Source organism: Rhinolophus sinicus, linkage group LG06 (genome assembly GCF_036562045.2).
Source record: "Rhinolophus sinicus isolate RSC01 linkage group LG06, ASM3656204v1, whole genome shotgun sequence".
NCBI classification, from domain to species: Eukaryota; Metazoa; Chordata; class Mammalia; order Chiroptera; family Rhinolophidae; genus Rhinolophus; species Rhinolophus sinicus.
In genome coordinates, this window is record NC_133756.1 from 8,882,823 (window position 1) to 9,000,899 (window position 118,077).

Below are 118,077 nucleotides of genomic sequence, written 5' to 3' on the forward strand. Positions count from 1 at the left end.
GTGCTTCCTTTCCTGGGGGATTGTCTGAGAGAAGGCTCACAAGCCACACTGCTTTGAAGCCCAGTGACCAAGTACGATCTGGATTTGGTGAGAGGAACCTTCTCTCCACTTCTTCATAGAATTCTAAGTGGTCCACTTCAGTGAGGACTGAGGAAAACATAATGCCACCTGGCACTCAGCCTGTCTGTGGGTGTGAGGGCACTGGGGTAGCACTGGGCACAGAGCAAGCGCTCTTTCATGGGCCCCGTAGACTTTCTGTGGCTTGCAGGCCAGGGCCAGACATAAATAACAGGTTATGAACACCTGTGAGACACGCTGGGGACTCTCTGAGTGGGTAGAAGTCTGGGGTCCTAGAGAGGGGGTTCTATGAGGCAGAAAAAGTGGGGCATTAAAGTCAATGTGATTTCATTTGTAGCCACAGGTTGATGAGCCAGGAAAAGGTACATCTCATGCACTTTTAGACGGACGGGGGCGGGGAAGTTGTCAAGCTTAAAGAGACCAAGTCACTTGCGGAGATGGCGGAGCTGGTGCCAAGCCTGGGTCTCTGGCTCCACAGCCATGCTCTTTTCAATATACTAGTCTACCTGGGCCATCTCCACAACTAAGATTGAAAGGACAACAACTTGACTTGCAAAAAAGGCCTGGAAGTACACACTGTTCCCTAGTAAAAAGTCCTGTTCCCCTTCCCCAATAAAATCTTTAAAAAATAAAAATAAAAAATTGGTCCTGTGACAGAACCTGTAATAGATCAAACTTGGGAGGTCTCAGCATTCCTGTTTTTCTCCACATGGAAGAAACAGGTCTGCAATGAAAGGCTGGAGCTGTAGAGAGAGACACAGAGGTGAGAGAGAGAGAGAGAGAGAGAGAGAGAGAGAGAGAGAGAGAGAGAGAGAACTGGTGACGCTCATGTCTGCCACCAATGCTGCTCTGTGGACTAGTAAGGTCTTTTTGCCTGAAAAGCATAAGTTGGATTTGGCCACTTGCCTAAGGCCCGGTCCAGTCCCCACATGCCCTGTCCATCCCAAAATAGGCAGGACAAAGAGCAGCAGCTCCAGGGAAAAAAATGCTGAGGGAGGTGGGGCACCAGTCAGGCTGTCCCTTGGGCTTCTCCCAACAATGGAATGGGCAGCACATTGTTTGTTTCTGGGTTGAGACACCTCCCAGATACCTCCACCCTTCAGCTGGCAGTCAAGTGAGGCAGAGGCCAGATTGGGTGGCATAGGCAGTTGCCAGTGTCTTTGAAAACCTTCTGATGCCTGGGAACTACCTTTCTGACCACAACTCACATGGACAGGGAGGGCAAGTGGAGATGTCAGACAGGGAACAAAACAGCTTGTTCTGTGCTGAGGAGGGAGGGAGGGAGGGAGTGACCCCAGGCTTGGGGAGGGAAAAGGCTGGGAGACCTCTAACCAATGGAAGCAAGATGGATGCTTGATCCCTACTCAGATGCCCACTGTGGCCTTGAGTCAGCCATTTCTCTTTTCTTTCCCTCAGGGTTCCCAACTGTGAAACAAGCAATGGGAGCAGGAAACGCTGTGAGCTACAGAACCCTGATCTCTACCAAGTTTGGGGACAATCTGGCCTCATGTGTGGGATCCCAGACCTACTCCTAACCTTAGCACCTTCCAAGCTCCTCAGAACTTGTAACTGCTATGATTGTCTGTGTACCTTCCCAAGGTGGGCAAGTCCATGGGGCCAACACCAGTGGCCTCAGGGGCCAGGTACGCTGGGACTTCACTATTGGTGCAAACTGATGGGGAAGGACAGGAAGCTGGGACTTTGGTAGGGAGGATGAGCTCCTCCAAGGGCAAGATCCAGCCCAACACTAATGTCTTGAGGCCAGTTTCATGTTCTGAGCAGACCGATTTCAGAACTGGCCTTTCAGGACATGGATGTGTTCAGAACAGGACCACAGTCCACAGCTTAGGAGCACAGACACCCAGCCCACCCCTTTGGGGGGAGTGGGGCGGGGAAGAAGACACTAACAAGGTTAGTCAAGGTGTCAGGAAGCAAAGCAGGGTTTATAAGCTATATAAATGGGGAAAGTGAAGCTGGCTTAGATGGCTAAGGTCCAGGGTTGCCAGAACTTGACACACCAGGCTATTGGCAACACAGCAAATTCCGGAGCCCAGTGGCCCTGCCAAGACTCAGGGACCAGGTCGGGCTGAGTGGTGGTACTGGCACCTGCAGTTGAGCGTGGGGATTAAGGCGAGACTGAGAGTCACGTGCAAGAACTACATAGTCTGTGCTTGGGAGGACTGACGCCAGGGTAGGGCCGTGTGTACAGCTCTGGTTTCCACACCAGCAGGGAAAAGAGGGGAAGAGAGTCTCGAGCTGCAGCCTTGGGAATAAAGAGTTTTACGGCGGCTGTGGCTCCCACAGGCCTGAGCAGCCACAATTCACACCTGCATGCAGGCGTGGGACACAGGGCAAGCTGTGTTCGTCTGTAAGTCCTGGAGATGACCCAGCCCTGGAGCCCAGGGTCTACGTAAGCAGCATTCTCAGCCCTGCCTCAGAGGTCCCTGGCATTTGAGTACTAGCCCAGTGTCCCCTGATGGAGGAAAAGTGCCACACAAAGAGTCCAAACCCCACAGACACTCCAAGTAGTAGAGAGCCACTATTTGACTCAGCTCTCGGTTACCCAAATCCTCTCTCCCCATTCATTTATTTCCTTCTGCTTATCACATGCCATGGTGGAGCACGTCCTCCAGCTCAGTGCTGTCCCACAGAACTCTACGATAACGGACATGCTCTGTCTCCACTGTCCAATACAGTAGCGACCAGCCACGCGTGGCTATTGGACACTTAACACGTGGCCAGTGAGGAGCTGAGTTTAATTTTACCCGTTGTGACTTTCCATTGTTACGTGGGGCTGGTGGCTCCCATAGTGGGCAGCATAGTGTCAGCTCTTCTATGTGGCAGGTGAGGCAGCAAAACCCTCTGAGCCCAAACAATCTAACCACGTCCGTGGGCCAGAAATGATCACATGGCGGGGGGGGTCTCTCTGATTGGCGGCAGGCTGAAGTAACAGAGATGAGAGAAAGGGAAAGAAAAGAAAGGCAAAGCTATCCAGGTGGCACATAAAGGCGTTACCTTATTTCATCCTGACAAGAAACCCTGCAAAGTAATACGATCATCCCCCACCTTCCAAATAAAGAGACTGGGACTCAACAAAAGTCTAATAATGTGCCCAGGGTCACACAGTTAGTTAGGGCCAGCGTCAAGGTTTGAACCCAAGGGCCTGACTCCAAAGCCCACGGTTTTCCACCTCATCACGTGGCTGAGGAAGAAAGTGCCTCTTCCTGGCCCCGACGGGTTAGGGTTCAGCAGGGCAAAGCCACGGGCTGTCAGACAGTTCTCTAACTCACCTCTTCCTGAGCTAGGTCTGCCCTGTTACAACCTCAAGTGAATTTCTAGAACTCAGACACACCCAGATTCACAGAGAAGGCCAAAGGCACATGGCCAAAGAAAAATTATCTGCTTCCACGCCGTCCATTAGTGCAGATAATTAACCGCTGATTTGATATTCTTGGCATAAAGGAAAGCAGAGCTCTGCTTTGTTTGGGCTGATATTAAAACACTTGTTTACCCCCCTGTCCACACTGATTTGCTCACTCACTGGAGGACCGGACAGTGGGGTCAGAAGTGAGCTGGAAGGGAAGGAGATGAGGGTGGAGAAGGGACTAACATTCCTTAGAGCTCTAATATGTGCCAGGTGCCCAGCTGAGAAGTTCAACAGATTACCCCAAGTGATGACCATCCCAGGAGGTAGCTATGACTATTGTTTACAGGAGCAAGACTGAAGATCAGGGAGGTGAGGCGACCTGCCCAAGGTCACACAGCTGATAGTGTCAGACTCCAAGCCCATTTTATATCACGCTGGCTCTTGGCAGAGATCTAGAAAACCCACCACTGCGAAAAGAAGTCCTGAACTCCTTTCCAGCTCTATCTAGCATCATGCCTAAAGCCAGGCTCCTGCTGCAGCCTTCCCTTCGCCCAGAAGTTCAGGCTCCCATGAGCAAGGAGAGGACCCCCGCCCCCAACCCCATTGTGCAACCAATGACAATGAGAGTCAGGCGTCCCCTTCTTACCCACCACTTTCCTCCCCACCCCATGGGGTGCTGCCAGTTCAGCACAATAGTGCATTCTGTGTCCAAGAGCCTCTGCTGGCGCCCCCAGCCTTTTACAGCCCCTCCAGACAATGGCAGAGCCCAAAAGGCCTGATAGCCGGTGACAAATGTATGTGAATGACCAGCTCACAGGAAGTGGCCTTCAATAGTCCGATAGCTTCCTGTATCCTGACATTGTGAAGGCCCACTTCCTGTGCTGTCTCTGAAAATACAGCAAGGCAGAGCTGGGGGCAGGGGCAGAGGCAGGGCTTCCCTGTCTACCCCCTGGGCCAGGCTCTCCGACAGTATTCAACTGGCTCCCCCAAGGACGCCTCCAGTCTCACCTGATTTCTGATTCCAGGATGAATTCCCTGCTGGCCTCTGACCAGTCCCTCCACCTCCTGGCCAAACCCCACCCAAGCCTAGTCAGAACAGAACGACCTATTTTTAGAGTTTCCACGATTCCACAGCCTTCAGTACCCCATTACCCCACCCAATTCCAGGATCTCAGGCCTTCTGCTAAGAAAGGCATTCCCACGTCTACTTGCATCTCTGGTACACATGACACATACTTCCTGGTGTCCGCTAGTCACTCTACTCTAAATGATAACCTTCGATGGGCTTACCAAGGCTTATTGAGTCACCCCTTCAACCTTATCTTCCCAGAGTGGACAGTCACAGTTCCTTCAGCTTCCTCCCTGTCACGAAAAGCAAAGGGCAGCAAGACAGCAGGGAGGTAGGGAGGCCTCGTTTCTCTCAGGGCTCCAGTTGGATTCAGGAAACGGCTTTCCCAGGTTATGCCTCTCCACACACTTTGCCTACCAGCAGGAGCTGGTTGAAGAGATCAAGACCGCCTACCAACTAGCAGGAAGGCAGGAGCAGAGAGGGGAGCTAATGGACGGAGTGTCTCTGTGGAGTCAGGCTCTAGGCTAAGAGCTTTCCCCTCGATTACCTGGTGATGTACAATTACCTGGTGACGTATGTAGTAAATCTTCCTATTGAAGACAAGGACATAGAGAAGTGAAGTCATTGGCCCAGGTCACCCAGTTAATAAGAGGCAGAGCCCTCCTACCCCCAGCCTTGCTTGGCACTGGTAGACAGGCCTAGGTATAGGGGAAAGAGGAGGGTACCATTTGCCCACTCCTCTCACACCTCCTTAGAACCCCCACTTTCTATCCCAGACATTCAAAGTCCTCCCCCAACATTCTGGTGCCGGAGAAGTGTCGATGTAAGAAACGTCCAAACATGTAGAGAACTTTTATGAGTTTATTTGAGCCAAACTGACAACATATGCTGGGGAGCAAGATTTCAAATACTCCGGAGAAAAACAGTTTTGCAGCTTTTTTTATGCATTTGAAATTAAGGAGGGGACACCAGGAAGACTGGAGAAAGCAAGGCAGGGATTGGATTACAGGACAGTTAACAAGGTATGTGCTCTCTTAAGGGTTAATACCTCCTTTGAGGGGTGTTACTTCTGGTATTTTAAAGGCTTGTTAACCTAGATGCACAGGAACAATTGACAGGGCTGGTTTAAAACCTCTCGTTAAAGAAGTTACAGGCCTGGAGTGTGACTACCCACCAGGACCTGCCCACTTAGGAATTTATGATCAGATCAGGTTACTTTCCTTACTCTGTGAGGTTACTTTCCATAGACCCTTTTTCATCCATAGAAGCAACCCTGGGGAGGAGCAGGGGGCTGCACCCACCCTGTCAGCTGCCTGCCACTTTCACTGAATCAGCCTCAGGCCATTGTGGTGGTGGGGAGCTGGCATGGGAAGTCAAGCGGTGACAACGCAATCATCCTCCCCAGCCACTGGAGACCTGAGAGCTGCATCCCAGGCCCCAAGTGTCCACGGATGGGGGTGGGGGGGAAACAAAGAGGTCTCTGGAGATGGGAGGAAGGAGGAGGGGAGGAAGCCCTCCTGACTTTCCCACCCTCTTTCCGCCACCCTCCTCCCTCCACTGTCACAGGGGAAGAAAAGCAAAGGGCACAGTGAAATCTGGAGGGACCGACTCACTGAGGGCAGAAAAGAGCTGCAAAGCCAGCAGACGAGGGCTTGACTCCCGCACGCTCACCTTCTCTGCCTGTGACTTAGAAGGTGTCTTGGCCTCCGAACCTCAGCTTCCTCATGTATAAAAATGGAGACAATGCTCCCTGCCTTGCAGGGATATTGGGAGGATTCAATGAGATATTGTGAAGCATCCAGCCCAACACTTAGGCTGAAGGAGCTCAGTGAGCAAGCAGGTTTCCCTTTTCTGGGATCGGTCTGCCTCAGGTTCCCGAGACTAACAGTCTTTTTTCCATGGGAGAAAGCAAGTGGCGGCCCTCCAGCCCTTTTCCAAGAAGGGAACCTCCACAATCCTGGGAACTGGCTGGGCAGGAGGTGGGGCATGTCCTCACCTAAAGCGTCCAGGGTCCCAGCCTCCACTGCGGGCTCCTGGACCCTGGAGGAACCAGCAGCCATGAGATGCCCTGGGCAGCTGAACTCAGAGGAAGGCACGTGAGAGCTGGGAAAGGGCAATGCGCCTTCAGAGCCCCTGAAATGCTCGCTAGCTCACCGAATGGGAGCCCATGAAAGGGACGAGAGGCGCTCCAGGACAAGGCCAGGTGCTCGTTCTTTATCTGTGCCAAATGCGGAATCCCAACAAACTTGAGTCACTTCCCCACCCTGCACTCAGCTTTTATCAAAAAACATGTGAGCTCATGGGGGAAAGGCTTACAATTATAGAATATCAGCCTGAACCAATCCTAGGAGGTAGGTGAATGTGCTGGAAAAAATAGTAAAAGTGATGTTTGGACCCTCAGTGCTTTCTCCCACTCCCTAGCTGGAAGAGTAGAGGCAGAGCTCAGCTAAAACAAGGGCGGCGCCAGGTGCTCCCTTCCGAGTCAGCGTGCCCCCACGGGGAGAGCTGGCGCCGAGGCCAGCCTGTAACAGTTGTCTGAAGGAAGGACTTCCAGGCTCCGATAAGGCAGGGGAAGGACAGGACCCAGGCCTGGGGGCCCGACTGTTCCTTCACCCCACAGACCACAGGGATAATCAGCTCACAGAGGCAGAGCCTTCCGGCCTCTGGAGTTCAGTTCTCACCCTAAGGCCTCTTGGGGAGAGAAGGAGGAGCCAGCCCCAGGCAAGCAGCCAGGGACCACTGGGACATTGCCTCTGGAGTCTGGGCACCCCATGTCCAGGCTCTGGCTGCTGCCACTGTCCCCTGTAGAGATTTCCCCAGAGGCAATCCCTTCCATGGTGCCACCCTGTCTATCCTGTTACAGGCTGAATCATGCCCCCTCCGCCAAAACACAAAACATCCATGTTGATGCCCTAACCCCTGTACCTCTCAGAATGTGACTGTATCTGGACATAAGGCCTGTAATGGATTAAGCTAAAAGGAAGCCATTGGAGTGGGCCCTGATCCAATCTAACTGGTGTCTTTGTAAGGAGATTTGGACACAAAGAGTCACACCAGGGCCCCCTGTCCACCTGCCCCACCTTGATCTGGGACTTCCAGCCACCAGAACTGTGAGAAAATCAATTTCTGTTGTTTAAGCCACCCGGTTAGGTCTGTGGTATTTTGTTGCAGCAGCCCTAACACACGAAGACACCTCCCCTGCCTCGTCTGGCGGGTCATGAGGAGGGGTCACGGGGTCTTCGTCCTCACACACTCCCAGCTGGGCCTCACAATGGGTTCCCGCTCCGAGAGCCACAAAGTCAGGCAGGGCCCCTTCAGCTCAGTTACCCAGCTTCTACAGCCTCCTCCAGAAATCTCCCTCTGCCTGCTGTCAGTCCTGCAGTGAGCCAACCAGAGCAGGACTGTGTTAGGGACCTGTCCGAGGGTGGGGCAAAGGCGTAAAGGCCACCGTAATGAGAAGGTACCTTAAGACCAACAAACAAAGCGGGCAAGTCCATAGAATATAACAGAATTTATTATAACTTACTTATAGGCAAGTAGAGTCGAAGCGGACAGATGACCCGGCAATTCCATGCAAATTATCCTCCGCTGACAGACCCGTTACAGTACCGTGTTTCCCCAAAAATAAGACCTAGCCGGACAATCAGCTCTAATGCGTCTTTTGGAGCAAAAAGTAATGTAAGACCCTATATTATATTAAGATCCGGTCTTATATTATTTTATATATATTGTATTATTTTATTATATTAAGACCCGGTCTTACAGTACAATAAGACCGGGTTTTACATTAATTTTTGCTCCAAAAAACACATTAGAGCTGATTGTCTGGCTAGGTCTTACTTTTAGGGAAACATGGTACTTTTTGTATAGTGTAACTCAGGCACTAACGATTGACAAGACAAAGAATGAAGTCACAACAGGTGCCAAACCTCCTGGTGGTCTTGTGATAGATGACTGTTTATAATCGGTACTATGACCAGTTTGATATTTATCTCAGTTGTCATGCCATTCTAGCTGTTACTAACAAAAAATACATATTTATGGCAACGTTTTCAGGAACGCAGATAATCATCAACTAGAAAGCTTTGGAATCCTTTGCTAAGAACATAAAGGTCAGTCAAAGGTCACAACATGGCGACAGCAAGGTACAAAGATGGAATTGGTTTTGTTCACATCTACATCTGTATAGAACCCATCTGGGACTGGGGATGCCACAAGACTCCAAGACAATGAAGAAGGGCTTGGGGAGTGAGGGAGGCAAACAGCAGGCAGAGAAGCATCCAACGGCAGAGCCAAAGGGCCTCAGGCCTAAGGATCAAGGTGCCTCACCATCCCCTAGCCTCTGCCACAGCATCACCATAGGCCTCAGTTTCCCCTCTACACTCATGCACCTCCTTTTGGAGCCCAGGGAGAGACCAGGGTCTTGAAGTGTGGGTAAATCCACGGGATGGAAAAATACTTTAATCAAAATAACCAGCTCTTCCTAAGTGCTAATGAGGTGAGTCTTTGTTCCAAATGCCTTGCGTGTGCTTTCTTGTCCTCCTCACAATAACCCTATGAGGTAAGTAATATATTAGCCCCATCTGACATGAGATTGAAACACTGTCAAGTAGCTTGGCAAACGCCACACAGCCATAGTGGCAGCGCTGGGCTTTGAACCCAAGCAGTCTAACTCCAGAGCCAAGGTTCTCAGAGGGGCTAAGGCAGGGCTGGGAGCTGAACCCATCCAGGCCCCAGCATATGTCAGCGAGGCAAAAGCTGGCCAAGGACAGGCCTTTGGGGACAACAGCAGCTGAACAAGCCACCTTGTCATCAATTGACCACATTATAAACACACAGGACTCCATCTGTGGGAAAGACTGTGACCTCCTACCCTCTTACACGTGAGGAAAACAGCTTGGAGCGCATCAAAGGGGCAGAGCTATCCCAAAGCTTTATCTTTGGTCTGTGCACTGGGAAAATGAAACCGGGAAGGGGGCAGGAAAAGCAGGCTGCAGCCTCCACCACAGGCTTGAGTCCGGTGAGCCATCAGCAGAGGGGCTGTAGCTGAGCCAGCTCTGTGCCCGATGGCCAGCTGGCACTGGAGGGTGTTTCCCCCCATCAAGTCAACTGGTCTGCAGGCCAGCCGCCCATGGGTTGGTGTGATGACAAGATGCAAACTGGGAAGGGGAGGAGGGCACGGGGTGGCCGCAAGCCCAGCTTTGCCAAGAATTCCCTGTGTTATCTGGGGTGAGCCATTTCCCGCTCTGGGCCTCAGATTCCCTTTGTTAGCGTAACGAGGACCAGTGTTCTTCTATCTTCTATTTGAACTCCTTGGGGATGAGGGACAAATGAAAAGAGGGCTTCATATAAATACAAGAAATTTTACATCCGCTTCTTGATGAAATGAGGAAAGCAAAGCCTGCCCCTCTGTTTTCAAGGCTTCTTTCCACCTCACCCTTCCAGCCTACTCTACCCTCCCAGGCCTCAGCCAGAGGGAAGGCGCTAAGGGGGAAATGGAGACAAAGCAGAGACACTCCAGAAGCACCAGTCCCTCAGGCTCCAAGGCATTCAAACGCCTTCCCAGGATTTCCATATCCCACAGGGTTGGCCCAGGGGTCTGCTGAGGGTGAGGGTGAGCCCCACCTGCTGAGGGCATCAAACAGTCCCCTGGGCTCCGACCCAGGGGCCTTGCCAGGTTCCTTGGAGTGTTCCCATCCACCCTGCTGAGCTGCTGCAGAGCTTTGATCACTGCTACACGAAGGGTTTCCTGAATGCTTTCCTGAGGACATTGTTCCCCACTACAGAGTCATCAGGGTCAAATTCATCATGGGCTGTGCTGGTCCAGGTCCGACCAAGAGGGGAAAGCCAGCCCTCGGCCCAAGCCCCACTCCCCTGGGAAAAGTAAGCCAGCCATTTCTTTGAGTTTAGCTCTTTACCAGCCTCGGGGAAGGCAAAGCTGCAGCAAAACACTGCTGCCCTAAGCTCAAGGCTGCCCAGCAGCTCACACACACACACCTGGAAGCCATGCCCCTGGTCTTCCAAAGAAGCTTGTCTCCACACTCGGCCCCAATACCAGCTTCACTCCAGAATCACACTCAGGGGCCTCTTCATCCATTCAACATTTATTGGAAACGACTCTGTTCTGTACCAGGCCCTCTGTGTGGCACAGAGGTGGGTGAGATCTAGGCCCTGCCCTCTAGGAACACACAGTCTTGGGAGCAGAGACACATGCCCAGCACAGTGCCTTGCAATGCACGCTGCAGAAGAATGACACATGGCAGGAGAAGCAGGGAGGGAATGACAACCTCTGCTTAGCAGCGTGGGTACAGACCCACATTTGCTGAATCTTGTGGTGCAATAGGAGTTCACCAGGTAGCCAGCCAGTGCTCACGGAGGCCTCAGGACTTGAACAAGCGTGGCGTGCTCAGGAAATGGCAAAAACTAAGTTCTGTCCTGGGGATGATGGGAGGGAGGCTGGGCAAGCTGGTGAAGGACCTTGCATGGTACACAAGGGGCTCCGGTGGTCTTCAAGGAGTGACCTCATACAAGATGTGTTTTAAAAAGAAAATGGTGGCAGAAAGAGAGAAAAGTTTTAGGAAGAGATCAAAAATTTCGGCAAGAGATGATGAGGGCCTGAAGCAGGGAAGGGAGGTAGGGAACAGAGGAGGAATTCCAGATATAGAAGAAGTGGGTCACCACAGGCTGGTGATGGAACACATGACAGGGAGAGAAAGGGAGTCAGAAATGGCTTGAGCAACAGGACAGAGACGGACCCTCTGCCAAACACCGTGCTGGGTGCCTTACAAACGTTCTCTCTCTATCTTCAAAACTCTGTGAGGCAGGTAGAATTATTGCCATTTTACAGATGATGCTTAGAGAAGTTAAGTGACGTTCCCAGCCGCACAACTAGATTACAGAGCTAAGCTTCCAACACAGGTCAGCACTTTTACCCATCAGACTAAATGGGAAATCTAGACAGAGATGTGTAGTAGGCGGTTTCAGAGAATGATATGGCGTTCAGGGGGAAATTCACAACTACTGATAGATATTTGGGAGTCACCAAGGTAGACACAGGTGGCGGCTGAAGCCACAAGCGAGGCTAAAACTGCCCGGCAAGAAACAAGTCAAGGATGAGCTGGAAGGACATTCACACTTAGGAGAAGAGGGAGGAGAGCTGGGCCAGGACCCTGAGACGGTGCTGACGTCGAGAGAGAATTCCATGGAGAGAGCTGAATACTGCCAAAAGCGACAGTATGCTGTAGAAAAACCAGTTTGGAGAGTGCTTTGAAAACGTGTGCTATGCTACACAGCCCAGTAAAGCCCTGCTTTTATCAAATTGACATGGCAGCCAGTCTGAATGAGGGTATGAGATTTGTAATAATACAAAGGCTTTTAGGCAAGATGGCTTTACCACTGTGGTGGGGGCGGCGGAGAGCCAGCAGCAAGGGGCGAGGGGAGTGCAGGGATGGGGCTGGGGGGGCTTAAGGAACTCGGTTTAAACAAAGAACAAAACACTTTGAAGACTGCATCCAGAAGCCAAAAACGGAGGGCCAGGCAGTAAGGTTACGTGGATTCCTCCAGGTCACTCGGCAGCTCAGGCCTTGAAGCGAACAGAAACAGATGGGGAGCCAGGGGTGGAGGTGAGGACGCAAGGGCAGCGGAGCGCAGGGATGCCGGTAAAGGTCTTCCAAAATCTCAACTATTTGGAAATTTTAGACAAAAACAAAGCCAGGCTTTACCTTTGTATCATGTAAAAAGGATGTGATAGATAACAAATGTTAACACATTTAATTCAAAAAGAACAAACTGTTTTTAAGTACATGAGGCACCGCTGGAACTGACGCACTAATTCCTAATTACTCCTCTTTGCTCTGGAAACTAACTGCCCAAAGACTTCTACTTCGCAAATACTTTGAGACTGTGCACAGACAAGGAATAAAAGAGCATCTATTTCTATTTCATTATTCAAACTGGCTGCCATCTCAATTTGATAAAAGCAAGGCTTTACTGGGCTGTATAGCATAGCGCATGTTTTCAAAGCACTCGCTAAACTGGTTTGTCTCACTCTTTTTACACTATCAGCAGGGAACACATTAGTGCCATTTGGCAGGTGGGGACACCAAGACCAGGAGAGATGAAGGGGCATGTCTCAGGTCACCTTGATTCTCCTGCTTCAGCCCAAGGCTCTTTCCTCTACCCATTCCCGCCACGACAGGCTTGGGCATCCTGCAAACACCTTGCCCCCCACTTCTCATCTGTGACCTTGTAGACAGCACCAGTGGAACTATTACTTAGCAACTCAGGTCTGAAGCTTGCAACTCCCCGGTCACAAGGCAGTCTTTCCTATAAAACACCCCTAAGAAGCCCTCAACCACCAGGCCTGTGAGGGTCCCTGGGACTGCTCTCCCAGCCAAGGCCGTTCCAGCCTCCGCATCCCTGCCTCATCAGGATCACAAGGATACACGCAACTATGACAGGAAATGGAGGCTTTTCTTGCAATAAAATTAAAGCGGTTACCATTTATTGAGCACCTACTGGTTGCCATGGGCGCTGTTAGGAACTGGAACTTTGCATGTTACCTTCTTCTGACAACAACGCAGCAATAGGTATTCTTATCCCTGTTTTACAGATGAGGATACTGAGGCTTGGACAGGCTAAGTGGCTTGCCCAAGGTCATTCAGCTAGTGGTTAAGGCATTCATAACTCAAGTCTTCAGACTCTAGAACCCACTTTATTTTTACTCTATCACAATACCCTGGCTCACCACTCTGCAAGTGCCTAGGGACGCACGCCAAAGTGCAAAAGGAAAAGTGAAGCAAGACAGGAGCTTTTTCATGTCATTGCCTGGCTCCCAAGTGACTCTAGGGAGGCTGATCTCACGGTGTTTCACTCGGCTGACAGCCCCAGCAGCCCGGGACCCTGGGAAGCTGACAAAGGCTCCCTGGCAGGCGTGTCCTGGCAGCTGCCCAACTGACTTGTGCTAACACAGCAACAGGCACAGGAAAGGCGCCAGAGAGAATGGAAAAGCACCAGACACTGGGCCACTGAGGGGACAGAAGTGATTCCTGCCGTGCTCTAAAGCCACCACCATCACCGGGGCGGGAAGACATCCAAGGTACAACAAGCAGAAAGGCCCAAGCGCATCCACTTACTAAGCTGTTTCAGTGAATCATGACTTTGGGCCAGTCCAAGAGAGGGCCACCTGCCTCCACAGTGAATCAGCAACATGGAAGAAAACCAATGCAGGCCCCGGTGCGTCCCAGCAGCCTTGGCCTGCCGCTGCCCACAGGCACATGAACCCTGCTCCTTAATGTCCGCTCGCAGGGGCAAGGGAGCATGCACGGTCTTAGGGAGCCACAGCAGCCGCGGATCCTAGCCAGCCCGTGGGAAGAAAGCTAACAGAGTATTAATAGACTGGCTGGAGGCAGAAATTCAGTGAGGGCAAGCCCTAGGAAATGAAATTACTTAACAGGGGCACAATGAAAGCGAGACTGGAAGAAGGGAGCAATTTAGATTTCCAAAGAGAGGGCTTTCTCAGTCAGGCACTGGGAGGAAGGTACACAGGCAGGGTTATTCTAAAACATCTGAAAGACCAAAAATGTCAGTCTATGGAAAACGTTTTTTGGTATTGTGTCTGTAGCTCTTGGGTCCTCTAATGTTTTGCTTAGGCTAATATTACGCTACATATGTGCAGGACGCTTAAAAGTGTTTCAAGGGAACCACTCCTGGGATCTAATATTTGCCACAAATTTTTAGGCTGCTATATAAAATTTGCAAATTGGCAGCCACTAGGTCAAATTAACCCCATGGGTATGCTGGCATGCTAAGAACTTTTTAAAAAATGAAATATCAACATTTAAAAATCAGATTATACACACACACACACACACAAATGCACAAACATCTAAATTTCTAGCATCTTTAGAAGAAAACCTGAAAAAAAATCCGGTATCACTGCTGAATAGCGACTGCCCCCTTTGGGCAGGCCTGTACTTTCCAGTTCTTGTCCTGGCCAACTGATTTAAGCCACCTGACCGACCCTTGAAAGCACTGGTTTGCTACTCCCTTAGGCCCAGTGAAGGGATGCCGGGCTTGCTCATGCTCAGCACAGCCACAGAGTGGCAGCACTGGTCTGTCAGTGAGGCTTGTCCATCAGCCAGAGCCCGCACCCAAGCTGAGCTTGGCATATCCTTTTGGAACCAGAAATCCCATCCTTTCTTCTGCGCAGACACTCCTTCCCCACACGCCCCATCAGATTTATTCCCTGAGAAGCAGCAGCAGCTCATGTCAACATTCCCAGTGGGGCTCAGCGACTAGGGGGAAGCCACCGATTTGAATTGAACCCTTCTTCTCTCTGGCCACCACCTGCCACATCCTCCCAGCTCCTGTCACTCCACAGCCAGTGTCTCTACCTGTTCAGGAATTTTACCTTCACCACCTGATAATACTATCAGGCCTCAAGTCTTGAGATACAAAGTGGGGCAAACACCCTCCCCCCTTTTAAAGGCATTTTGTTCTTCACCAAATGCTCATCACTTGCCTTTGCTCACTTAGGGTTAGGTCAGTCGACTGATTCCGGTCAAGATGGCGCAGTAAGTAAACGCTGTGCTCTCGATCACATCAAAATTACAATAAAACTAGAACCACCACCAGTGAGAATCACTAAAGTCTTGCTAAACCAAAGTCATGCAACTAAGGACATAACAAAAGAAGCCACATCAAGACTGGTAGGAGGGCCAGAGATGCAGAACGGGCTGGTCCAACACCCACATGTGACCATTAAAAATCAGGAGGGATAGCTCAACTGCGGAGGTTCCCCCAGAAGGAGTAAGGGGTCTCAGCCCCACACCAGGGTTCCAGTGCTGGGGAGAGAAGGCCCCGTAACTTCTGGCTGTGAAAAACAGCAGAAATTGTGGCTGAGTGGGATGGAGGGCAGCTGGAGTCCCAGGCGCTCCTTTTGAATGGCCCATACACGGACTTACTCATCGACAGATTCACTTGCTCTGAGCTCCAGCGCTGGGGCAGCAGCTCGAAAGGTGAAAGAGACATACACAGAGGAACTGAGTCATCTGACTTCAGGACGAGGGCTGGAGGGGCAGCTTTCTCCAGATCAGAGGAACTGGCAGAAGCCATTGTTTCTCTGTTGATCCCTCCCCTTCCGGCGTGCAGACACAGGCAGCCGCAGCCACCATATCTGAATCTTCATTAAGATAATTAACACCATTGGCTCTCCCTGGTGAATCTAAGACCACGCTCCACCCAACTGTCGGGCAGACCCAAGACGCTTCCAGTGGCTTTTTCATGCAAACCACGTGCCTTGGCTCATGCTGCAGACTTTTCCAACGTCTCTCAAAGGTTCACAAAACTGAAACAAGCAGCATCTGGCTTCAGCATGTCCAGTACCCCTGGCCGAGTAGCCCTAAGCCCAGCACTAGCTGCAGCCAACCTTGGTTTGTGGCTTGCCCTCTCAAGGCACCTCCAAGCATTGCGTGGGTGGCGGCCAGCTGTGGATTGCTTTGAGGCTCATGCCAGGTGGCCTCAGGCAGGGCACAGGCTGCGGCTGAACTTGGCCTGCAGCAGGTCCCCTCCCAGGTGGCCCTGGGGCTGGCACACCGAGTGCCAGCTTCAAACTGAGCTGGAGTATCACCCAGTCGCCTCCAAGGACGATACACCCAAAAGGCACACTGGACAGGGACCAGAGCCCTGCTAGCGAATCCTGCTTTGTAGGGTCAGATTCTCCACAACAGCTCCTTAACTGTAGTCATGGTCAGTCCTCACAACCAATAAGCCCGAGGGTCAGTCCTAAGCAACCAAGGCTCAACTATAACAGGAGGAAACACACAACCAACACAAGGAACACACCTGGAGCATCCAGCTCTAGTGACCAGGGAGCCTATGTCACTGGGCCCCACAGGACACATACTACATAAGGCCACTCTACTAAGACCAGGAGGCATAGCAGCTCTACCTAATACATAGAAATATACACAGGGAGGCAGCCAAAATGGGGAGACAAAGAAACATGTCCCAAATAAAAGAACAGAACAAAGAAAACAAAAAGAACAAGTCAGAAATAAAGAATGCAATAACTGAAATGAAGAATACATTACAGGGAATGAACAGATCAGATGAAGCAGAGAATCCAATCAGCGATTTAGAAGATAAGGTAGCAGAAAACACCCAAACAGAACAGCAAAAAGAAAAAAGAATCCAAAAACATGAAGGCAGTTTAAGGGGCCTCTGGGACAAAATCAAGTGCACCAACATTCACATCACAGAGGTACCAAAAGGAAAAGAGAATGAGGAATTGAAAACCTACTTGAAGAAATAATGACAGAAAACTTCCCTAACCTGGTGAAGGAAATAGATATTCAAGCCCAGGAAATGCAGAGCCCCAAACATGATGAACCCAAAGAGGCCCACACCAAGATACATCATAATTAAAATATCAGAGGTTAAAGACAAAGAGAGACTCTTAAAAGCACCAGGAGAAAAGCAGTTCGTTTCCTACAAGGGAGTTTCCATAAGACTGAGAGCTGATTTCTCAACAGAAACTTTGCAGGACAGAAGGTATTGGCAGGAAATATTTAAAGTGATTAAGGAGTTCATCACCACCAAACCAATATTACAAGGAATCTCACAGAGACTTAAGACATAAATAAATAAATAATATGAATAATAAAATGGCAATAACTACATATCTATCAATAATTACTTTAAATGCAAATGGATTAAATGCTCGGATCAAAAACATAGGGTGGTAAAATGGATAAGATAACAAGATCCATACATACGCTGCCTACAAGAGACTCACTTCATATCCAAAGACACACACAGACTGAAAGTAAAGGCATAGAAAAAGTTATTTCAGGCCAGCCCGGTGGCTCAGGCAGTTGGAGCTCCGTGTTCCTAACTCCAAAGGCTGCCAGTTCGATTCCCACATGCGCCAGTGGGCTCTCAACCACAAGGTTGCCAGTTCAATTCCTCGAGTCCCGCAAGGGATGGTGGGCTCTGACCCCTGCAACTAAGATTGAACAGAGCACCTTGAGCTGAGCTGCCTCCCGGATGGCTCAGTTGTTGGTTGGAGCATGGGCTCTCAACCACAAGGTTGCCAGTTTGATTCCTCGAGTCCCACAAGGGATAGTGGGCAGTGCTCCCTGCAACTAAGATTGAACACGGCACCGCAAGGGATGGTGGGCTGTGCCCCCTGCAACTAGAAACGGCAACTGGACCTGGAGCTGAGCTGTGCCCTCCACAACTAAGACTGAAAGAACAACTTGAAGCTGAACAGCACCCTCCACAACTGAGATTGAAAGGACAACAACTTGACTTGGAAAAAAGTCCTGGAAGTACACACTGTCCCCCAATAAAGTCCTGTTCCCTTCCCCAATAAAAAAATCTTAAAAAAAAAAAAAAAAGTTATTTCATGAAAATGGAAAAAAAAAAAATACCTGAAGTAGCAATACTTATACCAGACAAAACTGACTTTAAAACACAGGTTATAACAAGGGACAAAGAAGGACCTAGTAATCCCACTTCTGGGTATCCAAAGAAACCCAAAACGCTACTTTGAGGAGACGTGTTTATCCCTACATTCATTGCAGCACTATTTATAATAGCCAAGATGTGAAGGCAGCCTGGGAGTCCCTGAATGGATGAATAAGAGGTGGTACATATACACAATGGAATATTACTCAGCTATTAGAAAGAATGAAATCTTGCCATCTGCGACAACATGGATGGACTGTGCTGAGTGTAGTAAGTCAGACAGCAAAAAACAAATGTCATTTGATTTCACTTATAAGTGGAATCTAAAGAACAAAATAAACGAACAAAACAGAAAGAAACAGACACAGAGAACACTCTGACAGTTGCCAGATGAGAGGGAGTTGGGGGTGGGTGAAAAAGGGGAAGGGATTAGGAAGTACAAATTTGTTGTTACACAGCAGTCATGGGGATGTAGGGTACAGCATAAGGAATATAGTCAACGATATGTAATAACTATGTGGGTGAAAGATAGTAGTTGGGATCAAGGTTAAAAACGGTGCAAGGATTAAGAAATGCAAATTGGCAGTTATAAAATAGTCATGGGCATGTAAAGTAAAGCATAGGGAATAGTCAATAACATGGTAATAACCATGGATCACTCTTAAATTATATCAATGTCTACCCACTATGCTATATGTCTAATGTAATGTACAGCATGGGGAATAGAATCAATAATATTGTGATAGCATGGTATAGTGTCAGACGGTTGCTGGACTTATGGTGACCACTTCTTTAGGTACATAAATGTTGAATAACTATGATGTACCCCTGAAACTAATATAATATTGTATGTTAGCTATATTTTAATAAATATCTTTTGTAAGGGGTGGCCAGTTAGCTCAGGTTGTTAGCCCAGTGCTCTTAACAGCAAGGTTGCCTGTTTGATCCCCACATGGGCCACTGTGAGCTGCGCCCTCCACAACTAGATTGAAACAACTGCTTGACTTGGAGCTGATGAGTCCTGGAAAAACACATTTCAAATAAATAAAAGTTTGAAGGAAAAAGAAAAGTCAACTTCATGAGACTATAGGTTCTTCTGCCTCTTCCTGCCCTCTGCTCTCACTCCCCTTCCAACCTCACCAGCAGCAGCCTAAGTGGTAGCTTTCAGTATAAACCCCTACAGCCTTTTAGGAAAGACATTGGTATTATGTATCAAGAACCTTAAAAAAAAAGAACCTTAAAACTGCTCATCCCATTTCATCCAAAATGCCATTTGCTATTCCTACCATTTAGTCTGAAATGCAGGAAAAGCCTTACGTAAGATATTCATTGCACTATTTATACTAGTGAATAATCAGAAATAACCCAAATGTCCAGCAATAGGGAAACTGTTAAAAACAAACTATACTGTTTTTCCACTTGATGGGCAATTATGCAGCTATTAAAAACAATTAAGATTACGAAGACCGTGTGATAAGAAATGGTTATATGAAACACTATGTGAAAAAAATACAAAATTAAATAGACAGTAATGATAACTATCTAAAAATAAAACAGTGTGAGAATTAGAGAAAGATAACAAAATGTTAACTCTGTAGTTGTACTAGAGCCCTGGGACTATGGGTGATTTTTTTAAAAATCCCTACCAAATGTTCTTTAATGTACATGTACTGCTTTTACAGGGAAAAGTACGAGAGAGAGAGAGAGAGAGAGAGAGAGAGAGAGAGAGAGAGAGAGAGAGAGAGAGAGAGAGAGAGAGAGAGAGACAGAGAGAGAGACAGAGAGAGAAAGAGGAAAACTGGAAAATGTGATAGCAACTGTTAAGCTTCCTGGTCTACTAACTTAGCCTTTGAAAGGTACACTAAGCCTCTCATTATCATGATAGAAAGGCTCTTGAGACCTGCACCTCCAGGACTTACCACCTCCAGGATCCAAAGCCACCACACTGGTAAAACAAAGCTCCCAGGGTTCCAGAGACCTTAAAGGCCAATGTTATTCTACCCTGGAATGCCTGCACTTGCATTAACTCCTAAGGAGACCCCAAGCACCGCCTGGAAGATAGGATTAGATCAGTATGGTTCTCAGGTGCCACTTTAATGAAGTTTTGCACTATACAGTGATAGGGGGTGAAAGATGGTGAGTTTTTGAGCAAATTCACCTGCATCAAGGTGAATAGCCTGGGCTTCCAAGAACAGAAAAATGCTCTCCTTCCGCCTGGAATCCTCTTTCTAAGATGATAGGACAGGATTTCAGGAAGAGTGAGCACAAAGGACAGGGTAAACTAGTGAAGGGAGACAGGTAGATTTTTGAATTCTTCCCATGCAAACAGGAACTAGACATGTGGTATCCCTCCTAAGAAAACACCCCAATCCCAGCTAGTTCCGCCTGAGGCCAAAATGCCTCCCCATGGAGACTGACAGCCGACGTTCATTTCATAACACTCCTCCCAGCAGTGTACCCAGAGGTGCAGAAGCCTGGGCAGCTGTGGCCAGTATACAACAGATGCAGCCTGCAGGACAACACCCTCCAAGGCCTCCTCTTCACTGGCCCCTCAGCTGCTAGTGTATCTGCCTGGCCACAGAAGAGCAGCCAGTATGTACGTGGCAGGAAGGGCCAGAATAAGCAACAAAGCAAATGTGATGTGGGTTCTAGATGCTGGGTCAACATGGTGGCGAGACGAGTCACAGCCTACAGAAGGACCCATATGTCCCTGTCTCCTCCATTAGTTCTTCTCTGGGCGGTTTCTGTTCAGGACAGCTTTAGGGGCAAATTCCAGCTTGTCCTTGAGGCTCACCACCTGGGTGTGGTCTTTGCCTAGCAGCTCATCCAACTTGCGGTCTTCCCGGCGCTCTGAGATGCTCTTCTCCTCCTCCACAGGCTGGGGATCCTTTCCCCGGATGAACCATTCCAGGTGGTAGCCCACAGCCCCGACCACGAAGGCCACAGGAAATGTGACATAGGGCGCATAGGTACGTACCACGGTCCAAAACACAGGCCACATGACATCTGCAGAGGAGCACAAGGCAGCATTAGGGGGACACCAGCACCCTTTCCCCACCAAACAGGGACAACCTACCAGGGCTCTCCACTTACCAGGCAGCCTGGTACAATTTACATCCACCCCATGCAGAGTAATGCAAGAGGGTACCTTGCTTTATGCAACAGTTGGGCCCCTGACACAATCTAGGAAATTTCAAAAGATTCAATTGTTAGAGAAGGGGAGAAGACTCTCCATTTTATATACTATACTTTGATAATTATGCAACCAGGTGTGGCAGAGTTCCCCATGAGGAGACCTCTGGGCCTCACCTAATAAAGCTTCAAGCCTGTTGTTGACCTCCGGCCCTCCCTCCACAGTTTGCAAACCTTTTAAGAATGGGAAAGAAGGCTTTCTCTGCTTCACACATTTGTCTCCATGAGCACAGCCAGTCACCCTCTCCCCACCACCCACAATCCCATTGCGGGTCTACTGGCTCCAGGATAATGAGTAGTTCCTTTGCTTCACTTCAAGTATAAGCATATTTCAGCAGCCAAAACCCTAATTGGTCACCCAAGTATTCTGGATTTTAGATAGATAAGCAGACAACAGTTTTTCCCTACTGTGAACTTGATTTTTCTAACAATGACTCAAACCTATACTTTACAAATCTGCTGGCCAAACCACTTTTTTTTCTTTTTTTTAAATTTATTGGGGTGACAATTGTTAGTAAAATTACACAGATTTCAGGTGTACAATTCTGTATTACATCATCTATAAATCCCATTGTGTGTTCACCACCCAGAGTCAGTTCTCCTTCCATCACCATATATTTGACCAAACCACTTTCAAAATACACTCTCTTCAGTAAAACCTATATACTCACATTTGCATAATAAGCTCCTAAAAATATGACCAACCCATTACATATATACTCTGGACACACTAGGACTTGAAAATTCTCTGTAAAACAAAACAAACAAACCAACAAAAACACGACAGTACAAGCCATAGCAGGGGGAAAAAAAAGAAAAAAGAAAGTGAAATGCCACCAGGGCCTCCTGAAATGAAGACATCACCAAAACAATGTAAACACACAACTGGGTCATCCTAAGGATGACTTCGTCTCAAATGATTATTACTCTTATTAACAATTATCAAAGATTATTCACAATTATTGTAATAATGATAGCTACCATTTACTGAGCACTTACTGAGTGCCATGCCTTGGGCTAAGCACTTTATATACACTATTGCCTTTCAGTCTCACCTCCACCCTGTGAGGTGAATGGCATTATCAAAGGGTTAAGCAACTTGCCCAGAAGTCTCAACAAAAAGATCATTCATTTGAGCTCCTGTAGCTATTTCTCCAACTCAGCTATCTATGGTCAACAGTGAACAGTCAAAACCTCACCAAGGATAAGACGACTGACTCGCACCCTTTCTCTCTTTGGTTCTGATTCTCTTTGAAGGAATCCCAGCATTCTGTGGACCTAAGACTGTAACAGGCCATCCTCGGGGAAACAACTGCAGCAGCTCCAGATTCCCCTGCAGGTCCTCTGTCTTAGAACCAGGTACTCTGCTGGACAATGCACACACTAGTCACCATGATCTTCACAACACCTCTATGAAGTAGGAATTATCAGCCCTAATTTCTAAGGCCACAAAGGCTCTGGGACATTGTTAACTTGCCCAAAATCACTAGAAGGATAGAGCCACTGATTTTGAACCCAGGCCTCTCCAACTTCAAGGAACACACTACAGAAAGGTGTATGGTTTCTGTCTAAATCCTGAATTTGGGGAGAGCTTCTGCAAGTTTTTTTCTCATCAGCTTGGCATTTCACTACCTAGAAGAGGTTCCCTTTTTGCAAACTCTAAGATTATACTCAGAGATTTGTGACATGATAATATTTAGAAGCTGTTAAGAGAGGCACTGAAGAATTTCAATCTAACACTTCTCCTTCCACTTCCCCACCTTTTAAGCAAGTTCTCTCTTTATAAGTAAACACTTTCCCTAAACAGCAAGTCTCCATTCAGATTTCCAGTTTTTCTTAAAACATATCAAGTATGAGTCCACAACTTATTCTCTCTCACATGCAGCACAAAGTCTCTCTCTGTCGTCCTGCTCACATTCGAATCATTTTCAAATAAGTCAATTCATTCATTTATTCCACATGTATAACCACTTCCTCTGCATCACACCCTGTGCTGGCCTATCACACTTGTCTGCATTTCTCAAGAGGGCAAGGTCTATGTCTGTACGCCCCATTGCACCCTATCCATCCCCCACCCCTACCACCAGGCCTGGCATAAAAATGCTCCAAAAAGTTTGTTGAATGAATGAATGGCAGCTCAGTCAACACTCTAGTGTAAAAACCACAGCAGTCATCCACCCACCCGCCCTCAAAAGGTGGCAGGAACAGAGCAGGTGCGTTTGCTGATTACAAGCTAGATACTCTAACAGTTCATCCCCCGGGTATCAAAATGAAAGAGGCAAAAGTGTGTCGGAAATACTGTGACGCACACTTCCAGCCCAGCGTGGAGGAAGCCTAAGCGCCCGGCAAAGGTCAACTGGGTTGCCAGGAAACCTGCCCTTGTGCGGGAGCCCGGGAGGCCCAACGAGACCCGAAGCCTCAGGATGAGATTTGAGAATTGCCAACAAAGCAGAGGAGATCTGAGCGGCTGCAAAATTAATCCTGACTGTCACTCTAGCCTGGTCCAGGGGTGAGCACGCAAGTGAGATCAGGGTCCGAATATCTACCCTTCTTCCTCCGCTGGGCTCCTGGTCCCCTGCCCCTATCCCACCACGCTCATGGCCTTCTGAGCAGCGTCAGTCCTCACACACGTGCCTGAGGCCGAGAAGCCCTACTCGCAGAGGGTCAGCTGGGCGCCGAGACCCGACCTCTGAGCCTGGAGAGGAGAGGGAGCCGTCAGGCCTGGCCAGGGCTGGAGCAGACACTGACGGTCACCCCTCCCGTGATGCAGAGGTCAAGGCCAGGAACCATGGCAACGGGCGGCCAAGGCAGCCGCCTCTGGGGGAAGGGAACTGCCTGCCCGGACCGCGTGTTCACCTGAGCCGCAGCCCGCACTCGTCCGTCCGGCCCCCGCCCTCCGCTAGTTCGCGGGCCACACCGATGTCGCCGCTCCCAGCGGCCCGCGGGGCCTGGCTCGGGACCCCGCCCACCGGCCGCCAGCTCTCTCGGAACACAGTGATTGGCTGAACTCCAGTCAAACGACCGGAACAAGCTAGGCGTCTGCAAGGAAGCCCCGCTGCGCTGAGATGTCCACAGCGCCCCCTGGTGGTCAGGAGGTTTCCCTGTGACGTCACCACGTGATTTTTATTTTTTTTCTTCACGTGGAGAAAGTAAAAGGTCATCCATTCATTTATTCAACGAATGTTTACCAGGTGTCTTCTAAGACCTAGGTCTGGCACACACACAAAAAAGACATGATCCCTGACCTCAAGAAACTCTTCAGCGAATGTAGTCTAGTGTTTAAGAACTCTTCAGATCAGGGTTAGCTTGCTAGCTGTGACCTTGGGAACGGTATTAATCTGTCTAAGCCTCCTTTCCCTCTTATGTGTAAAGATAATAAAGATAGTAAAGATAACACCTATTACACAAGACGTTATGAGGGTTAGATGAGATAATGTACATAAAGTGCTATACCAGGCACATAGCAAGCAGGGAAATAAATACGTAGTATTACTGTTAGTCTACGAATAATAGAAATATAGTAACACCTACGTTTTACTTGACCCCTCAGGTACAAGTATTCACTCCCTCCTCTCTGTCCCGACTGCTCCCTGTACAGATGTCTATTTTATCACGTATAGGAAACACACACACACACACACAACCAAATCTCAAGCTCCATAATGCTCCAGCCTAGCCCTACCTTTCCACCCTCATTCCACTAGTCTCAACCAGGCATCTTTAGTAACACATGCTGAACCCCTCCTGTTCTTCCATACAGATGAAATTGTTTCACACCTCTGTGCCTTTATGTATGCCTTTTCATCTACCTTTCTTTACTAATGTGTATCTCTAGCTAATTTTTCAAGCTTTAGGAACACTGCCGTAGAAGCCTCCTGGACTGCATTATTAGGTTAGCTACCCTTCTATGATCTCAAATTGCTCAATGCTAAGCTTTGGCAGTGGAGATGGAGAGAAAAGAACGGTGTAAAGAAATATGTAGGAAATCGCTATTACCAGAACTTGTTCACTAATTGAATAGAGAGGAGAAAAGAACGGAATTACCTAGAATAACCAGCATTCGGTCAGCTAATCAACATATACTAGGGAATCAGGGATACAAAAAATGACTGGGACCATCCCTGCCCTGTTCTCTGACTTATGGGGAAGCAGACTGGTCTACAAAACATCAACAGAGTGTCAGAAATGTGGAGACAGAAGTATGCACAAGTGGCACAGAGGAAAAACCCCAGGAAGAATCAGGGAAGGCTCCCCAGAGAAACCTATCCTTGAGCTGAGACTTGAGTGATGGCTCGCAGTTCCATCAGGCAGAATTGAGTGGGGCTCAAGATTTAGGAAGCAGATAGATGTGGGTTCCAATCCTGACTCTGCTGCCTGCTAATCTCAGAAAAGCTATTTATGTTTTTAAGAAGACAATAATAGTACCCAACCCCTAGGGTTGCTCTGAGTACTAAATTACCCAATGTATATAAAGTTTTTGACACAGTACTTAACATCTCTTAAGTGCTCAGTAAATGGTGACTGGTATGTTCAGTATACTCCAAATTTATTTATCCTTCTGTAACATCCTATGTCAACATATGGCATTACTCATTCACTAAGCTAAAAACCTGAGTGACATATTTAAGACCTCTTCATTTTTGCATTATTCCCAAGGTCCAGCTTATATATAGCACCTATGCCTCCTGAATGTCTTTCAAATTCATCATCATCATCTTACTCAGACCACCTTAGCAATGGTCTCCCTCAGTGGTCTCTCTGCCTTCCATTGCCCCTTCCAGTGCATTTCCACTCTTTTAACCAAAGGGTCTCTCAAAAACTTAAATAGAATTTAAATGAAATCTCCAGCTTAACCACCCCCCCGGGTCCCTTTCAGGCACATCTCCTCCCCATCCTCTTTATTCTCTGCTCTTCCCGTTATTCCCCACACACATACCCTTCCATGCCTTTGTCTACGCTGGTCCTTTTGCCTGAAATGCATGTCCTCCCTTCTCTTTCTTGATTGCAAAACTCTAATTCATCCTGCAAGACCCAGTTCAAAAGACCCCCTCTTACACAAAGCTTTCCTAGACTCCCTGCCTGCTAGAGGCTCAGTCTCTTCAGCCTCTCTGGGAGAACAGGCCTCCCTTTGTACTGTACCTTTCTGTTTAAGTGAATGGCTTTGGCCAGACTTGGAGCAACTCAAGCACAGGGCCTGGATCTAATCCTTCGCTTATCCAGCACGACTCCCCAGACCACAATTCCCAAAGGAGACAACTACCCCCAACACCCCCATGGGGGGAGATTTTAGACTTCATGTGTAGTAGGATGCCCACACAGCAGCAAATGCTGACCTGTGCCTGTGTCCCCCCCACGTACCTCATGGTTCCAGGAAAGCTGACCCAGTTTCTGGGAAAAGACATAGACCCATAAAGTATAATGTAGAGGGTTAAACTCAGACTCAGCCACTTCTCAGCTTCATGACTTGGGGTAGGTTGTTTAGCCTCTCCAAGCCTGTTTTCTCATCTGTAAAATGGTGGTGATAACAATACCTGCTTTATAGGATTGCTCTGAGTATTGTCTAATTCAAAACTCACCCATGTCCCAATATTAGAGATGAGAAACTGAATCTCAGAGAGGTCAAGTGACCCAGCCAAAGCCTCACTTGGTCAGTCAAGGGCAGAGAGTTTATTCAGTAAGTCTTGGACAAGGGTCCAGGAATCTGTTTGATATTGGCCCAAAGCTGATTCACTTTCGGAAATTCAGATCACATGTGGGCCGTCTCTACCTTCCAGTGGTCTCATGTGAGTGTGTATGACCTGTTGCTTTTCAGGTGGTCTCCCAAACAAGCCTGCAAAATATCTTCATGCCTCTCTCTCCTGTTCAAAACCATTCCATGGCTCCCACAGCCCTCAGGACCCAGGCCTACTCTCCTCAAATTGCCCAGCATGATCAAATCTCTGCACGCCCAATGCTTCTTTCTCCTCCAAGCCTTTGCTCTGCTGTTGTCAGATCTTGGAACATTCCTCCCAGTCCCAGTCCTCCAGTGGTTAATACATTTTTCCAGGACTCACCCCTATATTTTAACTGCTTGTTCACCTGTTTTTCCCATGACTGTAATCTCCCCATAAGGTTGAAACTATACTTGTTCAGGCCAACTCCCTGGTGTTGGGCGCCAACAGTGATTCTTGATAAATGTTTGCTGAATAAATGGTAAGAATTGGCTAGTCCAGTGTGATCCAGAAGAGTAGTCAACCCCCTGGAAGGCTTTTCCTCCTGCCTCAGGGTGACACATCAACCCCATGGACTGCTTAAGGACTGCAAAGGTTGCTTTCTGGTGGGCACTGCCACTAAAACCTTTCTGGGCTCAGACGGCTAAAAAGTTCATGGTTTGGTATTAGACAATCCTGGGTCCACCACTCTTAGCCCTGTGACTTTGGACAGATCACTTAACCTCTCCTGAGCTTCTGCTTTCTCATCTGTTGTAAGGATGAGCCACGTGCATGTAATGTACTCACCCTTTGCCTGACCCACAGTAAGCAGCCAGTAAATATCAGTCGTCACCACTAGGTTTGGGTTGCCATTTAGCTTCCCAGGAAAGTTCTGTTCTCTGCCCCCACCAAAGTGCCCACCCATAGGAGGCATCAGAAAATATGGTAACACTAAATTGAACAGAGTTTTCCTGCTGCTGATTAGGAATGACTGGAACTGAGGGACCATTGGGCCCTCAATATTTGTCCATATCTAAGAAGAACCACACTCCCCATTACTGAGCATATGCTGTGTGCCAGGCATTGGGCTCTGGGCTCCCCTCTCTGGAGGAACCCTGGAGTACTGGGACGCTGAAAGGCAAACGAATGGAGAGTTGGAAGCCCTCCCCTCTTCAACCCACAGGGACCCCTCCAGGAGGGCTCAGGTCCTTCTGTAGTCACGGGCGGTCTGAATCTTTCCCCTAGCTGGCCCACGCAATACTCACTCTCCCCAAATCAAGAGCTTGGGATCTCCACCTCTCCTCCCTCCACCCCATCCCCCATGCACAGGGCAGAGGTGACTTCTTCTGGAGAAAGTAGCTGGCTTAAGTGCAGTTCTGCCGTTTTATTTTTCCTGGGATACTCAAGGGGAATGTGGGAACAGCCACAGGTGTGGTGAGGGGAAGCCCCCATCTCCCCTCCCCAGCAGCTGGGAAAAGGGAGAGGCCCAGGTGCCCTGGTCCTGGGTTGGTCCAGCCACTGTGGTCCCTGGGCCCGGTGGGCTGAGGGCTGAAGGTGGAGCCCCTGGGAGGGTGGGGCGGGCTCCTAGGCGGGGTTCGGGATTCTTCATAAAAAGCCACAAAGCTGATCCCCACGAAGCCCAGCCCCGCGGGGTGGGGGGGACGCAGAGCCCAGATGGGGGACCCGGCCCGGCCTGGCCCGAGGGGGGAAGTAATGGCAGAGATGGTGCCCATGGGGAGGTGGGGATGAAGCGTCGGACCAGGAGGGAGGGGGGTCCAGGTGGGAGCGCAGGATGGAGAGGCACGGCCCCCAGCCCAGCCCGGGCGTCTTTGCGTGGGGTCAGGACGGTAAAAAACCCACGAGAGTGTGACGGGCAGGAGGGGCCAGGGCGTGCGGTGCCGGCGGGGCGGGCGCACGGGGCGGCCCGTGTTCACAGTGACCTCGACGCTGGGTGTACAGTACGGATAGAAAACCACGGCCCGGGCCCGGGATGGGCGGGCCGGGCGGGTCACAGCCTGGTCTGGGCCTCGGGAATGTAGATCTCGATGCTGTCGGCGCTCTCGGTGGCCGAGCTGTGGCGGAAGGAGGCGGCGCGCTTGGCCGCCAGGAGCCGCTTGCGGGCCTCCTGGCGCTGCCGGTCCACCGAGTCCAGGGAGCGCTCCTTCACCGGCACGCCCCGGCCCCGCGAGGGCTTCTTTGGTATCGGCGGAGGGACCTTCTTCTCCTCCTGCCGCGAGAAAGCACGGCGGATTAGTTTGGGGGTAGGACCCACCCGACTTCCCAACTCACGCCTGCGCGACCCGGGGGGATTAACCTCCTGCGGCTGTGCCACTGAAAGCTGAAGCCGCAGCGTGTAGCCGCCTGAAGCCCCAGGTGTACTTGTCCTGACAAGGTTAAATCCCACATTTTTTTCATTTAAAAAATGAGAGTTTCGAGCACCCCCTGGCGGCGCCGTTGTGGCAACTGGCATTAGAGCGCTCGCTCACTGTAGGTGGGGAGGAACCCAGGCAAGGCAACCGCGGTTCACGTACCAAGCTTCCGGGCCCCATCACAGACAAGGTCTATTGAGATGAGGGCTGAGGGGACCCTCAAAGTCCCTTCTGTGCCTAGGTCCGAGCTGAGGGCACTCAGCCCTTCAGGAAAGTCTAGTTCTGCTCCCTTAAAATTACAGCTGGTCCAAGGTGGCCGCTGCCACCTCTGGGTTCTGGCAGCTTAGCCTGTGATGAGCACGGGGGCCAAGCAGACAGCCGTGACCAAGAATGTGGTCATTTTGAAAGATGGTCACCATCACCTGTCCAGGGCTGCCTTTGCTGCCCATGGATCTCCTCCTGTCTCCCACTCCCGACACACATGCCCCTCTGGGGAGGGGCATTGTCCAGGACTCTTGGCTTGAAGGAGCCTCCCCGCACCTTAGGCTCCAGGAGTTTCCAGCTGTTGGCCTTGAGTTGCTGTAGCTCCAGGAACTTGAGGGTCACATCCTCGATAGAGAGCTGCAGGAGGTCCCAGAAACCCGCCAGGTCCTGGAAGGTGGGCACGGGGAACGCAGTGGGGTCCTGCAGAGGAAGGAGACAGAGAAGAGGCAGACAGTCAGGGAGGTCTGAGCCCCAGCCAGGAACAGAGAAAGCCCCACCCACCCTCATTGTCAGGAAGCTCAAACTGGGAGAATGGGGTGGGGACTAGCAAACAGGGAAACAAGAAAGCTCAGGCTTCTCCCTCTTGGACACAAACACCTGGTCTCATCTCCAGGCATATATGCACACACTGGGTCACCCAACAGGTACACACACCTGATAGCCTCTACGCCCATGGGCACTCACCATGCTTTGCTGACACAGCCGGAAGAACTGCTGAACCTTCTGGGACAGGAGAAGTTGTGTACTGCCCACAGCACTGCGGATCTTCTCCAGGACTGGGGAGCAGAAGGAGATTCAAGGAGGGGAATGATGCCTTTCCTTCCCCAGCCTCCAGAAAGTCTGCCCTGAATCACTCTGACCCTTCCATTATCTGGCACTCTACCCATATCTCCTTCTGCCCCCTTCCCCATTTCATCCCCAGGTTCCTAACAAGCAGTTCCTATCCCACTTTACCAAGAAGGCTATCCTCAGAGACTGATGTTTCTTCCCTTATACAACCCACGAGGTCTGACAATTAAGTTTGCGAACTTGTTGCAATGATGTTGCTAACCTTTTTTGATACCGAAGGGATTATTCATTATGAATTTGTACCAACTGGACACATAGTTAATCCAGTTTACTATTTGGAAGTGCTGAAAAGGCTGCATGAAATAGTTAGACGACCTGAACTTTTAACCAACAATTCATGGCTCTTGCATCACGACAATGCAACAGCTCACACAGCACTGTCTGTGAGGGAGTTTTTAGCCAGTAAACAAATAACTGTATTGGAACATCCTCCCTATTCACCTGATCTGGCCCCCAATGACTTCCTTCTTTACCCAAAGATAAAGGAAATATTGAAAGGAACAAAATTTTGATGAAATTCAGGACATCAAGGGTAACATGACAACAGCTCTGATGGCCATTCCAGAGAAAGAGTTCCAAAACTGCTTTGAAGGGTGGACTAGGCACTGGCGTCGGTGCATAGCTTCCCAAGGAGAGTATTTCAAAGGCGACCGTAGTGATTACTCTTCAGCAATGAGGTAGGTAGCACTTTTTCTAGGATGAGTTCGTGAACTTCATTGTCAGACCTGGTACATTTCTTGAATGCTTATCCCCCTGTGTCCTTCCCTCCCATGTCAGAGAACAGATGGACGCCAGCCCCAGCCTAGCCCTGTAGCTTTAGCCAAGCACTGGCTCCATGACACCTACTGGCTGAACTTGGTCACTCACCAGTGTGCTGCTCCTTGGCACATTAAGAATTACTAAACAATTTCACGTACACGACTTCTGTCTTCCTAGTCTCTACCTCGTCGACTTGGGCATTTTGGGGTAAGACTGTGTCCCCCCTCAGATTGAACTTGCAGGAAAGGACCATATCTCCCTGGCTTCATTTCCTCCCTCTCTGCCTTGGAATTCTGGTCCCACCACCTGGATCAGACCCAGATCCCCACATCAGCCCAGATGGGAAGAGTTGCCACCAAGGTCTGGTGCTAGGGAACCAAACTGTGAGGAGGGCACTCTCATGTTCAACCAAAAAGCTCCCGTTTTGCTAGTGCCCCTCCCACCCCAGCCACAATCCCTCCACACCCAGTCCCCTCACTCACTCTCCTCCGGCAGCTCATAATCCTCCGCCTCGCGCTCCATCTGCTGGCACCAGTGCTCCAGCTTCTCCACCTCCGCCCTCAGCATCTTGATGAACCACTCACCATCCCGTGGGCAGGGGGATGTGCGGCCTGAGTCGGGGAGGCTACGTGAGCCACGCTCCATCCAGGAGTCACGGCGACCGGCCACGGGGCCGGGGGTGGGGGCAGGGGCAGGGCCTGGCGACCCATCGGTGGCCGGCGGCTCGTACGGCAGTGGGTAGCCCTCACGGTAGGCCCACTGGCCCTGCGTGTGGACTGTGCGGAAGACTGAGTAGGTGGGGGCCCGGGGCCCGGGCTGAGGCTCAGAGGCGTGCCTCTGGAAGGAGCGTCCAAACTGTAGGGCCTTGTCTTCTGTGGCCACTGTGGCCAGGCCGGCCAGGCCCTCCAGCTCCAGGTCTGCCTGCACACCGGCGGTCACACTGTTGGAGCGCTTGAACCTAGCCCGCCTGGTGAGAGAGGTGGCTGTCATCTCTGCCCTTGTGGAGTTTCAGCCCAGCCCTTACCCTCCACTCCAGGCCAAAAGGAAAAGGGAGAAAGGAAGCCTACAAAGTGATGGACATTAATCCAGTGCCTTTAAATAGACCAGTCTTTGCAACAGGTGGGCCCATAATACACCTACCTGTTGTACTGCCTCTGAACAAGGTGATACTTAAAGTATTTAACAACCTGTGCTCCACTGGCATACACCAATCAGAACAGACACAGCCCAAGTGTGAGAGCATCACCCCAGAGTAGCTGGACTGTGGGGGAACCAGAGGGGCCAGGGAGGGGCCAGGGTGGTGGCTCTTTACCAATAAATACGGAAGTATTTCAGCATTTTAATATGTCCTCAGCCCTGGAGAGAGATGAATAAATTAAGGCCCAGAGAGGCGCATGGGAGCCCAGCACAAAGCAGCAGAGCCAGGATTTGGACCCAGGGCTGCTGCTAGCTCCACTGCCCAAGCACTTCCCAAGGAACCAGCTGCTAGAACATCAGGAAGAACTGCCGTGGAGCAGCTGGGGGGAAGGGAGGTGGCTGCAGCTGGGAGGACTTTGTCACTAGGGACTCTCACAGCTCAGCCCAGAGTCTGGCCAGACAGTAAGCCGGTGCCAGTGGAGTTGAATTAAGTTGTTGGCAGGAATGACATAAGGCCTGGCAATTTCTTGTCTTTGAGTTAATAATATGCAAATCATATGCAAAACAGAAAGTCAATTGGCCTTGTTCTTTTTACCCCTGGGGTTCAGAGTGGGGGCTCTTTTTTATGAAGAAGTCAGTGGCTCCCTGGGTGCATGAGGCTGGGATCAGACAACACTTGAGGTGGGAGTCAGGAGATTTGGGGGTAGGAGAAGAGGTGAACAGAAGTTTGAGGTCTGGAAATTCAAGGACCATAAAAGAAAGGTTCATGTGTCCTAAGCAATCTCTACCTTCATGTGGTCAGGAGAGAGGGAGTTGGGGGGCCAGCTCTAGGGGCCCCTCCAGCTTCCCAAAAGGTTCCCCAACCCCCACAACTTAAGCTTTCCTCTTGCTGCCCAGGCCTTCTCTCCCTGCCTGCTTGCCTGCTTGCTTCCCTCCAGCTGGCGGGCTGCCTGCTGGGAGCCTGTTGCCATAGAAACCAGGCCCAGAAGGATGCTGCAGGACCCAGGGAAGAGAGATGCACTCATGTGCAGTCTCCAGTGAGCCCTATGTCCCAACCCCCACCCAAAGAGAAAGCAAGCGAGAACATACTGCATTGCCTCCCACATGGTCTTTACCTTGGTGTCTGCCCGTGCTGCCCTAGTCAATATTTGCATCACCCTTTGCCCTGACTATTGGATCAGCCTCCTTTCAGATACCTCTGTCACCACTCAGCACAGCACAGAAGAGCACTGGATTAGGAGTCAGACCTGAGTTCTAATGCTGGCCTTGTTGCTATGTGCCTTTGGGAAGTCACTCACCCTCCATCTAGGCCATCTAATATATATAGAGAGAATATATATACATACACACACATACTGTATATATAAAATGATAGGGATGGACTATTAATTGTCAAGGTACTTCCTCTCTCTAAAATTACACCTTGCATATTTTCAGACCTGGGACCTAACATTCCCTCACCAATCCACCCAGGACTGGAGTAAGTCTTCCTAAAGCTGACCTCTGCTCAACTCATTACCCTGCTCAAAACCCTTCCATAGTTCCCCACTGCCAACCAAATACAGTTCAAGCTTCCTATGCTAGCATTTACCTGATGCTAGCATATACTCTGGATGCTGTCTTCCTCTCCAACCTCTGCCTTACATTCTCCTTGTTCCCCAAGTAGATTATACTGGCTCTGACTGACTCTAAGGCTTTGCCCATGCCATTCACCTGCCTGAAATGGCCTTCCCCCTCCTCACTCCCTGTCCATGCTCTGCTGAAGTCCCCTCTTCCTCTGTGAATCTCCGGACTGTCCCCAAGACCACCCTCAGTAGCATACCTCCCTCAGCAGTCTTCTTGCATTTGGAGGAAGCCCCACTGTTTGGTTCAATTATCTGTTTCTGATGAGTCTTGTGTGTCTAACTGAACTGTTAGTATGTACTTGGGATCCTTTTGCATATTTTCGTGACTTTGAGCTCCTTTCATTAGCCTTTGGCTGCTTCAGAGCTCCAACAATTGCAAATCCCACAGGCAAAGGTGAGGCTTGCCCCAGCAAATGCAGTATTGAAGACCTGCCTTCCCTGCTGACTTTCCTGTTGCCCCCTGGACACTGTCCTTCAGCACCACTGGGTTTGCCGTCTTTCACCTGTCCTCTGAGGGGTCCTCAGAGGACCACACTTTGTCTTGATGGAACAGTCCACACAGCCTGGAACAGAAGCATAAGTGCCCCAAGCTTTATGGATCTCAAGTCAGTACCTCAAGAAGCCCTCTCACTGGGTCTATTTCAAGGAAGACCAAAAAAGTTGAGGAGGCTATGGGATTACTGGACGCACAAGATTGACCGTCACTCCCAGCCAGGGGCCAGAGATTTGCGCAGTGCAAGCAGGAATCAGTCATCCCTCTGCAAGTGGCATTTACAAGAAGCAGTGTGGGACAAGATCACCCAAGAAAAGAGCAATGAAACAAATACCCAAAACCCCAGGGAACACAGACATTTCAGGGGTAGGTGAAGACACTGTAGCCCCCAAGGTGTCTAAGCCAGAGAGGACAAGGAAGAAAACCAGCACAGAGTCACCTAGAGGCAGACTGGGGACAGATGGGTCTCATGAAGGGATGAGCAGTCAACATGGAAAATGCAACCGGTTATGAATGAAAGGTGTCCATTGATTTGGCACTATGGGAGCCACTGGTGAGCAGGGCAAGAGTCGGTTTGAGGGGGCAAGAGGGGGCAGATGCAGATGGCAGGGGTTGTCAGGTGGTGGAGACAACTAAGCAAGACAATTCCTTCAAAGAGCTTGTTTAGAAGATAGGAGAAGACAGTGTACCTTTAAGGGAGGGATATTTTGGTTATTTGTCCATTATATCTCAACAAAACTGGGGGGAAAAGGAAGGGATATTTGTTTAGGGTGGTTCTCACATGCCATATCCTGAGGGGAGAGAACCGATGGGGCAGGCAGGATAGCTTGTGCATATGTTACCTTCCAAGGCAAAAGAGACTTTGCAGACATGATTATGTGAAGGATCTTGAGATGAGGAAAAGAGCCTGGATGGTCCAAGTTGTTCAATGTGATAACGAGAATCCCTATAAGTGAAAGGGGGAAGCAGGAGAGTCAGAGTCAAAGAAAAAGATGGGACGACGGGATCACGGTTGGAGTGATGCCATTGTGAGGACTCGCTCGGCCATTGCTGGCTTTGAAGACAGAAGTGGGCCACAAGGCAAGGAATATGGAAAGCCTCTAAAAACGGGAAAAGGTGACAAAATGGATTCTTCCCAGAGCCTGCAGAAGGGATCAGTCCTGCTAACACCTTGATTTTAGCCCAGTGAAACCCAGTTCAGACTTCCAACCTCTAGAAATGCAAGATAATAAATACATATTATTGGATGCCGCTGAATTTGTGGTCATTTATTACAGCAGCAATCGGAAACTACTCATAATACAACCTGTAAAGAGAAATCAATTGAAGATAGAGAAGAGAGAGGCAGCAGTTCAAGGAACTGGAAATAAGGGGAATAAATAATGCCCTTTGAGTACTTAGTAGGTGCTAAGCTAATCACTGCACATGAATAAACATGCTCGATCCCCAAAAACAGTCCAACGATAAGGGTTATTAGTATCACCCTTACTTACAGATGAGAAAACTGAGGTTTCGAGAGGGTAAGTGACTTCCTAAGATCAGACAGTTATCAATTTAGTACAGTCTGGCTGTGGAGGAGCCAGCTCTTAAACCAAGGCTCTTAAACCAGCTCAGCTCCCTAGGATTGAGGAAGAGGGGTGGCTTTAATCAAGACAGATGCCTCACTCTTGAGGCAGGACTGGTACAGGAGGCAAGGGAAGAAGTGCAAGTAAGTTGGGGGTTGGTCCGGAAGTGGAGCGGGGTCCCACCAGAGGACCTTAATGGTTACAATGAAGGGAGCGGGGAGGCAGTCTGCTGGATATTTGGAGGTGGGGGAAGGAATGAGAATAAGCACTTTAGGGGAAGCAGCCTAGCAGAGTGGTTAAGCACACATACTGCCTGGGTCCAACACCCAGCTCTATGGCTTGTGCCTGTTTCCTCATTTATAAAGGAGAATGGTAACATTACCCATTCATAGGATTGTTACGAGATAATACATGTAAGGAACTTAGAACGGCACCTGGCCTGCCCATTGTAAATATTAGCTATTATATGGAGAGGCTGGACAAATTGTAGCTGAAAAGAAAGGGAGCTGGGCAAATAAAATCACGGGAATGTAGCACTGAGTACCCAGCATTGTAGTTATTAATTATTATGATTGCTGTTGATCATTTCCATCTGTTCTCCCACAGCACTCTGAATAAAACCTCTTTTATAATCCGTATCACATTGTATTGTAGTCAGTTATTTGCATATCTGTCTCCCTTACTAAATAGGGCAGTTGCTCATACATAAATGTTAGTTGAGTGGTTGGTTGGTTAATTGGAAGAAAGGATGGTAGAGAGCACTAATCATCTCCAACACCCTTTCTTCCTCAGTAACAGAATCCCACAATTTTAAGCTGGCCACACGGCCACTCTGCATAAAGATTGGTTTACCAACCTCCCTCACAGCTAGGTGTAGCCATGTGGCTAAGTTATAGCTCACAGGATATAAGCAGCAATGGTATGTGCAACTGCCAGGAAATGTCCTTAAAAGGAAAAGATGCCCTTCTTTGTTCCTTCCTCCTCCTTGCTGACCAGAATGCAGACATGATGGCTGGACCTCAAGCAGCCATCTTGGAACATGAAGTGGAAGGCAAGTGCTAAAGATGGAGGAGTAAGAAGACAGAAAAAGCCTGGGTCCTGACACTGTAGAGCACCTACCAGCCCTCAGCTGACGCTCTCTGGACTTCTAAGCAAGAGAGAAATAAACTTCTATCATAGTTAAGTCACTGTCATTTGGGGGTTTTCTGTAACTCACAGCCAAACCTAATCCTAACTATAGCAGATACATTTGCAGGGTAGTAAAGTTTAGGGCTTATGTCCCTATTTAGTTTTGGATTTGACAGTATTTGCTGTGGTCTTCATCAATAGCTGTCAACACAGAATAGAAACTGGCTTTGGTTATGCGTTATCACTAATTCATAACAATGTGTTTCACAATATTTTCTCCCCAAGCCTTTGCCAAGGTTGAGGAACCCTTCTCCCCTGAAGTTCCTTAGGATGACAATGATCACATAACTGATGATTCTGGAAGTTGTTACCATAGTTACTTGAGGGAAACATTTTTACTGTGATTCTCTAAGGGATAACATGAGAGGCTCTGGGAAAAAACTGGCTCATCCCAAAAGACACAGTGACCAAGGAATGCTCAACATCCAGGAGTTGTCAAAAGGTCTTGCCAAGAGTATTTGGCAGCAGGCTGGCAGGGGTGGGAAGGGGAGTGGCAGGGAGGAGGAAGGGCAGAGACATTTCAGCAAGGCTCAGCCATTGTACTAGCACCCTCTTTGAGAAAGCATCTAAGAGCTTAAACATATAATCAGTCAGGGGTCCCTGAGTCCACCACCCCAGCCTGGGGGCTATGACAGTGAAGCCAAGGTGTGGTTAGGGTGGGAGATTTAAGAAGAGCCATGACGGTCAGTCAGGAACCATCCAGGAATTGATGGCTTAGGAATGGAGGCAGTGTCCACTCCCAGGGCTTGTGGTCAGTCATCAACTCTTTGCTTTTGAAGGATTGTTCTTGGAATATAACTTCATAAGGATGGAAACTTCTTTCCCACAGCTCAAGGGGCTCTGTTCTTTCAACACACTCCCTTCCCAAGGTCCCAAAGCCAGAAATGACCATGATGCTATGGAAGGGGTGTTGGGGGTACTCTCCTACACAGGGTTCTCCAGGTAGCCCTGGGTGGGCACAAGTGGGTCTAAGGAGAGTTGTCAGATAAAATACAGGACTCCAGTTATATTTTAGTTTCAGATAAATAACAGATAATATTTCAGTATAAGTATGTCTCATACAATATTTGGGAAATACTTATACTGAAAATTATTCATTGTTTATCTGATAATCAAATTTAATTGGATGTTCTGGTGTTTTTTGTTTGATTTTGTTTTGTTTTATTTTTGCTAAATCTGGAATTTAAGGTAAGTTCTTGGTGGGAGGAATCTATAATTGGAAGATACAGGGGATGCCCCTGGTTAGAGAGAGTTAGAGGAAAAAATCGAATGGTTTCTATGTTCTCAAAGGGCCCCAGGAATATCATACTAATATTCAGCAAGGACATTTGATGCATTCTTTCATCACAGCCCAGAGTGTGCTGGGTCTGGGAAGACACTAGGATGCCCTAAGACATGACTGGTAACCATTTCTTAATTATACTCCCTCTCACCACAGAGCCTTAGTGCAAGCTGTTCCTTCTGCCTGGGACATGCTTATCTCCCATTTTCACCTACTCAATTTTTGTTCATCTTCAGATCTCCACGCAAATGTCACTTCCTCAGGGAAGCCATGCCTGACCCCTCTGGCTGGGTCAAAACACCTTATTATGCATTCTTACAGCACACATACCTCGCCTTTATGGCACCTTTTGCAGCTGTTACTTCTATATAATTTATGAGGTTCTTCGATGAATGCAGCTGTAAGCTTCATAGGACAGGGATTGTCTGGTTCTGCTCACCTTTGCATCCTCAGTGCCCAGCAGAATAATTGACAAATAATAGGGATACAATAAATATCTGTGGACCGATGAATCTCTGGTGGGGTACAGTGGAGACAGAACTGAAGGGGCACTAACTCCTACCCCTGTATATTGCTAAGCCAAGTCACCAGATAATGGGCAACTGGAAGGACCCGCAGACAACTCCCAGGTATCAGAGGCAATACAGCTGAACTCCTCACCCAATAGGTTAGCAAAGAACACCCTGAAAAGCAGAAAAGAGAGATCTTTCCTCCCTGGCAATTTTTAAAACCAAAGTACAGAGAGAGAGAGAGACAGATACTGTGACCAGCAAGACAGAAGCAAGGAAAAGAGCGTCCAAGAAAATGGGGTGGCAGCCGGTAGGGGGCTAGTCCTGGATATTTGCCTAGAAAGGCTGCTGGTATTTATGGCTCACTTTTATGTACCAGTTGGGGCATGGTGTGTGGTAAGTCAGACTTAAAATGCCAGGGACATAAGGGACAGAATGGACGGTACAGGTGTACAACTAAGGATGCCTTCAGCAGACAAGCAAGGGAGCCTGGCCAGAAAGATGCGCCAGATTTCTTCTCTCCCCACCTGTCACCCCCTCTGGATTCCCAGTGTGATCACCTGTCCCAAGCAATTTAGTTCTTCAGACATTTATCCGCCATCTCACCATCTCCCCTCATCAGCCCACCCCACCAAAACCTCCCTGAGCACTTACACAAGAGCAAGGAAAACCTCATTCTCTGCCTGTCCCCACCCTTCCCAGACTTCACTCCAAATGTTCCGCTCTGTCTATCTCTGCTGCTATCAGCCTAGTATAGACAAATGATCGGTATTGTAGACCGAACCAACTTAGGAAGCTCCAACCCACCCCCTTGAACATATAGAAATACTGGATAAAATAAAGTCAAAAAAGTGGTTTTGTTATAAAGCCAAGCTTGAAAATAGAAAAGAGAAATCTTCAGGCACCAGAAACAAAAAAGAAATTTGAAACATGAGTAGTAAGAGGGAATCCAAGCCAATGAGCCACAAGAATATCAGGATAGACATATGCTAGAGGCTAGATGGTGACATCCAGGGAAAAAAGAGGAGTAACCCCAAACCTATGCATCCCGAGGGGCTGGAAGAAGACCCCATGCATAAAGCCAGCAGCCAAGAAGGGTCATTTCATTTACAAACTTGGACTAGAAAACTCATGTCATGATTCAGGAAAGTGGCCAGGAAGTAGGATGCTGAGAAAACAAAACATTAAGGTTGCTTTGTGTGTGGGTGTGGGGTCCAAATGAGTACTACCAGTGAAACACAGAAATCTCAAGCTGAGATATTAACTCTAAAACTGGTCCCAAGCTCAAGAAGTACTTCAGCATAAAGGAAATTGAACCCATGAGGAAGGAGTGGGCAGTAACAAACAATAGTGAATACATAAATTGTTAAAACATGTTTGTAAACCTAAACTATTAAACCATAAAAGATATAACAACAACTGATTTAGAAGAGTTTTTTAATAAAGAGGCATAATCAAAATACTAGATAAATATATAACATGGAAAATGGGAGAAGGGAGTTAAGAAGGAAATTAAAGTGTTCCGTTTGTTTTGGGCCTAAGAAGCATAGAAATACTAATTTTAGACATTAGAAAAATATGAAATTAACTATGGTTGTTAAAAATTTGAGGAAAACCACTAAATTACTAAAATGTAAACTTCCAAACCAGTGGAGGGAAAAAGAGAAATAAAGTAAGCTTGAAATAAAGTAAGTCCAAATAAATTAGTAATCAAAATACATATAAATGAATTAAATATATCTACAAAACTCTAGCTCCGTGTTGCTTATAAGCAACACATCTAAAATGGAAAATATTGGAAGGTTGAAAATAAAAGGATGGAAAAAGATATATTGGAAAATTAACCAAAAGAAAGCAGCCATAGCAATAAAGACAGGTAAAATAGACTTCTTCAAGGCAAAAACCATCAGATGAAAAGAAGCCTATATAATGATAAAAGGACAAATCTACCAAGAAGATACAACAATCATAAGCCTGAATACTTCTAAGCAGTACTTTCTCAAAATAAAGAAAAATTAATACAATTACCAGAGAAAATGACACATCCACAATTATGGTAAGACATTTTAACACACCTCTCTCAGAAATGGTAGATCAAACATAAAAATAAAAAAATAAAAAATCAAAGACAAACATTTGAAAAATATAATTTATATGTCTGATCATATATATATATACATATATACATATATATATATATATATATGAAGAAGGAAGCCTCGACAAATTCTAAGGAATAAATATTGTACAGAATGCATACTATGACCACAATGTAGAAAATTTATAAATTAGTAGTGAAAAGGTAGACCCTCCCCCACAAAATACATTTGGAAACTAAAAAAAAAAAATTATTCTAAATAATTCTTGGGTTAAAAATGAAATTATGATGAAAGTTACAAATTATTTCAAACTAAATGACGAAAACACTGCACCTCAAAACTTATGAGATGAAACTATAGCAGTATAGTTAAAGGGAGTTTACAGCTTTAAGAGCCTATGTTAGAAAATAAGAAACAGCATTCAGGAAACTGAAAAAAAACAAAGATGGTAAAAGAAAGAGTAAAATAACACAAAAGTATTAGAAGAAAATATTAAAGGTAAAAGAGAAAGAAATAATAGCGATGCTCACCAAAACCAAAAGCTGGGTTTTTTTTAAAGACTAATAGAATATAATTTAAAAATATATTTAAATGATAAAAATATACAAACCTCAGGCAAGATTGATCAAGAAAAGGGATGTAGGGCATAAATATATAGTATTAGGAATGGAAAGGGGGCTATAACTGATAGGCACAATAAAAGTTTATAAAGTTATAATACTATGACAAAGAATATTCATGCCCAAAATTTGGAAAACTGTCAATTTTTGTAAACTGGTTCACTTTTCTTAAAAATATAAATCACAATATTTAACTCATGAAGAAAAGTGAAACCAGAGTAGATCAATAACTAAAGAAACTGAAGCTGTAGTTCAAAAAGTTTCTCTTATCCCCAAAAGGCATCAGGTTGAGATAGTTTTATTGGCAACCTTTACCAAACCTTTATGAAATAGATAATTCCTACTTTACACAAATTGCTCCAAAGAACAGAAACACAGAGAATGCTACCAAACTCATTTTATGAGTCTATCATAACCTTAATACCTGGATTGAATAATAACAATAAAAGTAAAATAGTAGGCCAATATCACTTATGAACATAGATATAAAAATCTTAAAGTTATACCTATTCAAAAATCCAGCAAGGTATGTAAAAATAATATGAGTCTGTGACCAATATTGCTAGTTGCATATACCCATTCTTCTCTTTGTCTATAGCCATAAGAACCCTGATTTTCAGCTATGTGCTCCATTCATCACACATTGCTTCCCAGCTAAAAGACTATTCTACAGCCTCCCTTGCAGGTAGATGCCAACAAGTGATGAGGTTTTAGCCAATGTGATGTAGGTGAAAGTGTGTTACAGTCAGGAAGCCTTTTTTAAAAAGAAGGGTTGCATCCCTCCTCCTTTCTTCCTCCTTTCTGCTGCTCAGAACGCAGACAGGAGAGCTGGAGCTTGAACTTCAGCTCCTTGATATGAGATAATACACAAAGGGTGGAAATGCAGCAAGATAGGAACCTCAGGTCCTGACACTGCACTTCTATGTCCAGGCTTTTTTTTTTTTTTTTTCTAATGAGAGAGAAAAACATGAAGACACTCTTGAGGTCCTGTCATTCACAGCCAAACTTAATCCAAACTGATAATAGTATCAAGCAGGGTTTATCCCAGAAATGAAAGAATGGGTCAGGTCAACATGGAAAATCCCTTAATATAATTCACCACATTACAAATGAAAAGAGAAAATCTATGATCATCTAAGTAGATTCTAAAAATGCATTCAGTAAAATTCCACTCTCATTTACTACTTAAAAAAAGATAAAATAAAAATTCTTAGCCTCCTAGGAATAGAAGGGAATTTCCTCAACCGGATAAATAGTATTCATCAAAATCTGTAGCCAACATCATCAGACTTGAGAGTGGGTACTGAGAAGATACCCACTAACATCAGGAAGGGGTCAAGAGTGGTACACTCAATAGCAAACTAGAAAACCTATTCAATGCACTATTACAAGAAGAAGAAATTAAAAGAAAACTCGTTTAAAAGAAATATCCTCATTTGCAGAAAAAAATAACTGACTATATAGAAAATGATGATTTTCAGATAAACTATGAGTCCTAATGAGAGACAGCAGCATAGCTGCTGAATACAAAATCAATACACAAAACTTAATAGTGTCCCCATACATGAGCAGTGCCCAATTATAAAATATAATAGAAAAACAATCCCCAACACAAGATCCATAATGCAAAAGACCATCACCTTGCTGATGAAAAAATCCTGCTTACTAGCCTCCCCGTACTCACTATTTCCTCAAATTTATTCTCCAGTCAGCAGCTGGTAATCTTTTGTAAACATAAATTAGATCATGGTATACTCCTTCTTTAACCTTTTAATGGCTACTCATTATTTATAATTAAATTTTACTTTTTTATCATGCCCAAGCGCAGTAGGACCTGGCCCCTGCCACTGCCCCGTCCCATTCCACACCAGCCACATGAACCTTCTTTCAGTTCCTGATGCAGGTCAAACTCTTTCCTGCCCCAGAAACTTCACATTCACTATCCCCCCTTCCTGGAAAGGCCGCCCTCTCCCCCCACCTGATCATCACCTGAGTGTTCCTGGCAATCCTCAGGTCTCAACTTAAATGTCACCTGCTTACCTAAACAAGGTTCCTTCTCTCTTAGTTCCTGCTTTTTTTCTTTCCTATTCCCACCGTAATGTTTAATAATATCCCATTACATATTATATCATAGTGTAATATTTTTATTCATGGATGATTTATTCATTGCCTTGATTCCCCTCTAGACCATAACTTCTATGAGGGCAAGAGTCATGTCTTTGATGTTTCCCTGAGCATTTAACAGGAACTGTCATATAACAGATGCCTAATAAGTATTTTCTGAATGAATGACAATGAATGAATGACAAAGTTTGTTGATTTAGCCGGAGTCGCAGTAGAATTCCTACTGCACTCTTCCCAGGATTCAGGCTTGTTAGGAAGCATGGGTGGACCCCAGGGGTATATCTGGACGAGGGGCCAAGAAGCCTCAGGAGGGGAGTGAGTGGGGGCACATAGGCTTTGTTTATGGTTCACCGGGCAGCATTAGAGTGGGGGGGGGGGTGAGACAGGGTTCTGAACACAGAGCTGCATCTACCCATGACTCCCAACCCACCTCTCAAGAACTCAAGTCATGGACTTGAGGAATTGGGTTGGCCATAATCTTTTCTGTGATCTTTGTGGAATATTAAGAGTTTGGAGAACAGTAGCTTTCAGGAATGATGGGGGCAACAAGAGAAACTTCTTGCCCCCCTTGATAGAGACTTTTAGTCTCAAGAGCATGTGGAACTGCAGGGAGCTAGAGTAAGGATGGAGAAAAATGGTGATTCCCACAGGAGTCCCGAGAAGATTTGATCAGGCACACATGCAATACCCTAGGGGTTCCCAGAAATAGTTGTGGAAACTTTAGGGGAGGTCTAAAGGCTCAACAATGGCAACTGAGAACAGAGCTGCAAGGGACTGCTATTGGGACTCTAGTTTTATTCCTCCAGTGGGTATGGCCTGGACAACACAAATTACCTGGACATGAAACTTACAGCCAGCCACAGGCTTTTTCCCCAGACACCATACTTAGGGCCACTGCCCTGGTAACATTGCAGCCCAGAGGGCAGATGGGCCACTGTGGCACTGCCACATGGCTATTAGAGAAAGCGTCATCCCATAGGAACTCAACAGAGAAACTTCTCCCAGTATTCCCTCCAGAGCTCACAATGCTAATTTTTCCACTGCAAATTAAGAAAGGGATGCTTCTGAGGCCACCTAACACCAGAATGGTGCCTGCTGGCAATTCTTGGGTACACCACTGATTCAGGTATGTAATAGGTACCCACGGCTGGTTAAATGCTTGTGTGAGCCAAGTGAGGAGTGTTTTATCTGCCAGGGAGCTCCTGAGAGAAAATCTTCATGTTTATTTGTTTCTTTCTGAGCTCACATACTTGTACACCACAGGAAGTAATGAGGGATTGGCAAGATCCCATTATCCCCTGTAAAGGACAATTGCTGGAGGCCTGCTCAGCAGGCCTACCTGTTATTTCTCCTTACCACCCCCTTCCTTCAACCACTGTTTATCTCTTGTCGACCTCAGAGCACCTGGGACAGCATGACTACAAGGAGAACTCTCTTTAGACCTCATGGCTGCCATCTCTGTGGAAAACCTTGGGTGGCTGCTCTGACTCCTCCCCATTAAAAGGGCTTGGTCTCCTCCAGGAAGAGAAGGTGCACACAAGAGGACCAGGCCAGTGAGGTCATTATGCAGTCCTCTCTCCTCTTCTCCCCCAAGGAAGCTTGAGATGGTCCCACTCAGACTTACCTCTTGTCCTCTTCCACCTGTACTCCTATGGAGTGGAACTCTCTTCTACTCCTGTTCTCAGTGTCGGAGTCTGAGATAGTCTCCACCTGGTGGCAAGGTTCAGGAGTCAAGTCAGTGGCAGGAGCTAGACCAGGGACACAAGCCCTTCCCAGGGCCAGCAATGTCTGAGCCCCAAGCCAGCTGGCAGATCCTGCAAAGACAATCTGCCTGAACAAGATGAGACAGCCAGGAGGTCAAAAACATCAAGGTGGCAACCGCTGGGCACTGTCCATTCACCAGTAGGGGTGACAGTGCCAGGAAGAGGGACAAGGGCTGGGGCTGATTGAGCAGCCCTGTCGATGACCAGGCACAGGGGCTAACTGCTGCTCAGAGCAAGCCAAGGAAGGTCTATGTCTCCAGAAGACCCCATGACCCCCTCAACCCATCCTCAACCGGCCAGTGCCTGAGTTTCCATACCTGCACTCCAATGGACGGCCGCCACTTCCGCTGCCGCGCCAGGCTCCGCAGCTCCTCCCTGCCAGGAATGGTCTTAATAATGAGTGTAGGGGGCTTGGGGCTGGCCCGAGGTGGTACCGGCGCCAACTCCAGGGTGCGCGCGCCCATGGCGGGGCCATCAAGCCCGTCCGCGGAGCTGCAGCGCCGGGCAGGGCCCTCCGCCGCGGTGAAGCTCTCGTGGGCGGAGTCGGTGCTACTCTGGGCGGTGATGGAGATGCGGGGCGGGGCTTGGCTTCCCGGCGGGATGGGGGGCGGGGCCTTTCTGAAGTTGAAGGCTGTGGCCAAGAAAGCAGAGAAGCAGCGGGTGAGAAACGCCTCCGGGCAAGTGTCTGTGACCGACCACCCCACACACCCACGCGGTGCCCTGGTCTCCACGTCCTGCCTCGCAGAGGACCAAGGGTGTTCTCCCCATCATCCATCCTAGAGAGGCAAACGATCTGCCCAAGGTCACACAGCACAGCTGTGGTGAGGGCCAGAACCACACCCCAGGGCGCTTTCCAACCCAGGGGCAGACTAGGCATACTCACAGGAGCCGGGCCTCCCTGAGACAGAGGCAGGGGCAGCAAGGAGGGGCAGGCAGTCGTCGTCTTGAGAGCAGCCGGCCTGGATGGCCCGGAGGTAGCTGTGGCTCCGCATGCGGAAACAGCCAGGCAGGTCCAGGGCGTCCACGGCCTGGGACTCAAGCTCCCCAAACACAGACCCGCACACGGCCTCCAGCTGCTGATTCAACTCGTCGCTGAGCTGGGGACAGGGATGGAGAAGACAGTTACTGAGACGCCAAGATGGGGTAGGGGGATCTCCACAGCACTTTGTCAGTATATCTAGATCTGCAGAGGCTGTGTCTCTGTACGACTCTTCTGTATTTAGACTAAAGAAACCCTCACCCTCTGCAAAGAAAGATAAAGGCACCTTTGCCCTGTGCTGCTCCCCAAAATGCCTTGGGCCGTCCTTCGGGGTCTGTCTTTCCTCTAAATACTCCTCCTTCCATCCCATCTATGCCTCTCCCAAATATCTGGCCTCCAGACCACCCCATCTTCCTCCCCACCTACTGTGTTTCCCCGAAAATAAGACCTAGCCAGACACTCAGCTCTAATGAATCTTTTGGAGCAAAAATTAAAATAAGACCCGGTTTTATTTTACTATACTATAAGACCTGGTATATAATACAATATAATATAATATAATATAATATAATATAATATAATATAATATAATATAATATAATATAACCGGCTCTTACATTAATTTTTGCTCCAAAAGACGCATTAGAGCTAATTGTCCAGCTAGGTCTTATTTTCGGAGAAATACGGTAGTCCCCAGCCTTCACATTTCTCTCACCTGACCCTGAGGGAGAAGGCCAGGGACCCGACAGCAACCCTCCTTCCTAGTAGGGGGGTGGAGAGGCTGCAGCGAAGGCCACCTTTTATTTTACTATTTATGATCCACTACATTGTAAAACTGATTGAAAACAACGATGCAGCAGGACAGAAATTAACAGGTAAGTGATGGAGCAAAAATTATTAACCTTCAAGTTTTCCAAGCCTCCCCCACTTTCTGCCCACTAACTAGGCTTCTTGTTTGGCCCACTAGTTCCTTCCCTGCCCTCCTCCTCTGAGGCAAGTTCAGCCATTGCTGGATGAGGTTCTTGTTTTTGTTTTTGATAATTTTGTGGCACAGAATAGAATCCATGATGTTAAAAAAAATATTAAAGCAACTAAGAAAAAAGCAAAACAAAAATTTTGTTCACAGAACCGTGTCGCACAACACTGCACTAAGACTAAATATACCACAGAGGCTGCAGCTTCATTTGCGTTATATGAAAAAACTGGCACAAAGGAAAAAATAAAGGTAGGAAAAGGTGGTCCAGTGGTAAGCTCTCTACCCAGAGCACAGAATGGGTGCACATTCATCCCTGAGCTTCAGAGCAGCCAAACCATTGAGGAGCATAGCCTGTGGGTTGCCTGCACGGGTTGTGAAGTGAGACCCATCTGGACTCAAGTGCTGGCTTTGCTACTTCCTAGCAGTGTGGCCTGAGAAAGGTACTTAAAGTTTTTGGGCCTCAGTTTAATCATCTGTCAAATGGGAGTGATAATGGTACCATCTTCATGGGCTATTTAGGCGACTCAAAGAAAAACATGTGAGGCACTTAGTACAGATACCGGCACAGAGTAAGCTCTGTCAGTGGCACGTGAAGGTTTTAGGGCCTACCTGGTAAACACAGGCCACCACTCATGAGAACCACAACTCTTCCTGTCACCAAGCCCCAGAGAAATTCCCCTATGAGTGATTATGTAGAGGCCATGGAATAAAGTCAAGGACAAAGTCCTCAGTAGCATCCACATGCTGAATGTGACAGCAAGTGTTCATGGCTGCATCTTGTGTCATCTTCCAGGAAAGATTCATGGCATCATATTTATGTGCAGTCCACAGAGGCTCAAAGGTATGGCTTGATCCATGTGTAAATTTCAGCTCACTGTTTCCATAACTCAGCCTCCAAAGCATAACATGATATCACAAGAGTCTACATCAGACTGAGGAGGAATTTCCATCCCTTTCTACCAAGGGGCAAACTAAAGCCCAGAGAAGGCAGATGAATTGTCCAAGGATGCACAGCTTGTACGTGTTAAAACCAAAATTAAATGCCTGGCTCTCACTCCAGGTTTACTGGGCATCAGAATCCCCTGGGGAGCTTGTTAAACCGACATTAACTCAGGCCCCACCTCAAGGATCTGAACCCAAATGTCTCTAACCACATGCCTCTCTTTGCTTTGGCTGCTGCAAAGCGTGGAGCCAAATTTGCTGGAGATTCAGACTCTGTGGTTCCAATGTGGGGCCAGCTGTTTTTTTTAAAAAAGGACTGCCTGGATTTCTTTCTGCAGTTTTTTGTAATGGAATTTTTTTTTTTTTAAAGGAAGGTATATATATTTTTTAAACTTTTATTTATTTTAAGTGTGTTTTTCCTGGACCCATCAGCTCCAAGTCACGTAGTTGTTTCAATCTAGTTGTGGAGGGCGCAGCTCACAGTGGCCCATGTAGGGATCGAATTGGCAACCTTGTTGTTAAGAGCACCGCACTCTAACCAACTGAGCTAACTGGCCGCCCCGTACTGGAACTTTATTACAAGTGTACAGAAGTCATAGGCCATGGAAAAATCAATCCAAGATACCATGGAAGTTGTTAACCTATATTTGACTGGCGTAAGCCACACTCCTGTGGCAGCTATAGCTTCACTATTACTCCTGTGAGTCTACCTGTAGTTTCCTATCTCTGGACCTCCGGGTAACAAGGACCAGCAGTGGCACAGTATTTCCCGAAGCTCGGGAGCTGATCTAACTCTTGCTATTTCTATGCCAGGCTCAGGATACTCCCCAAATAGAATCAATCGAGCCCAGAGGGTCCCTTGTAGAGCACAGAAAAGCTCATCTAAACCTATCAAAGAGCGTTTCAGTTTCAAATCAGGACACCAGAGGTGGAAGGACTCTCACTCTGCAGCTTATCTCTGTACCTCCAGCCCTCTTCTGTACGTAAAGCACTAGGGCAGAATCTCAGCCATATAGCAGATGCTCAATTAACATCAGCTACTATTATTAGTAGCAGGAGGTTCTTAAATCACAGTGAAAATACCTCTCAGAGACTTCTCCTTCCCAGGAGTTCTGAAGCTCTTGAAATCCCAACCATATGTTATTCCCACAATGAACTCTATATAAGGCAGACAAAGGGAGGGTAAGAAATTCCCTGGGGCCACAGACCTTCAATCTCTACAGGCCAAGAGGGGCTTCTGGAGTTCCAACAAGAGATCAGGACCCAAGGAAAATGCAGAAACAGATAAACTCTCAGAGGAATATTGCACCAGAGTTGATCTTTACTGTATTAGAATTATAAAATTGTAACATTATTCGGTGAATTCTCTTATTATCCTTGGACTGCCTTCCACCCTGCTCCCCCCACCCACCCCGCCCCAGTCCCCGCTGAGTCAAAGAATCCTCTTGGGAAATAAGAACCTTAGCCTTTCTTCAAACCAGACTCAGAATCAATAAATATTTCCAAGGGTGTGGGCTATTTAGAAGAAAATACTTTGTTTGGGACTAATTGAAAATTGTCCATGGTAGAGTTGGTGGGTCCAACTGGGGGCTAGGCAACATGCTGTATACTTTACATGTCATTTAGTTTAGTAACCTTGCAAAACCCTCCCGTTTCAAAACACTTTAAAACACCAGATAAAATATAACAAACATTGCTTTATATGCATAGCTGGGCTCACAAGAAAGCGAGATAAGTCCCCAGAGGAGAAAAGCAAAGAGGAGCCTGGAAAATCAGAATATTAACTGTGTGTGCCAATGCTGCAAACAGCCCAGTGGAGGAGGAAGGTGGGGGCTGGGGTTGCTGGTTTCAGTAACCAAAGGGGTTAGGCTTTAACACCAACTTAGGTGAAGCTGTAAGGCTTTGGGCCCACACGAAGCACAGAATAGGAAATGAGAACGTGCATAAAGTAGGAAAGGGGAAACCTTTGATGAAAAGGTAGACTGGGGGGGGATCAATTATTAGCACAGACTGATGATAAAGAAGCTAGCCTATAGTCTGGGGGAAAGGAAAGGAAACAAATCTAAGAATGTGTACCTACAAGCTAATCTTCACATAGACACAAGATTCTGTGTCTACATGAGCTTTCATGGGACAGACACCATCACCCCCCAAAAAAATTTAAAAATTAACATAAAATGGTCCTAGACCAAGAATAATCTAATAGAAGTGATTGCAAAGTATTTCCTGGGGGACCCACTCCTAACCCAGGCTACTCAGGATTCTCACAGATAAAGCTCTGTTGAAGATGAGCTAATACTAGATTGAAGGATACACAATCTCTAACATGCCCCTAATGATTTCCACCTCCAGGCATTCACACCCTTGTGCAGTCCCCTCCTACTAAGTGCAGACTAGACTTATCCGCCTACCTCTACTGACTAGAATATGGCAGATACAATGGGATGTCACTTCTGAGATCTGATTACGAAAAAAGCTGTGGTTTTCATCTTGGACATCTTCTCTCACTCTCTCTTAGAGCCTTTGCTCTGGGAGAAGTAAGCTGTTATGGTGCAAATAGCCCTAGGCTGAGTCCCACGAGTTATGAAACTGATGTCTGTGGCCAACAGCCAGCAAGGATCTGAGGCCTGCCAACAGCCATGTGAATGAGTGTGGAAGCAGATCTTCCTCTAGTCAAGCCCTGAGATGACTACCAGCCTGGCCAACACCTTGACTGAAGCCTTGTGAGACACTGATCCAGGTGGCACAAGCTATGCTGTACTCAGATTTCTGATCCACAGAAACTGCGACATAATAAGTATTTGTTGTTTTAAGATATTATGTTTGGGGTAATTTATTAGGTAGCAATAGATAACTAACACAAACCGTGACATAAACAAGAACTAAACTGTTACTGAGTTAAGCCATTGAGAATTCAAGGTTTACCTGTAACAGCAGCTAGTGTTACCTGAGCTAAAACAGATTATCTTTTAAACTATGTTTAAAATTTCTAAAACTTAAAAGATAAAACTGAAAACATATAGAAAGAATAAGAGCTTTGAAAAAAGACTATATAAAGATTTGAAAAGGAACCACATCAGGTTTATAGAAATGAAAAAAAAAAGAATCAGTGAAATTAAAAACACAATTAATGAGTTAAATAGTAGATGAGACACAACTGAAGAAAAAAATAGTGAACCAGAGATACATTTGAGAAATTTAGCAGAAGGGCGTATAGAGAGGCAAAGAGATGGAAAATATGTAGGAGAGGTTAAGATACATGGAGGAGAATAAGAAGGTCCTACGTACAATTCACAGGAGTTCCAAAAGAGACGTTAGATGGAAAAGGCAATACTTGAGGAGTTAATGATGGTGGCTGAGAATTTTCTAGACTTCCAACTTCAGGCATGACAGAGAGAAGACACCAAATCTTATCCCACCAAGACAACTATAAAGCTGGACAAAACTGTCAAAAGCAACAATTTCATTACTCTGAAAATCAATCAAAGAAACATTTATTCATGAAAATTACTGAACTTTGGGTAAGAACAGCATGAGTCTATGGCATCCTTGCTGGGGGCTGCTCCCATTACCCTGGCTCACAGCTCTATCAGTTGCAATAGTTCAACAAGGGTGGAGCAGGTTGTGAAAATCAGCTGCTTCACTGCCACTGGCAAAGGGGCCTCACTTAATTTGGAGCGTTGTCAGTTGGAGAATGTCAAGAATAGGAGAAGCCAGCAGCACTGAGAAGCTGAGGTTGTGGCACTGTTTGGGTAAGCTATGAACTGGCAGACTGATCAGGGATTTAATGGAGAGTTTAAGAGGGTGAGACAACTATAAGCAGTTTTATAAGCTCTCCACATATCCTGAGCTAACTAGAGGCTGAGTGCATGCACAACAGAAACCAGAGAGGCCCTGAGCCACCCACACATCCCCGGCCAGTGGAAACGTGCAGAGGAAACACAAGAGAGCCTGGGTAAAAGTAAAAGCCAGGGCAAGCCTGAAAACAGCCTGAAGTTTGTACTCCCCAGCCCATACATAGAACCATAAGCAGAGAGAAGAAGTCTTACTGGCTTGAGGTTTTTGAGCATAACTTCAACCCAATCTCTGGCTGAACATTAAGCTATGCAGACACAGGAGCAACTCCTAGGAAATGAGGTTTAAAAATAAAAACAGGAAAGAAAAAAGTTGATGGAAGTATCAGAGTCCCCCTCTATCAAGGAAGACAGATTTCACAGATTTAGTTAAGAGATTAATGAATAAACAAAGCAATAACAATCTTCAAGAGGTAAAGTAAGAATCCAGATATACATTATATTACCTAAAATGTTCAGTATTAAACAAAAAAATTATAAGACATACAAATAAACAAGAAAACATAAATGTTCCCAGATGTTTGACTTATCACAAACTATAAAGCAGCTATTATAAATGTTCAAAGAGTTATAGGAAATCATGTTTAAAGATTTAAAGTAAAGCATGGCAACAATGACTTAATTAATAGAAATATCATAATTATTCTTTAAAAAGAATAAAGAACCAAATAAAAATTCGGAAGCTGAAAAGTAAAATAACTGAAATGAAATAATTCAATAGAAGGGCTCAGAATAAGAAATGATCAATAAACTTGAAACTAGATAGGTATAAGTTATCCAACCTGAAGAATGAAGAAAAAAAAGACTAGAAATGAACAGAGCCTCAGAGACCTATGGGGTAATATCAAGGATACCAGTATACATGTAACAGGAACCCCAGAAGAAGAAGAGCAAGAGAAAGGAAAAGAAAAAATATTTGAAGAAATAATGGCCCAAAATCTTCCAAATTTAATGAAAAACATGAATCTACAGATCAAAGAAGTGGGTTAAACATGAAGAGATCCATATCCAGACACATTAGCAAACTGTTGAAAGTTGAAGACAGAGAAAAAAATCTTAATAGCAGGAAGAGAAAAACAATTCATCACATTCAGGAAAACAACAATATAATTAACAACTGGCTTTTCATCAGAAACAATGACCTCTAAAGGCAGTAGAATGGTATATTAAAGTGCTAAAAGCAAAAACTGTCAAGCAGGAATTCTATATCTAGCAAAACTACCCTTCAAAAATGAAGTAAAAATACATTTCCAAATAAATATAGACTGAAGAATTTATTGACCTATCTTGCAAGAAATACTAATGGAAGTTCTTTAGGCTAAAAGGAAGCAACATCCAATGGTAAACAAAATTACAGGAAGAAATGAAAAGCACCAGAAATGGTAAATATGTGAGTAAATGTAAAAGACTCTATAAATATTTTTTTCTCATTTTTCCTCTTAACTTCTTTAAAAGAAAGATTGCACAAGGCAATCATAATGTCATCATTGGCTTACAATAATTGTTGGATTTCTAATGTACATACAGATAATGTCTATGACAATAATAACATCAAGAGGGAAGAGAAGAAGGAGAGATATTGGAACAATGCTTCTATATTTTATCAGAATTAACTATATTTTAATAAGTTATGATACACCTTGTAATTCCCAGCACAACCACTAATACTTTGAATAATATAGTGAAAAGGAATTAACAATAAAGAACTTGAAATGATACACTAAAAATATTTGTTTAATGCAAAAGAAAGCAGTAAAGGAAAAACAGAGGAAAAAAATTACATGAGACAATCCAACTATATCAACAATCACATTAAATGTGAATGTACAAGACACTCCCACTCAAAAGGCAGGGATTGTCAGATTAGATGAAAAAGCAAGTAGGTTGAAAGTAAAAGGATGGAGAAAGATGTACCAGCAAACAGTAACCATGAGAAAATTTTCCAGATTTGATGAAAGACATGAATCTTCAGATTCAGGGAGCACACACATCTATCATAGTGAAACTGCAAAACACCAAAATCAAAGACAAGATCTCAATAGCAATCAGAGAGAAATAAAAATTACCTACAAAGGCAATTAGTTTGATGGCAGACTTCTCAACAGCAACAACAGATGACAGATGACAAAGAAATAACTTCAAAACACTCAGAGAAAATGAATGTTGACCTATGAGTCCATAATAAACTAAATTATGTTGAGTTTACTACTAACAGACATTCCCTGAAAAAAATTACTAAAAAAAAAAAAATGTACTTTAAAAGGAAGGAACGAAATGTAAAAAGATATAGTGAGGGGAGGAAGGTAAAGATATATATGACTTTGCTAAGTCAAATATGCATATTAAAATGATAAGAGTAACCATAAAGAATGAAAGTAGAATAATAACTGCCAAGTCAGTGTGAGCATTGGTGAGGAGAAAACTCGATTGATCCAAAAGAAGGCAGCAAAGGAGTAAAGAAGCATCGCCCAAAAGACAGGATAAATAGAAGGCACAAGGTAAGATGACAGAAATAGATCCAAATGTATGAGTAAATCACAATAAATATAACTGTACTAAACTCTCAAGCAATTGTCAGAATGTATATAAAATAAAATCTAGCTATAAACTATTTACAAAAGACATACCCAGAACATAAGGAGACAAAATGCTTTTTAAAAATGGAAAAGGATGTTCTGTGAAAATATTAAACAAAAAAATAGAGTTAAGGGAAAAAAGCATTATCATAAATAATAGGATGACATATCTAATGCATTAAACCTATTTCTTCTTGTGTAGATTTTAAGTCGTACCTCCCAGGAGAAATATGTAATATATACATGATGTTAGATAGTACAAAGTGCTAAGAAGGAAAAAAAAAAAAAAAAAACAGAGAAGAGGAATAGGAAATGTTGAGGGTGAGGGGCTAAAATTTAAATTTTACGATATTTGGGGAAAGACCTGAAAGAAGTAAGGGAGTGATCCATGGGAGTGTTTGGGAAGGAGAGATCCAGGCAGAGGAAGTAGCAAATGCTAAGTCCCCGAGATTGAAGCACACCTGTGGTGTCGTTGGTGGAGCAGAAAAGAGACCAGTGTGGCTGGAGTGGTGAGGGAAGGGAACAGCTTTAGGAGAGGAACTCAGAAGTAGCAAGGGCCAGATCACGCAGGGCCTTATAGGTCATAGTAAAGTCCTTGATTTTCCCCTGAGTAAGGTGAGGGTTTTGAGTGAATCCAATGCTATTTTTAAATGATCATTCTGGCTATATTGAGAGAGAATGGAGTGGAATGAGGGCAAATGCAGGAGACCAATTAGAAGGTAGTACAATAGGCCAGACAAAAGAACATGGTGATTTGGACTGGAGTGGTGGCAGTGGAGATGGTGAGAAGTGGCGGGATCCTAGACACACTTTGAAGGTGGGACCAACAGGATTTGCTGAAGGGTTGGATGGGGGATACGAGAAAGAAATCAAGACTGACTAGGGATTTCAGACCAGAGCTCCCAGAGGGATAAAGTTGCAATTATCTGAAATGGAGAAGACAGTGAATAGAGCAGGGAATTTGGCGGGGAAAGGGTACCAGCAGTTTGGTTTTGCATATCTTAAGTTTGAGATGTCTACTAAATATCCAATTGAAATTTCAATACGTTGTTAGATATGCATGCCTGGCATTTATAGGAGATTTGGGGCTGGAAATATATGTTTGGGAGTCATTAGGCTCTCAATAATATTCAAAGTCATGAGCTTGGATGAGCTCACCTAAAAATGAGTGCAGAGAGAAGTCCAGGAACTAAGCCCTGAAAAATTCCAATGTTCAGATTCTAGAGAGTTAGTTGCAGGCACAGACTGAGAATAAGTAGCCAGGGAGAGAATCTGGAAGAACCTAAAAGTTGTGGTGTCCTCAAAGCCAAGTGAGTAAGGTGTGTCAGGAAGTAGAGTCATCAACTGTGTTAGATGTGGCTGATAGGGCAGGTAAAATAAGAACTGAGCATTAACTAGTGGGTTTAGTGACATAGGCTGGTCTAATATGAAAAGATAGCTGTGCCAATCAGATCCCCTGATTCAGGAAATGTAACAAAGAAATGCTGAGAGATTGCAGCAGCAAACAATAGGAACCAATGTGGACAGTCTTTTGCATTGCTTTTTCCCCAGCAAACAGTAAAAATAGCTAACCTTTATTGAGTGCTGGCTATGTGCCAAGAACACTATTCTGCTGCCTATTTTTAAATAGGAAAAGTGGGGCTCAAAAAAGTCAAGTAACTTGCCCCAGGTCACTCAGCTGCTAAGTAGCTGAGCTAGAATTCAAAACCATATCATCCATTTAATAACTAAACTGCCCTGCCTCCGTTTACGTAAAGGAAAGTCTACATTTAGGTATGGAACTCACAATAATAAAATACTGATTTGGGGCCAGGTACCTTGTGTTTGCACACGTTTTCTCCCTGAACTCTCACAAAATCCCTGTGAGATAAATACCACTACTATTGCCATTTTAAAGATGAGAAAACAGAGAACAGAGGAGGTAAGAGGTGTCTTGCTAGTAGTCCCACAGGTGGTGGGGAAAGAACGCAAGCCCATGTCATCTGTGAGACTGCAGCTCTGCCTGGCTCTTGTCTGTACAACTAATCCTGCGTTTTGCATGGGGTGGGCTGGGAGCAACCAGGCAGGACAGGGCTGGGGAACCTGAGAGAACTGCCGTTGCCCTTACATACTCATCACTTTGAGGTCACTTGGTTTTTAAGCTTGTGACTCTGAGATCCCCAGTCTGAGTCAGCTCCAGGAGCCCCAAGGCAGGAGCTCCCCCAGAATCAGACCAGCAGTCTCTCCATGGCCAGACCTCTGACTGTGAGGCCTAGGCCAAGTACAGGACTGAATCTCCTTCCCGCCCTTTCGTTCAGGCATGCTGGGCCTCTCCCTACCTGTCCGGTAGTGAGGGAACGGCTGTAGCCAGGGATGGAGCTCCGGGGATGGATCCGGGGTGGGACGCAGCAGCTGGCAAAGGTCAAAATTCCAGATTCAGAATGGGGGTCTGCTAGGAGGTGGAGGAGGGGAATGAGAGCATTGGGGTCCCTGAGCAGGTTCTGTCCTTCAGAAACCCCCCGATTCCTCAAAATACTCCTGGATAAAGGGAGGCACTCAGATAAGGGCTATCACAGGACCCCCCCACCCACCCCCTTTACATGGGGCAGGGCGAGATTCCCCAATCAAACCCTTAGCAGAGAATGGACTGGTATCCACCATACACACATCTCCTGCAGGGGCCCAGTATCAGCTGCCCATCCTCCACCCGGGCCCTCCCAGTCCTTACTTGATCCGGGCCTGGTCCACACTGGATGAGCGGCGGGAGGCGAAGCGCCGGGCCAGTGCTTTGGGAGACGTCTTGGGGCTGCCATCTGAGTCTCCACTCTCCTCGTCCCCCATGGCTTTGATGTAGCTGCCGCTCCGCATCCTACGGCAGGGGATCTCCCCGTCCTTGCCCCCAGTGGGGTAACCCCCCCAGTCATCTTGCGGCACCTGCGGGGACAGCGGCCTCTGTCTCTGACACATCCCTACTAAATCTACAGGCCAGGAGCCTCTTTCCCCACCGCCAGTGGGAGGCGCTTTGCTCCGGCTCCAGCCGGCCACACTCAGAAGCGTACAGACTCCATGCAGGACGCAGGCCCCAGGGAAGTCCTCTGCCTTCACCATCCTGCATGGCTCTTCTGCTACTTAATTGACGGCTACTTGGGGAGGAGGTGCAGTGACATGCCAGGTGCCACAAGGCTGAAGATCAGAGGCCAAGTGACCTGTGTCAGTCCCACCCCCGCAGGGAAGAATCCCCGGACCTGTCACCTTTCACACTTTCTTGTCCTTTATCCTCACAACCTGCTTATGTCCCAAGTCCTCCATCTCCCCTCTCTCTTCTGTGAGGAGCCATAGAGCGTTTTAAGCAGGGCAGTGGCATCAGATCTGTGTTTCAGAAAGAGCACTCCGACAGTCTGAACAGAGGATGGATTGTGGAGGACTAAGAGTAGGGCAGGGGCTCAAGTGGCGGGAGAGAGACCCATTAGGAGGCTGTTATCCAGGCAAGAGATGATGAGGCCTAAATTAAGGCGATGACAATGAGGGGGAAGAGGAGATGGAAATGAGAGGTGTTAAGGAGCATCAGTGAGCCTGATTAGATGTGGGGGGTGTGGGGGCGGGGAGGAGTCAAGGATGATGGGAGGCTGCTGGCTGAGGACCTGGGGGATGGTGCTGTCACTCACAGAGCCATAGAATCCCAGAGAGACGGGTTTGGGGGGAAGGTGGTAGGCTCGGGGTTGAGCATCTTGAGTTTGGCAGAGGGCTGTTGAGCAGGTGGTTGGATGTTTGGTTCTGCAGTTCAGTGAAGAGATCTGGGCTGGAGGCAGACGTGTGGGAGTCATGGGCGGCAGCTGAATCCATAGGAGTGAATGAAACAGCCCAGGGAAAAAAGAAAGAGCTGGGGAGGGATCCACTGACATTTAAAAAGGGACGGCAAAGAAAGGAAGAGGAGCCTATGAAGTCACCTGAGAAGGAGTGGGCAGAGGGGTAGGAGGAAAGTCAGGAGAATGCCATGTCATGGAAACAGGAGACATTTCAAGAATAAAAGGAGTTGATAATGTCAAATGCCACAGTGCACTCAGAGGTTAGTAATTCAAGCTCAGGAGTTAGATCTATGTTCAAATTCTGTCCCCGTCACTTGCTAGCTTGAACTTGAGCAAAGCTGGTTAATCTCTAAGCCTCAGTTTCCGTGTCTGTAAATTGGTAATGCTAGTTATGCCTGTATCACAGGGTTGGTGGCAAGGATAAATGAGCCAACATACAGTGTCAGCATAGAGCACGTCCCCAATAAATGTTAACTATTTTTATTGCAATAAGCATTGAAAGGCACCTCTCAAGGAGAGCTCTCAAGAGACCACTGCCAGGAAGGATGTTTTAGGAGAGTGGGATGTGGAAGTCAGACTGTAGTGAGGGGGACAATAAAAGGAAGGGAGGAAGTGGAATTAAGAAGTTGGGTATGAAGGGAAGATAGGAGATGGAAGTGGGAATGGAACTTAGGAAAGATTTTTTAGGATGAGAGATTTGGGCATGTTTACAGGATAAGGGAAAGAGCTAGTAAAGATAAAGATAGTCTTTAAATGTGGAGAGGGAGGGAGCACAGACAATTCAAGGATGGAGGGGATTTGGGGGAGATGGGTTCAAGCCCTGCTACAGGCATCAGACTGGGATGGATACTCCTCTGAGCCAAGAAAGAAGGGGATGAGGGTGCCTGGGGATCTAATGAGTCTACAATATGGGTGAGCTGACAGGAATGTGAGGGAGTCCTACACTGTGAAGAATGAGCATAAATGAAAGTGTGGGGGAGAGGGATGGGGCAGGGAGGGAAGATTTAAAATACTTATTGTAAAGAACAGGCTAAATGGGGTGAGGACAGGGGCTCTGAGAGGAGTCAGAGTTCAGGGGAGGGACAGAGGCTCTGAGGATGAGACTAGGTGAGGGGACAGAACTCAGTCTGTGAACAGGAACCCAGGGATGGGATGGGGCCCCACGAAGGAACCCACGGGAAGGGATAGGGCTCGGTGAGGGGCTGGGGCTCAATCAGAAGGTGGAACACAGGGAGGAGACAGGCTCTATAAAAAAATAAGGGCTTCTAATGGAAAAGGGGTTCCGGAAGGTTAAGGGAGAGCTGGGGTCTAGAAAGAGAAACAGGGTCTCAGTAAAAGGGTTAAGGATCCAACAAAGACACCCAGTTTCAGGGGGCCAGTTTCCCCTGCTTTTGTGCCAGGGGAGTACCGGGCTGTCTGGAAGGTCCCTGCAGCCCCTTGCTCTCCCCCAAATGGTTCAGACCTCCCAGTCCTGAGATGTCCTGGAACCCCAGACCCTGATGGATCATTTCTCTTCCCCATACTCTACAGAGAGGAGCCAAAAGCAGGCAGAGGGAGGCCAGCAGATGGGACAGCCAGGGCGCGCTCTGCCACACTGCAGGGTTCCCACTCTGTAGCCACTGCGGAGCTGCTCACGCCTCTGCAGGACACTGTGAGGTGCATATTAAAAAGGAAGCCCCCAGGGAGGTCAGGGCAGCCTGGGAGTAGCAGCAGGGAGCAACGGAGTGGCAGCGAGCCTCGAGGACTCAGTTATGGGAGAAGGGTTGGTGCTCGCACCTCAGCCCGTTTTGTCGGACCCTTCAGTTTGCCAGCTTAGAGAACCTCTCTCCCCAGGGAGGGGGCCATCCAAGGCCAACCCAGAAGTTAAATCCTAGCAGTCTCCAAACTCCCCTTCTGTCTCTCACCCTTTCCTGCTTCCCCTGGGGCCCATTTGTTCCCTTGGGCTTTCATGAGTTCCCCATCCAGTAGAGCCCTAATGTGTAAACAACGTAGCAATAAGGCCAGTGACACCCAAAAGACACATACAAGCTCAATTCTCATACCTTTGGACATGCTGTGGCTTCTTCCTGAAACACCCTTAATCTACTTCTACACTGAGATTCAGTTCAGAGGACATTCTTCCCAGAAGCTGCTCTGACCACCATCATCACAGGTGGGTGAGGTGCCTCCTCTGTGCTCCCATGGTGCCCACCACTGTCTCCTGTCACAGCCTCATCACACTGTCTTCTGTCTGCTTCCTTATCGGTCCCACCTCTAAACTGAGCCCCTCACAAGCAGCAGCTGTGTCTTCATCTTTATATCCACAGCACCCAGGAAATACTCACTGAATGGACGACTGTGGGTTAACTATGTAGAATGCGGGTTTGAGGGATAACCCTCACTCTGCTGGACCATTAGAACTTGTATTGACGTTTCCTCCTAAAAGTATGGGAGGGCTCAAGAAAACATGTCAGGGGGTCTGGAAGCGGGGCCTGAGACAGAGAGGGGGAAGGGTTGATGGTGAGATGAGCCCGACCCCATCTCAGTAAGATGGAGAGCAGATAGTGTGGGTTGGATGAAGACTCCATAAGAAGGGGTCAGAGCTTCGAGCCTCACCTGCAGAGACCATAGACATGGTGAAACAGGATAGGGACAGCATGCCAGTTATCAGCTGCACCATCTACTGCCAGGAAGGGTTATCCTGGCTTAGACTACAGTGTGTCCCCAGCCTAGGAAAACCCACGGGACAGGCTCCAAGGGTTCTTCCACAGCCTCACGGGTGTCCTACCACAGGCACCCTAGAATGACAAACCCCAGCAGAGGCACATCCTGCAACTAACTGACCTTCATATTCAAACAAGATTTGAGAAGAAAAAAGGTCTGGAGAAGGCCTGGAGACAGGAGAGTTGCTTTCCAATTGCTGACAATTGGAATTGCTCCAATGTCAAGGGAAGCTACAGCCAGGGAGCCCCAAGCTGTCCTGCGTACCCTCAACCTCATTCTGCGTCCAACCTCACAAGACAGAGGCCAGCACAGTTTGTCCAAAACAGCAGGTCAAGGGCAAGTCTTCCTGGCACTGACATACAATGTCAAAATAGAAGGGCTCCTTCATTGCACAAATGGGTAAACTGAGGTCCAAAGGGGGCTCAAGGTCTTAAAGAGTGAGGTGGGCAGAGCCTCCCTGAATCCAGGCCCTCTACCATGTGGACAGCTGACTCCCATCCAACCCTTTCCACAGCTTACTGGGTGACAACACCACAAGGGCTGATGACCCTGTTCCCCACTCCCACCAAAGCCTCACCTGCAGATAGTGATAAGTCCTGGTTTTGGCCTTGGCCTCTGGACCCAGGAGCCCCTTGCCTGGCCCGGCCCCTGGGTATCCATCCCGGCCCTGGCTGACCATCATGGTATGCCAAGCACTTCGCTTGACTGACTGTCCATCCAGTGACATGGACATGCCAGTGCAGGCAAGACAGCGGCCTTCTGACCCGCCCGAGCGTCCCTTGAAGCTCAAGTCCCGGTAGGACCCATCTGGAGCCTCCAGACAGAAGGGACCTCCTGGCTCCCCAAGGGGCCGCCCACCCGCCAGGAAGCCGCTATCGCTGTCCAAGTTGTCATCAGAGCTCCACCAGCCTGCGGCCTTGGCCTGGTGCCGCCCGTCCCCCTTGCGGTCCTTGCTCTTGCTCCTCTTGCCGTGCCGAGACTGATGGTGGTGGTGGTGGTGGTGGTGATGGTGATGGTGGGAGGTGTGGAGACCTCCGGAGCCCGGGCCAGGGTAGCTATCTCCCCCAGAGCCACCTCTTCCCTCAGCCTTGGGCCCATTATAGTCTCGCTTCCCTGGGGCCTCCAGAGAGTGGGACTTGGCAAAGAGCTTCTGCACAGAGTGAACCAAGTGCCGGATGCGGCTGGGGCTCTCGCTGCGGGCCTCCGGAGCAGTGCCAGACCCTGGCCCTGGCCCAGGCCCGGCCCCTGCTGGACCTCGCTGGTAAGGTAACGTGTGGAAGCCATCTTGTTGAACTGGCAACTGCTTTTCAAACTGATCCAGGAGTGTAGGAGGCAGGCGGGGAGCACCCTTGCCCTGTGGGTGGCCCACACAGTCTTCACAGGTGTCAAAGGGGCCCTGGCCGGGGTACATCCTGGGGAAGGTGCTGCTACCCCCCCCAACCCCAGTCCCCCCTGGCCCTCCCTCGGGGCCTACAGATGGCCCCTCACTCAGGCTCAGGGGCCCTTCAGGAGAAAGGTGTCCCAGGCCAGCTCTTGGGGCACAGAAGCGGGGCTCGGTGGAGAAGGCCTCCCCAGAGCCCAGCAGGTACGTGGCCCTAGCAGCTGGGCCCACGTCCATATGCTGCTGGTCAGCAAAGCGGGCTGGGCGGGGATGGCTGCCTCGGTCGCCATGGTAACCCCTCATGGCCTCAGCAAGGGCTCTTCATAGTGTTGGGGGCCAGGCCCCAGGAACCTCCTGGGAAAACAGGGAAAAAAGGGATTCAGATTAAACAACAGGCCACTTTACCTAAAACTATCTTTTATTAGGCGTTCTTATAGCCCTTTAGGTAACGGATATCAATTCATAGTGATTAATTGTACTATCTTTCCACAAATGGGCTTAAAATCCTTAAAAGGGTCATACTAGACAAAGACACTCACAAGGGCACAAAATAATACCATCATTCATCAATGCTGCAAATTTGATACTTATTCACAAGAGGATATACTCTTCAGCCAAATGTATTTTTTTAAATCCTGAGGTTACCAAAAATAAGAGGATACACAAACAGATGCAAAAAATATTTTAAAAAACCAGTCATTAAGTGAACTAGCTTTTAACAAGTTGACTTTAGACAAATTGATCCTGAATCATACTTCTGCCCCATCCCTATCCATGAGGAGTCAGGACTCAGGGTCACAGCTCCCAGCAGCAGTAACCAAAGAAAATATGAACCCAAATCTACATATCCAGCTTGATTACACAGGAAAACCCCTCCACTTCCTTCCAAACCCTGTTCCTTCCTTCTGGCTACAGGCTCATTCTCCCTCCCCCCACAACTGAAATAGGAAGGAATAACCTGAGATGACTCCTTTCCTCTTCGGGGTTTCAAATATTCCCCAGTGAAATTTCCCCTTTTGCCTTTTACCCCCACCCACCACCCCCATTCCACTAGAAGGGAGTCATGAAGGGAGGAAAAACCATAAAGAGGAGGGACACTGGCTGTACAAGGCAGTATCTGAATCCTAAACTGGGATTGGAACCCAGGAGTTCCTTCTCCCGGGAACAGTGGGATGGCAGGGCAGGGAGATGATGGAGAGAACACATTGGAGGCAGTGCCCCTGGCCCCTATCCCAGGCTTGCCAAGGCTACAGGACAGAGAGGTCAGCTCTCAGCAAGAACTGCCTCCAATCAGGACTCCAGAGCTGCCAGGACAGGAGCTCTGGCAGGAGGGGGTGACAGCAGGAGGAACAGGGACTGAGATGCTGGCAGACGGCGCCCTCCCTTATCCCAGACCAGGCTCCTGGGCCATCTGCTGACTAGGAGGGGATGACAACCTCAAAGACTCCAGAGAGCAGCCCCTCCAAGACTTATGCTCCCTTGCTCCCCACCACCACCTCCCCATACCCACTGTGTTTCAGGCTCCCTCCAGAGTCTGCTCCTGCTCACAACTCATCTCCTACTATTTCCCGAGCACTCACTATGTACCAGGTACTGTGCCTACCTAACATTCTTTAATCCCATTAAAATCCCATATGTACATGTTATCCACACTTACCCAGGAAAGTTGGGCTCAAAAGGTGCAGTCGCAAAGCCAGTAAGTGGGTGAGTCACTTTGAATCAAGATTCGAACCCAAGTTATTCTGATCTGAGAACCTCAGTCTAACCCCCATCTCCCAGACTCTCCTACCACTCACCATCCGGGGTGTCCCATCCTTGGTGTCAGGAACCCCACTGCCAGGCAGAATCCTAACTTCAGGAGGCTCAGGACCACTGTCTCCTGATGGAAAAAAAAAGGATGGTGAGGTGAGCAAAGGGGGAGAGATTCTTCCAGAGTCCTCAAAGAACCAGTCTCTGGCCTTGACCATTTCCCTTCCCAACCCCCCAAACGAAGACTGATTGGATGCCCCATGATGCAAAGCCTTTGGGCCCCCAGGGAAATGAGGTCTGCTGAATTATGCAAATACATGCAAATGAGCTTACAGGTTGGACTACCTCCAACTGCAGGTGTCTGTGTGATCTGTGCATGGTGCTGAGCCATTGCATTTTTTTTCATTGCCCTCAAATATGATTCCATTCTACAAAATTTTGTTGAGCAACTACCACAAATAGGTGTATAGAGGTAATGCTAGTGTGATCCCTATGATCGAGGGGCCTATAGCCTAACAGGGGAACAACCTCTCCCATAACGGTTATTTCAGGTCCCTTTATTTTGACACAAGCTGATCCCTCCTCCTAGAATCTCCTTTCATCCACCTCCCACTCCATCAACCCTTTCCCTTTCCCATTTACTCATTTGAAGCCCCCTTTCCCTCGAAGACTTTCTGTACTCTTATTCTGGGTTATGCCTCTCTGATGGGCCTTTATAACAACCTGGGTTCCCAGTGAAAGCAGCTATCATACTGCATTGAAATTGTCTGTTTCAGTTTCTGTCTCCCCAACTAGAATGTGGTCTTCTGCAGGGGAGGAGCCACATCCTATTTACCTCTGGATCTCCGGCACCTAATTCAGGGCTTTGCCCAGAGCAGGTCCTTAATAAATGTTCACTAAGTCGATGAATAAATGATTGTGCAGGAAAGAAGTACCAAAATGTTAGGTTAGTTCAGATGAGAACAAGACCAGATGCACTAGAGGGAAACTGAGGAAGACTTCCCAGAGAAGAGTGTGTTTGAAATGGAGAACAAGACGGCTGTGTGTTCCACGGATGAGAGAAGTCCCACTGGTGGAAACAGTAGGCACAAAGGCAGAAGAGGTGAACAAATAAGGAATCCCAAGGCGTGGGGTAGGAGAGTTCCAGCAGACATTTAGGGTTTGGCAAATACTGTCAAGAGGTGGGAGAGAAAGAGTCAGAAAGGAAGATGACTCTAAAGTTTGCACCAGCTGTGACTGGAAGACGAATGATGCCATTGTTAGACACGGGGGAATCAGGAAGAAGGCTAGCTTGGTGGGCATGATTAATAGTAGTGGAAGAGACACAGTCAGACATCAGGAAGAACTTCCTAACCCTGAGCAATGTGAGACACTGAAGAAGACTGTGGTCTCCTGGGAATCTTCTATAAAGGAGAGAGTGACATGCCCAATCCCCAGTCCACCCTGTGGCCTGAGCTGGAGAAGCTATTACTTCAATCACCTGGAGGGAACTGAGGTGACCTCACAGATATCAACTGCCTGCCTCTAGGTGACAATTCTTCTCCTCTATTGCCCATCTTGGGGAAAGCAGAGGTGACTTCAGACCAAGATGGCCTCCCAAGCAGTTGTTGGAAAAGCACCTGGAAGCATCTCCTTGCTTTGGAAAGAAGCTATGCTAGCGTGGTCCTTTGTTCATGGAATGGTTCTCCCCTTCCTGCCCCAGGCAGGATGCACATCTGAGACTCACAGCGTAAAAGGCCACTTTGGTGGAAGCCTCTACCATTCTATTTGCTTTGCTTGTGGTCACATCCAGCTGGAGTCTCACAGTGAGCTTCCCAATGGTGGACATTCCCAGGATTCCACACGTCCCCTCCTGCCCGGCCCCACACAGGTGCTGCTGTCAAGCCACTGACCCCTCATCAAGTTCCTATCAAACTTCAGTCTCTTTAGCGTTAATTCCTGTTCTCCCAGCTCTAGTCTCAGGGGAGATGGGCCCCTGTAATTGCTCTTCTCCAGACAAACCACCCCCAACTCCCTTATCCATATCCTATAGGGCAGCATTGTCTAGTGGAAAAAGCACAAGCTCTGAGACCAGAAAGTGTGTGACACTAGTCAAGTCACCTTCCTTCCCTAAGCCAAATAATACCCGCTTACCTATCTCCCAGGATTTTAATATCAAATGATACAATGTATACGAAACCACTTTATAAACGCTAAACGATTAGACAATGTAATCCTTTATGTAAAGCCTTTATTTTGGATTTCCAAAATGCCCAGTGTCCAAATAATAAACAATACAATCAAATCCAAATTACTGGGGGAAGGAGATATCCAATTTATGGATGTACTAAACAAAATATTTAATTGACATAGATTTAATTATATAGACTTCCTCCTGTATATTATGTTTCACAATTACATTCCTCTTGCTGCCATCCCATTACTACACACAATCAATAGGAAGAAAAAAACAAGTGAACAAGTGAGGAGGGGACTAATAATTTAATTCATCACTAAGTCCTCTAGATTTTGCTTCCTAACAATAGATCTACCCACTTCCATACCCACTAAATTTTTGTTGGCTGACTAGGTAAAACTCACTCTCAATTTCCTTTTCCCTTTCCCAGCCTTCCTTGGAGCTAGAGGCCACATGATTCATTTTTGGCTAATGATATGTACATAAAAATTGGACGAGGGTTTCTAGGGAAAATTTTGCCTTTGTGATAAAAAGGGGTGGAACTTACTAGTATCATCCTTCCCCACTTTTTCTCAGATTGAATACAACCATGATGCCCAAAGCTAGGGCAGCTATCTTGACACCATGAGAGAAAAGCCTAGAGAATTGCAGAAATACTAGTCCTGGAGACACTGAGCAATGGAACCAGCATAAGCAGTTGCCTTCCTCCAGGCCTAAATGTGTTAAGGAATAAACTCTTCTTTATTCAAACCACTGTTAGCCAGATTTTTCTGTGTTTGCAGCAGAAAGCACTGCTAACTAACACAACTACCTCCGAACATAACCTCCGGCCTAGATGTCTGCAAACGCTCCTAACTGCTCTCCCTGCTTCCGTTCTTACCCGATTCCAATCCGAATAGTCACTTGAAAACACAAACCTCATCATGTCACTGCTCTGCTTAAAACTCTTCGTTGGCTTTATTGATGTTCTTAAGATAAAACACCTTAATGTGCCCAGCAAGGCCTGCCGGGTCTGGCCCTTCCTACTTTTCCAACCTCCGCTCACAACATGCTCCCCCTCACTTCCTCTGCTCCAGCCAGGCCAGTCTTTTTGCAGTCCCAGGATCCCTCCCATCACGGGGCCTATTCCCCCTGCCCAGAAAGCTTTGCCCGCCCACCTCTGCCTTGCTAACTCCTACACACCCTTCAGATCTCAGCCCAGTTGTTGCTTGCTCAGGGAAGCTTTGTCTGGCCTCCCTGACTAGGTCAGATCCCCCTGCTGTTTGCTCTCAAGCACTATGGACCTGGATAGCTCTTAAATCATTACCATTTTCCATCTGTGTGATTCAGAGATTGTCTGTCTCTCCCACTAGAATGTAAGCTCCCTGTAAGTGCAGGAATTCCATCCATCTTATTCACTGCATTATCCCCAATGCTTGGCACATGGCAGGCGTTTGCTGAGTAAAAGCGAGCCTACAAAGAACAAGAACCTTTCAGTTATGGCATTTGATTTCATTCGCACAACTATTCCAAGGGATAGCTATTTTATTACACCCCCCTGTCAATTTACAGAAGAAGAAACTGAGGCTTGAAGAGGTTGACTGCCCTACCCAAAGTCACAGAGTTGGTGGCAAAGTCAGAAGTCAAAACCAGTGTGACCGCCCTACAATGCCTTAGCTTTTCTCCTCCCTGTGCTGGAAGCCCAGAGAAGCCAAACTTATTAAACACCATTCTGAAGTAAACACAGTAATGAAAATGAATTTTAAAAAAAAAAAAGGAAAGAAAGAAAATAAAGAAACCTCACACATACCACATACTCTAGAGCTAAGCAGAGTGTGGTTTAGCCTTTTCCCCTGTGTGGTGAGTCCTGAGTTTGTTCCAAGTCCACGGTCAGCTAAGTACAGCACAAAGGAAGCTCCCTGAAGCCCTGTGACAATTCTGGGTGCTGGTGTTATGTTCCCCATTTTACTACACCGAGTCATCTCTCTACTATCCCAGGACACAGAGAGCTACCCACATGGTGAACCTCTGGGCCCAGGGAAGCAGCCGCTTTTGCAATTGCCTGTGGCTGGCTGGCAAGTGAGGAGTGAAGGAGTCTGGGAGGGTGACAAATTCTCTGATGCAGCTCGAATCTATCTGGGAATGGAAGAAGTGGCACACATGCCGTCACCAAGAAATTACCCAATTTAGCACCAACTACACAATCCAGCAATTAGTTTCTTAAACCGGAACTTGCTGGGGGCTGCCAGGCTGGCGGGGTTGTTGTTACAAATCTCACTGGGAAACCAGCTGTGTAATTCGCTAGGAGGTTGTCACTGCCCCAAGCAATTACCTTCCAGAAAAGGAATGGAAAATGGGGGAAGAAAAAGGGCAGCAGAGGAAGGAGTCAGAGTGTTTTCTTCTTCCCTAGGGCCCTGCCCAGCCAAATCCATGGATTTTTCTTTCTTGAGACCTAGGTGACTCACAAAGTCCCTGGATCAAGACAGTTCCTGGCATAGACTGCTGTCAGACTCCCTGGGTTCAAGTCTCTGTCACTCACCTACTAGCTATGTGTACTTAGGCAGCTGATTCACCTCCCTTAGCCTATTTTCTCATCTGTAAAATGGGGTAACATTAGAGCCATCAGAAAGATGCTAATGATGTGAAGGTTAACGAGGTAAAGCCTATCAATCCCTTAGTACTGTATCATGGTGAGTGCTCAGTGGCGGTAGCTACCACAAGTTGTACTTTCATTTTCATGTCTTCCTCCATTGGTTTACAGTGTGTCCTTGGGGAGGTCACTGAATCTCTTTGGAGCAGCCAAATAAGACCAAAGATCTTCTGCTGAGGAAAAGCAGTTCCTACTCAAGATTGTCCATACCTGAGCAACCAGAGGTTCAGGTGTGTTTGACAAATGCCTGTGTTTCAGAAGTTGACACAAAGTGATACCTTGGGAAGAGATAAAGATTTCAAAAATCCAGTATTAACTGACTCACTCCTCCCCACGAAGCAGTCTGGGAGAGCTGCAAGCTGGGCATGACTGTCCAGATGGCAGCAAAGGGGTACAGTTGCTCTCTTGCCGGGGATTAGTCCTACCTACTCCCTTCACACTGGAGCCTATGAGATCATATCCATACCAGTTCCAACATCGCAGAGCTTCTAGCAGGTGAGGCCTGGGACTCATTTTGCTGCTGTAGGCCTGGGTTATTCCATGCCTGTGGGTGAGCCATGTGTGCTCTTGGGACCTCAAAGTTTCAGGCTTTGCCTACCCATCCCCTTTCCCTGGGTCGACTTAACCAGAATGGCCAGGATTCTGCCTCGATTTCCCTCTAGAGTCCAGTCCTCTACTCCCCCCAACCATCCTGATAGCAACTTGGGTGGCTACTGTGAAAGGGCTAGCTAGTGGGGAGCCTGAACACAGAGCTTCTGACCTGCAGCCCATACTCCTGAGCCCCAGATAGACATTCCTCCCCCATTCCCCCTGTCCTCCTGCATCCAGTTCTGCCTAAGTCCCCTGGACCATTTTGACACTGGCTTTGCCCAGTGCCTTCGGCAAAACCTCTGTAGCTGAGCTGGTATCCCGGTCCCGGGCTTCTATCAACAACACTACCCAGCCCAGTTGCTAAAGACTCAGCCCTTAGGACCCCAGGGGAAAACTTCCTTCTCCTACTCTCACTGACCCAGAAAGCAGAGAAGGGAGGAAGAACAAAATAGAAGGAGGGAGGGTTGGGGTGAATGAAAAAGGTGAATGAAAAAGTTCACCTTCATTACTTTATTTAATCAACACTTCCTGGGGGGTTAGGGTAGGAATTTTACAGAAAATGGGCTACTGCTCCCAAACACTAGAGACATTTAGGCAGTTCCAAGTCTAAATCCATCTCCTGAACCCATTGGACAGTGCTCAGCCTGTGAATAACCCACACTACCTATCATCTCTTTGAAAATCCCACCTCCGGGGGCTTTGCACTTGATGTTCTCTCTGCTGGAACGCTCTGCCCCAGATATTCCCATGGCTTCCTCTGTCTCCTCTTTTGGGTCTCAGCTCAGAGACACCTTCCCTGACCACTCACTAACTAGAATCGAGCCCCATCCCCCACGTACATTCTATATCACCTGTTTTGTTGCCTTCATGGCACTTACCACTCTTTGAAATTATTTTCTTTAGCTATGACATGTTTATAGTATGCCTCCCCATAGCAGAAGGTAAGCTCCAGGAGAGCATGGACTATGTCTGCCTCACGTGCTGCAGTATTCTCAGTATCTAGAACAAGGCCTGGCACTAACAGGTGCTCAAAAAATATCTATTGCATAAATGACTCTTCACTTGCTGCCCTCATCCACTCTACACCTGTGCCCAACAGCCCACAGAAAGGACCTCCACTTCTTTCCCTCTAGAGCAGGGTTGTCAAAACTGCAGCCCGCGGGCCAACTGCAGTCCACAATCCATTGTTAATTGGCCCGCAGCAAATTCCAAAAATATATTCAGTTTGTTTAAATAAACCAGGTGAGGCAATACGTACTTCACCTAGAGTGAGTGGCCCAGCTGTTTGTGTATTTTACCACATATCGCCCTTGGTAAAAAACGTTGAAAAAAGTTTGGACACCCCTGCTCTAGAGGCTTCAGAGAACTCCTGGAGGATTCAGGATTAGAAATCCAGCCTGCATTTCTGTTTGCCTTTTGAGGACCTCCCACCCCTTGAGCATGCCAGAGACAGCAGAGCAACCCTGGTGGCCAAAGATGGTGGCATCTGAGAGAACTAGAGGCCTTTGATTTGCAGACCACACCAACACCTTCAGGCAGGGCTGGTGGTCTCTCTTCCAACTCCAGGAATCTGGAAGGGCAGGCCCAGTGACCTTGTTGCTGGGATTAGAAAGACGGTCATCTGCCTCCAACCTTTATATTGCAGCCTACCTGCATGACCACAAACAACTTGTTTTATTTGTCTGAACCTCAATTTTCTCATCTGTGAAATAGGGAGAACAATACCTACCTCCTAAGGTTATGGCAGTGAGTAAATAAACTGATCTGCCCAAGGCAAGTGGCACGTATGTCTCCATACATTGGCTTCTCCTGACTTGAGCACCCTAGTGCCTTCTTTCATTTGTATGTATTTGATGAGAATTGAGCTGGTGCTGCCTCCGCTGCCAGAATGCCGCCAGACCTGAGCCTGCCAGGGCCATCAGAGAACAACAGGTAGGATCCCAAGTTAACGGCGAGGTCCACTGGGCAGCAGCTTTTCAGCCAGACTAGGCCCATAGCCTTTCCTACTCTCTGGCCCAAATGTCTGGTTCCCCGCTGGAGTTCAGAGCTAGGACTGCCTCCTGGGTTAGCTCGCTGTCCTATAAGCTCTCTCTGTGAGCTAAGACAGGGCCTGCTTGCACTAGGGCCTACATCCTTCTTTGGGCCTCTCCCACAGAGGAGCCAAGCACAGGGCTGGGCCTCACAGGACCCCACAGAGTGGTTAGTTGACTAACTGCCAGGTTCATGTGGTGGCACCTCTCACCCGCCAACTCTGCCTGATCCTGTCCCAGCCTCCAGGGTATCTTAGCCCCTGCTCTCATCTCTGGCTTCTAGGCTTATCAGAAGCCAGAACTACTGTGGGAGAGGGCATGGGGAGAAGAGGCAACACAGACTGTGAGATCCTTCAACCTGGAAGGCCTATCTTCCCAACTTTGCCCTCTGATGCAGTTCAGGTATCCTCTCTTCCAAGAAAGATTCCTTAAACGTACCCTCCCCATCAACCCCAGGGCACAGTGGTTGCTACCTCATCTTGCGTCCCATACACAAGTAGGGTAAACATTTGTTTGCAAGCTGTGAGTGCCTCTAAAACAAGTATTCATCTGATCTATCTCTGTATGGACAAGACCTGGCATATAGTAAGTGCTCAGTAAGTTCAGGGTCAGTGTTTGAGCCATCAAGAAGGAGTACCCCTCACAGGGGCATAGGGAGAGGAGAAGAATAGGAGAGGATAGGAGGGAAATGACACCCTGCAGTTGGACCCAAACTCCCCAGCAGGCAGAGGTGGTCCAGTGTAATCTGGGCTCCCTAAAGATCTGGGAGTATCCTGTCCAGAGAGGCACGCACACAGAAGTTGGAGGGCTACTTTGGAGGATGGCATACGATGGATTCAAGCACTGAATACATTTCAGGCCAAACAACCTCTGATGCCTTTCAACTCTGAGGTCTAAGGCTCAGAATGCCTACAACTCAGCAGGCATTGAGTTCAATGCTTTAGATACACTTCTTCGCATAGTCCTTGCAACTATCATGAGGTACCATTATTGCTCCCACTTTACAGATAAGGAAATTAAGGCTTAGAAATGTAAAGAAAACTGCCCAAGGTCACAAGTCATGGTGGAAGAGGGATTTCAATCCAGGTCTGAGTCCAGGCCCGACACGCTCAACCACTAAGAGACCAAACCCTGGCAGGTCGAAAGCAGCAGCATGTCTGTCTAACCACACTTGTCTGATGAGGTCACCAGGTAGACCCCCAGTGTGCCCTGATCCATCATGCAACCTCAGGAAACCTCCACCCCTGCCATGCCTCCCTCGCACACGGGCATACATGTTCCCATGACTGCTTATTCACAACTGAACACATGTGTTCATCCAGAGGCAGATTACACAGCCATGCAGAGTCATCCAACACAACGCACACAGCATTTGACTTCAAATATATAGTCATCACCATATAATGTGCACAGAACACACAAACTTGCTTCCACAAGGTTCACGCAGTATCTATTTTTATCCAATGGATACCGATGGTTGTGCACACAGAAGCTGCCCAGATATAGAACCTTATATACATGTCCACATGTTTATCTCCATACAGAAGAAACACAATTTCATTTCACATCACTTTCGCACCCACATCTGCTCAATGTCATACACCAAATCCTCCCCCAACAAGAATTTTATCCATTGTTCCCAGATCCAATACTAGGCCCAGGTGAGCAATGATTCTCGCTCCCTCTGGGGTTGGCCAGGCAGCCCTGAGAGGGGTAGAAGGCTCAGCCTGCCTGTGATGGATGGAATTAATCTACTGAGCTGGAGAAACTAAATAATTAAACCCCTAATCACCCCCCAAGCCAGCCAGGCCAATATAGCTGAGGGAGGGAGGGGGCTCTGAGGCCCAGACCAATATCCTAGAGAGGAGGGAGGGGCTTGGGAAGAAAGGCACAGAACCCTCGAGGAGGGTTCTCGGACAGTCAGACAGACAGATGGACCACAGGCTCTTCCATGGAAATGGAGCAACTTGGGACGACTGCCCACCACTACCACTTATATAGAGTGAGGGGAGGGTCCTGCTCTGATCCTCCTCTGACCCTCCCCAGAACCCTTCCTGCCCCTCCTAGAGGTGAGTCTTGGTATAGTAAGGGAATAACAGACCAGACACTCAAAGTGCCCAGGACCAGGGCCACCAATGGGGTCTGCCCAAAGTAGAGCTGAGGTAGGATCAGTGGAGCCCTGGCCCACCCCTGGCCCACACAGAACAGACCCCTCGCCAGCCTGACACAGATGGCAGGGAAGGACCCCTCCACACAAGTGCACCTGCTTCCCTCAAGAAGTGGGTCCAGCACGTGGCCAATAAGCTGAGGATGGGGTAGAGGCCTGGGCAGGGGGGGGCTAAGGCAATCAGCCTGGGAACGGGCTCCAGTCCTATTGGCTAAAAAGTGGGTCATTTTCCTTTTGAAAAATAGTGAGAAAATGGAGAAGTAGGTCGGGCTCTCATCCCCTCAGCCCCAGGCACCATCCCCGACTTATAGGGTGGGAAGAGAAGGAGAGGTCTACCCATGCCAAAGCCCCATTTTCTGAGGACCCGCCAGGGCTCCCAGCACAGGAGGCCAAGGTCATCATACTCAGGATACCCAAGGGCATGCACACTCTGAGGCCTGGACTGGAGCACAAGCCCCACCAGGCCCTGGGGGCACTGGGGTGAACGGCGCCAGGGCCGTACCAGGCTGGAGGGGTGGGGACTCCAGCACTCAGGACCCTGAGGAGCCCCCTCCCATTCTCACGTCTGTCGTGAAGTCTCCTCTCCTCTCCTCTCTTCTCTCCTCCCTTTCCTCATCGTCCACGTGGGCAGAGTCGTTGCCATGACACCGCGGGCAGGTGGGCGGCTCTGGCGGCTGTTTTGTCCCAACCCCCATGCTCAGAGCCCAGGTGGGAGTGAAGCGGCTGCAGCGCCCCCGCCCCTAGTCCAGATAAGAGAGGAGATTGGCAGAAGGCCCCAGTACACCCTAGAACCTGCAAAAGGGGCTCTAGCACTGGCCTCTCGAGAGAAAGAGGCAAACACAGGCTCGCGCTTGGAGGTCTGGGAGAGGAACTCTCAGAGAGGATCTTAGGTCTGACGCCTTCCCCTCCTTTCCCCTATAGGTCAAGGAGTGGCCCCGGGAGGGCCCACAACTCCCACTTCCTCCTCCATTTCTCATCTCCCAGCTTTCCCCACATTGTAAGTCCCAGTCCCTTCACGCTAGCAGCTGATTGGGCCTGCCCGGGGTCTAAACTCAGTTCCTGCTTCTGCAACACAAGCTCAATTCTCCAATTCTCAGCCAGAAGTTGAGATTCAGAGATTCCTTCCCTACCACCAAATCCCCAGCCTGTCCTCTAGAAATCGGGTCCCCTTTCCCTGGGTGTCCTCCATACCTGAATTGACATCACAGCCTGGGGGAGACCACTCACTCCCTATTAAGCCCATACCTGGCCAAGGCACCCACTCGAGCAGGAGAGAAGAGTGGGAGTGGAGCAAGGAAAGGAAGCAAGGAGGGAAGGAGGTAGGGACCAGACCATAGACGCTGTGTGAGGATGCTGTCCTACCTCCTACTGTGTCTGGCCTCAGGAAGTCTGGGCCAGGCTTGAGCTCCTGGCTCTGAGCACTCTTCTCAGTGTCCGAATGCCTGTCTCCAAGTGTCTCTAAGTCTCTGTGGCTCTGACTTGCTAAGAACCTTCCCACTGTTCGGGACCCTGTTCCCTACCCCTACCCCTGTTCCCTAAGTTGGGAGCTCTATATCATTAACTTCAAGGAAACCAGAGGGACCTGTGCATGGCAGCCTCTGCAGCCCAGCTGGCAGGGGTAGGCATATGTGGGATGGTGGTGACAAGATCCAAAGGATGGGAGAAGGGCAGGCCAGGTTAGCTGGAGCGTATCATACATGACATATATGCCACATATACACATCAAGACACTTCTACTTTCTTCCTAAGCCTTCCCCTACTGACTAAGACAGTAGATCTGACTGGCTAAAATATATACTTGCACATGTGTGTGCGTGTGTGTTCATGCATGTGTGTGTCTGTATCTCCACCTCCACTGCCAGCAATCTACATCAGGCCGCCCTCATCCTAAGTTCTCACTAAGGCTATTACAACAGGTACCTCGCTGGTCTCCCTGCCTTGCATCTTGGCCCCACTCAATCCATTCTCCTCACTGGCTGCTAGTGGGATCTACGTAAAACTTGTTTATTCAAAAGGAGTTCCAAGTCAGGAACTCCTCCGGTCATACTGGGTACAGCAATGCACAAAACAGATGAAGCTTCCGTTCTCATGAAGTTTATATTCTAGTGGAAAAAGAGAGATGATTTAAAAATATATAAAATGGAGGAGGTAGGTGCTGAAAAAAAAAAAGTTAAGTAGGGTGAGGGGGCTAGAATGACCAGGTGCTATTTAAGATGGACTTTGGGGCGGGGGCCTCTCCAAGAAAGTGACTTCAGCAAACATTTGAATAAAGTGAGGGAGCAAGTCAGGTGGGTATCTGGGGGAGAGCATTTCAGGCTGAGGGAAAAGCTAGTACAACAGCCTCAAGGTGGGACTGTGTTCAGCATCTTTGTGAAACTGAAAGGAAGCCTGTGTAGGGTGGCACCTGAGACCAGGTTCCTCACTGGGGACTATTTTACTCACAGCACTTACGTTACTCAGAACCTACTAAGCACTTTGGATTTCATTCCCAATGAAATGTAAAGCCACTGGAAAGGCATGACCTCCTCTTACTCTAGCTGCATTTAGGGGGAGAATCTGTGGAGGAGGGGCTGGCAAGGGTGGAAATAGGGACACCTGTCACTGAAACACCTTTTCCTACAGTTGCCCATCTGGTGAACACCGGTTCAACCTTTAAGCCTCGGCTCAAAGACCTCCTCTCCTATGGATGCTTTACCAAGCCCCTCTTCTCCCCACTCCAGAACTGACACACCCCTCATAGGTCCCCACAGCTCCTAATGGACATTTATGTGCTCCTACCTTGCTTAACACGCTCCTTACTTGGTTCCAGATGTTTTACCTTCTCTAGATTGTAAGTTACCTGAGTTCAAGAACCATCCCCAGTGTCCAGGAGAGTACATGGCACACCACAGGCATAAAATAAACATTGGTTGAATGAATGTCCGCATTGGGTGAGGCACATGTGATGGAAAAGGGACTATTCCAGGCTGTTACTAGCCCGGATGAGTTAGGGACACATGTTGCATTCAGGCCAGTGTGAGCATATGCCCACATATTTCTGCATACTCTGTTCATATGTATGTGTATTAGCATGTATGTACATATTGACAAATTCCTGTGTTGATATAATTCCTGTACATTTATGTGTGTACATGTTAGTGCATTTATGTTGAGATATGCATATTAATTAATAGACAAGTAATATACACATATATCTGTACACACATATTGCCACATGCCGCATACGTGTGAGGCTTATACACACACTTGGACCTCCGTAATATCCCTGCCCCTTTCATCCACTAAACCCAACTTGTTCTGCTTGAGTCTTGGAATTTCTGTAGCACTGCTCATGTTCAAGCTCCCAGACTCTTTCCCTGCATACACTCCTGAACTACATAGCTTCTGATCCGGCTTAGGCTCGGCTCCCTTACTCAGCTGTCCCCAAGGCTGCACAGGTTTCTCCTCTGCAAACTCTCTTCATAGGAATGGTGGTGGGGAACAATTGGGTCCCCGTGACATGAGAATTTGAGGGACCTCAAGGAGTCTGCTTTCTGGAAAAGAGTCACAGGCATCAGGGTGTATCAAGTTCAAGATTGTAGGAAAACAACTTTTGGGCAGCCTCAATGTTCAATCAGAACCTCTCTCCCTCTCGCTCTTTCCCTCTCTGTCTCATTCTTTCTCTCTGTCACATTTATTCACATGTATGACTCAACTTATGTACATTATATATATTCACATGCTGATAATTCATGTGTGCATGTATGTGTCCCCACATATATGTTCACATTCACACTTACACTCACATACGTGCATCACTGGATGAGCACCACACACACACACACACACACGTTTAATTAATTGCCTTCACAGTCACATATAGACATGGATGCATACATGTCATACATACATGTACACATGTATATGTGTCCACATATACACTCATACACAAACTCACAAATGTTTGTACACATTCACACAGCATACTCACACATATACACTCATACACAAACTCACAAATGTTTGTACACATTCACACAGCATACTCACACATATACACTCATACACAAACTCACAAATGTTTGTACACATTCACACAGCATACTCACACATATGTACGTGCATATACACAGCGATATACCCACTCATAGGCAGAAATGCACTTGCACTGGAATAGCAGTGATATCCAGCCCTTCCTCTGGCTTCTGTCCTGTGCACAAAGCCAGGAGTCCATATTCTCTCCAAGTGACTTCACAAGTTTTCATTTGCTCTCTCTTCTTGCCAGTTTCCCAATTCTCCATTTGGAAAGTTGTTCCTATCATCAACAGAATATGCCCAAGAAGCAGTCCCCACCCCCCCATGTATACCCACACAACTCTTTAATTCTAGAAGAGAAAATATCAAGGCCAGAGTCCTTCCTCCCAGTACCTCGGGGTATGGTCCAGTGTTCCCAGATTCCAAAACAGTTATTGGAGCAAAGGAAGAAAATTACCTCTGGGCCCTAAAATCTCCTAGGATGCCTCTTTCTTCCCTAGAGGTCCGCTTCATGATGTTCAGTGAACCCCTCCCATCCCAGTCCAAAGGCCCTGCCAAGGAGAGGATAGACCTAGAGGCTTAAAAATGTAAAGGGGGTGACCTGGGCTCAAGATAACAAAAGAAGCAAGTATTTAAAAAACAGGAGCTGGGTAGGGAACAGGGAGCCAAGCTGAAGACACCTCCCAACAAGAAAGCTGCTGCTGAAACACTGGATCTTGAATAGCAGGACTCTCCAAGAGGCCAGGGAGAAGGGGGTGGACGTCCAGCATTCCATGTGGGGGTGGAGGGGTGACTGCTTCAGGCAGTAGCAGCAGCTCCAAAGTAAAGTCTTATCAAAGCTGTTATGTAACCAAGGGAGCTGAGTGGAGCATAAACACCTCCCCTCCCCAAACAGGCACCCACACCCACACCCACCACCTCCCAGCACCAACAGCATAGGAAAACTCAGCTCTTCCCAAGCAGCTAGAGAATGGGAGGAATCATCTTGATGAGCTACATCAAAAAGATGATGGGTGAGGGGCTCCTTATTAAACTAGAAGTCACAACTGGGAAGGGATGAACTGGTTCAGCTTGGGGTCCCTAAATACCCACCCTTTTCTTGAACTTCCTACCACACCTATTTTTGCTTAGCATCATCTGGAAAACTTCTCCTTCCTCTCCCCTCAAGAAGGATCCCATTTGAATATTTGATTGTGCTCTTGGGGATGGAAGGTGAAGCTGCCATCAACCCTTCCTGCCTGTTATTCCCCCACAGTCTCATCTGCATGTCCTGACATTTGGCTCTCATCCCCCTGGGATAACAAGGGAAGGGGCCTGAAGAAATAACTCCTTGTCCTATTCCCTTTGGAATTACAAAAACAGAGAATAAGAACCCCAAAAATTGAGATGACTCTGACCCTAGGTTAGTGGGGTAAAAATTTCCAAAGGAACTGAGGATTGAAACCTAGACCCTATCCCCCAATTTGAATATTTTTTTTCCACCAGATCTTCCTCTTTTCCCATTGCCCCATCTCCAGTAGCCTCCTCCTTCTCAACTCCATGGCACTGAAAAACCCCACCCACTCTTTGAATTCTTTGCTTAGAAATCTTCCTCCCCAAGAAAATCCTCTCCCAAATGCTGCTCTGAGCTGTGGCTGAAGTGGGCAGAGCATAAGACAGGCTTGCAGAATGTTTTACTGTCCCTTGTTCTGAACTCCAAAGGATGGTGGGCAAAGGGATGCCACATAGTCAATCAAATTCTCCTGAACTTTTTAGCTCTATCCACTCCAGGCAAAACCTAAGTAAGCTCTCCTAATCCAGAACTGCCTTGAGCCTGAACTTCTGAGACCCAGTAGAAGAATGGCTGGTGCCAGTACCCCCAAGCTTGTTATACTAAAAACTATGATGAGAGCTCACAGCCACAATATCATCCTCCATCCCTACCCCCATGCTAACAGTAGGGTGGTTTGGGAAAGGGGAGGGGGAACTGAAACAGGGAATGAGGAATCCTTTTTCCAAATACCACCAATAACTGTGAGGCCTAAAACCAGAGGGAGGACCCTCAAATCTGTCTCCATCCAGGGACTCTGTCCTTGGAAAGTGGGTCATCTGGGAGAATTTTTCTAGCGAGCCCTCAGCGCTGCCCAGCCGCCTTTCCATCATCGGCCCCAACGCAGCCCCTTTCAGGACCCAGGATAGTTCCACAGTAGCAAATTCCCTCCGAGTCCCTTTCAGCACTCGGGACAGCTCCCAGAGACTGCGGGCCGCGTGCCAGAAACCCAGCCTGCCAGAAATGAACAGGCTTACCCCACTACACACCCTCTTTAGAACAGGAGCCCCTCTCCCCTGCCCCTCCCACACTCGCTCCCATCCACCCGAGGCACCTGGTACTCCTCCCTTCAGTCTATGTCCAAAGAGAGAAAAGAAACCCAGACACGAGGCTTCCCTGAGGGAGCCTAGAGACAGGACCCCACCCACCTCCTTTCAGCCCTGCGCTTCACAACGCCACTCACAGCTGGTTCTCAAAACCACTTTCTTTCCTAACCACCACCACAAAAATTAAAGAACTACTCACCTAGGGGTTCCCAGCCCTGTAGGCAGATGTGGTGAGGGGAGGCAGAGAGAGGTAGCTCCCCACACCCTGTTCTGAGCCCCCTTTCTGAAGGAGCCAGCTCCCATCTGGACTGGGGGGAGGAGAGACTTGTAGAAGCACTGAGTGATGGGGAGGGGAGAAAGAAGAGGGAAGGAGGCAGGAGCGGGGGACTGCAGGGTGGGGGTGTCAGGATGGGGGCGAGGGAATCCTTTTTTATTTCATTCTCTCCCCATGTCTACATGAGCCCTGCAGGCTCAGCTCTTTAATATTTACACACAGGAAGAGAAGAGAATGAGAAAGAATAGAGAGTGAGGGGGGCAGAGGATACCTGAGCTCAAAGGGCAAAGAGGCAGTGGCCTTTGGGAGCTGGGAGTTTCGGGCCCCCACACCATCCCCAACCCTCTCCCATTCTGAGCTCTTGCCTGGAAGGAAGAAGAAACCCTGGGACCATTCTGTCCCTTTGTTAACAAGATACTTTGAAGTGGCATCAGAAAAAGATCAGATCCCAACCCACATACCTGGACACCCCCACAAACCCAGATTTTTTGGGGGCCTTCTGTGCAGATGGCAGAGGCAGTATTCATGCACAAGCATGTCCTGATGCTTGGAAGCATGTGTGCCTGTGGGCTGCTGTGTAAAAGCTCATGAACATGTCATCCAGCATGTACAGGTTTATATAAGTATGTTCTGAATGTATTGACATATAACAGCCCATGCAAAGTTATGTAAGCATATGTGTAAACCAGCTCCAAAGTGACCTCCCTCAGCTGTTCACCTACAACCCCAAGGACAAGGCCACCTATCGCCCAAGATTCCCTTATTCATAGGCCCCTCCCTCACAGCCTCACTTTATCTTTCTGTGACATGGGGAGAAGGGCTTGTGGGAAGGCATACTGCATTTGAGCCCAGGGACTTGACAAGTTATTAGCAACGATGAGCTGGCAGCTCGTTACCATAACGATGGTGCCACTGCCTCACCCCAGCTCAAACCCAGACTCCCCAGACAGCAGGAGGCCCGCTGAGCCAGCAGCCTTCAAACTGGAGGGAGGGTGGGTAAAGAGGGAATCAAGACATAATGCTTGTATAGTGGAGGGTACACAGCTGTTCTTCCAGCCCCCACTGAGAGACAAAGCTTTGAATCCACCAAGTGGGAATGAAATCAGACTCTGGAAAGGTTTCCTGACCATGGGATGGTAAGACACTGGAAGGGGTCTGTTTAAGCCCTTCTAGACAAAAGCATTTGCTCCCTTTATCCCCTCACTCCAAAACCTCTGCTACTGATCTTAGTAGATTAAGAGAAAAACCAAACAAACAAGAAGCCCCTCTCTGAATTTCAGTCTTCCCATCTGTAAAATGGAAACAATTATCCTTAGCATTTGCCCTAGACTCCTGGAAGGTTAATTTAAAAGGGTTCAATGGTAACTACAGACCATTCCAAAATCAGACAAGCCCCAGAAGTTTCTCCACCCAACAAGAATCCATAAAGTAAGGAATTGTCAGGCTAGCTAGAGGCAAAACGCATCAGAAACTGGGTGGGATGAAGAAAAATGGAGCTCGGCCAGCTTAAGCCCCAGCATCAGCTGGAGAGAGATGATGTGGGGTGCCAGGCAGCAGCTTAAAGCAGGCGCTGCCACAGAAGAAAGTCTGGGAGACTGGCCTGCAGCAGCTCCAGCCTCTCACCAGCAGGAATCAAGACAAGTCCAGGTCCTACCTTGTTGGTACATATGGCTAGGAATCCCCATCCCCAGGAACATCTGTAGCTCCCTCTCTTTGGAACGGGGCACCAGGTTGAAGGACTTACAGCCTCAGGCTTATTGAGTCTTTAATTTTTCTCCCCAAATCCCCTCTGCCCAATTCTGATGAGCATGGGGAGGGGAGGAGGGCGGGGAGGGTTCCAGGAATGGAAAGTAACATGGAGAGTTGTAAAGTTCCTGAGCTAAGACGAGGCAAGAACCCACAAATTCGCTGTGTGACCTTGGGCAAGTCCCCTCCCTTTTCCGGGCTTCAGTGTCTTCACTTTATAATTAAGAGGTTGGACCAAGTTAATTCTAAGTTTCCTCCCCTGGCCATCATTCTATAGCTACATACAAGCTCATTCCTTGGACATGAGCCCCCTGACATAAAATGCAGTGGGCACTGGCTGTCAGATCAGTGGGACAGTGGGGGTCAGGCCTGTGGGGGTGGCATCCGAGGATGTTCATCTTATGTTCATGTTCCTTTTAGAAACACCTGCCACCCTAGCCCTCCCAGCTCCCTTTTTAGACCCTGATTCACTGCCAACTCACGAAGCCTCTCCCTCCCCTCCTCCTCTCTTCTCTCTCTCTCTCCCGTTTAGGCCTTGGCAGCTGGGTGCAGAAGTAGCCCCAGAACCCAGAGAATGCCGGGCAGAAATAGAGATCCATACCCCCAGGGTCAGAGACAGCACAGCAGGAAGCAACATTTTCTAACCTTTGCCCAACCCAGCTCCTTGTGTCACCAAATGACCTGGGTTGGAAGCTTTCTGTACCACTAACAGTGTGGGATTATGGGAAATGCAATTCATTTCTCAATCCTCAACATCTTCATCTATAAATTGGCATTATACTAGGCTGAACTACATGAAATTGTTGTTTTCGCAGGTAAAAAAACAAAAACAGTTGAATATTGGCAATTTCATATGGCTTAACCTGGCCTTCCTGCTTCCCAGCACTGTTAGGGAGATAAGAAGAGTTGAAAGAGGAACATTTTTCAAAAGCCCTGCATTAACATAAGGGCACTGTTTTTATTATTATTATTATTTCAAAGAGCTTCAGCACAGACCCACCTAGAGCCAGCAGGCTGAACCAATGACCCAGAACTTGGAAATTTAGGGCCTGGAAGTTTGGGGGACAGCCACCTGCTCTGATGACAAAGAACAGGGCAGAAGCTTGGCCTCCTCAGTTTCTGGCTCTAAAGGTCCCTTGGTGAAACATTACTGAGATGACACAAGTTCCCAGGCCCCAAAAAGAAGCACACACACTCCAGCTCACCTCACACCCCACTACCACCATGGGCCCCAGCAAACAGCAAGGACACAACCAGAGCATCACAGAAAGTACCCCCTGAGGTAGGTGAAGGTGGGGACCAAGGTGGGGAGTGCAATGCACCTCTTGCCTGAGTATGTGTGGGGGAAGATGAGGAGTCCCTGGGGAGAGGGGATTATCTGACCTCTGAAAAGTATGATCTCCCTTTCCCATGCCCCCCAACTACCTGGAATCCCCCAGTGGGGAGGGGGGAAAAAGCTCAGGTGTGGGTGACTCAGAGTGAAGCCTGCTCAGATACATTCTCACACAACCAACACACGCACGCACGCACACACACACAAACACTCATACAGACCATAGATACCTGGACCCACTTATCGAGACACAGTCACACTGGCACACACACATCCATTCACATACACACTCACAGAGACATACACAGGCACATGTCGTGACACACACGTCCGTGAATACATACACAGTAACACCCTTCACACTCTGCATTCACCCACTAACACGCATACACACTCACGCACAATGACACACGCACACACCCACAATGACACACACACACTCACTGTATACACTCACCGGCACAATCACCCACAGAACACACTGACACACTCACACACTTATCACAGACACACAGCGACACGCACTCACACTCACACACCTGCAGAGGAAACTTCTCTCCGGGTCTCCCCAACACCACCACTACCCCCCCCAACAAGCCAGCTGGCTACTCCCTCCCTCACCCAAGCCTCCTGCCGGGCCGGGCGGGGCAAGGGCTGGCCAGCCCCCGAGGCGCTACCCCAGAGAGTGGGTCCTCGCTCCCAATGGTCCCCCCGCCCGTCCCTCGGGCCAGGCCCGCGGGCCGCCAGACCCGGGCGAGGGCGGGGGTGGGAACAGCGGAGGAGGCCCAGCCCTGGCCCCTCCCGGGGCCGCGAGCCGAGGCCGCCGGAGCCCGGGGCGTGGGCGGCGCCGGGCCGCAGCCTGGCCGAGGATGGGGGCGCTGCAGAGGGCGCGGCGAGCGCGGCCCGTCCCCACCCCTCCCCGCGGCTTACCTGGCCCAGCTCGGGCTCCGGCCGGGTTACATGGTGCCGGCGGCCCGGGCCGGGGGCGCTGCGGTGGCGGGCCGGCAGGCAGGGATGGGGCCCGGCACTGCGGAGCCCCCAGCGGAGGGGCCGCGCCGGCTGCGGAGCCCCGAGCGAGCGCCGAGCGGCAGCGGGAGCCGGAGCGGGAGGCGGCCAAGCCACGGAGGCTGGATTTCCCGGGGACCAGGAAGGGGAGGCGGGGGGATCCCGCCCGCGCGCTCCGCCCCCGCCCCCGCCCCCGCGCAGGGCTGCCGAGCCTCGAGTCCGGAGAGGGAGGGGGACCGAACTCCCCGCCCCCGCACCGGACCCAGGAGGGCCCAGGTCGCAGCCGGCGGGCGGCTGCAGGGGTCTCCGAGGAGCTCCCGCCTCGCTGAGCGGCAACACTGGGGAGGCCTAGCTGGGGGTTTCAAATAAGTGTCCCCTCCCACGGGACCACCGGGTTAGTGTCCGCCGGGGATCCAGGAACAGGCATACAGTGTCACGGCCATTCACAGCCGACCTAGGCACAAGGACCTAAGCACAGAGGCGGGCTATTGGGGAGACAGTCACACAGTCTCACAGACACGGTCTCGCGCCCCATCGAGGCAGTCACACCCTGAATGTCACACACAAGCCCCCCACGCACATCCCCTTAGGAGATTCTCCTTCAGGTTTTCCCGGTCAGCTACCCGACTTCAGCTCCTGGCCTGGGTTCAAGTAGCCCCCTTGCTCTGCCCCAGCCCCTGCCAGGGTGGGGCGCTGTGCCCGGCCTCCGAGCCACTGACAGGCGTCCCCCACCCACAGTCCTTACAGCCGAGGCATCTCTACTGAAGAGGGAGAACCCCGCTATACCTGCCGACTTTGCTGGGACCCCCCCACCTGTGCCCACGGTGCCCGCCCACCTCTAGGCCCTGAGCCAGGGGTTGTGCCAAGGCTGGGGCGGGGTGGAGGAAGAAAAGGGTACTGTCCGACGCACAGCCAGAGGCTGCAGAGCCAGGACACAGGCTGCAGGAGCCAGGAGAGGCGGAGGAAAGCTGACTGCAGCAGTTCCTGGCTTGAATCCGTGTTGGCGCCCACAGCGATGCTGTAATGGGCGCACGCAGGGAAGGGGGTGGAGGGACTCATTGGGGAAGCCGCAGGGGGAGGGGCTGAAGATGTGGGGTAGGGCCTGGTTCTGGATTCTGATTTCCCAGAATGAGCAAAAGTTGAGGTGGAGAGTAGTGTGATCCTCAAAGTCCTGTTCCTCTTTCCCCTCCTTTTCTGATCTTGAAAGCTTTGGGGTGATGAGGTATGGGTTTGGGAGACCCACTGTCCTCTCTAGGAACAGACCTTAAAGTAGCTCTGATTCAACACTCACCCAACAATTCCCTTCTCCTTGTACCCCTTTAGGGTCACTGGGTCTCTTCCTTGTACAAAGGGAGAAACTGAGGCACAGAACGTAGAATTTACAGGCCCAAAAGAGTTAAAACTGAGAGCCAAGCCTTTTCCCTTTCCTGGGGGCGATGTTTAAAGACGCCACATGACATAAATAGCACAAAGGAGTTTGGAGAGCCCTTTCCCAAAGAAACCTAAAAGTCTGGTGGGAGATTGTCAGACTGGTCACCTCTCCTGCTGCCTGGAAAACCAATTTAAGTAAGACTTTTGAATCGTGAGCTAAGGTCACAGATAATTCCCAGCCCAGGGATCACCCAAGAGCAGATATCAGAGAAAACAAGATAGAATGTTGGTTCCAGGAACCCACTTTAGAACTGAAAAAGAAACTCTGTTTCCATGAAGTATAAGAACAGCCATCATGTAGCATGCTAAAAGGTACCACAACGTTTTTTCAGTTCTAAGACATACATTTTGTTAACTACTCTGAAACTGCAAAGCATCTTAAAATAAATAAATATTTAACATGGTTTTCTACTTTTTTCTTAAAGCTGTTATCAAAGGGTTGATATGTTTTATAGCACAGTGTAGTTTTCATTTGTTCATTCAATAACCATTTACTGATTGTACCTGGTACTTTGCTAGCCTGTTGGGTCATAAAGATTAAACAGATAGGCTTACCTTGGGCAGTGTTCTCTCACACTCATCCAGTGATGTATGAGGGAGATGGAGATATAAACCAATAATTACTATCAGGGTCAGCTTCATGGGAGTGTGTGCTGTACAGTCACACAGAGCCCACACTTAAAATGGTCCCACTCTTGGTTTAATGCTCTGATGTCACGTCTTGAAATTCTTAATCATTTTTAGCAAGGGGCCCTGCACTCCACAAATTATGATTGCTATATTAGGAATCCCATGCCTCAATACAGACAGGCACAAAATAATTTTAGAGTCTAGCAGCAACAGTCAGCTCTGCCTAGATGAAGAGAGGCAGTTCAAAGAAGTAAAGAAGCATAAAGGAGGCATTTGAGTAGAGTCTCAAAGATTGGGAGAGAGAATTAGGGTAGAGAGCTGCATAACATATATACAGAGACGGAACCTCATCAAAATGTCAATCAAGCAGTATGGCAGACTAGGTGTTTGGTTGATTCTCTCACTGAAAATGTGATAAATGATTTTTTTTAAACAGGTGGATAAAGTATATTTTTAAATCTTGTTAAATGCATCAATGAACTAGCAAGGAAATAAAAATCTCTCCAGCTAAATTGAAGTGAAGGCAGACCCAGAGAAGTAAGCAGAACACGGAAGCTAACTCTATCCCAAGGGCTGTGAGACATTGGTTGCAAAAATGGCACCAATTCACCTCTTCCCTGAATCCATGTCCTTTGCCATATGACTTTGAAACTCCCTACATCAAGAAATGGACTATTTTCTCACGGTTTGAATCTGGGTGATGTGTGACTCGCTCTGGCCAATAGAATGTGGAAGAAGTCATGGTATGCCAGTTGTAAGTTTTAGCTTTAAGAGGCTTGTATACTTCTACTCTCTCATTTGGTTTCCTGCCTCCACTGTGAGAACAAGCCTCGAATAGCCTTCTAGAGAATGAGAGACAAAGTGTAAGCCAGCCATGCTATCCCAGCCAAGACCATCTTAGACCAGCCTATAGCCAGCTGCTCCCCGAACATGTGAAATATACCTGACCACGGCTGACTGATGAGAAGAACTATTGAGCCAATTTGAGGTCTCTTGAGCAATAATAAATGCTTAATTTAACCCACTGAATTTTTGAATGGTGTGTTATGCCAGAATATTGTTGCAATAAATAACTCATACAAGGGTATTTGCTAACAGATGAAATTGAACTTCAGTTTTCATAATCTCTCAGGGCATTTGGGAAAGAAGATAAAGTGCAGGGTCTGCCCAAGGTGAGCAAATACTCCCGTGCATAAACTAAAAGCCTAAAATGGCTCTCTCTACTCTAAGTACAGGTGAACTAGAAAAAACTCACCCTGTCTCCACACCTAGGAAATTGCAAGAAAAATTACCTGTTTAAAGCCTTTGCAATAGCATTGAGTGTAGGGAAGAAGAATCACCTCCTAAGAATCCATAACTACAAGTTAGACCTCACAGCACAGGCAATCAAATTCACTCTAGTTAGGTAATCTGAAAAATCTCAAATCAAGAATTTAGTATAAAATGGTCCCAGATTGGTTGTGTCTGGCAAAAGCAGATGTAAATCTTTGTTAGAGGAATTTACCTTCATCTCAGGCCTCACATAATTCCCACAGATAAAGTTCCAAAGAAAATGAACCACACACAGTTAAATATCACCAAACACACAAGGAAACATGGCACCAAAAATAAGAACCAGCAAAAACAAATAGCAAAAACAAATCTGTAAAGAACTCAACTATTAAAATTATGAGACACAATATAAAATAACTATATATATGTATATGTATATATTTATAGAAATATATATGTATGTATATATTTAGGGAAATAAAATAATCCTGTTGCCTTTGGTTTATTTTCCTTGTCTTATTGTGCTGACCAGGTCCTAGAATACAATGTTAGATAGAAGTGGTGCTGTTGGGTATGTTTGTCTTGTTTATAACTTTAATGCTCTGACATTTTTTCTTTATGATGATATTTATTGTAGGATTTTTGGAGACTTCTCTTGATCAGCTATAGGAAGTTCCATTTTATTTCTAATTTACTAAGAGTTTTAATCAATGTATGTTGAATTTTATCAAGGGCTTTTTCTGTATCTTTTGACATGATCATATGGTGTTTTTTCTTTAATATGTTGTGATCAATTACATTTAGAGTTTCCTAATATTAAATTTTACTTTCCTGAGGAGCTTTATGATTTATTTTACAAATATCATTGGATTTGACCTGCTAATATTTTGTTTTGGATTTTTGCATCTATCTTAATACATAAAATAAGCCTGATATTTTCCTGTCTTTGTATCTAGGATTTGGTATCCAGGTTATTCTAGCTTCATAGAATGAGTTGTGGGAGTATTCTCTCTTTTTCTTTTCCTGTAAAAGTTTGTATACAATTGGAATGATCTGATTTTTTTTGTAAGTTTAGTGAAACGCATCTGTAAAACCATCTGGAACTGGTGTTTTCATTATGGGAAGTTTTTAGTTTTGTTTTGTTTTACTATTGCTTCTGTTTCTTTAACAGGACTATATAAATGACAATTTTAGGCTTTCTGGGGTTTTTTGAGTCAATCCTAATAAGTTATGTTTTTCTAAGAATATGTCTATTTTGTCTAAGTTTTCATGCGTATTGTCATAAAGTTGTTGATAAAACGCTCTTATTAACATTTGAATCTCTGCTTCCTCTGTAATTTGTGCCCTCCTTTATGTTTATTTATGCATTCTTTCTTTTTCTTGATTCTCATTTTCCATATTTTAATCATTTTAAAGAAGCAATTTCTTAGCTTTGTTGATCTTCTTTATAGTATCTTTTCTAATTTCTTGATTTTTGCTCTTATTTTTATTATCTACTTCCTTTGGGTTTACTCATTCTTTAACTTACTGCTTACATTGGACACTTAGTTTCTTTAGCTTCAGCTTTTCTTCTTTTTTAATATATAAATACATAAAGCTATAAATTATCCTTGAAGAACTATTTTAAGTACATCTCACAGGACCTATAGGACACCATCAAGGGGACCGATGTATTGTGGGAGTCCTAGAACAAGATAAGAAAGAGAAAGAGGTAGAATGAATATTTGAAGAAAATTTTCCCAAATTTGGTGATAGACATGAATATAAACATCCAAGAAGCTCAACGAAATCCAAATAGAATGAACTCAAAGAGACACACAGTGAGACACATTATAATCAAACTTTTAAAGACAAAGAGAGAATTTTGAAAGCAGCTAGAGAGAAGTGACTTGTCCTGTACAAAGAATCATCAATGAGATCATAAGTAGATTTCTCATCAGAAACTTTGGAGGCCAGGAGAGTGTGGCGATATATTCAAAATGTTAAAAGAAAAAACTGTCAATCAAAAATCCTATCCTATCAGACTTACCCAGTAAGAAATGCTCAAGGAAGTCCTACAGGTTGAAATGAAAGGACACTAGACAGTAACTCAAAGTTGTGTGGAGAAATAAAGTTCTCAATAAAGGTAAATACATGAGCAATCATAAAAGCTAGTATTATTGTAACAATGGTTTGTAACTGTATTTTTTTGTTTGTTTTCTGCATGATTTAAGAGACTAATGCAATTAAAGAAAAAATAATTAATGTAAAAGTTAGTATTACTGTAAATTTGGTTTGTAACTCCAAATCTTGTTTTCTACATAATTAAGGAGACTAATGAATCATTAGGAAATGAAAAGCATTATTAATTTATGTTTTGAGACACACTATGTATAAAGATGTAATTTTGTGATATTAACAACCAAAAGGGGTGGGGACAAAGCTTTTTGTATGTTATTGAAGTTAAGCTGGTAGAAGTTCAAAATAGAGTACCATAGCTTTAGCATTTTAAGTGAAACTCCCACGATAACCACAAAGAAAATAGCTCTAGAATATACACAGAAGGAAATGAGAAAAGAATTTAAGTGTTTCACTGCAAAAAACAACTAAACATAAGAAAAAACAGTAATGCAAGAGCAGGAGTGTCTATATTAATATCAGACAAAATAAATTTTAAGTAAAAAACATTGCAAGAGACAAAGGAAAACACGCTTAGTGAAAAGCCCGTCATAAAAATACAAATAATGTAGGATTCCACTTCCGTAAGGTATTTAGAGTAGTCAGAATCATAAAGACAGAAAGTAGAATGGTGATTGCCAGCAATTAGGGGGAGAAAGAGAATGGAGAGTAATTTTTTAATGGGTATGCAGTTTCAGTTTTGCAAGAGGAAAACAGTTCTGGAGATGGATGGTAGTGATGGTTGTACAATATGAATGTCCTAATACCACTGAATTGTAGACTAAAAACTGTAATTTTATGTTTTATGTATTTTACCACAATTTTTAAAATTAAAGAAAAAATGTTGACAAATTGAATTTTGTTAAAATGAAACTTATGTTCATCAAAAGACACAATTGAGAGTGAAAATGAAAACTATTTACAACACATGTATCTGATAAAGAACTTACATTCTGAATAGATGAGGGATCCCTATATATCAATATGGAACAAACAAGCCAAAAAAACTTGAGTAAGTGCTTTCTAAAAAGAGATCTTCTAGTGGCCCAAAAAAACCTCAATTGGAATACGACCATACACCCAACAGAATGGCTATATTTTTAAAAAAACAAAAAAGTAAGTGTTGGTGAAACGTGGAGTAACTAGAACTCTGACACAATGCAGGTAAAAGTGTAACAATACAACCATTTTGATAAACAGTTTGACAATATCTATTAAAGCTAAACATATACCTATGACCCAGCAATTCTACTCCTAGGTATATACTCCCCCCAAATGAGTGCATATGTCCACCCCAAAACAAGAATGTTTATAACAATTTAATTCATAATGAACCCAAACTCAAAACAACACAAATAACCATCAATTGTAAAATAAGGAAATAAATGTTGGAATATTAATACATTGGAAATCATGCAGCAATAAGATGGAACAAACTAGTGCTACATGCTATAACACAGAAGAACTTACATCCTTGCTTCTTAAAGTGTGGTCCATAGAGCAGCAGTATCAGCACCACCTGGGAGCTTGTTAAACATGCAGGATCTGAGGTCCCACAATAGCCCTACTGAATCAGAACCTGCATTTTAACATATTCACCAGTTGATGCATATGCACATTAAGATTTGAGAAGCACTATTCTATCTCTTCCTTTGAATGATAGTTACACACACACACACACACACACACACACACACACACACACACACAGACAGAGGGTGCTGAAAAAGTGTATACACATTTTAAGAAAGGAAAAAACTGTATTAAAATTACACTGATGGTAACTATTTTGCGCACCTCTCGTAATTGCAGAAGTCAAACGTGACTTGTATTCATCTTTTGTTATTGGTATATATTGAGTATTACAATTTTAATAGTCTTTTCCTTTCTTAAAATGTGTATACATTTTTTTTGGCACCCTGTGTGTCTGTGTGTGTGTGTGTGTGTGAAAGTAAATTTCTATCAATTGGTACATTTGTGACTATGTTATACTTTAGAGTGTATATATTAAGATTTCTACATTTAATATGCACTTTACTATTTCTTTTGAACTCAATACAAAATTAAGACAATCAAATAAAAGCAATGATTTGGTTCATTAGCATATTCTAAAGCTGATGAAGAGGGGTTTTTTGTTTGTTTGTTTTAGAAATTTTATTGGGGAACAGTGTATTTCTCCAGGGCCCATCAGCTCCAAGTCATTGTCCTTCAATCTAGTTGTGGAGGGTGCAGCTCAGCTCCAAGTCCAGTTGCTGTTTTCAATCTTTAGTTGCAGGGGCTCAGCCCACCATCCCATGAGGGAATTGAACCAGCAACCTTGTTGTAGAGAGCTCGCGCTATAACCAACTGAGCCATCCAGCCGCCCAAAGAGGGTTTTTTAGTATCAGTGAAAACTCATAGATTTAAACATATTTTATGTATTTTAATTGAAGTTATTATTCTATTTATGCTCTATGTCCCCCATCTTTGACTAAAAGGAGCCCCATTAAGTTGTCTGCCGCGTCTTTTGCAACCCCAGAATATTGGTAACTTCCTTACTTTGTAATACAAGAAAATGTTTTAACTTGTTTTGTACATTTTCTGTCCAGATCTGAAAAATAGCCATTTTTTCCAAAGGTCCAAGGAACTTTTAACTTGAAATGGTATTAAAAGTTCCAAGTGGGTACTAAGAGACCTCATTAATTACCCTAAACACTTCTGAAGAAGAGAATGAAGAGATGTGATTTGCCTTATCAGATATCAGGACTTAGTAAGAAGGTATAAATAGCATCAAGACCATGTGGTGCTGGCTCAGAGACAAAACGATCAGGACAGTAGACTAGAAAGTTCAAAAACAGGTTTATATATGGAACTTAGATATATAATAGAGATGGCACAGCAAGTAAGTGGAAAAGGAGGGGAAATTATCTTTTTAGAAAAACAATTAATTGGATTCCTACTTCACATATTATACAAAATTCAATTCCAGATGGGTTAAAAACTTAAGTGTTGAATTCAAATTTGATACTCTTAATAGAACTGTGCTAGATTTCTCCAGAGAAAAGGAACCAATAGAAAATATATATATATATTTATTTATTATAAGAGATATTTACTAAATATATCTTTACATATATTCTAATATCTATTTTAAATATATAAATATTTATAAATCACATCTTTTTAATAAGTGTAATTATATTATATAATTATAAAAATATACAATTATACATTATCATTTAATATAACATATGTTTATTAAAGATATACTGAGGGTGCCAAAAAAATGTATACACTTTTTTTTTTTATTGGGGAATACTGGGGAACAGTGTGTTTTCCAGGGCCCTTCAGCTCCAAGTCGTTGTCCTTCAATCTAGTTGTAGAGGGCGCAGCTCAGTTCCAAGTCCAGTAGCCGTTTTCAACCTTTAGCTGCAGGGGGTGCAGTCCACCATCCTATGTGGAAATTGAACCGGTAACCTTGTTGTTAAGAGCTTGCAGCTCACTGGCCTATGTGGGAATCAAACCGGCAACCCTATTGTTCAGAGCTCACACTCTAACAAACTGAGCCATCCGGCCACGCCCTGTATACACATTTTAAGAAAAGAAAATAATGCATTAAAATTGTGTTGATGGTAATCACTTTGAGCCCCTCTTGTAATTGCGGAAGTCAAATGTGACTTGTAGTCATTTTTTGATATTGATATATATTGAGTATTACAATGTTAATACAGTTTTGTTCCTTTCTTAAAATGTGTATACGTCTTTTTGGCACCCTCTGTATATAAAGATTTATTATAAGGAATTGGTTCATGGGACTATGGAGGCTGAAAAGTCCCAAGATTTGAAATAGGCAAGCAGAAGACCTAAGAGAACCAATGATATGGTTCTAGTCCAAGTCCAAAGGCCTGAGAACCAGGAGAGCAGATGGTATAAGTTCCAGTCAGAGTCTGAGTCCAAAGGCAGGAGAAGACTGATGTCCCAGTTTGAAAACAATCAGGCAGAGAGAGAGAATTATTTCTTCCCCAGCCTTTTTATTCTATTGCGGCCTCAGTGGATTGGATGAGGTCTACTCACATTAGGGAGGGCAATCTGCTTTACTCAAATGTTAATTCCATCCATAAACACTTTCAGAGACATCCCCAAGTAATATTGAATGAAATATTTCAGCACCCCATAACCCAGTCGTGTCGACACATAGAATTAACCATCACAGAACAGGTAAATATCTTTCTGACCTTGCATTAGGAAGATTTTCTTCAATAAGACATGCAAAAAGCACTATCTAGGAAGGAAAAGATTGATACATTTGGCTATATTAGAGTGAAGAACTCTAATAAATCATCTTAAAGAAACTGAAAAGACAAGCTACAAATGGGGAGATTTTTTGTAACACATGTAACTGATCAAGAATTGGCGTCAAGGATTTTTAAATTTCTTTATATGCACTCCTTCAAATCAATAAGAAAGAGAGACACAATCAAATAGAAAAGTATATGAGACATGAGTAAGATACATGAGCAAAATGTATGAGCAGGGAATTCTCAGAGAAAAAGCACATGACCAATATACACTTAAAGCAATGCTCGGACTTATTAGTAAACAGAAAATGCAAATCAAGACCAGAATGTGATACCAATTTACATCCATCTGATTGGCAAAAATTAAGATATCTGACAATTCTAAATGTTGGGGAGAATGTGGATCAAAAGGATCTCATATATTTCTGGTGAAAGTATAAATCAGAACCATTTTAAAATAATTTGGCATTAGCGTACAAAGTTTGCCATTCATGGATCCTCAAGGACAATATTCAAAGTACCGTGTTTTCCCAAAAATGAGACCTAACCAGAAAATAAGCCCTAGCATGACATTTCAGGATGACATCCCCGGAACATAAGCCCTAATGTGTCTTTTGGAGCAAAAATTAATATAAGACCCAGTCTTATTTTCGGGGAAACAACGGTATTAACCACCAATACCACATGAGTACTGACCAATCAGAACAGATGCCTGGCCAACCAAACTGGACACCAGTAGCTCCACTGGTGTGTACTAGCTGTCTACCACTTGTGCATACACTACCACCCAGCATTTCACCCTGATTATGTACCCAGAGAAAACTTCTGCTCATGTTTGTCAAGAGATACATACAAAAAAAATTCATAGCAAGACTGTTTCAGTTAGGAAAAAAAAAACTAGAAACAACCAAAATACCCATTAACAGAAGAATGGATAAAATAATCATAGAATAATCACACAAGGGGATATTATATAGAGCATGCAAAAATATGGATAATGTCAGATTTTTTGAATGTCACAGAAGATTATATACACCATAATACTCTTTTCAGAAAGTTTAAAAACAACTAATACTGAACACTATGTTTAGGTAATGTATATATTTGATAAAACTACACAAATAAAAAAAGAAACAAAATGATCATAAATCTGGGAAAGAGAAGCAGAGTTATAGGATGGGGAGGGACAGATAAGTAGCTCTTCTAGCTCTTGGGTTAGATAGTGGGATTATAAGTATTCATTACAGTCTTTTATAAATACCCACATACATACATTCATATACAACATAAGAGGTCTATGTCCAATGATGACAGTGACCATAAAGCAAGGATTATGATTCATTCAATTCTGTGTGTCTCAGATTCATTAAAAAATAAAAGACAATTTTGAAATATGAGCAAAGAACAAGGAATTTTAAAGAATGACCAAGCAGATAAGAAAAGGAACTAAATATAACTTCTAGAAGTGAAAAATATAATAACTATAATTAGAAGCTCAAATGGGTCTAATAGCCAATTGGATGCAAGTGCTAATGGTATCAGTGAACAGAAAGATAGAGCTGAAAAATATATTCAGACAGCATCATAGAAAGTTAAAGTTCTGAGACAGAGGTAACATGAGAGAAGGGTGACATGACATAGCCTAACATGCATCTAATCAGAAGGCCACCCCCACAAAAGAGGGAGAGAATGGGACAGAGGCAATACAGTGTTTCCCCAAAAATAAGACTAGGGGGCCAGCCCGGTGGCTCAGGCGGTTAGAGCTCCATGCTCCTAACTCCGAAGGCTGCCGGTTCGATTCCCACATGGGCCAGTGGGCTCTCAACCACAAGGTTGCCAGTTCAATTCCTCGGAGTCCTGCAAGGGATGGTGGGCTCTGCCCCCTGCAACTAAGATTGAACACAGCACCTTGAGCTGAGCTGCCGCTGAGCTGCCACTGAGCTCCCAGATGGCTCAGTTGGTTGGAGCGCATCCTCTCAACCTCAAGGTTGCCAGTTTCAACTCCCACAAGGGATGGTGGGCTGTGCCCCCTGCAACTAGCAACAGCAACTGGACCTGGAGCTGAGCTGCGCCCTCCACAACTAAAAATGAAAGGACAACAACTTGAAGCTGAATGGCACCCTCCACAACTAAGATTGAAAGGACAACAACTTGACTTGGAAAAAAAAAAAAAAGTCCTGGAAGTACACACTGTTCCCCAATAAAATCCTGTCCCCCTTCCCCAATAAAATCTTTTTTAAAAAAAAGAAAAAAAAAAGAAGACCTAGCCAGACCATCAGCTCTAATGCATCTTTTGGAGCAAAAATTAATATAAGACCAATATTACATTGTATTATATTATACCAGGTCTTATATTATATCAAAATAAGATGGGGTCTTATATTAATTTTTGCTCCAAAAGATGCATTAGAACTGATGGTTCAGCTAGGTCTTATTTTCGGGGAAACAAGGTATGTAGAGAGATAATGGCTGATGATTTTCCAGAACTCATAAAGATATCAAGCTACAGATTACCAACAAATTTCAAGTAGAATAAGTAGAAAAAATCCACACCTACAACATCGTATTGAAACTGAAAAACCAAAGATAAAAAAGAACTTAAAAGCAGCCAGAGGAAAGACAGATTGCCTTCAAAGAAGCAATAGATAAGCTGACAATTGACTTCAGAAAGCAACAACAGACACCCAGGGGACAATTGAATGGCATATTTAATGGGCTAAGGAAACAAAACGGTCAACCTAGAAATCTATGTCCACTTAAAAAGACTTTTCAAGGATCATGGCGAAATAAAGACATTTCAGAGAGAAAACATGGAAATTGCCATTAGCAGACAACCACTAAAGAAAATTATAAAGGAAGTTCTTTGACAAAATTTGATCTCCTGTAAGAAGTGATCTTAGGTGGAAGATCTAGTATGCAAGAATTAATGAAGAACAAAGTAAATAGTAAATGTGTGGATACATATAAATAAATCTTCACTGTATAAAACAGAAATAATAAGGTCTGATGGGTTTTTCAAAGATAGACTCAAAACATGACAAAAATAGCTTATATCTCTGGAAAGGAAAGGAAATGGAATTAAAGTGTCTAAGACCCTTGTATTTGAGGGGAAGAGTGTAAAGAGATTGATTAACTTCAGACTTTGATAAATTAAGTATATATGTTCAAACTCTAGAATAATCAATTAAAGAATAAAGAAAAGAGTATATAACTTCCAAAATACTTGTAGAAAAATTGAAATCAGAGATATTCAATGAAAGTGGGAATCCAAATACCATTTCAGGTTGACCAGATGGTAGGGATAGAGACAGGAGATGAGATTAATGATATAGGCAAGAGTCAGATTATGGGGGCAGCCGGACAGCTCAGTTGGTTAGAGCACAAGCTCTGAAAAGGTTGCCGGTTCAATTCCTGCATGGGATGGTGGGCTGCACCCTCTGCAACTAAAGATTGAAAACAGCATTTTTGGAGCAGAACTGTGCCCTCCACAACTACCGTGTTTCCCCGAAAATAACATCTAGCAGGACAATCAGCTCTGATGCATCTTTTGGAACAAAAATTAATATAAGACCCAGTATTATATTATATATTATATTATTATATTATATTACTATATTACATTACATTACATTACATTATATTATAAGACTAGGTCTTATATTATAGTAAAATAAGACCATGTCTTATATTAATTTTTGCTCCAAAAGACGCATTAGAGCTGATGGTCCAGCTAGGTCTTATTTTCGGGGAAACACAGTATATTGAAGGACAATGACTTGGAGCTGATGGGGAAACACAATGTCCCCCAATATTCCCCAATAAAATTTATTTAAAAAAACAATGAGTCAAATTATGAAGGGTCTGGGGAGTTGGACTCCAGAGAAATATGAAGTCAGTGAAGAGCTTTAATTTAAGCATGGCTGACATGATCAGATTTGTTTTAAGAAACAGCACTCTGACAATAGAATGAATATAGATTAGATTTTACACACACACACACACACACACACACACACACAATCTCAGAAAATAATCAGAAATCTCAAACTTTGCCAGTTGGTACATAAAAGTGTCACCCATTAACATTCACAACTAAATCTTGGTAGCTTAAAACCCAGAATTTTTGCAAGCAAGCAAAAAGTGGGGGCTTTAGGCCATGGCTAGCTAGCCAAGCCAGAAATCTGCATGCTCAGGGCCCAACTATTTGTGAAAGCACCAGACTCCACACTGGCAGTTGACTCCCATTTCCATGTGCCATTGTTAGTGAAATTGAAATGCTGCTGTGTTGGCTTGATGCTTGAGATTAAAGTTATCTCTTGTGAAATGGAGAGAATGTGTTTTCTATGTCATGCTCAGTTGGAGAGGTCCTGCAGTGAAATTGCTTGAGCTGTTAGTTATATCATTTTCTCATTGCCATGGACACTCAGGCAGGGACTCCATAACCTCAGGTCCTAATGATCCCATAAGAGTGAGAGTCCTGCTGAAACTCCATTCCTATTGATGTTATCACCACACCACCACCACTACCACCACCACCAGGAACCAGTGAAGCAGGAACTCAGCCATGCCACTTGGAGCGGGAATTCAGCTGCAGCCTGAAGGCCACGAGACTTGGACACTGCATTGGAAGTGAGAGACTCTCTTGAGGGATGGTGTTTTAGAGATCAGTGATTTAACCCTTCCAATTCAAACTCATAACCCATGTTTCCCAGAGTGGCTGGACTGTAATGTCCTCTAGTCTCAGATACTATCTTGTGCCTGGAACCAGCACTGTTCTCCATTACTTACGATCTATTACTAGAGCTGGTTTGTATACTCAGTAACTTTTTCCAAGTGTAGGGAGTTCTCCCTCAGTGGCTCTGGTCTCCTCCCCTATCATGAGGCTTCTGTTGGGGTCACTCCTGTCCATCAGCCATATTTGCATATGTCTGAAAAGAGTTCAGGACTTCTCTTCAGGGGTTCCTCAGGCCTTGAGTAAATCAGTAAATGTAAATGTATCAGTAGATATAAAGGAAGATTTGCCTAAACCTTCTCAAAATTAGCTGAGCCCTAGTTCGTACCCAAACATGACATTCAGTTACATTTATATCACTTTAAAATACTTTTTAAAAGTGCATGCTCCTTTTTTAAATTAACATTTTAAATAAATTAAAATTTTAAATAATTTTATTGAATTGCCATTGGATTGTATATAAATATGCTATATATATATATATATATATATATATATATATATATATATATATATATATATATATATATATATATATATATAGCATATATATACATGGTCTGGCAATTAAGTTTGGGAACTCATCCCAGAAAAAGTGCTACATGCCTCATTGCTGAATATCACTACAGTAACCTTTGAAGTACTCCCCTTGGGAAGCTATGCACTGAAGCCAGTACCTAGTCCACCCTTCAAAGCAATTTTGGAACTTTTTTTGGGGAATGGCCATCAGAGCTGTTGTCATATTACCCTTGATGTCCTGAATGTCATCAAAATGTCTTCCTTTCAATATTTCCTGTATCTTGGGGGCCAGATCAGGTGGCTAGGGAGGGTGTCCCAATACAGTTACTTATTTACTGGCTAAAAACTCCCTCACAGACAGTGTTGTGTGAGCTGGTACATTGTCGTGATGCAAGAGCCATGAATTGTTGGTGAAAAGTTCAGGTCATCTAACTTTTTCATGCAGCCTTTTCAGCATTTCCAAATAGCAAACTTTGTGAACTGTTTGTCCAGTTGGTACAAATTCATAATGAACAATCCCTCTGATACCAAAAAAGGTTAGCAACAGTGTTGCAACAAGTTCTCGAACTTAATTGTCAGACCTCATATACCTACATGTAGTACATAAATTTATAAGTGTATCACTTGATGAATATGTCACAAAGTAAACACATTCTTGTAATCAATCCTAATCAAGAAATAGCACATTATCAGCATTAAAGTGTATGTTTAAGTAAGGAGGACTTTGTGGGAGAAGAAAGGGAGAGGCTGAGATCACTCCAGGGTCTGGATCAGATGACTAAGTGGATTATGGTGCCATTTACTGAAATAAAAAACACAGGAGGAGAAGCAAGTTTGGAGGAGAAAATTATTAGTACGATTTTGAACATGTTGAGTTGGAGAAGCCTGTGGGATACACAGGAGACTATTTCTAGAACACAGTTGGAACTATGTGATTAGAGCTCCAGGGAAACATTGGGACTGCGTAGAGTGACTTGATGATTGTATTATCTGAAGCAAGAACTGGGAACCATAGTTTGCAATGGATTTTTATGCTTCTTCCAGATTCCAGAGAGTAAATTTTAATACCAAAGTGTTGACATCATTGGGCTATTTCAGTGTTTTAGGTAATTTCCTTAACCTTTCTATTCTCGGTCTACTCATCTGTAAAACTGGGATAATAGTGGTACCTATTTTATGGAGTTTTTGTGAGTAAATACTGAGTATTTCATGAGTAAATAAATATGAAATACTTAGAACAGTGTCTAGGACATAGTAAACACTCAGTAAATGTTAGCTATCCCACTTATGGGGACAATAAGACTAAGCATTTGAAATGAAAACTGTTCTCAATATCGGAAAACTTAGAATTTCTTACTACAGACCAGGTGTTAGGGAAGAAACTAGATAGGTCCAGCCAGTAGCCTTAAATTGAGGCAAATGGGGTCTATCTCTGGTCCCTGTACTTTGGAGAGCTTTCCATACTTTTGAGTATATAACACACGCGCGCACACACACACATACACACACACACACACACACACCCCACAACTTATTAAAGGATACATGTATGCCTCTGTTTCAATCTAGAGCTGTTGAAATTACATCTAGTAACTATGTTTGACAAAAAGGCTAAAAAAGATAGTACAATGGATAGTACTACATAAATATAAACTTTAATTAGAATATTGGCATGACATTTTTAAAAGAATATTGTATTTTGTTATTTAACCAACAAAAACACGACATTTCCAGAAAGGAATAGGTATTTTCTAGATACAGTAGAAATGATTTTGAAATTTAATGATAGAATGGACAAACATATGAGATGGATAAAAAAACTAATGATAAAATAAGTAATCATCATCTGAAATGGAGAGTTCAAAATGAGATTAGTAATTTAGTGGGCAACATAGTGGGAGAAGAAATTATACATACATAAATTTCTAAAAATAAATATTACCCCATTTAGCTAGATTGTACAGGAACGAGAGTCATTTTGAACAAAAAACTTTTAACTTTTTTTTATTATAGTAAAATACACATAACAAAAAATTTACCATCTTACCCATTTTTAAGTGTACACTTCAGAGGTATTAAATACATCTACTCACCCCACTGTGCAACCGTCACCACTATTTGTCCCCATAACTTCTTTCATCTTATAAAAAAGATGGCAAATTCAAAACCAATCATGTCGATAATTACATTAATTGTAAATACTCAAAACACTCCAATTAAGAGGCAGAGATTATTCACTTTAAAATTCTAAAAGAGGCTAAAAGCAAAAGTATGGGAAAGATATACCATGCAAACACTAATAATAAAGTGATGTTTCCTCTTTCACTTTTGATATTGGTAAATTATATTAGTATCTGACACAGTAGATTTCAGAACAAGGACTATAAACAGAGGTAAAGAGCTACATTTCATAATAGTAAGGAGTCAGTTAAACAAGAGGACGTAATAATCCTAAATTTACATATATCTACTAAAAGAGCTTCAAGAAGCATGGAGAAAAAACAGAAAAGAGAAAGGAAAAAGTAGACATATCTACAATTATAATTAGAGATTTCAATGCTCTTCTCTCAGTAAGTGATAGAAAAAGTACACAAATATTAATAAATATATAGAAGACTTGAATATTATCAACCACTTTGACCTGACATTTATAGAACATTCCACCAACAGTGGAGAATAAACATTCCCAAGTACACAGGGAATGTCCACAAATGTACACTGAGCCATAAAATAAAGCTCAATAAATTCAAAGGGATTGAAATCATGCAGAATGTGTTCTCTGATCATAATGAATTTAAATTAGAAATCAAAAATATAACTACATGTGGAAATAAAGCAAGTGTTTGAAATTAAAACAAAATACTTGTAAATAATCCCTGGTCAAAGAATATGTCAGGAAAATTAGGGGGAAAAAAGTTAAATGGAATGAAAATGAAAGATGTATGACAATGCAATTAAAATAGTGCTTAGAGAGAAATATATACTTTGGGCGGGGGGGAGTACTGGGGAACAGTGTGTTTCTCCAGGGTCCATCAGCTCCAAGTCGTTGTCCTTCAATAGTTGGGGAGGATGAAGCTCAGCTCCAAGTCCAGTCACCATTTTCGATCTTTAGTTACAGGTGGCACAGCCCACCATCCCATGTGGGAAGTGAACGAGCGACCTTGTTGTTGAGAGCTTGCCCTCTAATCAACTGAGCCATCCGGCCACCCCGAGGAATGTATACTTTTAAATGCTTATAGTATTAGAAAAAAATAAAGTTGCAAAATCAACAATCTACTATTTTACCTTAACAAGCTAGAAAAAGAAGAACATATTTAACCCAAAACAAGTAGAAAGAAAGAAAGAATAAAGAGCAGAAATCAAAAATGTAGAAAACGAATAATTTTAAATTAATAAAATATAAAGCTGTTATTTAAAAGATCAATACAATTTATAAACCTCTAATTAAGTTAATCAAAGGGAAAAAATGAGAAGGCACAATTTATTAATATCTAAAGTACAAGAGGAAACATCATGATCCTATAGGCATTAAAAGGAAAATAAGATAATTTGAGCAAACTTACTTCAATAAAGGCAGTAATTTAGATAAAATTGACTAACCCCATAAAAGAAACAAATAGCCAAAACTGATGAAGAAATAGAAAAATTCAATAGCCTTATACTGTTAAAAAGTCTGAATTTTTACTTAAAAACCTTACTACAAAGAAAGTCCAGAAGCACAGATAGCTTCACTGGTGAATTGTATCAAACATCAAAAAAGAATACTCTTGCAATAAACTGTTTTTTGTATCTCCCAAATTCATGTGTTAAAAATCCTGACCTCCAATGTGATGGCATTAGGAGGTAGGTAGGGCCTTAGGAAGTAATTAGGTCGTGAGGGTAGAGACCTCATGAATGAAATTTGTGCCCTTATAAAAGGAACTCCAGAGAGCTCTCTCTCCCTCCGTCACAGTTGTAAGAATTATCACCACTATCCATTTACTCCCTTATATATCCAAGCATTGTATGAGACATCTTATGAATGCTGCCTCGTCTGGGTAAAATTGGGTGTGTGAAGGGGCAGTACTTTGCCAAGGCCCTATATCTGTAACATGATGGAACTGGGATTTCATTCTGAGTGTCTCTCACTCCAGACCCCATGCTTTTTCTCATTTCTATCTCAAGCTTCTGGCATGCCTTAATTTCCAAGCAGAATTTAACCATCCAAGCAAAATACTTTGAACTAATTGAAATATTAAACTTTGCCATTTTCTTTCAAATCATACTAATATAGAGATGGCAGGATAGATAAACACAGTACTTGCCTCATCCTGTGAACACATCAAAATTACAACTAAATTATAGAACAATCAACCTGGAGAACCATCTGAAGTCTAAATGAACAGAAATTTTATAACAAAGGATATAAAGAAGAAGCCTCATTGAGACAGATAGGAGGAGCAGAGACATGAAACCAGCTAGCCCCAAATTTCCGTGTGGCAGATAAAAATTGGGAGGGATTTCTCGGCCATAGAGGTTCCCCAGGGAGGAGCAAGGGACTCCAGCCTCACACCAGGCTCCCCAGCCTGGAGTACTGGTGCCAGGAAAAGGAGCCCCCACAATATCTGGCTGTGAAAAACAGTGGGGTTTCCAACCATCTGGGTGGGAAACCCAGACATCCTCTTAAAGGGCCCACACAGACTCGCTCACAGGTACTCACCCTGAGCTCCAGCAGAGGGATGGTGATTCAAGGGGCGTCGGAGACATACGGGCAGTGGACTGAAGTGTGTGGCTCGGGGTCAAGGCTAGAAGATAGTTATCATTTTCCCTGTGTAGGGTCCTCCTTCCATGCAGCCTGCAGGTGGGCGCCATCTTTCCTGTGTTGAGCCCTCCCTCACGCCCATGGCCAAATCTCAATCTGATTGGCCTGGTGAGCTCTGCTTGCTCCACCCTGCTGACTCACTGAGACCCTGCCACACCCAACTCCTCACTGCCCTGAGGCTTTATCAGCAGCTGAACCTTACAGGAGCCAGCAGGTGGCAGCAGGAATCAATCTGTCCTGTTTTTTTTGCAGAGCTACCCTCGACCCAGTACTGGTGGCAGCCATCCTCTGTTCACAGAGTGGCCTCTCCCATGCACCTCCAGGTCCAGCAAAGGCAGCAAACAATTGTGGATTGCTTTGTAGCTCCTACCATGTAGTCCCTGACCAGTCACAGGCAGTGGGTAACCTGGCCTGCACCAGAGCCCCTCACAAGAGGCCCCAGAACCAGCATACTTGGAGGTTGGCTTCAGACCACAGCAGAGCACCACCCAATTAGCCCCACAAGTGGCATACCCAAAAGGTGATCTCAACAGGCACCAGAGCCCACTGGGGCAAAATCCCATTCCATGGAATAAGCCACACAGTAGCCCATAAGCTGTGGATGTGGCCAAACTCCACAGCCAGTCAGCCTGAAGGTCAGTCCCATTCATTGATGTGCCAATAGCAATCAAGGCTCAAATATAACAGGTTGGTACACACAACCCACACAAGGGATACTTTCAGAGCACCCAGAACAGGGGACCAGGAAAACTGTGCCACTGGGCCCCACAGGGCACTTACTACATAAAGCTACCTGGCCAAGTCTTGGAGACACAGCAGAGCTACCTAATACATAGAAACAAACACAGAGAGGCAGCCAAAATGAGAAAACAAAGAAACACATCCCAAATAAAAGAACAGGAGAAAACTCCAGAAAAAGAATTAATGAAAAGGAGGCAAGCAAACTACCATAGACAGAGTTCAAAACATTGGATATAAGGATGCTCAAAGAACTTAATGAGAACTTCAACAAAGAGATTGCAGGCATAAAAAAAGACATAGAATACATTAATAAGAACCCGTCAGAAGTGAAGCATACAATAACTGCAATGAAGAATGCACTAGAAGGAATCACCAGAAGACTAGATGAAGCAGAGGATGGAATCAGCAATTTGGAAAGCAAGGTAGTATAAAACATCCAATCAGAAGAGCAAAAGGAAAAATAATTTTTAAAAAAATGAGGACAGTTTAAGAGAACTGTAGGACAACATCAAGCACAACAACATTCTCATCACACGAGTACCAGAGAAGAGAAAAAACAAGGGATAGAGAAACTGTTTGAAGAAATAACGATTGAAAACATTCCTAACCTGGCAAAGGAAATAGACATACAAGCCCAGGAAGCACAGAGAGTCACAAACAGGATGAACTCAAACAGGCCCAAACCAAGACACATTATAATTAAAATGGCAAAGTTTAAAGACAAAGAAAGCATCCTAAAAGCAGCAAAAGAAAGGCAGCTTATAACTTATAAGGGAGCTCCCATAAGATTGTCAGCTGATTTCTCAAAAGAAACTTTGCAGGCCAGAAGGGATTGGCAGGAAATATTCAAAGTGATGAAAAGCAAGGATCTACAACCAAGACTACTCTACCCAGCAAGGATATCATTTAAAATCAAAGAACAGATAAAGAGCTGCCCAGACAAGAAAAAGCTAAACGAGTTCATCACCACCAAACCAGTATTACAAGGAATGTTAGAGGGACTTCAAGACAGAAAAATAAAAAATAAAAAATATAAATAATAAGATGGCAATAACTATCAACACTTTCAAAGTAAATGGATTAAATGCTCCAATAAAAACATAGGGTGGCTGAAAGGATAAGAAAACAAAACCCTTCCATAGGCAGCCTACAAGAGAACTCACTTCAGATTGAAAGACACACATAGACTAAAAGTAAAGTGATGGAAAATTATTTCACGAAAATGGAAATGGAAAAAAAAGTCTGGAGTAGCAATACTTATACCAGATAAAATAGACTTTAAAACAAAAACTATATATAACAAGAGACAAAGAAGGACCCAGTAATCCCACTACTGGGTATTTATCTGAAGAAACCCAAAATGCTATTTTGAGGGGATGTTTGCATCCATATGTTCATTATAGCATTATTTACAATAGCCAAGATGTGGACGCAGCCTGGGTGTCCATCGATGGATGAATGGATAAACAGGAGGATATATATATATATATAACAGAATATTGTTTGGCCATGGAAGGGAATGGGTTCTTGACATCTGCAGCGGCATAAATGGACCTGAAGAGTATTGTACCAAGTGGAGCATGTCAGACAGATAAAGACAGATTCAATGTGATTTCACTTACATGTGGAATCTAAAGAACAAAATAAACAAACAAACAAAACAGAAACACATTCATGGATACAGAGAACATTTTGATGGTTGCCAGATGGGAGAGGGGTTGAAGGGGTGTGAGTGAAAAAGGGGAAGGGATTAAAAAGTACAAATTGGTTGTTCCAAAGTAGTCAGGGGGATGTAGGGGATAGCCCAAGGAATATAGTTAATAATATTGTAATAACAATGTATGGTGTCAGATGGGTATTAGATTTGTTGAGGAGATAGATGGGAGGGGAGTTGGGGGGCAGGGTGAAAAAGGTGAAGGGATTAAGAACTAAAAATTGGGGGGCGGCCAGATGGCTTAGTTGGTTAGAGCGTGAGCTCTCAACAAGGTTGCTGGTTCAATTCCCACATGGGATGGTGGGCTGCACCCCTGCAGCTAAAGATTGAAAACAGTGACTGGACTTGGAGCTGAGCTGCGCCCTCCACAACAAGATTGAAGGACAACGACTTGGAGCTGATGGGCCCTGGCGGAACACATTGTTCCTCAATATTCCCCCCAAAAAAATTAAAAAAAAAAAAGAACTACAAATTGGTAGTTAAAAAATAATCATGGGGATGTAAAATAAAGTATATGGAATATAGTCAATGTTAATATTAGGTAATACTAGGTTGGTGCAAAAGTAATTGCGGTTTTTGCAATTTTTTGTTGTTGTTGTTGTTGTTGTTGTTGTTTTCAACCTTTTAAACCACAATTACTTTTGCACTAATCTAATAATTATGTATATTGCCAGATGCATACTAGTCGGGGATCACTTCTTAAAGTATATAAATGTCTAACCACTACACTATACACCTGGAATTAATATAAAATAATATTGAATGTTAAAAACTCATACTGATATAAATTTTTCTCAGTTGATAGTTTTACAAAGATAGTTTGCTCCTATGGACTACACTTTCTCTATGAAAACTGCTGCTGTTCTTTGAATTTTCAAGGGTAACTTACCCCACCTCTGATTCCAGCTAATGCCTCAGGACAGAAGCCCTGCAGGCTGCAAGTGAGGAGGTTATTTGACCACTCAAATTCCTGAGTGCCTGAGGCCAATAAAGTTTTTTTTTAATTAAAGTTTATTGGGGTGACAACTGTTAGTAAAGTTACATAGATTTCAGGTGTACAGTTCTGTAATACATCATCTATACATCACATTGTGTGTTCACCACCCAGAGTCAGTTCTCTTTCCATCACCATATATTTGATTTCCTTTACCCTCATCTATCACCTGCCAATAAACCATTTGATAACAGACTTTTCTTATTTTGTTTCCATCCGTATTAAAATGCTAATGATTCTTTCTTCCCAGAAAAACTACCATGGTAAAAATTTACCATGTAGCATGAATTACTCATGTTTATTGATAGATTTGCTTGCAGCAAGAGGTCAATTAATTTGTTTTGCTTTTATATATAGGTTGTTGACTGAAATTATATGAATGTTAGTTCTGCTTATTAACTATTACTCTGTTATAAAAGAATCCCAAGTCTTGTCAATGTTACCTTCTTTCTAGTCCTGAAATAAATCATTTGATTTCTTTTTGTGAATTCTAATTCTCTGTTGAAAATATCTATTTTTTCATTCATTTTGTCAATATTTTCCTCTATTTTTGTAATAATTTTAATTAGTTATATGAAGTCCTTGTCTTATTCCTCCAACATCTGTGTCATTTATGGGCCTGCTTCTATTGTCTATTTATTCTCTTAATGACCAATCACATTTTCCTGCCTCTTTGCATGTCTAGTGATTTTTTGTTGTTGTATACTAGACATTGTATATAAAGGCTATTTAGAGGCTCTGTATGATATCTCCCACCAGAGAAAGTTCCACTTTTCTTTTGTTAGGCAAATACCATGTTTCCCTGAAAATAAAACCTAACTGGAAAATAAGACCTAGCATGAATTTTCAGGATGACATCCCTGAACATAAGCCCTAATGAGTCTTTTGGAGCAAAAATTAATATAAGACCCGGTCTTATTTTCGGGGAAACACAGTAGGATAAGGGACAAGTTACCTCAATCTAATCAGGGTTTAAGTGACACAGAGCTGGGTTGTAATGTTAGATTCTGTCCACCTCCAATTCATTCACTTTTTTTTTTTTTAAGATTTTATTGGGGAAGGGGAACAGGACTTTAGGGGAACAGGACTTTATTGGGGAACAGTGTGTACTTCCAGGACTTTTTTTCCCAAGTCAAGTTGTTGTCCTTTCAGTCTTAGTTGTGGAGGGTGCAGCTCAGCTCCAGGTCCAGTTGCCATTGCCAGTTGCAGGGGGCGCAGCCCACCATCCCTTGCGGGACTCGAGGAATTGAACTGGCAACCTTGTGGTTGAGAGCCTACTGGCCCATGTGGGAATCGAACCAACAGCCTTTGGAGTTAGGAGCATGGAGCTCTAACCATCTCAGCCACTGGGCTGGCCCCATTCACATTTTTAGGCTGACCCTTCTAGGGTTTTTACTGAAAGTCTAGCGGCTCTTTGTCTCCCTGACCCGGAAAGATCTGCAGGAGCGTCAATTCTGCCCTTTGGAAGTTCTGTACTTGGCACTTTAGCCTTCTTTCTTACCTGCTCTTTACCCCCACAGCTTCAAAATCTGGAAAATTTCTTGGGAGGAATACTAAGCGATATTTTTGTATCAGGCCTCATTTCTCTAGTTGGACTTTCTGTCCTAAGCATCTCAAGATTATAAGAGATTTTATTTTGCATTTTAGAAGCCCTCAGCTTAGCTTCCACATTCAGTCTCAGAATTTGGAAAATGTCCTTTGATTACAATCAACTGTGTTTTCAGCGGCTGAAAATTTTCATCTCATTGAACAGCCAAAAGACTTGCTGGTTCCTTTTTCTACCAGTAGAGGCTCTCTGCATGGGTCAAGCTTAATACTCAGTTCATGCACAGAATGAGCAAATGCTCCCAGGTTAGAAAACATCCATGACCATCAACTCAACTCAGAAGGGATACTCCCTTGATAAATACAAATCCCTTCCCGAGTTCCAATTCTTCTAGTCATTGTTTCTTCCATAGTTCTGCCGTGTCTTTAAAATATGATTTTTTGTAATTTATTTGGCTCTTCCTAGTTATTGCAAATGAAAGGCAAGTACCAAAAGTACCAAGGTACAAGTTTGGCTTGAATCATGAACCAAAAAACAAACAAACAAACAAAAAAAAAAACAGCTTTCAATTTTCAGCATTGATTTAAAAGATTGCCAAGAAAGTCTATGGTCATGATGCTAATATGACTAACAAAAAAAGATATACAAAGTAAAAGTTTGGCCACAAATATTCTTAGGCCATGTATTGTACATAGTTTGGATTTACTAAAAGACATGCCTCCAGATGTGCTGATAGCAATGACATTTTTTGGAGTAATTCAAAGATTATACACAATATTTTCTGGATATGGCTAAAGATGGAATATATTGATGAAACACATTAAATTTGACCTCAGAATCACTCAGACACATGGTGAGAATCTCAACTAAATGCCATTAAATCAATTACAATTAATTTATATAAAATGTGATATGTCCTAGAAAAGTTAGATAAAACAACCAAAATTCTCAAACAAAGAACAAATCACGGTCATTTGTGGAAGACATTAATTTTGAATATGTATTATCAACAGTTACTTGAGTTGCACTATTGCTTGCTATTAAAAATGTTAGTAAATGTTAGTAAAATCTTATAAAAACAATTTACTAAGTTTAAATATTTCATTTTAAAATTAAAAACATATTTCTATATATACTATAGAGACTGCTTTTTGGCTGTTAGATTGAGGTATAATCTTGATTGAAGAGATATTTGAACAAATTTAGCAACAAGTTGTCACTTAGGTTTTTTAAAAATAACCCATCATTGAAAATTTTGAAAAAAAGAACTTAAAAAATTCTGTATGAATATAGAAATGGTTTGAACAAACAGGGAAAAAAATCACATTATGAATGATAGTGATTTATATAATAAAATTAAAATATTTTATATTTTTGTGATAATTTATCATACATGACCCAAATACAATGTTTAAACATAATATGTAAAATTGAATTCAGTCATCTTTGATAACTTGTTGACTTTCAGTCCTGAAAACCATAGCTTTACACATATTTTTTCAATCTGTCATTACAAAGGTATATTTGTCAACGTAGGTGAATGGAACACATTTCATTTAACAATGTGTTTTCTTGATTTATAACTTTTGAATATTTAGACATATAGTATGTAGGCCTCCATGTGCATGTACTGTTGCCCAGGACCCCACAAATGCTAGAGGCCAGCGTGAGTCTAGCACCCAACCACAGCACATTTCAGAACTAGACTGGGGTTCACTGAGAATTAAGGGTGGAGAGGCATGATTTAATGACAATGTCTTTCTATGAGGGCTAGATGGTGGGCATGTGTAGAAAGGCAGGGCTGGGAGAGCCCTAGAAGTGACTGTTCTAGGAAGGAAGTCACAGTCCCTGAAGCTGCAATGTGGTCCAAGGAGATGGCTTCAGTGTCAGTGAAGGATAGCTGCAGCCACAGGGGGAAAACACGATCCTCCTTCAAGCGCTAAAGGAGAGGGAAATAGATGTCACGGCAAAGAATCCGCTGCAGAGAATGCATCGAGGCCTGAAGACAGAGCGCGAAATCAAGCTGAATTCTGAGAGGCTTCCCTATAGAGGTAGAGGGAACAGGTGGGGCCTGGTCTGGAAGTGAAGATTCAGGTAGGAGCAGGCAGGGTCACAGAGGATGCAGGGCTGGCCAAGGAACCCAGACAGGTGTGTGCAGAGCCAAGGACCTGGACCAGCCCTGGCCAAGGGCAGGAACAAGGTTGGGCTGGGTTCAGAGACCTGGAGTGTGATTGAGCTGAGGAGAGAGTGGGGTCTGGTAGAGAAGGGGAGCATTGTTCTTTCTGGGTCAGGAGCAGCTTCCCTGCACCATATTTGGAGCCCACCGCCACAGGGTGTGGCCTGGGTGACACAAGAATTGGGCATTCCTGGCCCTGTAAGAAGAGGGGGAGTGTAGGGCATACTAACTGATAGCTGCTGAAAACAGTTAGCAGATGAGTTCTCCCTGGATCCCTGGAGAAAGGGGGTGTCCAGCATTTAATCAAGGACCAATGTGGGCTCCCTTCTTTTTCATCCTGGATTGAGGGAGGGTCTTACATCAAATTCTTGAAGGTTTGAAATAAATAAGGGGTCCAAGAATCCAAAAGGATTGCCAGTACAAAGCAGTCTGCTCTCTCTCATCCCTCAGGCTCTTTGTATCTGGGTCCTCACCACAGGTTCCTGTTCTCCTGAGTGACAGGGAGGGAGGGAGGACGGTGATTCCCACTCACTGTAACTCTAGACAGAGGCCTTCTTTCTACCATGTCTGACCTCCCAGATGCAATCGACTCTTAAGTTCTTTTTCCCCAGGTCCGACACAGAAGACTAAGTTAGACATTTCCCAAAGGAAACTGACTACTTTACTAAGGGAAAAGTCACATCAAAAGCAAGATAGTACAAGACTGCAGGGATGGATGAGCCCATAGGGAATCATTTTTTATCTGGACAGAATCAAATTCAGCCTCAGGAGATTCAGCTGGCTCTAGTGTGGACACCAGAGCAATTTATTCCACCAGAGCAAGTGAATTCATGACATGGACCCAGGCTGCCTCCTGGCCTTGGCACGAGATGCTGGTCAGCATCGCACGGAATGAGCCCACCTAATTCCCAAGGAAGGAGAGAGAAGTAGCAATTACTCTAGACCTACCAGTGTGTATTTGGGCTTTTGCTTAATTCCTCCAACAAGTAAGATAGACTAAGATTTGGCTGGTGTGAGGTCTTAGGTGACACCCCCACCGCCACACCGCCACCAGGTTTCAAATAGATATGGAGGAGACTGAGAAGCTTTCTAGGAAAAAGAAACGAATTAACCATACTCATAGCTGGAACAGAGAAGAATCCAGATTCAAGGAGGAGGCAGGTGATAATGCCCACTCCGGGTGAAGGCGTGTAAAACAGGGACTGTCACATATTATTGATGGGTATGTAATGGGTGCCGCATTATATACTGGAATAGAAAACATCTGGAAAGATACACATAATAAGAAACTGTGAACAATGGTTACCACTGGAGGAACCTTTATTTTCTATTTTACATTTTTCTCTACCGCTTTGAAATATGTTCATGAATATGTGTTACTTTTAAAATGAACAAGGAAAAATTTAAAGAAGGAATAAGGAAATGATGGAAGGTAATTTATCAAAAAGAAGGAACTTACCAAATTTATCATTAGAAGGCAAATTCAGCAACAGGGCCTAAAGATAAGACAGGTGGCTGATTGGTGGACCCTTCCTGACCCAGCCCACTTGGCAACATGAGCACACTGTTCTGTCATTAAGCTTGAACTCCTCCAGGCCCAAGCAGTCTTGCTGTGGGGGCCTCAGTAACATGGCTGGGGAGAGGGGAATGGTTCCCTTCCCCAACTGAAGCCAACCACTGAGTCTTCAGCACATAAGGAGGGAAAGCACTGATGGCCAGAGCCGTTCGCAGGGATTTGCACCCAATGACAGAGTCCCAGCTCAGCTGAAGCAAAAGGCAGCACGGCTGGAGGATCCCTGTCCCAGCTCCTAGCAGGATGAAGGTCCAGCTTGGTTACCACCAAGTCCTGGCACAGTGGAGGTGATGACACAGGTGCAGGTATCCAACAACAGCAGAAGGAAACAATCATTAGGACTGGAGCAGGAATGCATCCGGGTAATCCAAGCGTGGAGAATCCCAGAAACACTTGAAGAAAATCTACCCGACACTGGAATGTCTGAGTGAGTGCTTGAGCATTTTAACCTAGTGATCCTCAGCTTTCATTCATTCATCCGATAGACTGAGGTCTTAACCATGTGCGAGGCATGAATAAGGGAAACAAGGAATTTACTAAGTTGAATTGGTTGAAAATAAAATTGCCAATATTCAACCTTTTTGGGTCTACAAAAATGGCACTTTCTTATGGGTCAACATAAATACTTCTAGCAAGAGAGAAAGAAAAGAAAGCCAATGAATTACCCAATTAATTGCTCGATTACAATTATGAAAAGAGCTATGGAGGAGCAATCAGATCTAACCCAGTCATGTGTGTGTGTCTTGGTGGGGGAGGGTGTTTGCTGGTCAAGAAAGGCTATAGTTACTTTTGAGGAAGTGACAATGATGAAGAGGAATTAACAAAGTGAAGAAAAGCAAGGGACATCATACCTGGCAAAGTCAGGTGCAAAGGCCTTGGAGGGCAGGAAACTGGTCTGTTCCAGGGACTGAGAAGGTGACTGAACCCATGCGGAAAGGCAGAGGTAGAAGAGGTTGAGAGCGGGTGGGAAGCAGAAGCCAGATCAGGCAGGGCCTTGTAGGCCATTTTAACGACTTGGGTTTTATCCTAAGAGATTTAAAAAACAATGGCAGATTTTCACTTTTTTTTTTTTGTATCCAAAAGCTGGCAAAGTCTAGGGAACATTCAGGCTACAAAGAATGTTCTATCCCCTTTTCACAGACAAGCCCAGCACTCTACAGCTACGCGGCTACCGGGTCTTAAAATTAATATAAGACCCAGTTATACTATATTATATAAGACCCAGTCTTATACTATAGTAAAATAAGACCGGGTCTTATATTAATTTTTGTTCCAAAAGATGCATTAGAGCTGATTGGCCAGCTAGGTCTTATTTTGGGGGAAACACGGTAGAATGTGGTTGCGTCAGAATTGGAATCTAGGTCCTTCCAAAGAGTTTTCTCCACTGAGGAGGCCACTGGCAGGGTGGCAGGAGTGAAGCAGACAGAGGAGCCAGGACCTCTGTAGGAGGAGGCCGAGGGGGCCACGTGTGCCCCAGGCTCACCCACCCCCGGGCGGCAGCTCAGTGCCCAGCAATCCTGGTGGAAGCTGCACAGGGAGAAGCAGTAGACGAGCGGGTCCAGGCAGCTGTGCAGGCTCAGTGGCACCAGGCTGAGGGTGTGCAGAATGGCGAGTGTGGAGGCGGCAGGCTGTTGGGCTGGTTGACAAGCTGTGAGAAACGAGGAAGAGGCAGAAGTCCCAGAAACCTTGGAAATTTCCAACCTGGTGACTGGGAGGGTGGAGGTTCCCCTCACGGAGCGGGTATGGTTCAGATACGTGGGGGTATAGGCATGTGCAGTAAGCCCAAGCAAGGCTGAGCCAACTAGGGGTTCAGGAGAAACCAACCTGGAATATACAGAATCAGACCCAGAAAGAACCCAAGCCATCCAGATCAGTGGGGGAGGGAGCAGGGCATTGATGGAGGGCCAATCTTACGATGCACTGATCCAGAGGGACAGGCCTATGCATAGTGACCTTGGACTTGCCTTTGTGAAGGTCTTCTCCTGACGCTTGCCTAGAGTACCTTTGGCAAGGTTGGTTGAAAAGGTTTCACAACTCTCAGGCCTTCCAGCCTGTTTCCCACCTCCTCACCTTTTGACCACAAAGAAGCCCTGGGTCTGACTCAAAACTTTGGAAGCAAATCAGAAAGAGCACAGGCCCTGGAATCAGGCAGATTCTGGATACACACATTTATTTGCCATGTGACCTTGGGCAAATTACTCAGCTTACTGCGCCTGTCTTCTCTGCTATAAAATGGAGATTAAAAGACCTACCTCACCGTGTTGTTGGGAGGGTTATGAGAAAACATAAGTAAAACTCTGAGCACCGTGGCTGACCCTGGGGAGATACTTCATCAGCATTAGTTCCCTTCCCTTCCAGGCAGCACACAGATAACTGTGTACACCCACACAGGCACACACACAGCACTAGAGATACAGACGCCAAGCAAGCAAAACAACACGAAGATATCTGGGCATATTCCTCTTCTCTCCCCAAGGAGGTAAGTGCACAAGCCAATGTCCTCTTCCTATTTTGGACACAGACACACCCCTGGGGTGTCCAAAACGCGGTTCCTCCAATACCAAAATTTGTACTTCTGCCTTTGAACCTCTCAGGCTCCCGTCCTCTGTGGGACCCTGAGTGAGCAGTAGTACCCTCCTCTCCCCTCCCTCTCAGCTCTGTCCACCATGGCTGCCCCACCCTGAACCTATCCCTTGCCATTCCACTAGTTCAGTCTTCTCTTACCTCTTGCTGTTCTGGCTGCTGCTGTTCTGGCTGCTGCAGCTCTCTCTGGAGCCCTTGGGGCCTAGCTTTAAGGACCTGAGACAGAGCAGAATCCACTCCCACCCACACATCCTAGACCCTCCCATCAACTAATTAATCCCAGGACATGACCTGAAGATTGGGCCCAACAGCTGGAAGGGCTGGGGACCACCTGTGGCAGCCAGGGCCCAAAGGGAAGTGAATGTCACTGCAAGGCAAGAGGGAAGGGGGAGGGTGGGAGGAAGGGGATAGAAAAGTCTAAGGAAGCCCTCCCTGGCAGCTGAATGTCATTGTGTTGACCTGATCTAGGTTGGCTGCGGAGTGGGGGACACATTTCCTGGGGCCTGGCTTCTCCTTGGGCTAAGGAGCCAATGCTGGAGCTCCTGCTGCTGTCAATCCCAACGGTTCCTCCATACCAGCTGGCCAGCCCACACCTCTAGCACCCTGCCTTTCCCACAGTTGCTGGGGGGGAGGCGCCCTACAGCCAAGCTTGGGGAGCCCTATGCAACTAACCTGCGTATGGGCCAAGCCTTTGTAAACAGGAACCCTCAATCTAATGCCAGCTGTGAGAGGTTTTACTCAAAGTCCTGGCTGGAGACAGGCTGGCTGTGGCATCCTGGCGGGGGAGAGGTGGAGAGATGGAGGCCAGGATCCTAGGGGCTCCAGACTCTACTTTCCTGAGCTTCAAAATTTTCATGCAGAGGGGCAATTCTGGAAAGCAAAGCAGACTTAATCACATTGGACAGATCATCCCATCTACCTTCAAGTTGAAGAGAGCAGAGGTGCCATGCCTGCCCACTTCCAACTTGGCAGCTGGTGCACTGCGAAGTGTGTGTTCTGGAGTCAATCAGGCCTTAATTCTAGTCTCAGGTCTGACACATAGGCATGTAAGCTTTCTAAGTCCATCTTCTCATCTGTACAACAAACCAGTATTTAATAATAGCATTTATTGAGCACTTATTATGTGCCAGGCACTATTGTCAGCACTTCAACTCACTAAATCCTCACAGCCACTCTAAGAAGTAATTACCATTATTAAATATATTCTGCAAAGAAGCTAGTATGTGGCAAAAACCATCATCTACCTTCCTCTCTTCTTTGCACAGTAGTGTGGGTAAATCTTAACTAGTTTAAGTCCATCATGGGAGTTCCATTCTCCTTGCTAGTGATTGGTCTAGGAATAGAAATGTGACATAATTCTGGTCAGTGAGATATGAGGGGAAATCTAGGGGTCTTCTAAGAGAGCTTTCCCCTTTCTTTTCACCTTTGGATGTTATGTGTAAATGTGACATCTGGAGCTGCTGCAACTATTTTGCGACTCTGAGGGCAGTAGCCAACAAATTGACAACAGCAGAGCAGAAAATTGAAAAAACATGTCTTTGATGTCATTGTAACGCAGCCAAATTACCCAACATTGAAACTAAAGCTATGCTATCTCTGGACCTGTTATGTGAGCAAAAGCTTCCATATTGTTTTGACTCTATATACGTAGTATACGTATACTAGTACATGTATATGTACTTCACATATACTACTGTATGCGAGTATGTAGTAATACATGTATATAAATGCGTGTGTTATATATATATATATATATGGTGAAGATGGTTTTTGATGTGACAGTAAGTATCCTAATATGGTCACTTTCCCTTGGGAGTACACACACACACACACACACACACACACACACACACACTCTGCTGACTCCCTAGGACCTCTGGGATTCATCCCAGGCTTCTGGCACTGCTTTAACAGGCAGTGTCCCTTGGAATTGGCTGTCCCCTGCCTCCATGTAGGTATCCAAGGAGCACTGCACTGAGTGCCCCACCTCACCACCAGAGGCTGGCAGTTTCAGGTCCTGTAAAATGACTCAATGCCCATCTTTGTTAGCTTTGCAAATCTAAAGTGCCCGAGATAAAAAGCAATGTGAGGGAATACCTCATGTAACTTGGAAGGGCACAGGCGGAAGTAGGCACTTATACTCTGCCGCACTCA

General features: G+C 45.7%; 2 protein-coding genes across 6 annotated transcripts; both read right to left on the reverse strand.

Annotated features, from left to right (window-relative positions):
- Nucleotides 1–20,057: 20,057 nt before the first annotated feature.
- On the reverse strand, nt 20,058–20,985 carry SMIM12 (small integral membrane protein 12). The gene has a single exon (XM_019730099.2). The coding sequence runs from the start codon at nt 20,983–20,985 to the stop codon at nt 20,707–20,709; it is 279 nt and encodes a 92-aa protein (XP_019585658.1). The 3' UTR covers nt 20,058–20,706.
- On the reverse strand, nt 20,058–85,771 carry DLGAP3 (DLG associated protein 3). 5 transcript variants are annotated; one of them, XM_074334363.1, is made up of 15 exons: nt 84,703–85,289; nt 67,940–68,085; nt 64,505–64,587; nt 61,905–63,062; nt 57,547–57,752; nt 57,158–57,230; nt 46,396–46,609; nt 45,830–46,143; nt 45,374–45,459; nt 31,590–32,074; nt 30,184–30,275; nt 29,776–29,919; nt 26,535–29,093; nt 21,078–21,167; nt 20,058–20,990 (listed from the first exon to the last, which is right to left on the reverse strand). In XM_074334363.1, the coding sequence occupies exons 4-13, from the start codon at nt 63,009–63,011 to the stop codon at nt 28,875–28,877; spliced, it is 2,940 nt and encodes a 979-aa protein (XP_074190464.1). In that variant the 5' UTR covers nt 63,012–63,062; nt 64,505–64,587; nt 67,940–68,085; nt 84,703–85,289; the 3' UTR covers nt 20,058–20,990; nt 21,078–21,167; nt 26,535–28,874. The 5 variants fall into 5 exon arrangements, with proteins under 5 accessions (XP_074190464.1, XP_074190466.1, XP_074190465.1 ...); XM_074334365.1 differs by lacking the exons at nt 67,940–68,085; nt 84,703–85,289 and adding an exon at nt 85,688–85,771; XM_074334364.1 differs by lacking the exons at nt 67,940–68,085; nt 84,703–85,289 and adding an exon at nt 85,614–85,632.
- Between the last annotated feature and the right edge of the window lie 32,306 nt (nt 85,772–118,077).

Coding starts and splice junctions, on each gene's coding strand:
- DLGAP3 (XM_074334365.1), bottom strand. CDS start 63,011: ATGAGGGGTTACCATGGCGACCGAGGCAGCCATCCCCGCCCAGCCCGC. Junction 45,460..45,829: donor GGCCGTCCATTGGAGTGCAG/GTATGGAAACTC, acceptor CCTTGCCACCAG/GTGGAGACTATCTCAGACTC. Junction 29,094..29,775: donor GGAAACTCCTGGAGCCTAAG/GTGCGGGGAGGC, acceptor TTCTCGCGGCAG/GAGGAGAAGAAGGTCCCTCC.
- SMIM12 (XM_019730099.2), bottom strand. CDS start 20,985: ATGTGGCCTGTGTTTTGGACCGTGGTACGTACCTATGCGCCCTATGTC.